Raw genomic sequence first — 105,814 nt, 5'->3', positions numbered from 1 at the left:
TATAAAAGTTACTGCCTTGGATACGCTTCATTTAGAATTGAATATGTATTTTTAATACTTAATAATTAATACTTTTAAGGTTTCTCCACAGCAAAGACTTTGAAAATCTTCTAGTGCTACCTGAAACAATTAATTATAGATCAATAAATATCCTTTTGTCAGAAACCATAAAGCTGTTCTTATCCCACGTGGGCTATTTAAAATAAATTAATTTGTATAAAAACTTTCGTTCACCGCATTAATTACTTTGCGCTTAAAATAATAACTTGACAAGTCATTGTTTAAAACAACAACGGGAAGGATATAAATGTATGAGTAGGTATATAGATATTCGGGTCAAAGATAACTTCGAATGTGCAAACTTTTGTTACATCCTATTATTCCATGAAAACAAATAATATTTATTTGACCGAAAAACTTTTAAAGGTTAAAAGCTTTTGAAACCCCTCATCGCTTCTACATAAATGGAATGGTCACATACATACATTCATAAAGTTTAATTAATACCCTAATACACAATCTTTTGTGTGTTAACGAGTAATATAATATTAGCGCAAAATTTAACAGATGGATTTTATCAAACATTATTTGTATACCGACTTTTATATGAAACCATAAACGTATACAAAATTGTAATGAATTATAATTGGAAGCTGGATACAACGAATAATATTTCAGTCCTTTTTTTGGTTTTTAGATAGCGTTTCATAAACATAATTAAACCGAAAGGTATCTCTACAAAAAAGCTGTACGTAAGCAAAACTTGAATCAAAAGCTAATGAACTAATGGTATACGTACTGGCTTTGTTTCCACACCAATTTCAACTGAAATGAACAATAAAAATAATCTAAATTACCCTTGACTATAAAAGGGCTATTGCTACAATAAAAACCGGCGCAATCAAAATTTTACTCGATTCAAAGATGTAATCATACTTATATTTTAATCAAAATTGTAACTGATAGCGCCAGTTATAGAATCGGTTCGTCGCAGACACTACCTACCATGTGTACCTAGGGTTTTCTAAGGGGCTCTAGTTTCTGCCGTCATGAGAGTTTTTGAAAATGTGTATTATTGTTAATTGTTATTATTTATCTCTATGCTCTATGCTTCATATACAACGAAGCAGTTCTATTGTAAGTATTCATTCACAAAAATAGGTAGACACCATAACTAAAGATAACCAAACTTATAGGGTTTACTCTGAAAGTTAAATTGAAACTATTTTCAAAAAGGAAACGCCGGAGTTAATTAGGTATCCATCAGCATTTATTTTTATGTTTTTTCATGGTTATAAAAAAAAATGGAAACTATAATAAATAAAACTATAGAGATGTGGTCTACACATTAGAGAAACTTGGAAGAAATTAACAAGAAACATGTTAACGTGTGAAAATGCGGGAGTGTAAGGAAATGTCATGGAAATGTACTGAAACGTCATAGAAATGTTAGGGAATATCAGATTATGAGGGGGAAGGAAAGTTAAAGGGAAGGAGGATACATAGATAACGAGAACATTTTAAACCGAGAGAGATAGGGAAGGGCAATTCACATACATGGGAGAAAGAGGGAGGTCAGTAATTGATTACGCAACAGTAAATGAAAAAATACTAAAAGAGATATTTAAGATAGGAAAACCAACCGATGGAATTGAGTCTAAAAGGGAAGACAAGAAGATCAAGAAATGAAAAAACGCAAAGACGAAGGGAGCTGTATATGAGAAGATATATGAGGGAATACAGAGGAGGTTGAAAGAGATGAGATAACAAGTGTGAGGGGAACGATCGACTGCTTATATGCATTTCACAGATTGGTGGAAAAGGAATTGGAGAAAACGTGAGGTATACACTAGCATATTTACGTCATTTGCGGCATTCCTTTGTCCCTAACCTTAAGCCCCATTGGGTGTATTATTGTAGTCACCTCTAAGAATCACATCAATATAATAGCTACCTACCAAATCCAAAACAAACAGTATACCGCCCTTTGTCTTCTACAATAACACTTGTGGCCTGAACGTGAGGTGAGGGAAGTTGGCAACACTTTGGTAGCAAAATCACCCAAACCCCATCCTGCTTATGCTGCTATCATCCTGCCTGATCCTGCTTCAAATTTCAGGTCAGCAGCACCATCCGTTCGAGAGATATGAATTTTTCAAGTTTTGTTGCCAACTTCCTTCTCAGCAACCGTTTGGAGGTGGAATTTATGGAGCACTACATCAAGAAAAAATAAAATAAATTTGTCCGATAGGAATTCTCGCACGATTGAAACCGTGTACCGTACACCGCCGTATTTGTAATAAACAATGAGACTCAATACCGTATGTACTTTTTTTACGGGTCATATAAAAAATAAAGTTGATGATGATTTCTCCGAAACGAAACGTTGTATTGAAAATATCTCAACGATGTCTTGTGTAGCTCAAATAGTGGCAAATAACATCAGAAAAAAATAAAAACCAGATCCGCAAATTTCGTTTTTTCTGACATATTTTCGGAATTTTCTGGTTCTCTTTACAGAATGATAATTTAATTGCCAAACTTTTCTCTAATTTTGCTCGTATTTTCTGTGGGTTCCGAGATCCCCATTATAGACATCCTTATAGTCGCGTCAATGAATACAATATAATAATAATATTTATATTATATATATAATCTTCGAAAGTCTTCAAAAACAGCTTCGGTTTTGTTGACTATTTTTTGAAATTTTGGTTTTTTAAATTATTACTTAAAATCAAAAACGTTTCAGTGGGGGAAACTAATTATTTATTTTATTTATATTGTTTAAACGATATAATATCCCGTTTATATTAGGAAAATGTTTAGCGCATTTTTAAAGAATAGAAACATCGTTTGCGTTGTCTTATGCGGTCATCTGTCTGTCAGTCCGTCCAGACCTACTTCTGCGATTTTGAACTTTTTTTAGGGGAATTGTCCCAGAGTTACGGAACTTTTTGCAATAGGTAATTTTATTACACTATGGGGGGGGGGGGGCTATGAATTATTTGCCGAAACTCTGTTTTTGAAAGTAAAACGTAGCTACATAACTTTTACATGCGATAACCAATTTGTCCCATACGCATGCCGCTAGTGGTGTCAAAGGCGACTCATTTTTGAGCTCAATGAGTGGCATGGGGGAGGGAGTGTTACTGGTTTTTGAAATCTCAGTGGCTCAGAAACATAAAACGTGTCAAAACATGTGGCGTTTCACCTTCGCTTCTTTTACTACATAGGTAAAGAGGAAAAGGTCCGTTTTCGTTTTGTGCTCTATTTAGTGTGTATGTATAAAAACCAATATACATAAAGGATCACGTAACCTACACATACTTCTCGACCCACATTAAGCATTTTTAGGAAGTAAATATTAAATTATTACTCGAAACTCTATTTTAACAACAATTTTTATTAATATAATATGAAGGATTTGTGAAAAAAATCACACAAAACTGATTTTAGTAGTTTTAGTAGCATAAATATCGTTTCATCATTATAAATAATTATTTCTCCCTTGTAAAAGATTTCTGATTTTTTCAATATCTAAAAAAACGAAAACTTAAAAAAGGAACCATCAACATCGGAGGAGTTTTCGAGGATTTCCAGAGAAAAACGTTCATTGATGACACTATTATCTTGGACATAGTGTATACAGGGTTGTGTTTTTAGGTGGACCATTACGGTTTGGAATTTCGATTCGAGACCCCATTACCTTATTTGAATAATCGATCAAAAGAAATCATTTAAAAATATTTTCAAGATGGCCGCTTTTCCGGTTGTATGAGAACGACACCGGAACTTTCTTATTTCAAAAGGCAGCATCTTTTCTGATGGTATTTTCGAATTCCTCATAAAAAATCAGTATGACTTTGTTAATAAGATGCTATGTCTAACTGGCATGGTTTCGAAGTTATTTTACTTCTATTTATTTATTTTTTTAAATTTATTTTGCCTTTATTTTTGAGAGGGCGGGGTTTCAGCTAAAGCTGCTCTACCAACCCAACCCATTATACATTTACAAATATCCATGCCCGAACCCGGATTCGAACCAGGGACCCTAGCACCACAGTTCAGCTTTAACTGAACTGCGCCACACGGGCCGGGTCCACTTAAAAACACCACCCTGTATAACCACGGCTATGGCACACAATTCAAAGATTCAATATTTATTTAACAACCGTAAGTACAACATTGTTGTTAGGAGATTTGACAATGATAATAGGTAGTAGCGGGTACAAATTAAATGATTCCCTAATTTTTCTATGCGCAAGAAAAACAAACGATGTAGTATCATCTCAATTTAAACTGTAAAGGAGGTCACTACAGAGCTACGGCGTGAAAAAGCGAATTTTATCGTAAAAGGTGTCTTCCTTGAACTTAAAATGATGAGTTCGTACCTTATTTCTTATTTTGTTTTGTTTCAAATGTGTCGATATGATTCGATATAAAAAATCTCTTAATATGACTCTTCAATGCAATGCAATTATGTAGATCAATTGCTTCCAACATTGAATAGTTTGGTAAATTAATTACAAAGTTATGCTTTGTCATCTGTCTGGCTACAATCGACGACCAAGATTAATGCTCCGGCCATTTTTGAAAGCACCCCTTTAATTGACAGGCAGAGATCTATATACAGTCCTTAAAACAGATTAAATAATGACTACGTTGCCTACGTACATACTTCAAAGTTTGTCCTATTTTGATTTATACAACAGAAATAGGTCTAAGTAGGTCACCAAACAGCACGCACTATTCTAAAGTTTAGAAACACCGGAGTTGAGATACGTGAAAAACAATAGAATTTGAAATTGTCAACCCGGCAACATTCTATCTAAATTCCTAAAACTGCGTTGGAGTCCTGAAAGTCGGATTTACAAAACGTTCCGAACGTTTTCCTTTATCATTTAAATATTAAAGGTACAAAATTGGCGTCGCAACAACATAAACTTCAAAAGAAATAAGTTGTCAACTTGTTTCCTTTTTACCTCCATGTACAATTTAAAATGGGATTTTTATTCGGCGCAGAAATACATTTTAAAGTGGAACAGTTTGAAAACTATGACAGATAATTTAACCTGCATTTTTATCGTGACATATCAAGGGCGAAAAATCGACAGGAATAACTTTGAGGGTTTGTTCGGGGTTACAGAGGCCTTGCTGTATAATCGAATTTAATTATAATGGCCCACCGCAAAGAAACTTCGACAATCGGATTAAAATACATTTCAAAGGTACAGAATCCCACATCTGAAAGAAAGTAAATTCACTTCAACTTGTCTAACAAGAAAACGAAGGAACCAACAAACCTAGACAAACAGCTACAGTTATATTTGATCAAATATAAAAAGCCCATCTCTTTCAAATCGGTATAAAAAAGCAAGGAAAGCCAAAAAGCGTTTCCGAATTTGATTTACGAATGTGTATTGTAATTTAAAACTGGTTAAAGAGACACTGGTGCCGTTCGGACGAGATGACATCAATTTTAGATGAAAGAAGCTTTGTGTTTCCCTCGATTACAGACGGCTTGAAATACGACCAGATAAATTGGGAAATGCCAAAAGAATAACGATTGATTGAAGTTTAGGAAAACGTATTTCAGGTAATTGCATCTAATTTCTAAAAATCGCGAATAAATTATTCTCCTTTGTGTTCCCTCAATTTAATTATGGGCGATAGTTAACTTTCTTTTTATTTATTTGACAGTCACAAACGTTCACGAACGACCTGATGTAGCTCACGTGTTCAACCAAGACTCCGGATGTGAATCACTTCATTCTTTCCTTTTTACTTCCTTTCAAAGTGGAACTGAAAAGTGTAAGGTGTCATATAGGTAAAATCATTCATTTTTCCACAGTGACATTTGATTTTTGAGTGGATAACTTACAATATACATCCCTTCTTTCACATAATTTGAAATTATTTTCTTATTCAAGAGCTTGTAATTTCCCATAGAAGTGAATATCTAATAGCAGGAGAGTTTATAGTCTAAGAGCCGAGAGAACAGACCCTGGGAATGAGGCAGAAACCCTAAACGTGAAAAGAATTGCGCTCATAATTAATGTTTCATAATGTTTCAATTGTTTTCATTGTTTGTAGATTGATTGTTTGGTATTTCATTTTTTTTAATTAAAAACGTAAATCAATAATTAAGTAACAATTACTACATCGGCGATGAAAACAACTGAAATAGCTTTATTGTCAAATTCATTGAGTAAATTGTCACGAAATTGATGATAATTATTCTAAAATGGATATACAATAGTATTTCATGTTATGTTGTATTTACATTGCATGAAGGCCTATGTTGTCAAGATAGTAAGTAGGTACATATTAAGAAACATTATTCAACTGGGCGCTGATAAGAGTTTCATTTGTTTCCTCGCCTACTTTTTCTAAAAAAGCTCTAATCCTAGGTAAACATTCTATATTGTCGTTTATCGACTTACTTTTCTTAGTCCAGGAAATAGAGACTGAAAATGGACCATTTCCTGCAAAACGAGAAGTAGTTCCAATTTTTTTTGCATGTCATGAAAGAATATCTGGTGGTTAAGAATCCAAGTTTTCGACCTCCCACACCTTGTGCTTCCCCCGTGCCACCCTTAAAAACAAAGAAATTTGGTTGGTTTTTTAGTTTTTCAATCATATCTTTTTATAGGTTCATTTTACAAAAAAATATTGTTATCAGAAATTGTAGACTATAAAATTCTACACAACTTTGATATACACTACTTTTTTGTGAAATGTTTATTAAAAACGATATAGAGCATCAGAGTAGCTTATATTTTTAAGAATTTTAAAATTTGTATGTAGATGTTTTAACCAAATTGTATATTTTATCTCCATAATTAAGAGTTTTATGAGAAAATATCTTGAACTTATCGTGGTATAAATCCCCCTACGCTGCATCCTTACCAAAGGGGATGCATAATAGTTGAACTTTCAACCCTTGCTAGTGGTGAATTGCTGATATTTGAATCACTGTGAAATTGTAGGGCTTTCTAATATACGTTTGAAACAAAAAAATATCTCACTTCAGTTCAGCTTCATCCTTCGTCCGCCCCCCCCCCTCCCCCTCAACCGAAGTAGGACAAGATATTTAAAGTTGTAATAAGCGTTGCACTCTCTGACTAAGTTCACAAGAGCATTTAAATATCTATTCCTACCGAGCGGAGTGGGGGGGGGGGGGGAAACTAAACTGAAGGGAGACAATTTTTTAATTTCAAAAGTATATTGGAAAGCGCTACAATCTCACACTGATTCAAATATCCTCACTAGCAAGGGTTGAAAGTTTGATTATTATGCATCCTGTTGTAAGGGTGCAGCGTAAGGGTATTTATACCACGATAAGTTGAAGATATTTTCTCATAAAACTCTTAATTATAGAGATAAAGTATGAAATTTGGTTAAAACATTTACATACAATTGTCAGAATTCTTAAAAATATAACCAACTCTCAAGCATAATATCTTTTTTAATAAACATTTCACAAAAAAGTAGTGTATATCAAAGTTGTGTAGAATTTTATGGTCTACAATTTCTGATAACAGTATTTTTTTCTAAAGTGAACCATTAAAAAGATAAGATTGAAAAACTAAGAAACCAACCAAATTTCAGGGGTTTTGGGGGTGGTACGGGGGAAGCACAAGGAGTGGGAGGTCGAAAACTTAGATTCTTAACCTCCAGATGACTGTCTGTGACATGCAAGAGAAATTGGAACTCCTTCTCATTTTGCAAGTTAAAACCCTCTATTCCCTGGACTATCTAATTCATTAGATGACTTGACTAGAACATCAGACATGTGATATACTGATATATCGTTGGAAAGAGAATTTGATAGAATTCATTTGAAATTTTGAATTATTTGCCGCGCCTAATACATTTGATTCTCGATTGTTTTTTTGTTGGCTATAACAAATAACAATTAAATGTAGAACAACTTTTCTTCTTTAACATTTTGTCACGACTCTAACAGTATCCACTGTGACAGCTAAAGTCAAACAGATTAGGTATATATAATGAAGCATTTATAAAGGAAATAATTCTATTCGCCAAACGAGAACATATAAGGGACCGACAAGAACTCCAAGTTCCAACTTTTTAGGGACAAATTATCTAAATAATTTGGACTGTTTTCGTCAAGATTATTATTATCAACAAATTATCCAAATCCAAATAAAGCGACAAAATATCCAACCAATTTGGAAACTCCGATTTGGATATCTTGTCGGTGGCGCTGCAATATTATCCGAAATCGGTTAAGCACCTACTGACCGTGGTGCTTACGCTATTTTTTGCACGATCAATTTATAATTGATATAAACTAAATTCGAATGTATCAATGTGGTAGCATCACATTGGGTTCAGTAATTTTTTGTGGGTTGCTACAGTTACGTTTCTGTTTTTGAAAACAAAACAACACGTGCGCGAAACGTGGTTTGGTTGAGACTAAGTGAACATACCTAAATGATTCAGAAGATTTCGAAATAGAAGATGCATGGAGTATTGGCTGCGCATCGATTATTCCCGAAAAATTTAAAAGTAGATATGAAGCCGCATATGATTCTTTCCTTAAATGGTGTGAAAGTAAATGTCAAACTGACACAAGTGAAAAAATTGTGTTAGCATATTTTGTTCAACGTAGTGAAGGATTGAAATGGCTTATGGTGTGATTATTCCATGTTGAAAATATGATTTTTCTAAGAAGGTGTGTTGATATTTCTAAATACAGTATACGCTGATAGCATTTTTGAAAAGAAAGAACGTTGGGTATCAGCCAAAAAAATCTAGCGTTTTTTCTAAAGCAGATTTCCATAAATTTCTTACGGAAGCACCCGATGACACGTACTTGGTGAGTCATTAACTAACAAGATTGAAACCGCTCAGAAGATTTTATGTGGAACTCCAGGGAACCCTTCATCATCTTCGTTGCCATCAACAGAACCTGCTATTTCATACCGTACTAATTCAAATCCTCTATCGACTGCTGAGTGTGAAGAATCTGTAAACACCGTGTTTTCCAATTGCCTGTCTAATTCCCGAACTAATTTTTGTAACTTGCAAATTGTACATTTAACTTCCACATTAATAAACAATAATTTGATTTTTGACACATATCCTACTTGTCGCATGTTACTGTAACTGTCACTTGGTTGCTAAGCACGTTGCTATGATACACTTACCGCCCTAGGTTGGTAAGTGCACCTTACCGCCTTGAAAATGAATTAGTAAGTAGCCGACAATAACCGATCGTGCAAAAAAGTGAATAAAATTCGGATGTGTTTTAACGACGGGACATAAAACAGCAGCAAATGACATTAACAAATCATGATATTTAATTACCTGCTTCATTTTTATTAATATTTACATAATATCAGTTATTATGAATGTGTTGTATAAAATAGTATACGAACCTCGGCGAAAGCTTATTTTTCTCAGAATATTACCACAAAAATACGCTACTTTCCTGCTTGGCGCGTAATGTACCTACTATTGCGTGTTTCAAAAAAATTATATAGCATTTGAACAAAAGCGGGACCTGCCAAGATCCGGGATAAATATAGGAACTAGGAAAATCCTACTAAAAACGTACATACAGGTGCGAAACCTGAACGATAGGCAGGGAAGACAAAAGCATTCGAAATGTGGTGCTATAGAAGGATAATGAGGATTAGCTGGATGGACAGGGTAACAAAGGAAGCAGTGTTGGAGCTAGTACAGGAAAATATAGAAATGTGGAGAATAATGGGTGATGTGCTCAGACACGGAGGATTAGTACAGCTAGCTATAGAAGGTAGGGCAGAGGGCAGGGGGACAGAGGCTTAGATACATAGGCCAAATAGTTAGGGCCGTAGGCAAGAGTAGTTATGTATGTACAAATGAAAAGATTAGTGCAGAATAGGAAAGGGTGGAGGACTGCGTCCAACCAATCCTAGGATTGTGGACTCGAAGAAGAAGAATGTAAGTAAGAGTATAGGTATACTTCATGATTCTAAAAAAATTGAATCGGGATTCCAAGTAAAAGCGAATTTTCGATGGGCATTGTTCTAATTCCAGGAGCAATATGTTGAAATGATTGTAGTCCTGAATTTAGGTCAAAGTTTTTTGAAGCAAATTCCCATTTTCCAAAACTTAATTCTAAACCTATTGATATTGATCTTTTAAGACTATTTCGGGATCATCGGCGATTGTTGCATGATCAAAATACCAACAATTAAACTCCAATTTAAGGTTGTACAGCAAGAGAGAACAATGCAGGTCCTAATGGGTCGCTTTCTGTACGCCTAGTTGAAGGGATGGTTTTGTTTGCAAAAAAAAAGGTGATTGTTGATTTCATGTAGAATAAGAGTGATTCAAAATGCGCAATTGGAACAATTTATCGACTTCAAAAATTCTTCGAAGTAAACGGGCAACACAATGACCATGTATTGTATAAGTAGTAAATGTTTGCGGTTTGCCTTCATTTGTTTCATTAGTCTATTATGTCATCTTTGAAGTAATTGCACCTCTGGACAGATAAGTGTAGCTTAAATACTTATTTCAGGTAAATACTAATTATATACTGAGTGGCAAGTTCCTAGTGAGATATAAGAAAATATCGCGCGAAATACAATTATTTACGATATAGTGGGAGCGGCTCGTGATAAATATTGGTATTATTCGGCATTTCGTATTAAAATTGTGCCACTTGGAACACATGTTCCCTAGACCTATTGGAGTGATTTGAGTCGCAGAGCCAGAAGTTCCGTCCCTTAGGATTGAAAATGGCGCCAATTTTTAAAATTTCAGGAAATATATGTTTTTAGAGCGATTTTTTCGTTTGGGGTGACGTTTACGAGGTTTCCGACGGTGAATATGACAAAAATAATATCCATTGCTAATTTCTGTGTGGGAAGCATGTTTCATTTATCATATATAAGCCAATTGTATGATATCTTTAACGTCCGACAAGATTCAAAGGTTTTGACCGATTGTCGTAGTTGAGGTGGCGTTTCTGAGATTCTTTTGGGTGAAGTTTACTAAAAAAGACCCATTAAAGGCCTTTTTTATGTAATTTTTTGTATTTTAAATAAACAGATCGAGGTTAACTAAGTGCAAAACTGAAACTTATTCATTGAATCCTGTTTTTAACTAAAAATTGTTAATTATTGAAACGTATTTACAAGTAAAAAGTCATCAGTCATCAAAGGGAAATGCCTCATCATCGCTCAGATCTCCTGTTGCAGTCGAGCTACAAAAATATTTAGTTAAAATCATTAAAAATAAAATACTGACAGTCATGTTTATAATAAGCATGTACATATATATACTCGGCTGCGATTTTTGCAGTGTTCTTGGCAGTTAGAACTCTGTAGGGTGCAGGGAAGGCTGTTTCGTAAGCATGAGCATCTCATGGTCTCATAAGTTGACTTGCAGCCGCATTTTCCTACGATGGAGAACGCTTTCCCTTTTGATGGGATACAAGTTACGCAAGAAGAGGCGGACGGGCGAATCATCCTCCATGCGAAAGATATGATGGAGCATGGAGCCCAGAACATCCTCGTCCAATCTTGAGATACTGACGTTCAGATGGTTATATATATTTTGTTTTTTTTTTCTAAAAGAACTCGGACTGAAAGAAGGATATCTGTCAGGTGTTGGGGCCAAGCGTCGATATATATCGACCCATTTGATTGTATTAGCACTTGGAGAAGAAAATTCAGGTTGTGCCACAACGTCCTGCTTCAATTCTATTGGAAACAAGAAGACGTTTATGACTTGGATGAAACGCCCGGACGTGACACCAGCTTTACTTGAACTCTCCAATTCACATAGGGGAATAACAGAAAAAAACAATTAAACCTTTGGAAGAATTTACTACCGTTCTCTATGACCCCGAAGCACAGGAGAAATCCACTACTAATGTGGGAAAATATTTATTTTGTACCAAAAATAAATTACTGCAGTTCCTGTCCCCAATCAAGCAGGTCATGTGTTGTGGGGGCACTGCTTCTATCCTACTGAATGCCCTCCACATCCGTCAACTTGGGGATGGACACGAGGCAAAGAGGGCTGGGAACCAAACTGGACCAAATAGGTGTAAATATGAAAGAAGCTCACAATCCCAGGGAAATGCGGCTGCAAGTGAACTTGTGAGACCGACCATAAGGTTTTCGTGCTTGCGAAACAGCCTTCCCTGCACCTACAGTGTTCTAACCGTGAAGAACACTGCAAAAATCGGAGCCGAGTATATATGTACATGCTTATTTTATGAACATGACTATCAGAGTTTTATTTTTAATGATCTTAACTAAATATTTTTTTATATCTCGACTGCAACAGGAGATCTGAGCGATGGTGAGGCATTCCCCTTTGATGACTTATGACTTTTTACTTGTAAATATGTTTCAATAATCAACAATTTTTAGTTAAAAACCGAATTCAATGAATAAGTTTCACCTTTGCACCTCTACCTGTTTATTCAAAATACTTAAAAATTCATAAAAAATAGCTATTCGTGTATTAAGAGCGCAAAATGATATATTGTCGATTGAAAGAGACATTTGCCGCGCTAATCTCTTGAAATCAACAATCAATTTGCGCTCGAATTACACAAAAGATTTTTTCTACAATCGAGCAGTTCACATATTTCCAAAAATTTTAATTTTTCACTCAAATATAGATTATTATGTTAATCTTATGCCCAAATGAAAGATGTCATTTACTCGTTGTCATTGGATACTCTGAGCAATGCATATTTGATTTATGGTTTATAATTTGGAGAGCGAGCGTTTTTTTTTATTTTGTCGCGACAAATTGACATTCCTCGAAAATTATGACGTTTGCGTTGTCAAATAGGAGCGCAAATGCCTACTTTGGATATCGATTGTAGAAAAAGGTCTTTAATGGGTCTTTTTTGGTAATCTTCACCCAAAAGAATCTCAAAAACGGCACCTCAACCACGAAAATCGGTCAAACTTTCCAAGAAACTTTCGAATCCTGTCGGATGTTAAAGATATCATACAATCATGCTTCCCACACAGAAATTAGCTTCGGATATTGTTTTTGTCTTTTTCACCCTCTGAAACCTCGTAAATGTCACCCTAAACGTAAAAATCGCTCTAAAATAGATATTTCCTGAAATTCGCCTCAATTTTGAAAATTGGCTCCATTTTCAATCCTAAGGGACGGAACTTCCGGCTCTGCGACTCAAATCACTCCAATAGGTCTAGGGAACATGTGTTCCAAGTGGCACAATTTTAATACGAAATGCCGTTTGTTCTCACGGGCCGCTCCCACTAATATAAGTGGGATAAGAGCAACATTATCGTATGCATGCGGAGTTTGTATACTGCTGTCCCGAAAATTAAATACAGCTTCACTGAAAAATGTTTACTCTTGTTGCCAAAATCAGACAAAAAAGGTAGCTTACTTTTATTAGTTTCTGTAAACACAGAAAGGAAGTAAGCAAAGAGATAAATGTTTTGTTAGTCGAGATTTCTAATTTTGAAAGCGTTCAGTTACAATAACAAAAACATTGTTTTTCAGCGCGAGATCGACGCCACAAAAGTCACCATTTGAAAAACTTTAGTCGACGGTATGTGTATTCTTTGCCTTATGGCAAATTAGTTTTCCCACTGTACGGGTAACTGGGACACTGGGCGTTTAGCGTTCGAAATAACTTAGTAGGTTATCAACATCCAACATAAACATTAGCGCTCTTCTTTCATAGGCTTATATTGTGAAAGTTAAAAAAGTGTAAAAAAGGTTACATAGTAAACGTGTACACCCCCGCGACAATGAGTGCGCCATTTTATATTTTAACATCAGGATTTATGCGTTTGATCTATACTCAAATGCAGCTGCGACAGGCGGTAAACACTGATGTTGAAAATGCAAAACAATTCAGTCCGCCAAATGCAGGTAGCATGTGTATTAATTGTAAAATTCCAACGTTGTTCTTTCTTCTCCCTCGTGCCACATTGGAAGGGAGGACGTATTCGACTTCAAAATTGAAATATCTATGTATCCATTACGTTGGGAAAACTTTTATTTTTCTGTTCCAAACGTGAGGACGAAAAGCGATATACCAGATTCTGTTGCGATTTTGTACGTATGCTGCTAGAAAAGTTTCCGGAAGCGATATGCAGAATAAAATATAAATATAGAATTTAGTAATGACTTTATGTTCTTTGACGTTGTGAATCAGTTTTCCCACTCTGAGACGGATACTTCAGAAACTAGTAGTTTGAATCTTTCAGCAACTGCTTCAGGCGACGAAAATCTTTCACCGCGCATTTTATTCCGCAACTTATAAGTCACATGGGAATCAGGTGGATATGGGTAATGGGTCTTTAATTCCACAGTTGTCTAAAGATACGATTGCCACATTTTCACTACATCCCAAGAATCAGGCGAATCATTTCACATAATAATAAGTTCACATGTTCATGTAAAATAATGTGTATTGCTCGAATTAAAAGTTAATTGAACCCGATCAGCTTCGACGCTAAACCACATTTAAAATCACAAAAAAATGGTGAGAAAATTTCCACGAAAAAGTTCCAATCTGTAGCACAGACACTTTCACCTAAACATGTAAGGAAAGCTGGTTTACTTAAATAAAAATGACACAAGTTTGAAAAAGATAAATTTTGCGAATCTTGTATGTTAGAAAAAACGTTGACGTCCCTACAACTGCTAGATTAACTTTTCCGCAGCTCTCGTATAGATGAAGTGGCATATTTCAAAACGTGGGCATTACAAAACGCCTTGCTTTTTTACTAAATTCGCCCGTTTTGTGCATAATGGAAAGCTCAAATCGCTCTTCTAAAAACTCTATTAGTTGAGTATAAGTTAATTAATTTCCAAAAGTGCTTGAAATAGTAAATAATACCGCTCAATACTATAATAGCATTACATTAACTAAATGTGCAATAATTGGAAAGTTGTGGTGCGTTCCGGTCATCAAAAGACTTTAACACAAACTAAATAAAAAGGCGTATAAAACTTTTTAAAACCTGAAGAAGTTTTAGAACTACATTTGTTGCCCTAATTTTCCACGCCGCATTTCATTGTTTTCATTGCTTTTTAATTAAATTTAATGAGTTCAAATCGTCAAATACTGTTACCCCCATTTATTGCATATAGCGAAAATAATACCTAGAATGTTTTACAAGGAAAAGGGATGGAAAAATTGTCCTAATATCATAATAATTGAGGACATTTGAATATGATATCGTTTTAAATATGACGTGCATAATGACTGATTTTTTTCTGAAAAAGGTCAGTTTGTATTTTTTAATAGAGTTTTTCCTGATTAAAATTATGTACCACATGGACACACTATGGTTTTTCATAATGTTTTGGCTAAAATACACAATTTACCAATTTTCTAAAGGGCGTTTGGCAAACAAAAGACGGTTGCTATAATAAATTAAAAATAAAATAAACAAAATCAGCTCTAATAGACTTGGAACATATATATCAAACAAGCTCCTGGGCCACTGACAATCATCAATAATCAGTTCTTCCCTGGGTGATGACAAAGATTGAAGAATTGAAAAATTCAAAACCGTTCGCGAATTATCATGTACACAGACGAACGGACAGAACGTCAAAATGACTAAAATTTAGTCAGTTAGTCCCTTGGCCATTGTCTACCTATGACTGAAAATAGAATTGGAAAATTCAGAACCGCTCGCGAGTCATCGCGTACACATATAGACGGACGGACGACTCGCCTAAGAGCTCGTTAATAATTAAAAGTTCAAACATATCATTCTTTATTGCTTTTGAAACATTTTGATAATTATTTTAAATCAAATATCGTGTGTTACTAAAACAACCGACATTTGACAGCAATTATCGTCCTTTGTTTCAAAGGCACTCTTCTGAGAATTGGATAATTATTTATTTTAATCAAAACTTAAGAGAAAACCAGAGTGCAAAAATTCAACAAGCAAGGTACCAATAGAATTTCATCAAATAAAGAATCAGTAGTATTTTGAGGCTGCATCGAAAGTGAAGGAATTCTCAAGCTCCTCTCAAATTCCTTTTTCTTGCGTTCTTATCAAATTCTTCCTTCAGGACACTCACGTTCACTTTTTCCTCTTAAGCCAAGTTCAGAATATTAAAATTTCTTCTTTTCAAAAAAATCCTCCAAAGTTTCTGACAGTCTTTTAAAGCTTACCATTAATTTCTTCGGTAAGATAACTTAAAGCTCCTCAAATGCATCAAGTATCCATAAAATGTTTTTCAAGTCTCCATAAAGTTGTGAATTACTTATTTTTTTAATTGTTTTATTTTTATTTTTATGTTGGATTGAGCGGGGTTTCATCCAAGGCTGCTCTACCAACCCAACCCACTATACTTTTCAGCAACTGCCAGTTCCAACCTGGGAGCACCGGACGCCACTCCGTTGTATTAAGTCGCCTTACACGTATGCAGGGGGCACTGCGCGTGTGGAAATTTCTTTCCCCCATACTCGTGGGACTCATATGGACTAAGAAACCAAAAAAAACTACTCCAGGAGCACCGGGTACTGGAGAGCTTAAAGAATTTTGCGGGCGGCGCGCCGGCAGCTAACAAAATTAGACAGGAACCGGAGGCTCTAGCAAACCTCACTTCCCATCTGCTGAAGTGGAGCAATCTGGGAGCTCTAAGCAACCATGAAACCCACCTATCGAGACTCCACTGATTATCCATAAATACCTGGAAGGAGCGCTGTCGGAAGAGGAAACAGAGCAAGTCAAAGCCAGGATCCTTGTCAGAGCCGACACGTTGTCCATTGGAGCGGTTTCGCCAAAATTCATAGAGGGGGAACGGGAAATGATAAAGGGGAAGTGGGGTTCATACCGAACTACACTCACCGAATACAAAGGAAGGCAAAATGTGACTCGTGGAGGACGTACTGCGAAAAAAATTTAACAAATTCCAGAAGGTGCCAGACTCCAAAAAGTCTTACAAACGGGAAAAGATGGTATAATCGGTTAAAATTTAGGGGGGTTATATAGAGACCGCAAAAGAGACCTTGGAGCTTTTACTTCAATAGCATTTTCCGGGATCAAAGACCCCCACTTAAAATGACGCGGGCGAACCAATTACTCTGGAACCACTTTTCAGGGGGACCAGCGGAGAATGGGCTTTGGCTCGACAGATAGTGAGCCTAATCAAAATTAGGTCGTTTAGACCCATCAGTCTAACATCATTTCTCATAAAGCTATTGGAGCAACATTATTGGGCGACACAATAGGGATGAGGTGCTGGAGCATGAACCCATCAGTTGAACAACAGATTTGAGGAGACCGTATCAGTTGTGGTGCAGGGAGCTTTAAATTTAATGGAAACATCGTACAGTTACAATTGTGCAAAAATTTTTCGAGTCGGTCTCATATATACAGGGTGTACGGTTTCCGCATCATAGGGATTTAAATAGGGAAATAAATTAAAATTTAATATTTGCGTAAAAGTCAGGATAAAAATCGAATTTTTGTTTCAATAATTTCACGGCACGAGTGATTGCAGTAAAAATCACTAGTTTCTAGTGAAATTATTAAAACAAATTTTTGATTGGAAATATTACTTACAATTTCCTTAATTCCAAGCCACGAGAAACCTTTTTTGTGGAGATATGCGAAAGGAAGGGCCTACCTACGCTACCCCTCCACAGAATATTCAGCAACTTTTAAACTGGAAATCCAAATTTGAAGTTTTTCTAAAAAATATCTTGGTACAAGCGAAACATACTGCCAATACCATCACGAACTTTTAATATGAAAAAGAATATCGCCAGTAGCAAAAGTGTTTCAAAATCTTGTGGTTGCCTACTTTAAGAAAAAGATGTCAAATTATACCAGTTTTCTTCTCTTTTTTTAACTGTTCAAAGGAGCAATCACTGGAGGTTTACGTACACTAAAAATAGCTACCCTGTTAAAATTCACAAAATACTTCTAAATGCTCAAAATACATTAAATATTCTTGAAAGATTTCCTTTAAACTCCCTTAATATCCGCCAGAGAGTAATTTAACAGTTCTCATTAAAATAGTTTTTCGATTGCATACTAAACCTTTTTTTGTGAAACAATTAACATCAAGCTTTTATAATTCTACTTTTTGCAACTTCACCGTCAGTACAGCAGAAGGAATATTACAAAGTAGCTATAGCTTCCTATAATTATTTTATCTCCAATTACGTTTCTACATCTAATGATTTAATTGAAATAGATTATTTTACAGCACCGATCATCTTTTCCGCACAAAAAGGAAAAGCGTAATTGGATTTATTTCTTTTGATAGTTTTCATTACTGTAATTTATTTATGAAAAAGACCTCTGATTTAGAAATATTAGCAGCCACATGTCTGTTATTTAATTAATTACATTACAACCACTAGATAACAAAAGAAACCAAAGTGTGTGTTGTTTTATTTTTCGTTTATCCCGTACTAATATATCTCCCAAATTGAGATACGTCCGGTAAAGAAAAAGAAATAATTAAAGGAAAGCCGGGAATGCAATATGAATGCGGAAAAAGTAATAATCCACGTTTTAACAGAGAATAGGAAATTGTGTAATTTATGAAAAAACGATTTTAGGTCACGCTCGCCAAGCACACATCCATTTTCTCCGTTCTTTTAGTATCAGACGACGTTATTGAAAATGTGAACCAATGAATCAACAGAATATTGGAACCCCAAAATTGAAACCAATTAAAAAACGCTGACAGAAAATGTGAATTTAAGAAAAACACAACCTCGCCGCGCTCTTAAATTGTTAATTCTCATACCAAAACATAAATTTGTGACAACAACCGACCATAAATTACGAAAAAGCCCTGGAGTGTAATTTTTGTGGCGTGATATTCCATGTAATCTAAAAATTATAACTCTCCAGTAATCAGCGGTCGGCAATATTTTGTAGAATTAGGGTTCGATTTGGTAATAATACAACAATGGGCGATTGTGTTTATGTCACAATTTGTGTATTGCAAAACTTCATTCATGCTAATGCGTTGTATTATCCTATTAAACCCCAACTAACTATAATAATAAGTGAATACTAGCATAGGGTTTTGGGAGACTGATTTAAAGGGAAAACTCCCACGCATTCCGACTAATTACGTGTTTCGGCACCCTTCCAAGAATCCTGTATCTCGAACATTTTGCATCACGGTGCTGTACTACGTTGCTATTACGAGAGGCAGAGCCATTCAATCATTCTCCACGGGTTTTCCACTTCAATAATACCAAGAGCATAAAAGATTCGGTTCTATAAAATATGACGTTCGGGATGTTTAATTATGAAACTGGTTTGCCATAAGTCAATTACCGGAATTAAGCGAGTCCTGGGTGCTAACGTAAATTGCATATTACGTTTAACGTCATTATCTGATGTGAAAAGAAAAATTCCGTTTTTAATAAAATGGGAAAAGTTAATTATTTCATTTCTCGCTCCACTAATTTGAGGGATTTCATTGGAGGGATCAAATGCCGCCGTTAACTTAAAGCGATGGTATATAATTCCAATTATTTTATTATTCATGAAAGTGAAAGAGTATGGTGGTGGGCGAGCTTCGGTTAAATAGATTCTATCCTCTATCTAATGGGTGAATGCTGTACGGATAATGACAAAGCTCACGTGGTGGTAACTAAATCGATTTAGGGGCGTTTTGCAGAAATCAGGAAGTGGTAACACTGACCTGCATAAGTCAGAAATTTAACAGTATGGTGATGGTGTTACTTTTGGGTTGTCAATAAACGATTTGGGATTTGAGGTAGAGCGGATTTAGTAGATTTCGTATTAAGTTTATCCGCAAAATCTAGTTTAGGTCTCACTTGTTATTTCTACTCACGTAATCGTGCTATAACTTGAAAATTACATTTCCCTTTGGTATAGGCATTTACTAACGCGGCCAAAATGAAGCCGCGTGTGTTTTGTACAACATAACGCGAAACGTGGAACATGTGCTACTGCAGTTGAATATAAATCTCACTATTGTTAATTAACAATTAAGTATTTTCCAACGAATTGAGACGTGATGCGTTTAAAGAAGTGCCTACGGCTATCACAGGTTGCTAATATTAAAATTTGGAAATATCATTCACAGCGTCGCTACTATCGCCCACGAAAACCGCCCGCAACGCTAGCGTTTCCGCTTGCACCCGTTTCCGTACTGCGAGTTGCGTCTACAGTAGTGCTTCGTTGCTCCACTGGGCGCATAGTGGCGCTCTAGCAAAAGGAGAAATTCTACAAGCTTCAAATTTACAGGAAGGAAGCTTTTGTTTAACTGTGTTTAGTAGGACTGTGCTTTAGATCGTCTTCGCGAAGTTACAAAGCAGATGTTCGAAACTGTTTCAGAACCCTTATTTCAATGATAAACTGCTTTAGTTTGTGATGAGAAGCTCGTTTAACTTTGCCTCCATCCAACGAAGTTAATAAATATTTATAACACTCCATTAACCGCTTACTAATTCAATTTCAAGAACATTAATGCATATTTTTCCAGAAGCCTCATTTAAGCACTTGGACCAACTCCAGCAATTTCGTACGAATTCGTATTCCAGTTAAAGCATTTTTGACATTCCTCTTCAAGATTTATTTATGCCGAGGTTTCTGAACCTCGAAACATCCGCAGAGCACAAAGTATTCATTAAAATCGGGATAGGTCACGGCCTTCGCCTTCTGTTTCAATTACGCAGTTATTCTACCTTTTCCCAAATACAGATGTTTTAAATTCAAGAGACGTATCAAACGTAAACGAGATAAAGCGCTGGAATTTGCACCTCGTCATTATATAAAACCGCAAGCACACACACAAAGTTGGGGAAACATTCAACACATTCTAAAATATAAAAGATGAAACAATAAACTGATGTTTCACTGTGTTGGAGGCATTTGGGAATATTCACCTTCATTATGAAATATGTATTCCCCTCGGTAGTCCCAATATACAGTCCTTACCGTGACAGCACGAGGTAAATGTGTGTTTTCGTGGTGATCGGTGGAGGTGTAGTAGTAGCAAGTGTCGAAGGGAATTTCACACGTATTCCTTGGAGTTACCGTCTGTACCATTCTTGGTCGACGCAGGATTATTAAGATATCAGTCAACTATCGTTGGTTAGTTTACAGAAGAGAACTCTCCCCGGTTTCGGGCAGGAGTGTAGTGTCTTTTGTCTGGGACACGGTCATCGGTCAACTCGCCAAGGGCGATTCGCCACCGGACCACTCGCCACCGACCGACTAGCCAATGGGACAACTCGCCAACGCGACAACTCGCCAACGGGACAACTCGCCAACGCGACAACTCGCCAACGGGACAACTCGCCAACCGCGACAACTCGCCAATGCGACAACTCGCCAACGGACGACTCGCCACTGCGACAACTCGCCAACGAATTATTTTTCCTTGTTTAATGTGTCATACAAATGCATCCCACAAATGCAATAGTCAATTTCCCTAATTTTGTAAAAAAAAGTTTATCGAAAAATTGTAGTCAATATTTGAATGAAGACCCAACCGCCTATACCTGTTTCTATTACTGCATTTTGATATAACGACATCTTCTGCAAATTATTATTTGAATAGAAAATTTGACAATCACATCGTTATTTGAACGACACATTAAACAGGGAAAAATATTTCGTTGGCGAGTTGTCGTCGCGTTTGGCGAGTTGTCGGCGAGTCGTCCGTTGGCGAGTTGTCGCGTTGGCGAGTTGTCCCGTTGGCGAGTCAGTCGGTGGCGAGTGATCCGGTGGCGAGTCGCCCTTGGAGAGTTGACGCGTACCGCTTTTGTCTTCCGTTATGTAAGACCAAATGCAAAACGTTTGCGCTATTTCTGGTCGTGAAGATAGCAGCTCTATGAACGTATCCAATTCTACATACAAACGAAATGTAAATTGCCACAAAAAGAACAGGTGATTGTTTTTTGTGCGAGTGAGGGGTGCGAATTCGGGGGTATAGCTTCGAAGAGCGTACGATTGTGGGCCCGAAAATGTAATTTTTACATCGCCTGAAGCCAGAACAAGTATTTGCCGAAACCCATTTTTTGATACTCACGAAGTTTTTGAAAATAAGTAGCGCCTGGAAAGGGTTTTTAAGTATAACTCTCGAAAGAATCATCGTAGAATGCTCGGGTTTGAAGCATTAGCTTTGTATCAAAGGACCAAAAGTTTCCTTCATAATGAAACTGTAGCATAAAATGGGTTTACTAATAAACCCTCGATCCGTCTCACAAACATACGCTTAGTAGCTCGACGCATCGACTACTTTCCAACTTATTTGATATGAACAATTTCTTAATCTGAGGATGGATTATCCTTTATAACGATTGTCAAAGAGATTGTAATTTACAGATTATTTTTCATCCATCTTAAATTCTGTCTCGCAGGGAAAAGAATCGATTTTAATTGGAACCCGTGAAAAGCAAAAGTACCTAGTTGTATCAATACGAGGAGGAGTAGGCAATCCACTCTTATTATCATCCTGGTGGATTTTATAGGTTAGTTCACAAAATTGTAAACCGTTCCTTCTAAATATATTTATTATTATTGCTCTTTCCGGTTGTCAGTTCTCGCAGTAAAATTACATACTGATAATTCCAATCATAATTTCCCAGTTTATTAAAAACATAAAGCAAATCAGTAACTAAACGCTAATAACCAGGCTAATAACTTATTCTTTTATTTGAAAGTTTATGACTGGAAAAATGATTCTTCATACGTCACTTAATTATCTTTATCTTAATTATCCCCATTTTTTAGTGCTTTTAGCCAAATTGTTTTTAAGACGACGCTTTAGGGTGAAATATGTACTCTTGAAGCAGCATTTAAATTAATACGCTAAACGACAAGGTTATCAGGAGTTCATGAGGAATCTTTAGAATTTAAATATTTCAAAAGTACGCAAACAGACGTTTTATTAAAAAAATTACCTTGCACGTCACAAATAGACAAGTGCAGAAAAATACATCTTTTGATTACCGTAAACCCTTTCACAATTATATTCATCTTTAAATAATACAAAGAATAATTTTGCGAGAACAAGAACAAGTTCTCCATCTATTTGTGCCTTATTATACACTACAGGCTATATATTTTTTCACAAAAAAAATTGGTTCTCGATCCAACCTGGATTTTTTATGGAGATAAAGTGATTGAAATCGGGGAAAAATAATTAAAACAGCTGAATTTTGAGAAATCCCGGGGGTTAAAAGGGGTTGAGAGTGGTATTTTGTAATTTGTGACAAAACTATTAACTTTAGGTGAAAATGTTGGAAGTAAAAGCTGTAAGGAATAAAGAAATGAATAACTTTTCTACAGTTTTTTCACATGACCTCAAATTGTCCGAGAAAAACCGGAAAAACTGTTTGGTTCGATGTCTATTTTTGTTTTTGCGAAAAAATGTCGTAGAGGTCTGAAATCCTGAGCGGCATAGTTTTTCTTATCAAAATAAAAAACATAGTTTGTTTGGGTCTGTAAAGTTGAGCCGTTTCCGAGATATTCACGATTTAAAAAAAAACACCTTGAGAGGTTCCACCCTGTATATACAACTTACGACGATACATACATTTTTGAGAGTTGGCAACCATGCAATTTCTAGGGGGGGAAAAAGCTGCTTGCGCCACCTAAAAAGCACGAACGGGAGGTACGTTTGGCATCTTGTCTAGAATGGCGGTAGTGTACGTTTCGCTCCATAAATGTTTGTTGTTATTTTGTGTTATTTAATGCAGGTAGTAATTTTTGCATTTCTGTATATCGTATTTGTGTTTTGTTTGTCGCATTTTACATTTTTGTGTGTTTGAATATTTGTTTTTGAAATTTACTTGGTTTAACCGCAATGCATGCATATGTGTGATACCGTTATGCTATTGTTTGTAATTGTTTACGTTTTTGGTGTAATGTTTGCTTAATTTATGTTTATTGATGTTGATTACTTGGTCTTGTCCCTGAAGTTACATTCATATAAGTTTTGATCATTTTATTTTAATATGTGGAAATTACCGATTCGTTTAATGTATGTACTGACTTGTATGTTACTAACAATTTTCTCCGTGAATGAAGCAGTCTCGGGAAGGTGGAAAAAGAAACTGTAGTCTATAATTATGTGTTAGGGCACCTAATTCCGTGCACTGTCTTCGAAATCCAACTGTAGGTTCGAAACCCCGAAACCAGGAGCGGACTACCCATCTTGCAGGAGCGAGATTACGCTAATCAAAGCTCTTCAGTTTAGAATCTATGTGCGTTAAATGAGTGGCGATTCAATAATTTCCACATATCTTGTTTTTAGTCAAATTTGCCTACAAGGCCATGTAGTTTTCCATCTTGCTTTCAACAAAAGGACTTTATTGCACCAAAGATGAGTCACATCCTGTACTTTTAACCCTTTCTCAGAATCTTGGTACCTGCTCCTACCTGACCCATTGTCCCCAAAAACTTGCTTTAACCTTGAGTGTAACCAACATTGTGTATATGCATTTACTTTCTTTGTTAACTACTGCTTACACTTTTACTAAATATTTTGTTAATTAACTTTTGGACTGTTTTAATCAAACTGCAAGGTTTTTCTTACGTAGTACTCTTTTTACCCTTGGCAGTGACTTTTGCGAGAGTACGATACCTTTTGGCTTTGTTTGTTTTGTTTATATTAATGTACATCAACTAAATTTCCGGGTTTTCACAATCATAATAATTACGATCATTATTAAACAAACTTTTCACAATTTCAGTGTTTTATTTAACGTTCCTTCCCTATTGTGCTTCAGGTCAAAGCGTTATCTATAACTAACGTAAGGGGGCCCTGCCTTAGATGTTTTATCACGTGCCACTTTTTAAATTTAAGCGGGATCTTGTTTAGTTTTTTTTTTTTTTTTAATTGCCTTTATTTTATAGTGGGCGGAGTGTTAGCAATTTGCTACTCTTCCCACTCAACCCACTATACAATCACAAACAGCCATGCCTTACCTGGGATTCGAACCCAGGACCCTTGAAGCCAAAGTTAGAGCTTCTAACGCAAGCTCATCTGAGCTACGCAGGTCGGCCAAAGTTTTAGAGGGTATAGTCATTCGGGTGGCCATTTTTAAACGTTGCCGGGTTTATTTTATTTCCGTGTTCTTGTAGTGTGAAGTTAGCGTAGAACCTGGGGGTTAAGTACACTACAACCTCTTTTTCAGGGGGATGAAATATCAATTTTTTTCATCGTACAGAGCTGCGTGATGTATCCAAATTGTCGTAAAGACTTACATTTTAATAATCAAAAAGAAAAAATATTTCGATAGAAAAATTTCGAGAAAATCGTCAAAAACTGAAAAACAGTTTTTCGATATACACAGTTTAAACCTGTGATAGGAGTAGTTTTGATTTTTTTAAACTGAAATGAGCTCACTTTAGAAAAATATAATATTCAGTAACATCATACTAAGCAAAGAATTCTATTATCCATGGTAAAAAAGTTGAACTAGTGTCAGAATCATTGAATTTTCCTTTTATTTTGTACTTTTTATGTTATAGCACAAGTGTATACATATGTATAGTATGTATAAAATGTAATATACATACGTATAGTATAGGTTCCCACTGTACAGGGTGTTAATTAATTGCGTACCGATAATACAGGGTGTGAATTTTCTGGTGATTTTAAGGAGAAAAGTTTATATCAACATATGTCCTAAACCTCTTAGTTTATGAGCTACAGGGCGTTACAATTTTAAGAAAAAAGTGAGCTTTTTTTAAAATTTTTTAATCACTCTTAGATATTTATTTTAAATTTTGTACACACCTTTTCGTCATTAAGGAGCATTTTTTGACGTAAAAGATTTTTTAAATTTTCTCCAATGACGTCCGTACGAGGTTTGAACTGACAATTTTATTTATTAACTTTAGAACGTATGTGATATACACTTTTCTCCTTAAAATCACCCGAGGATTCACACCCTGTATGATCGGCACTCAATTAATTAACACCCTGCATGTATGGAATATAGTACATAACTCGGTAAATAACGACTGTATACAAAATAACTCAAACAAGACTATACACCTTTGGTTTTAATTTCGAAACGTAGAAGTGTAATTTGCAATTCTAATGCCAAAAAACTTGTTTGACTAAACGATCTGTCAACCACAACTTTTTATATAATATCATGCAAATAAGGTAGCAGAAATCTCGAGACCCGGCCCTATATATAGTTTTCAAAAGCTCCTGTTAACTAAATTGATTTATGGCATACACCTAAAACTTTGTCTTCAGTTTCCAACCTAATAACAAATAGAAGACGTGCCGATTAAGTTTAATCGACACCAGTACTAAAGCTTTCTGGAGACTAAAGCACGTAAGGCGAATCCCAAGAAAAACTTCGGCCAATTAAAATAAGGAGGAACTATTTTGGAAATAACTCAATTGTTGACGCAGCTATTACAATAAATCCTTCTCGAGCACTTCATTCATGCCAACTTGGGCCATAATCAATGATTAATGGACGTTAAAGTTAGGCGTCTGCTTTAAATCGCATTTAAATTTCAATGTAAATTAATCACAGAGTATGATAAATTTTCTAGGTGACTTAGGACCAAATACGACAGTAAATGCGAGAACTTTTAAATTGAATTGGACGGATCTCCAACAGGATCGCGTTAGAAGATTACAAATGAACTCGCAAAGTACGCGGTATTGATCTATATGGTTGGAAGACACTATGCATTATACATTTTTCAATATTTACTTAGCTCGAAGTTTGAAATTTTGAAGTGAATATTGAATGGTAAGGATCTACAATGCAACGCAAAAATGGAAAGGGGGTTACGAATTTCAATAGAGGAATATGAAACGTATTTTGATTACCTTAGTTACGTGCTTTAGTCCATTCTCCTTTGTGTTTTGTCGATATCGATATTGATACGCTGATAAACTAATATCAGCGCTCTCTCGTACAACACCAACCTACACAGAGAATGAGGTAACTTATTGTAGGGTTCAACCGTCGTTTGTTGCTGGAGATGTATTGAAAAACAACAACCTCAACGATAGTCTTACTAATGGATGGAATCCGAGGAGAAGAAGCCACATGTAGAATGGATAGAAGGGTCTAAAATTTAGTAACTGGAAGGCAACTGGGGAGCAACTAAAACCTCCAATAGACAATAGCCAAATTTGTTATATTTTTTAAGATAAGCTAAATTGTGTAATGGAATAAATCAGAAGTACTTCAGTTGTATGATATATTTATAGTAATCAACTTTGCGAAGTATGCCTTTTGACATACATCGGTTTGGACCATACGAAAAAATTGACTGTCCAAATACGCCATATAAAGTGCTTTAAAAGATAAGAAATAGCGTGTCACAAAACTAGAACTAGGCACTTTACGCACAGCAGAAATACAATAGTGTACAAATAGATCATAACCGTTTGGCTCTGGCGCTAAGTTTCAAAAAATAGTTAAAATCGTCAAAAAGAAACTTACCCTAGTCTGCAGCATGACGTAACAAAGAAAAGTTCTTACCTGTAAAAAAAAACAAAAAAAATTAGTTTGGAGTTATTTATAACGGAGCACTGCATAAGTGCACAGTAACTGTAGTATTGAGATTAACGGATAATGCAAAATAAAAAAACAGCGATTATTATCACACACGAGGTAAAATGAACTCAAAATTAAGTCACTTAATAATGGTGACAGCTGCTTTCCCAAAACCTGAAGAGTAAAGATATTTTTGGGCTGAAACCAATGGGTTTTTAACGTTTATTTTCTACACATTGAATTATTTGACATGAGTAATTATATCAAAACAGAACAACTGAACAAAAACAAACATTATGCAGCTTATTAGTTGGCCGTGGCGTTATATCCTCCTCCTTAGAATGGAGCAACCGTCTCGGGCGACATCGTACCCATAGCAGTGATGATCCCATAGGGTATATTCCAAGCATTTTTTAACATATAGCATATACTCTCAATCAAAGCGCCACTGGACATTATAATTATACATCAAGCGAGGCGAAGGTCGTATTTTATCCGCAAACACGTTTTTTTACCAATTTGGAGCGCTGAACTGCGTTTTCAGTATTGAATTTTTAAAAATTTGTCAAGGAACGACCCGTCGCATTTTGATCGAATCTTGACTGGTTTGTTGGTAGGCGTCTTTTTCCGGATGGGGGTGGCGGAAGATTCAGGTTTGAGGACTGAAATAAAGGATAAAAAAGAAAAATAATGACGTGTCACACTCTTTTACATAAATTTACAAGAAAAACATCCACAGGTAACTATATCTTGCTGAATCAACTGGCAATGATGGTGATGCATTCAAATGAATTTCTTTTTTGTCCTCTATCCCATTCCGCAAAAATCCAATATGGCGCTCATAAGAAATTAGAAAGTTCTGATAACAGATTCAGATTCCACTAGAAAAAATTCCCATAGAAGGTGCTAACGGGAACCGTGTATTTCCGACCGTTTAAGCTGAGGAAAATGAAAACGAAATTTGACATTTTCAGTCTTCCGGTGATATCTCAAGTATTTTCAAAGATTTTTCAAAAATTTCAAATGCATTATTTTAGTCACCGTTACTAGGTGAGTCACGAATCTGAACCACCCTGTATTGCCTGATGATATACAGGCTGATTCAAATTCGAGCCACCTTGGGGATCTCGGAAACTGTAAGAGATAGGTAGGTAGTTTAAATTTGCCAAGTTGTGTATTTTAATACTTAACAAAATTCGATTTGGAAACTGAAAAAATTCCTACTCCTTTCGGAGATATTGTCAACAAAACGAAATTTTGCAAAATCGTTTTATTTTGACCTTTTATGAAAGTCATTTTTACTAGAGATGTCGCCATATGTTCTCTTTAGAAAATGCATGTGCGCAATACTACAATGTTTGGTACAATGTCCCTTTACTTTACTTGGACCAAACAAACATAATCGCACTGTAATGCAATACACTTATCGTTTCGTAATCAATTTACTGAACCTTTTCATGTACTCCAGCAGTCGTCGTTGCATGTAGCTAAAAGATTTTCTTAAGTGGATTGAAAAACTCGATTAAATACACTAGGGGTGTTATCTACTGCTTAAATTTACTTTGTCGGTAAGTGTTGATCGACTTTGTCTGGACTGTGCCCGATCATTTATTATAGTCAAAATGCATTAAGTAATATTTCATTTTCTCGGTAATAATGCAAACTTTTGAGATGCAATTTCACAAAGTAATTTTAATTTCCCATTATTTAAAACTGTAAGAATAGTCGTTAGCCAATTCGAAGAGTAATAATTTGAGCATCCAATAGCAGACTAGAAACTTTTATCGGAAATGAGAGCAGTAGTGGGATAAAATATTCAATTAAATTTAATTTCGAACGTTGCCTTCATTATTTTCTAAAATATCCACCTTCTGTTTTTCGTACCGCCGGTGGCTACGCTAAGTAATGCGGTCGAATTGTTGCTATAACAATGTGCCTTTGGGCAAACCTGATCGAATTTAAACAAGCACATTTCCAAGTTTAAAAATTGAATGTTACACAAGGTACAGCCTGTTTTAGACGATCAAATTTCAACATGTAATTTTCCATGTACTTCTATATGGGTCGCGGATAAGTTTGGAAACGGTCGATTATCGGGGAAAATATAGCAGGTATCGAAAAAAGTTTTATACAAGTTTCAGAATTAATTTTAATTATACAGGGTTAGTCATAAAGGCGTGGCACACCAAAATTGCATTTTTTAAATGGAACACGCGGTATATTATTCTATATTTCGAGTTTTGAGTTTTGGCGCGTGGTGAGTTTCCGCTGTATGAGCCATTGAGATGTATTTGGTTCTGTGGTAGGGTTGTTATTACTTAGTTCGTTATTTTCTGGTCTGTAAAGGAATTAATTAGTTCTGTTTTATGGTCGGTTTAAAAGGTAAAGGAATTTTTCCCCGAAGGACAAGGAGAAGCACAAACAGGTGGGGAAATGAGAAGGGATTTAAATTCATAGGACGACAACGGCGACATCTAACGGAGGAATTTTATAACACATGCTACAGAATGTTTCGAAATAAAATTTCTACGCTACCGCTTTTATATTTTCTTACAATATACTGTATAATGAAAGATCAAAAGTATTCGGGTTTAGATGCCCCCATTTTGCAAATAAAATTCGCACACAAGGAGGCCTAGGCATACGATTGGCATTAAAAAACAAGTATTTTACTTTGGGAACCGGTGCCATGAAGCTAGCGGCACCCGTTTTGCGTATCGAGTTCGCATAGAAGGGGGCCTAACCAAACGTCGGTAATGACTAAACAAACGTAAACAAACGATTTACATATAAAAACATCCATATGTAGATGTGGGTGCCGCCACCTTCACAGACATCCCGGATTGGATAGATAAAAAGTGTTTTAACGAAACGTTTGGCACGACAAAGGTTCAGAAATTAACATTCTCGGCAGGTGTATTTACACAAATATCATTATCAGATTGTAAAGAAATATATTGCTACAATTATGTTCTCCACTTTCTGTATTGAAATTAAATGTACGTGCTACAATGTTAATACATTTACGCCATCGAAATAGACGTTCGGCGTTCCGTTTTAGTGCAGAAATAATTACTTTTCAGTTAATCATAAAATATATGATGACTGCTAAATGACACTTTAGAAACTTTACGTTATATTCTCTGCACTTTCCTAAATTAAAAACTGTCTACATAAAGAGAAAATATTTCAAGTTCCATCTTTATCTTCAAACATTTGAATTGGAAGTGGTTCGGTTAATTTGCACTGATGCCAGTTTCTAAGAATGAAAATTTGAATTTGTCTTAGCGTCCAGATGCTTACGACGCCATCCGCCTACACATGAATTCAAGATCAATCAAGTACAGTATTCACAGAGGTTGAATTTTTTGCCAGATACTTTTCCAAATACATAACAGCGTTATATATTATTATTAGCTGTAGGCATCCTCATGCATTGATGCAAGGAAAATCTCTCTCAACGTCTCTAGTCATCTCCAATTCTCCATTTATCAGTATGGTAATGTAACTTGTAATATAAATCAAATTCTAAGACAAACAATCCATTTGAAACAACGCAGCCTGCAGAGTGAATCAAGCCGGATAGCCCGAAGAGTTTAGAAATCAATGTCTTTGCACTGTACCAACTGCACAATAGCTTTTGATTTACACAGGCGTCCTCCAATTTGTTGAAAATAATTGCGAGGATTTCATATGAGAGGCTCCAGAACTGCAAGTACGTTCCATTTTACCGTAACGATTTGCTACAATTTACAGCTGAATGCGGAATACATACGAATAACGGGAAACAACCATTTAGCTATTCATAGAACCATTAATTAAAATCAAGTGCTACTACGAAGCATATTCAACGCCCATTAAGAGCCATTTGCTTTAACCGCCTCAAATTAATTTAAAAACACAAAGCGTACGAAATTTAAGATGTTTACTAATCCACTCATTTTTAGGACTAATCTAAATATGCTATGTTTCTCAAGCAGCAACTAATTTAATCAAAAAACGACCCAATCAACAAATTTGACTTCTTCAATAATAAATAATAATAAAAATAAAGCAACCTCTCAAATACAACCTCAAGAACAAAGAAACACCATAAATACAACTAACGCAACAGGCACTACAAAGACAGGTCCACCCAATAAAACTACACGCCCTAGCACAATTAAAAAACACATAACTCCTTCTTCACCGAAGCACACCACGTTATCACAACCCACTCGTATTCAACCCAAACAAAACCTATACAGCACTACTAGCTCACAAAATACTGTAATATCTCCATCAATAACCCAAGCAACCTCACAAATACAACCTCAAGAACAAAGAAACACCATAAACACAAGTAACGCAACATGTACTACAAAGACAGGTCCATCCAATAAAGTTACACGCCCTAGCACAGTTAAAAAACACAATACTCCTTCTTCTCAGAAACAACCCACTCGTATACAACCGAAACGCAAAAACCTTAACAGCACCACAGGCTCACAAAATACTGCAATATCTCCACCAAAAACCCAAGCAACCTCACAAATACGACCTCAGGAACAAAGAAACACCATAAATACAATTAAAAAACACAAAACTCCTTCTTCACAGAAGCACACCACGTTATCACAACCCACTCGTATTCAACCCAAACGCAAAGCCAAAGAAACACTTACACAATAAACTCCATTTAATAAAATTACAGGAATTATTATAATGATTTTTTTTGTTTTGTTTTCCTCTTTCCTGATAGCGTTGGCTATTGTGCCCATCAATAGGTATGTTGGTAAGTACGAATTACATTATCCCTAGATGTCCAATGTACGTGTGTGATTTTTTTTTTTTTTTTTTAAGGACCCTACATAACTTCACCAGACACAGACACAGACACTAATCGTTACTTGATTTTAATCCGTGCGATTAGTTAACCAGGCTAGACCTGAGTTCTCACAAGAAACACCGATAATAATAATAATAATAATAATAATAATTTATTGCCCTACAGATTACAAAATCCAATTACAGGACAATTTAATCAAAATTAAAGTGGTGTACAAAATTATTAGAAGTAAATTCAAACGAGTAAATGTATTAAGGAAGTCTTTTAATTAAGTAATTCTGTTTGTTCTGCAAGAAACATCAGTAGAACATCGGCACTAGACGCCATCTTGGATATTGTGACGTCACAAGGTCATGGACTTGGGTTTTCCCAAGGTCGTGGCTTTGGTAATGACTTTGTCGTGCCCTAGAGAAAGTCATGACCTTGATAGAGGGGATTTGCCGGTTGCGTAGCTGGAAAGATACCTTATTTATGGACCAAGATGTCTTGGTTCCTTGACGAAGGCGTGACTTGTTTTTATGGTGCACAATTATCGCAACTATGAGATGAGTGCGAACAAATCAATATTAATAGCGTTTAATAAATAAGTACGATGAAAGAAAGATGTTCTATTGCAGAATCTATCTTAAAAAATAACAAATCAAACATCTCTAATTTTACAAAGAGGAAAAGCAGAGCAATAAAGCATCTGTATTTACATATACGAGTATATGTCTATTTCTTGTTTGAAAATCCTTATTGTTTCCAAGTTTACACACGAGGCGAAAGAGATTTACAGTGGGTAATATCAACAGATGATTTTCTCAACCTTATGTCACCTTATCTTCACAATAGAAATCAGTAGTTAAATATAGAGGCATCCATTCAGACACCTATGTAGCAAATAATGGCGTTCCACAAGGACTAATCTGGGTCCGTTGTTGTTTTTGATCTCCTTTAACTCATTGTGTACGGTACAAACGAACGCTAAAGAAGACAGCAGATAGAGAAACAAAATTAATTGGATGATGATTCTTGCACAATAAATAGTTTAAAAAGATCTACTGGTAAAACAAGAATCCTTACAGTAGATCTTCTTGTCACTAAGGAAGTGGGAAGAGAATTGTGTTTCAGCGCGGCCGGTACCGTAAACAAAAGGTGTAATTAGTTCGCCGTTTGCAACCGTTCCCGTCAAGATATTTCAATTGTTCTATTGAAAATCTCTCAACGGTGGTTTCTATTTTTTGTATCTGTCCAAATAACATCCGAAAAACGTAAAACCAAATCGACAAATTTCAGTTTTTCTGGCATATCTTCTGGTTTTCTTTAAAACATGATAATAACTGCTTAATGCGCAACTTTCCTTAATTGTGCCATCGTCGTATCCTCTGTGTTTTCGGAGATCCCCATGATAGACACCCTTATCTTGGACACAGTGTATAGTTAAGATTTTTAATTTTTTACAAGATTCTAGTGCTCGGGTGTGAACCATCGCGTTAATGATTCATATTTTTTTTTTCAATGCCATTTTCTTTGCCATTGAACTTATACACCAGTGGAGTACGAGAGTTTGGATTACACTTGCGCAATGTGAAAAAGTAAAATTGTCTTTGTATAGACAACTTGCTTTAAAATACGTATTTGGTAACATATAGGATTAAGCAATGATCTTTCCATGTGAGTTAGTCATCAACTTTGTAACCCCAAAATCCAATACAGTACTGAATGCATTCATCATTTTTATAATAACTTTTGGCCCGCTAGTATACGTAGCTGAAAAACGATAGCGACCTTTCTTATATTCTTAAGAACGTGTTCACCAATTTTCAAGGCGATCAGACGTTTGTAAACATTTTTTGTTATTATGCATACGGACAGACAAATGGATCGACAGGCAGAGAGCAATAAAAAATTATAAGTGCATTCTTTCAACCTTCATATTCCCTACCAACATGCATCCGGCTCGGACGACTTCTTAACAATATATTAATCCTTAATTTATAGGTTGCATTTCATTTTATTAATTCTGAGAACTACCATTTTTAATTAATAATTGTTTAAACAATAAAAATCTAACTTGATGGGTACAAATTAGTCTTTAATTCATAGTTTTTGATGCAACTAAAAAAATTACAATCGGAAAAAAGGGGGTGCACCTTAAAATCGGCTTTCCGCCGGTACTAATTACTAATTTTGTGGATAAAAGTTAGTCTTTAATTTATACGTTCCATTTCTTTTTATTAATTCTGATAATAGCCCATTTTTAGTAACAAAATTGGTTAAATACTTAATAAATTGTTTACAAGCAATGAAAATCTGCTTAGGAGACAAATTAGTCTTTAATTCATAGTTTCAATCGGGAAACTTTAAAAATCGGTTTTCCGGCAGAATTAAGCGGGTACAAATTCTAATTCTGTAGGTACAAATTGGTCTTTAATTAGTCCTAAATTATAGGTTAATTTTTACTTGAATTAGGGAAAGTGGGGGTGCCAACTTTATTGATCTTAAAAAAACTAGATTTTACTTTCCCACGTTGAGAACAAATATCATTATTTTACTTTTTGTTGCTAAATGAAAAACGGTTATTTTGGACCGCATGTCGCTACATTTTCGGTAGAGTAGATGGGTTCGGCCACATGACACACACAAAAAATTCCTTTGTTTTCCGATAACAGCAAATTCAGTTAGCCTGTATACCTTAAACTTGTTTTAAAAGTTGTGAAGCCTGTAGAGAAAAGTCAACAACTTTTAAGTTAGTTACATCGAAAGGGCATTTGGATGGTGACTTGCACTCGATAGAAAATTTCTACAATTCGAAATGAAACAACCTTTTCTTAATACATTTCCGGATCTTCAATAAATCGCTTAGTTGAAAGTACAATAAAGCGATTACGTCCCTTCATAAAATGTGTTACGATGTACTATAACGATATTACCGTCGTCAGCGTCGCGCCGATATAAATGAAAGCCCATGTTTTCCATCATATATAATATAAATTAAAAGCTCTGGCTCTCTAATTAGAGGTTTTTAGAGAAATATACGCTCATTTCCATGTTAATTGAGGTATACCGTTAACATACGCCATGCTGCAGGAGGTAACAGTTTTTTATCCATGCCCTAGTAAACGGATACTTAGAGCAAATAAAAAACAGTAATTATAAATTGTTTTTATAAAACGTACCTTGTAAATTATAATATATCAAAGTAATAAAATTTATAGCAATAATAACGAAAGCTCGTATAACTTTTGGATTTTTTTCATCAAATTTTCCGTCAAATTAAATGACGAATTTGTAAATACGGCACAATTCGGAATACTCTGCTATGGTGTATTAATTTATGAGAATTGATGAATGGAAAAATAACTGAATTTGTTACCGCTTCACCGCCCTAAAAACAAAAAGACAAACAGATCGATAATTGTAAAAATCTATTTCAAGGAGATATACTTGAACCTGACTAAGGGCAGTTTATAATCACGTCTCCTTCATCTAAAGTCGACTTTAATGAACAATTAATGTTGCTGTTGAAGAGATATTTATTACAAGCTCCGTGTCAATGTGATTGATGATTATAATTTTTAACCCAATATTATTTTCGACTCGAAATCGAGGGGTTCTGCCGCCTTAATTTGGACATAAAATTGACTTTGGGTAAAGGAGACTTTTGTGTGATTATGAAACTGGCCCCAACTCATCATAGGTACTTGCAATACAGCTGAAAAGTGTTTAACACTTAATTTCCTCTTACGCTTTCAATATTACTCAATTTTCTAGAAAACAATTAATAAAACTGTTAATCGTCAAATGATTTAGTCAACACTACTATGCAACAATTTTCATTTTCAAAATAACATTAATGTAACCTCTAACATTTATAAAACCAATTACATTATAACGCATCGTTGGCATTTAATTTATGGAGGAATAAGGCGGCTAGAAAGCGGAAGCCAAATTAGCTTTCAACGAATTCATTAAGCTGTGCACAAATGAAAATAATTAAACCTAATTCTAAAAAAAGTTAAGCGGTAATTATATTTTCAATAAAGAATACAATCTGCGCCATGTATCTAGCCACCCTCGTCAACGTCTAAAATGATAACGGATAAAACACTTCAATACTTTTAGTTAAGTTTCCCTAAATCATTCCTTTTTATGTTGCATTTTCCAAGACCTTTCTTTAGTAATTTATATCACGGTCTATAGATGGAGTGCTCGTCAGTTTAGGGGATCTTTGGTGAAATGTAGGTCAACTGGGACTTGTAGTCGATGTTGCTTGTTAAAGAGAACAAATCGGTCGCGTTGAAAGTTACACGGTCATATTTTCATTAGCATCAATAAAACGTATCAAAAGTTAAAAAAGATGAATACTTGAAATGGCATGAATTTGTTTATTTTAATCGTATTTTATGCTTCATGGATCTTTTAGAAGTTACATATTGCGGAGTCGTTACGACTCTGAAAAGTACTTTCAACTTGAATACATCGAGAAGTTTTGTTACGAGCACGAGGAGAATTTCCATTTTATTTTTAATGTTTACAACAGCAGCACAAACACACCAATGGTGACGGCCATAAATAGGACGTTAAAACTTTATATAACCTAACACTTTACGATTTCATTGGTTAAATGAGAATCGGAATATAAAATTTATGTCACATTGACTTTTAACACCTTCAGTTTTCAAGAACTTTGCTGTAACATAGAAGTATGTAATACTACGTGAAGGCGCAGAGATACCAGGTGTCTTTTTTGTATTCCCTGACTTGGTTGTTTTAAATATTGATGCAATTTTTCATTATGCTGTTTTTTAAGTACATATGTCTTGGTAACTTGTGTGTGTAAAACAATTGCACAAAATTATTTTATTTATTATAAGTTTGTGCCGTCGCGCGTTGTATATGTATCGAAATGAATATAATCGAATACCGGTCTGTTATAAAATGCCTTACAAAACAAGGAAACCCTTCCAAAATTGTTCTTAAACAAATGTTGCTGTACACGGAGATGATTGCCATCCTAAGTCAACGATCTGCGAGTGGTGAAAATTGTTTAAACATGATCGACAATCACTGGATGGTGAGTACCGTCTAGGGCGCCCTGTTAACGTGATCACTTGTTGAAAGAACCTAGTGTGTGGTACTGAAGGATGCAAGACTAAAGAAGCAATAATTAGCAGCTTCACTAGGAGTTCAGAAATCATGGTTTTCAGAATTGTACACGAGTCTTTGTTACTTGTATTATTTATTTATATATTATATGACTTATTTGTTTTATTCGCATGTGTTTTCACGTTCTTTGTTTTTTGTATGTTATTTGCAATTAAAAGTATTTGGAAACTAATTTCCAAATAATCAAAAAATTGTCTTTTTACACAATCCTACCATCTTTTGTTCCTATAGATATCTCCAATAAAAACATTTTAATGTATAAAACGCAATATTGGAAATAATATTTAATATAAATATAATAAGTGATATCTCAAAATTTAGGAAATTTTACGCTCTTTTCAAAAACTACAAAATGTATAGGGTGGTCCATATGAAAAAATATAAATAGGGTCGTATAAGAAAAACCAAACATCCTGTATAAAAACTGTGAATCACATAAAAAAGTGTGTTAAGAAGGATTTTGCTAAAATCAATTATCTTTAATAAAAAGAAAGTTATGGGGCAATAAGGAAATCGACTAAATTGAAGGAATGCGGCCAAACGATTAGAGATAGATGAATTCTGTTTACACCAGTGATTGTGCTACTGACGCCTAGGTCAATTTTAAATAAATTACTAGATTTTTTGTTGCGGAAAACTGCAACTGTGGTATTTTATCGCCTTCCTCCATTCCCAGTTTCAAGTCGTTTAAAGGAAATGGGTGGCGCTAAACTTTTTAGTAACACACGAGGATGTTTACGAACATTTTGTAATCTACGAACTAACAACAGAGTATTTCATGCCCTGTCCCTGACAGAGCTGCCCGTTTCCGCGGGAAGTTTTGAGAAAAAGCAATGCCGTCTTATCTCACGTCACAATTTGCATGTTCTTTAGTTGCACTTTGTCTATTTAATAACTTTTGGAATCCGAGCTCGGGCATAGATATTTGTAAATGTATAGTGGGTTGAGTTGGTAGAGCAGCCTTGGCTGAAACTCCGTCCACTCAAAAATAAATGCAAAATAAAAAATAAAATAAAATAAAACTTGAATGGAATTTTACGTTTTCAATATCTTTAATGGGATAACGAGGGGATAACCTGTATATGTTTATAGTTTTGAGTAACCTTGTATTTCGTGAATACACATACACACTATAATATGGAATAAATTCGTTTAAAAATCGGGTGTTGGATAAATAAAATGCACACACACGTCTATCACATTTTTTCTCGCGCAATTTTTGCACTAAGGAGAAAATATACAGGGTGCGTCAAAAAGTAGATTTTGATTCCAAAATCGATTTTTTTAAATGGACCAGGTTTTTTAAAATCCATTTCGAATTCTTGGTCAAATTCTACGCACTCTGTATGTGTTCCCTTTAGTGCAAAAAAATGTATAAGAAAAAATTATGATAGACGTGTGCTAGCAATTCCTTTTAAACCTAACACCTGATTTTTAAATGAATTTGTTCCATATTTTCGCCGCTCGCTGTATAATATTGTGTAACATAGATTTCATTTCTTAGTGCCTTTTTGCACTAGTAAGGAATAACACATAGTTGGCTATACATTAGAAAATTTGAAGAGGACATATGAATTGTGCATAAACAGCAATGGAGGTCACTTTGGGCAGGTATCGTAATTTATTTATTATCCCTCTTGTTCTGGGTCCTCAACAGGGTTGCGACCAATTACAGAGTGACCCGCATAAATCTTTTTATAGGTATTTACGAATAAGCACAAAGTTGGTTTATTTTACTTGAATTAGTGGCCGAGTGTTATTTTTCCTTTTAAAATTGTTTATAAATGCGTATTATTTTTTTTGTTTAAAATTTATCGCTTTTATAAATTATTTATTTAGATTAGTACATTACACGTGAAATTGCGTATTAAACTGTAGGGATATTAGGTCGTTTGCGATAAAAAGTTCTTATGGCTGTTAGAAAAAATAAGGTGCGCGATATTTCGACGTAAGTGGGGACATGTTCCTTCAGAGCTGGCGTTATCAAATCTGATTGTGATTGATGGTTGATTAGAAAGATCTTGAGAAAGGAGATTATTTGAAGGTGGAAGTGATGTTTCTTTAAACACCAGAATCAACGAGATCGTTCAGTGCAGTAGTAAAAGTTTGTGAAAAGTTATTAAAACGGTTTGTTCCGTATTCAAGCAAAGTTACTACGAGTGGGACTCAATAAAACAGTTAAAAGTTTCTACCATCCGAGCATCCACCAAAAATTTGTTCACCTTATTATCAAGCCAGTTCGAGTCGCTGAAGAAATAAAGTTTCCTGAAGCTGTTAGCGACTGTTATTGTGTTTTTGATAAGTACGCCTGAATATTTCAACCCTTTACGACCAGATTATTTGATTTCTAAAAGAAAATGTAAGTAATTTTTAAAATTTTTAATTATTAACGCGTGCGTGCGGGGTATTATGTCCAAACAAGCTTTGTAAGCTTCTGTTTCTTTCAGACATTTAGTGTTAATTGTTTGATGTGTTTCGTAATCAATTTTGGCATTGTAGATCAATTAGTTCTGTGCTTATACGAACCTTTTGTGCGACTGACGACGTTTTCATGTCAGATTTAATAAATTAATTGGAGGTTGATCGAGGTCACGGAGTCTCAAGTCTCAGTTTCAATTTTGAATTGATTTGTTTTGAGCTCGCTGGACAGGTGTTTTGGGGTGGTGTATAGTGACCGTATACCATTGCACGCAGCAATACGGTTAATACAGTTAAGGATGTCGATGTATGAATTATGTACACGCCAGGATGCAACAGGTACGCAAAAAATGAAAGCAAGAGAGAACCAAAACAAATATTTCCCCTAAATAAAGCCAAATCTAAAATGTTTCGTTTGTTAAAATTCTTTTTTCCTACAATCACAACTCAAGTTTTTAGGTAGGTATACCTTCAATTTTGTAATCTTTGATCGTGAATCCAAACTTAGCTAAACATTGAAAAGTTACTTCAACGCAACGCAAAGACACTTAAAAAAAAACTTAAATTTAATGAGTCTTCCGATGAAGACCTTTAATATCAATTTTTATACGCATTAAGGGCATGATTTTACACCCGAATCACATTGCAAGTCGATGAGACTCCATATTGTCGTTCCGTCTAGGAGTAAACGATGTTAAAGCTAAGTATTAATGGGTTCTTCCGATGCAGACATTTACTATAAAGTCTTAAACGCTTTAGGGGTTGATTTTCGTCCGTGAATCTCATTACAAGCCGATGAACCTCTACGTTGTTGATTCGCGTTGAAGTTAGGAATTTTAAAACTACGAATCGGAGGCAGACATTTGCCATAAATTTTTAAACGCTTTTGGGGATGATATTATTCAAAGAATCTTGCAGGCTTTATTAGTGCAATATAAATTTTCGTGTTATCGTTTGATTGTGTAAGCAATTGTGTGTCTCTATTTTCCATTGACTAAAGCATAGAAACAATTTATAAATAGGCCACCCTCCCTTCAATGAAACTCCATTCGTATAGGAATGTACAGAATGAAATAATGCTGCCATCTGTTTGAGGAATGCAAAATTGTGCAAAGTGCAAAACCGAAATCTCTAATTCATTTTCTGTCAATAATTAATTTAACACGAGACTTAAGGAGTTGTTCAGAACTTAAAAGATTTATTTGCTGCAACATTACGGTAATTTGATTGTAATAAATCAATGTTTGAACAAATCTCACCTTAAAATGCGCCCTGTTCAGTAGATCCCGTAGTTCCTGCAGATCCCTGTGATCGACGCCGCGACGCTGTTCCAGGTCCCTAACAGCGTCGATAGCGTTCCGTGCACGTTGCGCAGCATCACTAGGTGGCGCTCGTACCGGCGTTACAACTTTACTACATATACGATCAAAAAGCTGAAAAAAGAAATAGATCTAGGTGATGAAAAATGCCCAAGTTAGCATATATGTTTTTATTAAAGAAAAGCGACGTAGATAAAGGTAATTTCATACCAATACACTTATTATTGTAAATAAATCAGCAGCGATAGATGCATTACTGTGATACAAAAGTTCGTACTTTCTTGGCATCATTTCATGCTTCAACTTCTTACAATTTCGTAATCGGTTATAACCGCGTTTTTTTTCTTTAGAGGTCTTGTATTGTACAAAAAAGTTTATAAATTGTAATATAATTCAGATGTTTAACCCTGTATCGCTCGTACTGGGGAAATTGTGATGTAACTTAGCAAATAACGGCACTTGTTGAACGTGGACAATTTATAAAAAAGCTCACTGTAAAAACAGTTACATTTTTTGTAACTGGGATGAAGTTAAAATTACTGATTCACGAGTACATAATTTGATATTCAATAACTTATTTTACAGAAACGCGCAAATTTCATTTAATTTCAAGAGGAGAAGACGGAAACGATCAATCGCAATGGGAAAGACGCGTACTAGTGGTTCCAACAATGACGAATGAAATGCGCCGACGCATTACCAGATGTAGGTAATTTGAAAAATTTAATGTAGGTATTTAAAGCGTTCAACTCGTAAAGCTTAAACGGATCATTAGAAGGAGTTACAATGAGAGACTGAAAAAGGGTAGAAATAGAGTGGAGTTGAACAAAGCACAATATTTTATTGAAGCTGGTTAATTATTCTCTTATATAAAAAATAAATGGTACAATACAATCGAGCGCTTTTAATTACTCCAATTATTTACCGGTATTGCCGCGGTATTCCGTTTTTCTATGAATATGTACGTCAAATTACTTCTAGTTCTGAGTAGGGGGAAATTTCTGTTTGTTGAGCAGGTGTAAGTTAACGATGATCACCTTTTTAACGTGAATCTGTACTCAAATTAGCAATTTATAACCTAAATTATATACAAAGTCGGCTTCAAAGTCGTTTTATCGCATTATAAAAACAGCACCGATGTTATGAGCGCTCTTCACATTACAATTACTAAAAATAAATCGATACGACATATCGAAAGATCCTCAGTATCACGTTTTAACGACCATTTATTTTAATTTTACAAAATACATATTATAGTTAACAAAAATGCATCAAATTCATCTCATGGGCAAACTTCTTATTTTATATAGAACATGCTGTTTTTTTGCATTTTCGAAATCTGCATGAAAACCTAGGACCCAGGATCGGTTTATTCAAGATTTTTCAAAATTTTTGACGTTTCTCATCTGTTCTTTTGAGTCCTCTACCAGGTACTTATAACTCCGTCCAGTTGAATTTCCAAAAGTCTACCAAAATGGACAGTATACTGACTTGTTGCTGCGTGATAATGATATGGTCAACTTTAATAACTTCAAATCAAAAGAATTCAACAAATCCCCAGAGCCTGTTCGATTTGAAGAATTCCAAGAATGTGAGGAATTGAAAGAGCTTAAGAAATATCCAAGGACCGATGGACGTAAAGAATTTCAAAACCTGAAAATTTGACAGAAATCGTAAAAATTGAAAAGAATCTAAAAAATTAAAAAACTGAAGGAAAAACTGACAAAATCAAACTTTATAAAGCTAAAGTATCAAAATTTAAAAATGCGAAAAATCCGAAGAAATCTTTAAAATCTGAACTAAACAGCCCGAAGCAACTAAAAAATGGAAAGACAACTTAAGAATGGGAAAACCCATCTAAAGAAATGAAAAATCTGGAGGTCTCAGGAATCTCAAACGAACTCAAAAAATTGAGAGATTCGAAAAATCAAAGCGGACGATATCAAGCAGCCGAAGAACAATCTTAATATCAGAAGGAATTTCAATCTATCAATCATTTTTACTTTCCATTTAGACTTTTTCAATGATGAGGTGATATGATTGTTTTTAAAATTGTGCACAAAATTCCATGAATACAAGTGAAAATGTCAAAAGTGTTACAACGTTTGTGGTTCCACATTAACAAACATTGCGTTTCTAAAAGGTTTCCAATGCTGTGCGTCGCGAATAAACGTTCTATATAATTTTCTCCTTGTAAATACACCGTCTTGCAGCCCCAAATAGAAATGGCCGTATTCCCTTATGCCCTCGACACAGGAAACAACGGAACGGCCAGGTATGTCTGTGTTTTTTTGACTACTAATGTATACTAATGTATACTAAACCTACAGAATTTGTACATTGCATATACACGCGGGCTCGCCATGCTAATTGCAATATTGGTTGTAGTACGTACACTATACATATAAATGATACACATAGTGTCGACGCATCTGCGTTTCGTCAAATATAAATTAAGATCACCCTGAAGAGTTCAAAATTCAATTATCTGTAACTAATGAAAAGAAGAATTCAATATTTCACGACAAATTAGGTTTACTAAAACTTCCCGAGCATCATTCTCAAGCAACTGTCTATTTTCCCGAGAACGCAACTATGTAGGGCGATTATCAATTTAATATTACCTACTGTCTTTCTTTGACTATGTCAAATTATAATACGTATCCGCTGATTTCAAACCTACAGACAATAAAACAAAATATACTTATTTAAACAATACTAATATTGTCACACAGTGAACGAATGGTTATTGAGGTAGCAGAATTTTATGAGGGAAAATAAATTTAATACTATAAACAATCCTTTCGTATCATTCCTTGTTTGAACTAAAGCGGCTATAAATTTGAAAATTTACATGATAGGTACACTCTGTATATTTTGAAATTTTTGATTTTTACAGACATTTTTGCAATGATACGTTGTTTTAGATAATCTATATAAGAGGTTGCTCAAACAAAAACTTAATCAACATGCAAAATAATAGAAAAAATATCAAAAATGCCCGGTGTTTTACAAATTACCTAAACCTTATTGGGCAAAGTGGGCAAAATGGATTTTTTTAAATATTGAGTCAATGAAGAACGATTTTGGTCCACTCGTGCATTTCAAAGTTTAAGACACTTCCTGTCAAACAGGAAGTAAAAGGAAACATTCAATTCGCGTATAATATCATCCACCAAAATGTTATACTCACACCTCCAATTTCAATTAATTTCAATTAAGCTCTAACCCTCCCCCATACTCGTGCGTTATTTAAAAGGGCGTGTTGGTTGCTACATGTTCCGATTTTTCTTTCCAAAAATTCTCCAAAAAGAAGAGTGCAAGTTCTGAAAGCAAGGGGTTAATCCAGGAAAAGGGGGTTCTAAAATTTCGTTCAGGGAGAATTAAGGACTTTCTTTAAATTGCTTGTAAATGGCTTTAATTTCCAAAAAGTCCAGTCGAAACCCTTTAACACAAAAATGGAAGATCCTCAAGTTGATTATCTAAATGGAGAACAAGAATAGGGAATATGCATGTGGTTTAAAATTACTTGATTCTTTCTACCGCGAATATTTATTGTCCTGGCATTATACGTAAACCATTACTATCTTATTTAGTTGTTTTTAATTAATTGCAAAAAAATGTTAATTCAAAAGTGCAAAATAAGTGAACGAAATTGCGAAACTAAATCCAAGAGTGGTTGGGAAACTCGCACCCCCCGCATGGGGTTGGATTATAGTGGATATAGAAGCTGCGTTCAGTTTGACCTACATACCCGGAAGGACAATCCTTACAGGTGACTGTAAATGCCTGAACGAGTGAAAGGGTCAACGAGATCTTTAGTGTGGGTTGATGTGAGCGGACCAAAACGAAACGGAGACGTGATGTTTATGCAGAAATTTGCAGAAGAAATTGTAAACCGGGCGTATATAAGGACGTATTTGTAGTCTGAGGTTGAAGACTTGAGAGTGGTTTTGGGCACGGACACGGTAATGATCGAAATTTATTGGTAAAGGTTGGATATCAAATTGAATGGGTATTTATTGCCTCTGACAATTTGTGGGATAGTACAAAACTCAGTGGAGTTGAGAAGTCTATGGTAAAAGAAACTGAGGGAGGATAGCTTTTTATGCTAGAGGATGAAAGAAATCGAAGGAGATAACATGGTCAGTGGTATTAGGTTTTCTATATCACAAGTTAAGAGAACGCTTTTTGATAAATTACTTGAACACGTAAATTCTGTTTGATGCAACACAAACAGATCCGTCGGTTTCCGCGCGGTGCCGGTGGATTCAATCTGCGCAGAAAACGTATCCTGAACTAGTCCTAAATTTGAAGAAACCTTCGATCTAAGCGAATTACGTGCAGATGTAATAAAAAGGAACAAACGCTAGCAGAAACGGAGAATGTGAAAGTATTTCGATAATGATGATAAGGAATAGAGGACACTGGGCCCTATGATACAAAGAATATATACGAGACATAAGTGACAAACTGAAAAAAGTCCGAAAATGTTGGGCTTTTGGCCCTCCTCCAAGTTAGCACACGGTCCTCGAGGCCGAAAACTTAGCATCCTGATGGTGTGCCCCCAAGCACCCAGTGAAAATTCCATTAACTTTGGAATACTTGCTAGATAAAAGGCGATATCGAACCGGACTATATTTTTTACAATTCAATTTAATAAAACCCAGTTTGAATTATTTATCAACAAGAACTGCCCGAACGATTCTTTTATTATAGCTACAATACCGTTTTAAATATATGTGGAAGGGATTCTGGATTACAATCAATGATACAAAAATAAGGTAGCAAAAGTTGTAGTAGTAATAGTGCCGCAGAATTAAGCTTGAAGTATTTAAATAACTTACAAGGTTCGTAGTGCTAATTAAAGTTAGGTTATATAGTATAAAAATTCTTCGATTAGAAGTTATCAAACAAACACTGAAAACCACCGACTCTCTGCCATTATAAAAGCTGCGAAAAAGCTGTGACAAAAAGTGATAATTCTATATTTTATAAACATCTCGCATCGTGCAAAGGAGAATAAAATACTCTTTAACCATATAAAAATCCCATAACGCCGTCTTGTATTTTATTTTGATTTCATTTTTGGGGTTGAGAAACTTTCACATTAATCTTAACAAGTAAGACGTTATTTATTGGAAATCGGTGGTTTTCAGTTTTTGTTTAAATAATACTTAGATAATCGCGCCAATTACCAAAAAGAGGCTTTTTCTTCTTGAATTGATTACAATGGCCAAACGTAATAACATTCTTTGAATGGTACACTCTGTAAATTTTTAAATATTGTGAAAGAAAATAAAGTTCTGAATAAAAAACCTGTAGCACATAAGAGCACTCTTAATTAATTTTAACAAACCTAAACACAGTCAATCTAAATTATTATAGCCACAGGTCTCCAAAAATCCGCTTAGAAACACAGTGCTAAAGTGTTATCTTGCAAAATATTGAATTTTCAGACTCGTAATCTAATATTCCATTTATTTAAGTTCAACAACCCAGTATGAGAACTAAGTGGAACCAATCTTAAAACCGTTGCAAGCCAAAATTTAAATTTCAGCGAAGAATTTAAGGACGATTAAAGCACCTGCAACCGATAAAATTTATTTACCGTTACCTTCAGATTCGAACAAGCTACTAAATTTGAAACTTTTATTCGTAATGGAGAAATCATAACCCCGCACCTAAGAAACCAATTTCTTTTGGAATTCACTCGATGGTATTTCAGACGAATTTTCCAACGATGGATATCAATCCGTAGGATTTAGCAAAAGCTAAGTTTAAATTACACGTATCAATTATTTCTTTCATTTTTAAGGACTTATTGGGTTTTTAAGACTGTAAGTCACTGGAATGTATTAGTAAAGCTAAAACTACTAAAGAAAATCAAATTCAAAAGTTGATCCCCAAATAGAAACCTAAAGTTTTTACTACGATTTCATTTTAATGACAACCTTTCAACTCTACTTAGTACAAAATCTCTGCTATTTAAACCATTTTAAAAGCCTAATTTTTATTAGGTAATATATGAGTACCTAGTCCAGTCATTCTAGGGTGAAAGGCGCGGTCATTTAATTAAAAATTTGCAATAAAACCAAAAACAACAAGAAGTGAAAGATTACCCACAGCAAGACACCACATGACCAAGACCTGAAACCAATCGCTATTCAGGCAATAATTTCTCCAAAATTGCAATGGGAAAGCTGTTGTTAATATCCACCGAAATACGGTAAAGCGATGATAATGGGCAAAACAATATTTAGGTACCTCTAATTATTAAAGACTGGAATACATCATAAATTAGGTACTAAATCAGTTAATAAAGTTTCATAATTGCAGTAGCGACACGTTTTGGCGTATTTAATTTTCATTCCCTTTAATAAAAAGTTCAAAGGGAAAATAAAAAGAAATTGAAGTTGAGTTTAACATTAAAACTGGCAACGCCTACAAAACCGAATTTATAATTTAACTTAAAACTAAGAAAAGTGTTTTCATTCCCGCTTACCTACTTTAGAACCTGAAGGAGGAAGGACTATCCTATACTTCCACTTATTTAGTTTGCGTTGCACTAAAATGATAAAGGTACAGGAAGACTTTGATTAAACCAGTTCTCCAAGTTATTGTCGACGCTCATAAATGTTTCATTATTGCTAATATTATGCGCACGTTTGGTGATGACGCGTTCATGAAAGTGTAAAACAAATTACACGTATAGCGATACTAGAATTCAATTACTGAAAAAGTACGTAACTCATAAAAGTTTGATGACATGCGTGTAGTGGTTTGATGTCCTGGCTTTGGATACGCGGTTTTGTATTGCAATAACGGTCTTTTTTCTACACCCTATGTCCCTATCAAACAAAGAGAGTAAAAAGAATTAGTTCGTGCAAAGGGTGTCTCTTTTTTTTTAAAATGCCGAACTTTAAATGACTCTTTTATTGCATGGACAACTTCCGATTATGTGTTAAAGAAAATATCCTAAAAATACCTTCCACCGGTTCGGAACACAAAATTTTCTTATTACTTTTTTACAGAGTTGCGGTTCTTTCTCATTTAGTATCTGGTGGATCTCAGCCTTGAGTTTGAGAACAATAGTCCGTGCAGCATGGGAATAGGTCCAAAATTTCACAAAACTACAGAGCAAAAAATCTCAGTGGTTAGTTGACAGTGGAATTTCAGCAGATAAAACGCCTCGGAAATGGGCCTTCCAATACGAATTGTGTCGCAGGTCGTGCTGCCCTGCTCAAACCAAAGAAATTCCAGTTTGCTACCATCGAGTTGAGGCCAATTTATCGCAATTTCGCAAACCATTGACAGTTTCAGAGTAGTGGAGAAAGTGTCATTGACAAATGATAAAATTCACAATTTTGCGGGGAAGGATCCCCCGAACCCATCTCTACGTGGGGGGTACGAAAAATACGATACCGAATCATCATCCTGGACCCACCCTTGGCGTAACAATTTCTTATAAAATTTTAATAATTTTGAATTTTTAAGTTTAGATGTTTACCAGAGAAAATGTTCTTCGTAAAATCAAATAAAAAATGAAAATGGGTACCTACATAAATTTGGTTACTTACCTCTAATAAGGAATGTAGATTTCTATCTTCTAAAAGTGCTAAAAGATGAGCTCGCTCGTGAGGTGCAGATTCTTGTAGGCAATATATATCATCTAACGAATCCATAATTGTTGCTACCGCTAGAACAAAAGTAAAATTAAACCGCGTCTAATCTTCTCAAAGAAATTAAGGATGGTCATCGAATTTCGTACTCTCCGCTGGAAATAGCTAAATGCAACACCAACTTTTTAAAAGTTTTAAAGTTATTAAATTAATAGTATTGGGTTGTTAAACTTTTTTCCTTTTTTCCGTTACAGATATTTTTTTAATAACTATTTTGATGACTTTATTGTTGACCTCGAGTTATGTGTAAAAAATGCAATTTTTGCAGCACATTAGTCTAATTATTACAGAAATGTGTGTTTATCTTTAAAACGCGATACTATTTTTTCTAAGCCTTGGCTGAAACCTCGCCCACTCAAAAATAAAGGCGAAATACAATAACATAAAAATAAAATAATATAAAAAACATAATTCACTTCCAAATTTCTTCCAGACAAAAATATACCTACCCAAGGCAGTGAATATTTTTTATTCAATGCCCAAGGGCAAAAAATTTAATGGTTCCTTTCCCTTTTGGAGTTGGAGTTTAATGGTTCCTTTCCCTTTTGGAGTTGTAAAAGCGCATATATTTAACAAAGCAAGATTTGTGTGCCACCAAGCTTACAATGTCCCCGGAAAATATGTGAACTAATTTTAACATAATTCAAATTGGCCAATAGAAAGCGTTCAAAAACATAACGGTACATTCCGTGCTATACTCGGTGCTATAATTATAGATTGACAGTCTACGCTCCTGTTTTATACGAACACGTCTTTTTCAAAACGTATATACCTTACATTTACGTCAGCAGTTTGCTTAAAGTGTTAGATGTAAACCATACCTGACCTTACTATTTTCTATAGAGCAAATTGGTGGAAAAATTGTTTAGAAGTCCTAAATCTTGAGTTTAGAGGGAAAAGTTGTTCATTCTGAAGCTCGCAATATAATTCGTCAAGTGGTCGCAATTGTTAAAACTTGGTTTTCGATATAAGAAGTGGCAAACGTAACTTGTTAATGGAAAAAAGAGACATAAGATGGCGTCTCGATATTTAAGAAATTTAAAGGAAAACGATCAACATGAAGGTGAAAGAGACCCGCCCTACACTCGTGCGAGACCGAGACCTAAATCCACCCGTCGCCGTCGTATATGGAGGTAGTATGTATATCGAAGAACAAGTGTTGAAAGCCACCGGCTGAAGAAGATGAATGGTTTATTGAGGATACTGATTAATAAAAAGTGACAGTTGACTCAAGTTAGATAACTGAATGAGGACTTTTTCACTTCAGTGAGATTGACCTGAACTGCGGAAGTGCGTCAGTAATGAAAACAGTTCATCAAAAACTTATATACAGTGATATTTATTAAGAAGACATAAGGATAATATGTATGTGTATTGTTTTTTCCTATGTCTACTTTTAAATGACAAAATCTCTTTTGAAGGGCACCTAATTTTATGCAATGAAAATAACTTCTTAAAACAAATAAAGATAGTTCAAGATAAGGATGTCTATCATGGGGATTTCGGAAACCATATAAGATAAACGATCGTCAAAGTATAGGAAAGATGCGCAATTAAAGAAAACCAGAAAATTCCGATTATTTCCGAAGATAAGCCAGAAAAACCGATATTTGCCGATTTCGCTATTTTTTTATATGGCCCATAAAAAAAATACCTACTACTGCATTGAGTACCATTTTTTATTACGACTACAACGAGATACGGTACATACAAAAAAAATCAAAAGGATGGTGCAACAGCGCACAACGTCTGAATCTTATTTAAAAAATTTGTCCCACAGGTATTTTCACACGATTCGGGCGTTGTGCGGGAGTGGTTGAAACCAACTGTTTTCAACTTTTGATCTTTTCGTGTGCCGTATACATTGTTGTTCGTAATAAAAAATGTTACTCAACACAGTATATGCTTTTTTTACGGACCATATAAAAAATAAAGTTGATAATGGTTTTTCCTAAACGAAACGTTGTATTGAAAATCGCTCGACGCTGTCTTGTAGAGCTTAAAAAGTGGTAATGAGAACGTATTTTTTTTCTGGATCTATTCAAATAACAGGAGAAAAAATAAACCCGAAATCGGCAAATTTCGGTTTTTCTGGCATATCTGCGGAAGTAATCGGAATTTTCTGGTTTTTGTTTAAAGTATAATAATAACACTTTAATATTGCCCATATTATTAAAGTTATTTTATATATCCAAAAAGCACAATTAGAACATGTATTTATTCTTTTGTGAAAAAGAATACAATTCTACAAAATTGACTGACAGAATTTTTCATTCTTAAACACGCCAACTTATTTTAATTTTTGTTTAAAATGGCAATTAACATTTTTACTTTAACACATATTCTCTCTAATTTTACCATCAGCACATCTTCTATGGTTTCGGAGATCCCCATGATAGACATCCTTATCTTGGATACAGTGTATATGAGAATGTTTCAATTTATTAAGTAAATCTGGGACATTACTTACAAAAAACACAAAGTTGGTTTATTTTATTTAAATTTGTTGTCTCTCCTAATTGTTTTGTTGAAGACGAAGTTCGTCCGTTTCGGAATAAAGTGTGTAGAAGAAGTTAAGCAATCATAATAAAAGATTTAACTTATAGTCAGGTGAAGTAGTAAACGTTTGTGGAAAGTTTATTAAAAGTGTATTAAAACTAAATGTAATAGCGGTACTTTAAAATGAACTTTACCAGCATCAGTATCGAATAAACGTTAAAAATTCGCTGATATAAAACTGCGAATGTGGTAAAGAATATGAATGACGAATTGATATTCCTACTAATTGTATTTAAATGGCAGTTTAATATTACTCTGGTTTTATCACATTATATTTAGGGAGTTAAAAAACTTCAACAGAAAATTGAATGATATTTATATATAAAATGCAAATTCTGCTCTAATTGCTTCTGTAAAGTAAAAACCGGAATTGTAATGTTTAAAATCATATTTTAAAATGGATGGCACTTCCGACCACTTCACTACATTTCGCCGTAGGTATAGGTAGAGAAATTTATACAAGCACAACTTTGCGGTGTTAAAAAGGTTCGACTTTTGCTATTCCAAGCAGTACTTCGTCCATATTAGGTAAGTAAACTTCTGACATAAACAAAGTCATATTTTCAATAGACAGTTTCGGTGTTACTACACATAGTTAAATATATTCTATATTCTATATTGGTAACACTTCTCGTCGAATAATCAAGGTGAATCTGAATGCCTCATGATAATAAATATTTAAATTATTATCCAGATACTATAAGACCAAGACCAAGTCTCTGGCTAGACCCAGTAAAAACTATTACCTGACGTATAATGTACAATATTTTATTTGTGACTGCTTTGTAAACAACAATAAACGTAAATAAATAAAATTTGTTAAATCTGGCATGGTAATTCTTATCAAAAATTGACATAAACTGATCACAACACTAAATATAAGCACAAAATTCGAGACAAAATCCCATTAGTGAAATGTACCTATTTTTTTTATGGTAAAAGTGAACATTTGCAATACCGACAAATGTAACGTTTCCGTCTATCTACGGAGATAAAAATATTTTGATGTTCGGTAGTTTGAAACTCGTAAAGAGTCTTTTTTACCACGCCAGACAATACCATTGGGAAAGCCATTGCTCTCCAACGCACTCTACGCTAGTTTAACGATTCTTGTATAAGAGTAGACTACGGGTAGATATAGCTGTATCTTATTTCATGAAATTGATTTGTCAAAATTACAGCGGTATTTCTTTGATCAGATCGTAGAAAAGTACAATAGAATTCGCGGATTGTATTCCAGTTCTCTTTTTAAAACGCATACTCATCAGCACAAAGTTAAGATACAGAAAAGTTCACTTTTAAAAGAACTTCCAATTCAAGAGTAAAAAGTAGAAATAAGTAAAGATTATATACTACGTACTATCTGTAAGTATTATAAGAAAACAAGCTAAAATTATAGTAAAAGCTTTGAAAGCTTGTAAACAAACTATTGGGTCGATTTTTATCAAACAAATATTACCTAAATCGCCGTTTACTTAGTATGTAATTTACGAATGTGTAGAGCGGAGAGGTAAATATTTATTACATAATGTTAAATTATGACTCGCAGGTAGTTTTATTTGTGAGTTATAACTGCATTAATTTCGATACTAAAACCCGAAAGTAGCCTTAATGTAAAAGGTAATAATAGAGTTACTTCAAATTGATCTGCTTTAATTCCGAGTATAGGTACCTACCACTCGAAATTACTTAGACACAAACAATTCGTAAAAATCTTTTTTCCTGTTGTGTCTTCAGAAAAATGCAAAAACACGTCCATTAGTATATAAAATACGAGATAAAATAGTCATATACATACCGTACCGCATTATTCAGCAGCACCCTCTAAACATGAAAATGGTTATTACAATATTATTTTGGTAGAATAGGAAGTATTACAGAATCACATTGTTTTAGTGCTTGGCATTTGGTAGATGCAGTGAAAGTGTATGTACATGCTGCTGCAAGACTCTATGCCGGACGGTTTCCATAAAGAAGACATCCCTTATCAAGCGAGCTAGAAAACTGCATCACCGAGATTTAAAAATCGGAAATGTATGGTGAACTTATTGATCGTGCGAAAACTAGTTCGAAGAATGGATACTGAAGACGCACAACCCAGTATGTAGACTCGAGTTTGGGACATAAAATTTAGCCGTTCACCCGATGTGAATAAAATTTTTTGAAGATATTGGTACTGCAGATTTTGAGCGGAAGGATACAAAGTGCCAGTTTCAAGGTTTTGTAGGCAGGGTTTATACAATCATCATTAGTTCACTATCATTAGATCATTAAGAAATATGCAATAGAAAAGGTTTATTGGTGCATTTCTAACCAACCAAACCATACCTTTGTTTCTATTGGCTATTTCTTAATGATTCAATGATAGTGATAACTAATGATAATGATGGTATAAACCCACCATTACTTTTAGAATGAAACAGTTTTTTTAGGCTATCATCACAAAAATGTTGATTTTATGGTCGCTTTTGCGGCCATAAAGTTTCACTTTATTGTACGCTTCTGTCAAACTTTACTTTATTGTACACATCTGTCAAACTGTACTTATTTGAAACTGATGTTTGAGAAACAGTAATCTGTTTGATACAAAGCGTCTATCTGGTCTCGCCCCATCAAGGATTGGGCCATCCACGTGCGTTTTTTTTCATTTTCGGACTTGTAGGAATGTTTCACACCATTTTGCATAATCACAATGTTCACATTTAAAATTATAGTTTGACGTTTCAATCTTTGCTGCTTGCAGACCGTTTTGAAGTGTAGAACCAAAACATGAGGAAGATGTTGTTGCTTACATTATTATACGAAGAATCACCAGCAATTAACCGAAAACACAAGTAGCTACCTATACCTACCATCAAAGTAGGTAATCAGGATTCTAATAATTGTACAGCATGTTAACTATAAGGTCTTGGAAGCCACAGTTACGAAGGACGTATTGCATTTGACATTATTAAAATCTTGTGCAGCGGAGGAAGTTGCGATTGTACTTTTACTCTCAAACGCCTGCTCTTATATCATATATGACATAGGGTCGCAACGCTTGCAGCTTCCAAAATTTCATTTTGGGTAGGTATCTGAACTGTCGCTATCACCCATTTTGATACGCACAAAAGACACGGAAAGATGCTAATTATAATTTATTACATATGACAGGAAATGCTTTGTTTTTAATTGTCTAAGATAACTATGATTTTCAGAAAAAATATGTTTATGAGCAAATTTTTGAATTCTTTTTTGATGATCGCCTAAAAAATGTTGTGTGCACCTTGGCCAAAAGTGATTTGTTAGGCCTCATCTGAATTGCGGCCTCGGCTACCGCCTCGGCCACAAACAGCAGCTTCGGCCAAAAAAGATCACTTTTACGGCCTTGGTACACAAATAACTATTCTTTTGATAGCACGTCTATTTAAATCTGATCAATAGTTATTTTTACACGCTTTCTACGGTAGGTAGTAGCAAATTGAGCGAGGGAAAACCAGGCAAATGGAAGGTGATTCGAGTAAATAAGGACATGACAAATATATTGTATAAAGTGTTCAAAATATGTACGGCATGATGGTTCACCCCTAAAAATGGTGCAAAATAAAGTTCTGAGTTTGGCTAAATTTAGCCTATAAGGGAAAACTTCAAAAAAAAAGAAAAAAACAAAATACCAGTACTTTAACTGCTGAAATTGTATTTTTGGAACGTCACGGTAGGCAAAAATCATCGGCGATGTTTTTTAGATCCAAAAATAGCGGTGCGCTATGTGGGCGGATAGTCAAGATAATCAATTTTCCTTTTAAAACAAACGTATGACCGGGTTATAACTGTGCGTCAACTCAGTGGAGGATTCAGGAAGGGGCAAAAGGGCAATTGCCCCCTTCGACAAGCCCAAAAAGGTTATAGACAACTTAATTTACAGTATTTCCATTACATTCCCCACATTATTTCTTTCTAAAAATGTGCAGAACGTATACAAAATGTTCTCCGTAACCGTAATTGGGGGATAGAGCGTCTTTGCGAGCGAAGTTAAAAGTTTTATTTTCACAATATGCCCCCCCCCCCCCCCATCGAAAAGTTTCTCTAGATCCGCCACTGCGTAAACTACGTTCTAGAATAAAAATGCATTGACAATACCTAAAATTACAGAAAAAAAACGCTATTTCAATACGAATTTAACAACTAGACGTTTAAATTTGGGCTCCTCGTGCTTCTATGTTCTGGGCTAACTTTCTATATAATGGTCTATATGTAGTAGTTCTAATTGATTATGACATTATAACCTCGCCCCCTTCTGAATGTTTGTATTTACTATGAGAGAATCTTATTTTAAGCCTTTTTGTCGGGTATAATACCCCAAAGATATCTTCAAAAATACCTAACTACATTTCCAATGGCCACCTGTCGATTTTTTGGTACAAAACACGGGTCCAGTCACAAAACTCAGAGTTCATACTCATGCAGAGCGAGTCGAACGCAGAGATCAGCGTAAACCAACGGCTCGTGCGAAATTCTGAAGTCTGTTGTACGGTTTCAGTCATAAATCACGGAGTTCATACCAATTCCGAGCGAGCCGAAGGTGAGATCGGCATAAACCAACCGTTCGTCTGAATTTTGGGACCAATATAGGGCTCCCGTTACAAAATGAGAAGTGCACACCAATGCCGAGCGACCCGAAGGCGAGCTCGAGCTCATCTGTGTCCTGTGGCGTACCGCCGATCATTAGTGCCCGGGGCGGAATACAAACTTGCCGCCCTAATGAGTTAGGCGAGGGAAGTAAAGGTTAAGTTTTAATGTCAGTTTTTTATTTAAAAAAATCTATCAAAGATAATCGAAATTTTACTAAATTTTAAATTTAAATTTTACCTAAAATAATGAAATATCACTAAAAATCAATTTTAAAATAATTTTATTTTTCGTGCTTTCAACGCTGCAAAATTCGCAATGACTTGGTCAAAATCAATCTCGTCGGTAAGGGTATGCTCTATTGACAATATAGCTAAATTGCTCAGCTTTAGTAGATCGCAGGTGGTTTTTGATCATTTTGAGCTTTGAAAATCTTCTTCCGCATCCAGCAACACTGATGCATATTGTTAAAAAAACCTTTCAACTCGTCTCCCAAGATTCTTTCTTATACACATTTCGTCTCATTAAATGATTGGTACGCATATACAAAGTTAGGAATTTTATCAATATGATTATTATTCTTGCCGCCCCTTTCACAGTGTCGCCCGGAGCGGATCGCCCCTCCGCCCCCCTGTCGGTACGCCACTGCCTGTGTCACAACGAAAAGGGCCCGCATTTTTTCGAACACCAATGCCAAACGAGCCGTACGCGAGTTCGCTCGAGCTTTAATTTAGACTCGCCCCTCTACGTCCACGATGGCAAACGGCGTTTAGAAACGGCCAAACACAAACTACACTTTATCAACCATACACATAAATCTAAGAAAAAAACGGCGATCTTTGCGAAAACGTAAAACTATTTAAAATGGCGATCCATTACCATTATATTCCACCCGAAATACTTGTCTAAATTCTGTCAAATCAAAATGTCTGTATTCAGACAAGAAAATGAAACTGGAAACCATCTTTCATATCACCGTATAACATCAGCACAAAATATTGCATGACTTAGGTGGAAAAAGATCGAATTTATTCATAAAATTACAGTCAGTGTAAACTCTAAAGAAAATCCATAGAAGACGAAATTGTTAACAAAACTAATCAAATTTTAATTGTAGATGATATTCTGTATTAGACAGCTACTGCTTTTTGGGCTAATGGAAAAAAATGAAAAAATATATTGGCTAACGTCTGTGTCTAAATTTCGTCCTTTTGAATACTGCTCAAGTTAAATATCCACTTATTATTTATTATTATTATTACCTTTAAACACTCGTTTTACGATCTAACTAAAAAACTAAAACCGAATTATGAAAAAAATATCGACTATTCACAATTTGTTAAACTTCAACTGCAAATAAAGCAGCATTTGATAAGAACGTTTGGCTGATTTTTCATATATGACTATAGAATAGAGGATAGGATTTAGTCAAGAAAAATAAGTTGAGATGGCAATCGAAATGTTTAGAGAATATTTGACATAATATAATTAGTAATAAGTTTAGGCCATTAATTTTTTGACATCATTTACATTTCAATATAAACTGCTACGAAAAAATTAAGTATGCCAAACATAAGTTTCTAAAAGAACATGTAAGGAGTTGATCTTAAAATTCAACAAAGTCTGATTACAAACTTTTCGACTCAAAAGTTACGTAATTAATGTTTCCTTCGCTGTTCTCGGCGTCTCGTCCAAAAGTTTTCATATTTGTTAGTGGTGAAATAACTTCATCAAGATATTTTAATCATGATCGAAATTTCAAATTAACACGAAATGGAGTAAATCTAATGTTTCTGCATACCTATTTGTGCAGGCGTTTTAAATGTTTTAATTAGAAAATTAATTTTTCCATTACTTATTTGTCATTTAAGCTACATTTTACATACAATTTAATCGTGTTGATTATAATAGGATCCTTCGTTCATTTTAGGCCTAGCGATTAAATTTTAAACGAAACTTTTCTTTTTTGTTTTCTTTTAATTTGTCATGTCAAAAATTAAGTTTAATCTCAATTCAATAGTTTTCCTTGAGCTATATCTTCAAATAAATACGAGCCCATCAGTCACATATGTATTGGACCAAAGCAAATATGCAACACCATTCTCTGAATTTGAATTTATTGTATTACTATATTTTCCTCCGCGACTTTTTATATTGACGGATATATAATAACGAAAACACAGCTTACTGAATGTAAAATGGCACAGTGCGACATCAACGAAAAAAGAATTTAAGAAACCCTATAATCGAATCGGCCCCAATTGTGAATCTAAACAACCCGGGAACACACAGATTATTTGACACTATGTAGTTTTGTCAATTCATCAACAATATCTAATCAATTGCAATTATTATAAAATAAACAAAACGGCGATAAAAAAAGTCAAGTAAGTAATGTCTATTTGTTTTGGTGCAATTATTATATGCGCCTGGGCTCGTATACAGCCTTTTGTACGGTGTCCGGAATACATAGGTAGGTATGAATACTTTTAACGCGGATAACTTTTGTTTGATTAGATATACGGACGGGCTCGACTACACATTCTGATTAATTCATTAGAAAATTGAGTAAAAAACGTACTTACCACAAGATGAAGCTTCATCATCTTCAAAATCCGAAAAATTGTCGGAATTAAAATCATCACAAGGAATCCATTTAATGGAATTAACCGCACTTAGTATCATAGTTTTTAATTTTCTTCTAGCATTAAATTTTTTAAGTTCTTCTACGGTGTCGTTGAGGTGAATTCGTAATCCTTTATCTCGCTCCTACATAAACCGAAATGAGAACAAAATCCCCCCGAATTAAAATTACTTACCCGTATCCATCTATGGCTTAAAACTTCTTGAATTGTTATCCTCTGCGAAGGATCCACCGTTAACATTTGTTTGATTAAATCTTTAGCGCTGTCACTAATTATTTCAAACTGAGCGGTATCTAACTATAAATAGATCAATTCAGTAAATTGGATTTGCTGGAAAATATAATTACATAAAGTTTTCCGCGACAAATTGTGTCAAGCAGCCTTCGACCGGTGCCGTGAAATGGAAGGGTACCAGATAAAAGAAGATGTAACATTACACCCGCCGCCCATATATCTACAGCTTTCCCATATTGTCGCCTTTCCACCACCTCGGGAGCCATGAAATGTGGACATCCTACGCGACCTGGAAAAAAATAATTTTCATAAATCGAATTCCGGTTTTCACTAAACGAAAACAAAAACATTTACATGCTCGGAATGTTCGACGTCCATATTGATTAAAACCGTAAAAGTCTACGCGAGAAAAAACACAATAAAGTAGTCGTTCCCTGCGAAAATCTAGCAATCGCACGTTCCATAAAATACAGCACAATACCGTATCGTGAAGGAGAACCATTTATTATTCCTCGACGTCTATGAAGTCGCACACAACCCCATAGTACCTACATACTTAAAGTGAAACTTAAAACGAGATTTTTTCAGTTTCACGAGAAGCCAAAATGAACGTGGGTTAACAAACGTAATTCTGCACAAAGCAGACCATAACATTTACTTAAAGGACTATTTTGTTATCGATTTTAATATAAATTCAAGAGTTTTTGTCTGGATGTTGAGAACGAAGCTATTTAGAGCGAATTTTTTATTCTAGCTCAAATTTCAATAATGCAAAAGTAGGTAAGATGATATCCGATTCACACCCTCCAGTTTCTAAACTTATCAGTTCGCGTTTTCACTTTATCTGCATAAAGGATTTTGACTGCTCGCCTACAGCTTTGAGTTGGGTTAGGCAAATTTGCTGCAATTTTCACGTTAAGATTTTAAACAAAAGGACTCTAAAGGAATGATAGTGTTTAGTTAAAGAAAAATACAAAACAAATAAGTGCATTGATTATACAAATAGTATACAAGGTGTTCTGCGAGGAAAAGGACAAGATTTTATTACGTGCTGCATTCTAGTAAAAAATGTCCTATGAACGTGTGTCCGTAAATCATTCGTTATCGAGGTATAATTGTTTTCATTTAATAATATTTTTGCGCGATCGGTCATTTCTGACTATTTACCATGTGTGTTTCCATGACAGTAAGTGGAATTTACCAGTTGCTATGATTACGACGACGCCAAAATTACTTACCGATCTGAAAACAGAACAGCAAAAATACTTACCGACGCCTTTTTAAAAACAATCAGTTCAATGTTAACAGTCTTACATTACATTTAATCTTTAATTTAATCTTCGACATACCATTCGGCCACCGGCAAATACCTGGCTCATAAAGTCATAAAGGAAGTGCAAAGCTAGCAAACTACATCAGACACATGCACAATTTTATGAAATTATTAATTTCAATTTTGACAAATAAACTGGTTACCTAGTGATGTACACCATACCACTTCGATCATTTCGATTTATTCTGCTCGTTAATTTCTTAGTGCATATTTATATTTGGTTGAATAATTTTAATTTCGATCGCGCAAAAAATGTTATAAGCACGTCGAACGTTAAGGGTTACCGTTCTCAGACAATAATTGGAGTCGTCGCTCCGCTCCTCCTCCAAACAATTGTCTTCGAACGGTAAAAATCCCTTACCGTTCTCCATACTTAATATACTATAATGTGACATAAACCACCATACTGTCGAAAATTATTTTTCATTATACCTCTCCGAAAGTACTGTCTTTTCATGTATCCCAAGCGCACCGAAAGTAGGGTTTTCCCGTGCGAGCGCACTGGAAAACTTTTTCCCGTGCGCTACGAATAATCAAGTTTGCCATAGCTATCCCTATCCCATGCGTTGCCATGCATACCGCGGATTGACTTTGACATATATGTCAACCGATTTTTTACCATTGTGTTAAAAATGGATTTTGGTGAAGGCGAAATTCCCGCTAATATATTAAGGGAAGCTGCAGAAACCAGTTCCCAACTATTACCAGCGAAATCAAAAGAGAGATGCGAAAAGGAATATGAAAAATTTCATAACTGGTGCATTGAAGAAATCGTGAAAAGAGTACGTTATGGAGTAGGTTTTCAATGATTAAGAACATTCTTACGGTAAAAGAAAATGAAAACGCTAGCAAATTGTGCAAAACCGACTTTTTGAAGCGTCAGACCGTCCGCTACATCCCAAAAAAATCAAAAGTTCTGTATAACAAGGGAGCAATTTTTGAATGAAGCTGCAGAGATAAAATGGTGATTACTTACTAAGGTTATTTTAGTATTCGGAAATTTGGAGCAAGATGCAGGGGAGACGATACAATTCGCTCGACTATTGATGATGCGTTGAAGATAATGGGGGTTTAAGGGTCATAAGACAAGCAACAGAATTTGTTGTCAAATTGGATTTGGACTTCAATGTAAATAATTATTCTCCGTTATTTTCGGAGAGGTATAATGAAAAATATCGTTCATTACACGTCCAGAAAGGCTTTTCCCGTGTTTGCATGACTTCCCGTGTTCGGCTGGGAAACGTCATGCGCCCACGGGAAAATCTTCCTTTCTGGACTGGTAATGAAATATACTATTTTAGTATACCTGAATCACAATCTCCGTTTTAAACACTCAAATGCGCGCGAAAAAAGGCCTTTAAAACACACGTGCTTTAAAGTTGCTAAGTAACGATACTTCAAGTATGACTTTTGAAACTGTCATCTGGGTGAAATAAAAAATCTTCCTAAGTCGCTTGCTGTAAATGCAGAACATTTGTTTGGCTTGTATGTACACCTTTGGTTGAAGCTTTTACAAACGCGCGTAATTTAGGGTATGCTTCCAAATCTGTTCCACTTTTTAATCGCAGCATTGTTTGAAGTTTTAAGTTAATGCACCAAAAGATAGGAGATTTAAATACCTTTGACATTTCCTTCATATATCCCAGCATTATCGATGCATTTAAGACTTTATTCGTAAGTAACTTCCTATTCATTCATGGAAACAACTTTTCATATTCTCTATAATAGGCTTTACTGGATTTGGATTTTACACATACGTTTGTTTAGATTTTACAAGCGATTTAATGGACGATGTATTATCTTTTTCAACGGAAATCGTTTTATTTGTTACTCAGTTGTAAACGTTGATTAACAAGGCAAAACGCAAACGGGTAAACGTCATGTTTAAACGCTACTGACAGCAGACCTGTAAAACTGACAGCAGACCTGTAAAAATTTTACAAGTTAGTAATCTAGTAATTTCATTGGCCAGAATTAATGCGAAATCTCTGTTACATGGATAACATGATATTTTAGACATTTCTTCAAGATCAATTTAAAAACTAATTATTTACGTTTACTATTGTTTACAAATGAGTAACAAATAAAATATTGTACATTATACGCCAGGTAATAGTTTTTTTTCACTACTAGCGTCTGATGACATGATTATTAACCTTTTTTCCACTTGTAAAGTAGGCTTTCTCGGCATTTGTTCAAAGTGGTTAATAATTTTTTATTATTAACTAGTAGTCAATAATGAGAAATGTCACGCTGTCACTTTTAGAAAACACAACCCGAAATTTCGCTCAATGAACGTTTAGACAAGTTCTCTAAAACGAATAATTGCCACCATTCGCAATTTCCAGAGAAATTACATACCTAAAATTATCACATTTTGAAAAATTCGAACGAAATTACTCTTTGAAAAATCTCAATGACAGAACAAAATACGGCCTGTTTGACTTGTACTTCCACGTACTTGATTGACATGTTAAATTAAGAAACAAACAATTCTGTCCAACCGTTAACTCTCTTATCAATATAATATGTTAATTTAGAGGATTTCAAGTGCTAGTAGTGAAAAAAATAGTATATATACCACGGTAGAGAAGTCTATTATTGCCTTCGCACCTTACACCCCTCGGCGCAAGCGCCTCGAGATGTAATCTTGGTGCTCAGGCAATAATAGTGGACTTCTCTACCTTGATATATAATGTACTATTACTGGCTCTAGGAGATGACAAGCTCGCCTAACGGCTCGCTAGTCCACTTCTCCTATCGCCAGTAAAAACTCACTTACCTGGCTAATAATGTAAAATACTATTACTTAATGAAAAAATATAATACTAGTTATGAAAATAAATGTTTACAATAATTGGTCAAAGTGCCCACCATCACACTGTAACCATAATAAAACAGTATGCACTATAGCAAGGCAATGCTCAGTCAATTAGTAATATGGAAAATAATAGGAATATTTTTGAAGATTTGTACATCGAGCTTATTCAATAAGCCGATTTCAGTTGAAATACCTTTAGTTACTCCCGGTTTTACAAAACGTTAGATATATGCCTTCACCATACACCTAAGTTGCGCGATTTTTAAGTTCTTACGAAATCTTTTGCAAACCTCTTCACAAATGTACTTTGTGTACCAAGGCGGGAAAACAACTTTCCTGCCGTGGTTCACACAATATTTTTTATCCTATACACTTTGCGTTTAAAATGATGCCTATATGCTTAGATCATATATATTCCATAGACATAGCCACAGCCACCATACGTGAGAGAGAGTAACCAACAGTAGAATCCCGATCATGCGAATTGAGTTGACAGTTCATAGAACATAAAAGGGTTTACGGTATTGCAGATCATATCAGGCGCATTTAAAATTATTACTGGTCTTACGTATTAACAAATGTGCTTTAAAATTCGATTTGCACTTTGTGAAAAATCACACCGGCCACATTTTAAGTCCTTGGCAGGGTCCAAGTCTTGACAAATGCTAGATCAGGTAGATGTTAACATTGGAGTTATGTTTGGTGATAATTGTGTTTTATAATTAATCATTCTTTGCATAGTCACACTGGACACATTTTAAATTCTTGTTAGTCTCGTGTGTTAAAATGCTATTGCGCATGTGCGGTGTTCTACTTAGTCCAAAATTGGCGCATATGCTCCTTACTGAAAACGTTTGATTAGTCACGTGATTTTGGGAAAGTATTCTAATTGCCGGAAGGTGGAATAGGTGGGTACCGTCATTAAATGAATTCTTTTATTCTTATTCAGTTAAAAATTCAAATTCAAATTTTATTACAACCGCGCCATCTGCGTTATATAAGGCGTACTTATTTGCTCACCTAACCGGGAAAATTCTCGCTTTATCCCTACACTTTTCTCTCCCGTCCTCAGACAAGCCATGAGAAAATGTAAGTTTCTCCTTGTAAAAACCTAAATTACTTGTAGTAAAGCAAGCCAATTAGACAATATTTTCAAAATTTGTATAAATCAGATACATAGATACCTCGTATGTAACAAATGATCAAAAGCATAGAATGCTTGGAAATTTAAGACAAACTCGATTTTCACTATACGCAAATATAACGTTTACACCAAACAATAGTGACAGTTTGAAATTATATTATTAATTATCTAAAATGATAGGATTTCAGAAAAAGTAACGAAACCGAAAAGTATAAATTCTTTAACTATCAGGTAACTTTGACTTAATAAGCACAAAAAAATACAATAACAAGAACATAAGGGATAGAAACTTCAACATCCAAACATTTATTTAATCGTTTGAAAAGCTCTTTGTAGGCGGCACTTCACATTTGTAGCACCAAAAGAGATTGGAATGCAAAGAAATTGGTAAGCAAGTACCTAAGCACACACGATGAAAAGAAAAGTGGAAAATATTGTTAAGAAAAGGTGAACTGTGCCGAATTTTATATTTTTTCAGTTTGTTTTTTGTCACGTTATTGTACAAGTTAATAAAAATTCAGGTTTGGGGTTAATCGGGGTGGGATTTGTCCGTATAGAATATAGATTTAGTTCGCGTTCCTAAGGGAAGGGGAAATTTTCTAGGTACGCTAAAGTCAAGAAAACAATCCAAATTGTCTTGTTGTATCATTTATATCGGTGAGAAAAAAAAATGTCTCCGTTAATAAGAACGTTGGCATTGCGCAGTTTTCGCTTGACAATATGCGATATGCTGGCCTTTACTGCAAGCATCACACCAACACGAGTAGGAAAATGCGCTAAAATAATACTGTTCAAAGCTGCCTAAAGACGATGTCAATTTTTTTTTACGTATGACTTGCGCGAACGTGGCAACAGAGCTAAAGTCTAAAAATGTAATAAAAAGTTTATTTTTTCAAATGGAATGTACGAGTATAATGTTTTTTTTGCATCAATAAATTCCTTATTATATCAGTATGTTTGATAAGAAAAAAATTGAAATAAATAGGGCAAAATCGTTATTCAGTCTTGAAAATGTGGATTAAATAGAAATAGGCCGTGGAATATATAGTTCATATTTCAGGAAATGCCTAAAACAACAGTATTTTAATAGAATTTGCTCATTTATCTCAAATGTGACTGAAACCTATGTCTATGGTCGAGTTGTTTACACTTCCTACCGAGAAAAAGACTCAAGACCATACACCATTGCTGCTTCTTCGAGAAACAAACCATCGACCTCTCAAGCAAGTTCGCGGTGCTCCGGTGCACCTGCATTTAATTTTAAAGTCAAGTTTTTCTATTGCTCTGAACAGATTGATGAATTTCATGCACAACCTATTCTTTGACATGGCATTTCAACTTGATTTTATAAATTTATAAGCACAAAAATCTGATACAAGGGAATACCGAACGATTATCAGGATCTTCATGCATCCATCAATTTTACAACACACCCCCTTGATTCTGTCCCCTCAGATCAGAATAGCTTGTAGAACAAATTTTTTAATTTGGTGTTAGTTTTACTTTTATTCGAGGTGCGTATATACAAAATTTCATTTAACTCTCTTAACAAATAAAAAAAATTGGATTGCGCAAATGCCAAAACTGTATTGCGCATGCGCAAATTACTTAAATTCGTCTGTATAGTTGCTGGAGGTTTAAGAAATAAATGTACCAACACAGAAAACCCCGGACATTCATATGTTCTTTGCCACAAAATTGAACACTATTTTTTGGAGGTTTGGTCTGTATTTAGGCTGCAACTTTTTGGCCCGTTAGTCTTCGTAACTGAAAAACAATAGCGACCTTTTCTTATATCCTTGATAACGTGCGTACCAATTTCCAAAGCGATCCGACGTTTCTGCCCAAAGTTATGGTGCACACGGACAGACAGACAGGCGGACAGAGACGACAGACGCACAGGCAACAGACAGATATACAGACAATACAAAATTATATCTCGTGGATCGTTAGTAAACGGTAAAAGCGTACAATTATGGTACATGAAAAAATTGTCTCTGACACAAATCACACCTACTCACTTCTTATGAGCACAACTGGGTAGTTTATACAAACAACTCAAAAAGTTTAGTCTAGTCTTTAAAGAACTCACAGTACTATATCTTTTAGCCTTTCAAAACTTTGTAGTAAATGAACACTAATGAGAATTTGCGAAAGTATCTAAAAGAAATAGCCTACATTATCCCATGTCTGTGTCGAATCCGACGGCAGGATTATTTGTCCTCTTGCCGTAAACTAATTTAATATTTTGTTCGGAAGTTTTTATTTGTATCGCATGTCTTCTGCACAAACTTCCAAGTTCGGCCGTAAATTTTCTCACGTTCAACATTGGCGTCCTCGACGTTTTAAAATTTACACCTTTGTAAATGGAACATTTAGAAAAAAAAACGATATAATTATAAAGAATGGAAATACTACGTTGGCGTCCGTTATATAGGTAGGACGCAAGTGTCCAAGTGTCCTTTCCCTGTATAGATTAATGCAAAAGTGCCTTCGAGCATCTTCTTCAAAGTAGATCATACTATCTCCCTTGCCCTTTTCTAAGTCAGGCACATACTCCTTTCCAACCTAATGCTTTTATGACGATTATAGCGTCCCTCGTTCTCATGCTTGTTCTAAATCCAACTTTATCTTCTCCCCGACATCTGTCGTTGTTTTTCACTTATGCTATAGTCATCTTTCTCTAATCATACAAAAAAAGGTTTACACGTAAATTTCTACTTTCATACAATAACTTAATTTGGTTAATCAAAACAAGCCATAACTCCCATAAAACCATAAGAAACTAATCGATAGCCTTGAAAACTGCAGTCGGAAATCGATACCTACATGCTATTTTTACGCTTCACTAAACGAATGTAATATACTGTACAGAATAAACTTTTAATTTGATAAATCTGTTTGGTATCTGGGGAATGAATAATGGAAGCGTTGTAATTTTCGATGTAGAGGAAAATACGATGTGGTTTGGCCGAGTCTGTTTCATTCCCTAGTGCAACCTTTTGTTATAGGAATTAATGACACGTGCAGGCAGCCATAATAAGACTAAGGTATGTAAGCATCGGAAAATAACATTTTTCTGCGTTAAGCAACAGTTTCCAGTTTGGATTATATCTATGGTTTAATTAAACAAATTACTTTCACTTTAGCTTAGTTAGTCGGAACATTCAATCTCTTCGTAAAAGCTTATCGAATGTTTCAAGTAAGTTTTTGAGAGTTAAACCCTCCATACAATATCATATCTAGCAAGCGCCGCAACTGTCAAATGAACTGCCATACCTTAACTGAAAGTAACTTTCTCCCTACGCACGATTCAAAAAAACATCACTACGCGCCAAGCAATTTTCAGTGAAAAGGAGAAAATGGCCGACAATTAAGAACTGAGCCCAGGAGTTTCGTCGCGCTGAAAGTTCGCGAACCGCGGGACACGGTCAACTCGCCAAGGGCGACTTGCCACCGGACCACTCGCCCCCGACCGACTAGCCAACGCGACAACTCGCCAATGCAACAACTCGCCAACGGACGACTCGCCACTGCGACAACTCGCCAACGAAATATTTTTACAGAGATTTAATCCGTTTTCATAGACCATAACCCATACCTATATTTTACGATATAAATCATGTTTAAAAAATAGGATCCTAAGCCTCAAATGCAAAAGAAGAATCAGAGTGACTGTCTTAGTGATGAAAAGTCTATGACTGACACTATGCGACACCACAGAAAACCATCCACCGAGTTTGGGAGCGAACTAATCAACCTCGAAGGTAAAATAAGTGAAGATAAGCAATCCGTGGCACTTAAAGAAGACCGGGGAATGATTCAATGCAAAAGTTACGTAAAGGAGGTCATCATCGATAGGACTACTTGATGGACGGACAGACAGAAAGTCCAAAATCATGAACTCGCTTTTAGGAGATCGTGTTAGGATATTAATACTTGAGTGTAAATATTCCGTGAACAGTTGAAGATAGGTATAGGACAAAAACTATAAAGGATCTTAGGATGCTTAACAAGCAACCTAAATTTTACTGGAGAATCCAAAAATGCAATATTATACGTGTATTTGTATTTGAAGAAAAAGTATGTTTTATGGCACGCTTTTTTGGGGCACCTTGCATACATACATGTTGTGTCAAAATAAGCGAAATTCAAAAACAAAATCGGCGGATCCGAGCGTATTTCTGAACACGCCTCCATTTCATTGTTATTGAAGTTATCCGTTATTAAATCACAACCCTGCATGTATGTATATTATCAATCTTCTGACTGCATGTATTTATATCAATCATAATTAGCCGATGCAACATAAAGAAAAAAAAAGGGGGCGCCAAAAATTCTCATTGCTTAGAGCCTCTCGGGACATTAATCCGGCCCTGCCAGCAAACAATTCCGGTAACGGTCTCTAAGAATAAACACTATTATCAACCATTCCTGTCGCCACTTTACTGTTAATTGTGAGAATTGAGCCTTTTTTGTTACATCATGGCACAGTTGGGGTCGGAAAATAAGGTTTTTTTTAGAAACTGGCGTTTCGACCTGGTTTTTCTCTGAAATTTTCTAATAGAATGAGTGGTTTTTGAAAAACTCAAATTTTGACGAAAAAAGGTTATAATAATTATAATTACATAAAAAAGTAAGAATTTTTCAAGTACGTTTCAAGTCAGTAATAAAATATGAGGTATTTTAAAAAAAACCCAAGTTGGATACGCCATTTGAATACCAGGGGCGTGCTCCTGGTGATCAAAAATATTTTAGAAATATGGGGACGGTAAATGTGTACAATTTTGCTCTAACTTTTTCGGTATCTTTTATAGTGAAGGAATTATGATCCGAGGGGTCTTAAGGTGTATATGTAAAATATAATAACTGAGTAATCTGATTACAAATATCAGTCCCATAACCATCTTTTCATCACGTTTGCATTAAAAATAGGCAAGCAAGCACGCGATATTTCACATTTATTGACTACAGTACGTTTAGCTTTCAGTGCTTGATTTTCAATTATCCTGTCTATATTGTTATAGGTAATATCCGTACCAAATTATGACCGTACGAAAACTCATTTCATTACTTTGTTTGCTTTCATTGATTAGAAATGGGTCATGTTTTTGTGCAAAACGAAAATTAAATATTTGCGGTTTTGCATGCAATCCTATGATAACGGGATATTGTAATTGAAGTTCCATTTTAAAGGGTCAATGAAAAGTTTTAACAAAGGAATTTTACAAAACTAGCTGAAATATATTAGTTGCCTTAAGTATTTAAATAGTAATTAGGTTACCTAAATGTTTCGGTTAAAGGGATCCATGGTAAAAATAAGCAAACAAACAAATACATTCCTCCGTCAATATTAATATAAAACATCCTACCCTGATTTCATAATGCCAACATTATTTTCAATCTTATGCGGTAAACTCGCCCGAGAAAACAAGCTTCAATAAATTTAACCACGGAAAATCGACCCGGAATATCTGATCGTGAAAAATTCACCCCCGTGAAAGTGTCGCTGCCACGTGCTGCTCCATTTGTCCCAGTACATTCACTCACCAGAACTCGTCCCTTGAATATTCCTTCACGATAAAAGTACCTAAATAAAATATTTACTCCTAAAATATTCGCTCTGCATGTTGACGACCAAGTGGCAATCGAAAAGCGTAACAGATCGGCGCGATTAGGTGCTGCTAAGCAGCTACGTCATTTACGGTTTATATTATGACTGGACTACCATGCCCCTCGCGCAAAATATGGTTAACTGGTAACTACGGATAAAATCCACCTTTCATTTGGCGTCGGTGGTGTCCAACCCCACTCGGATAGAGTGGGTAGTAATTGCTGAGCCACAGTTATATAGTCGAAATTTCACCTAAATTCAGTACGAACATTCTTTTAGTTTAATTCGAGATGCCTATAGTACTTTGCCTGACGCTGTCAATGACAACGAAGATCGATACATTTAAATATCTTAAAAAATTTTTAAAAAAACGGATCGCACATGCTCAAAAAAATTTTTTTATTCGGCATTAGTTTTACTTTTATCCGAGGTGCCTATAGTGTATTCAGAAAATAATGTTACTTTTCTCATTAACGCTGGGGGTGTTCCCAATAGTATTGCGATAAATGGTATTATTGGATTTGCATCTTAAATGTTTGGGAAAAACCGGATTTTTAAGTACGAAAGTCGTTCAAAACAATCCTTACGGCTTGTTTAAATGAATAGAACAATAAGCACCAATCACCCACCAGTCAGCAGTTCTCAACAGAATATAAATATTACACCAGTTACGATACGAAATCATGCTTGTATTTTAGCAGTTCACATTAAAAATTACAACATTTGTTACAAATAAACATGAAAATATGTACATTATTTACTTAATTGCTACCTATTATAATAATCGACATGAATTAAGTTCATATGAATTCACGCGTCGTTGTCACTTTCACTTAAATAATCGCTTTCTTCATCACTTCCTGTATTTACAGTAAAAACCAAAGCCCTTACATCGTCTATAATTTTTTCACGATTGAAAGTATCCTTGATTATTTCTTCTGTATGGGTTACGCAGCGATTCCACACGTCTGGAGTTACTTTAGCTAACGCGTCGTTCCAGGTTTTAAGAACATCTTCTGGTCTTCCCGGCGTACCAACAATATGGTCATCGTAAAACTTTTTCGAAATTCCCCATACCAGTTCAATGGGATTGAAATGGCAATGGTAAGGCGGCAAACGCAGAACCTCGTGGCCATATTGTAATGTCATTTCATCGACAACATATTTAGTTATGGTTGCTTGACTGTGATTTTTTACAATTTCTAACAATTTGGCCTTAAACATCGCAGTACCAAATGGTCTATTCTTCATTTTCAACCAATTCGAAATTTCCTCTTTGGTTGAAGAAGCTGTTGGAATCTTTTCACTTTTCCGCGTGTGATAAGATGCATTGTCTAAAACAATAATTGAGGGCTGAGCAAGTTTCTTTAGGAAAGATTCTTCAAACCATTTTTCAAATAGTTCGGCGTTCATATTGTCGTGGTAATCGAACGATTTGTTGGTACTCGAAAATATTAAGCTGCTGCCTTCTATAAACCCATTTCTGCCACCAGCATGAATAATTATGTATCGTTTACCATCTGAAGCCTTATGAGTTGTTGCAAACTTTTAGCGCGGTCATCTTGCCAAGTACGCTTTGTTGCGCCTCTGCTAAACACCCAGGTTTCGTCTCAAAAAACGAAATCATGCGGAATTTCGGATTCGAGATTTCTGATGTATTTTCGCAAAAACACATTCCGCATGGAAACCACATGACTTTGTTCACACGAACCCCGTCTGCTATTGGTCATCTTAAATTTAAAGCCCATTTCTTTCAGTGCATACAACAAGCTTGTTCTGCCCAAATCACACAAGTCTTTCAATTTTATCACCGCCAACAAAGTATCTAGAGTTACGTGCTCTTTATTTGCGTACATATCATAAATCAGATATCGGATGGTATGCTTTTTATTTTCTAGTAGGTCCGTCCTACGTGGTTTAGAACGGCGATATGGATTTCTTTTTAAATCACTTCCGCAATCTCTCGCATAGCACATGTCCTCACAACTGTTTGTTTCGATACTTGCACCGCATCCGCTGTTCTTTGTTGAACTGCCATTACTGAAGTAAGTACCTACTCCACCATGATTTTTTTCTTTTACAAAATAATCATACACGTTCAACTAAATTTTACGTTTGGCCTCAGTGGCGTCCATTTTGACCAGGTTGTACAGGAAACTAAGTGAGTATAACAATTCAGTTGCAATATATATAGAACCCCTTCCTAAAGACATTAACAAATATTTTCTTATTTTCTTTTACTTATAAAACATTAATATTGATTACAATAATTAGGAAGTCATTATATGTATGGTACAAGTACAAATCTAAATATAATTAACTTCTGAGGTAAACAAGCGATTATTGTATTGAAAGTGATAACGATAATACCCCTAGCACATTATGTACATATTTGCATATCATTACATTATATTATGTATTACGTACCATTTGAATATCGTATAAGTTTTTAGCGCATTTTACGAACGTAAAATTACCGTTATTTTACCATTTAAAGACAAGCGTTATACCTTCGTATCGAAATTGGTGTATAATATTTATAATTTGTTGAGAACTGCTGACTGCTGGGTGATTGGTGTTTATTGTTCTATTCATTTAAACAAGCCGTAAGGATTGTTTTATACGACTTTCGCCCTTAAAAATCCGGTTTTTCCAATACATTTAAGATGCAAATCCAATAATACCATTTATCGCAATACTATTGGGAACACCCCCAGCGCTAATGAGAAAAGTAACATTATTTTCTGAATACAGTATACCCACAAAATTGCATGCAATTCGGTTCATAACTAACGAAGATGTCAAAAGTGCCTTTCTTCTTGTTTTGCCTACATTGCCAATTCACGAACTCAAATCTAAAGAATCCACTTGCAAAATCGTAATCGGTCTATCCGTTCTCTTTTAAATCGATGGACGTGAAATCGTACGATTGAGAGAAAGTCGAGGAGAAAGCCTAACCGTCTCGTTAAAAACTCGACGCTAAACCACAATTCCCATGTGGTGGATTTCTTACGAATACCCTACTTTTTCTTGCTCTCGGGAAGTACAGTGTAGGATAATGGCTGTTAAAGAAAAGCAGGTTACTTAATTATTAGACGCCATATGAAAAAAGAATACCAAAAGGGAGCCACGCTCGGTTGTCGAAAAAAATTCGTTCCGAGTGTATCAAAGTGAAGGTTCCTATTTTTTCGGGCATTGATTTGAAACGTTAATTTCTCGCTAGTTTTCCGAAAATCTTACAATTAAAAAAAGGGTGAAACTAATATTATGTTAAGAGTTATAGTCTAGGCGATAAAGACATCTAACTGGACATTTTGGGGTGGAAAAGAAAAAATTGGTGGAATATGTTCAGTTAGGTGTCCGAAACAACATATTAAAAATCCCACCCCCCAGACCCTGTGCTAAAGGCTCCAGCCACCCCATCACCCACAAGAAACCGCGTTTTCGCCTTTTTTTGATGATATCTCGCGATCTATGAGGTCTAGATGAAATATTTTTGGCTGAAAATATTTTTCGTGAAAATTCATACAAGGTAGATACTAAGAAGTTAGCTTAGGTCTCTACCTCTTAGTCTAGAAAATTCATAGAAGGAGGTGAAAATCATCAATTTTCGTATTTTTTTTGCAAATATATCGCGACCTTCAGGGCTAGATTAAATATGTTTACCTGAAAATACTGAAATTTCATACGATGTAGGTAACTGAAGAGTTGGCGTAGTCACCTTTCACCTTCAACTTTCATGTATGAGGAAATATTCATTGTCAAACAAAGTATTTCTATGTACCATTTATTCGAGTAAAAACAATATTTTCATATCAAAATATTCACACATTTATATTTGAACGTAATCATTCTCCGCCGCGGATTCCACTTCTTCAGGCTCTTCGACGTCCTGTAGTGGTAGTGGGTCGTCTGAAATTACCGACTTGTAGTTCTCCTTTTCTTCCGCTTTACCTGCATGGATACCCTGAAGAGACGACGTGGCATTTAGGCACGATGTTCCATGACACTGGGCGCAGAGTTAGTTTCACTTCAGATATACAACAAGAAGCTTTATGTAAAAAAAAATTTTATACTTATGTATACGAATATAATATATAACTCTCGCCAGGAAAGATTGCCGATCACAGCACACCTTGTGTCGATTTTCAATCTTTGTTTTTATTAAGATGCGAGCGACTTCTGGAATAGGATCGTGCTAATGTTGAACAAAAAGTCTTTTCGTTCAACACTGACACGATACTATCCCGGAAGTCGCTAGCACCTTACGAAAAACAGAGATTGTAGATCGGGATCAAGTGTTCTGTGACCGGCAATCTTTCCTGGCGAGAGTTATATCAAATACTTTAATATAATAATACAGGAAACTCACATTGACAACCTGTCGCAAGTGACTGCAGCGCCACCGTGCGGTAGGGTGTGTTCACAATCAAATGTCATATTTGATTTGAAATTTTTGCAACTTTTGATTTGGCTTTTTGGAGAGAAAAAGTCGTAAAACAGCATGTCTGGTGGGGTCTGTGCTGTGTATGGTTGTTGCAATGCCACTGTGAAAAATTGTTCAAAAGCATTCTTTCGATTTCCTTTAAATACAGAAGTGTAAGTAACTTTATTGTATATACCCAAATTGGAAGTTTTATATTTTTCCACAAATTTCTATGAAGTTTTATGTTATGTAGGGCCTAGCTTATACTATTGTTTTCATTTTAGGTGCAAGCAGTGGGTGGTCAACTGCAAAAGAAGCGACTTGGATGCTATTTTTAAGAAAGGAGGTGTGAAATGTTTAAACAGAAGCTATAGAGTGTGTTCTGATCATTTTGTTGAAAGTCATTTCAGAAATACACGATTGTTTAGTCAAGGGTGAGATTTACATAAGTGTAGGTCTGAATTTATTTACTCATTAGTGTATTTGTTTGGAATAGGTTTTACAATTACACTTTTACGGAGAATAAGATATTCTTGGAAGGGTGTCATTCCAAGTATAAAGTTGCACGGGGTTCAATTAAAGACAAGAAAAGGTCCTTTCAAACGTAAGTTACCTCAAAATGAAAACCTCGAGGCAGATGTTATGGAAGACCGTATACCACAAACTGTTGCTGAATACCATTCTGAGCCCAAGAAAAGAAAAGGAAACATGTGCGATTCCCCGAATACTGTTGCAAAAAAGTTACGTTTGTTGCAAAAATATAAAAGCAGATATACTCAAACTATTGCAAATTTAAAACAGCAAGTCTTAACTCCTCAAAAACAGAATGAAGAACTGAAATCCGAACTTAGGAAGTTAAGACCTAGTAATTCTATAATGACCCCATTGGACAATGTTGAATGTAAACCAAGAGGTCGTAGATAATCAGAATTGCAGAAGAATTTTGCTCTAGCACTTCATTATTGTTCAGCAAAGTGTTACCGATTGTACAAACTTTTTAAGAACACAAAGGAAAGACTTTTAAAAACATAAACAGGTTGTTTACAAAATATATAAGCTCTTAAGGCAAAATAAAGATTTAACTGTAGGTACTGCTACACTAAAAGTTAGCTGAGAGACTTCCTTTAGTAGTTTAATGAAACCTCTAGTATTCGCATGGTTTTCGTATTATTTCTTCATTATTCACTTCCTCCAAATAAACTTACCCCACCTTACCTTATTAGAAACCTGAAAAGGCAAAGAAATTATCTACCATAAGGTACCATTACAGAAATGAGCAGATGAATATTAACTCGCTTTTTTTAGGGTATTTATTATTTTTTACAGATTATTTTGCAAAATTCTTATGGATAAACTGATAATATGATGGTATTTGATAATATCATACCCCTATGATGTTAAATACTCTTGGGAATATAAATAATTCTCTTCTTATTTTTTCGTCATTGCACACCGCGCCGTAAAGATGGCGCTCATTCACGTGTCACACGTACGCAAATGCAAATAGTAGCGAGTTTCCTGTATTAATATATTAAGGTATTTGGTTATATATAGCGTCCGGTGGAGAAGGTTTACCTGATTTCCTGCAACTGCAAGAGGTCACGCAACCGCATTCACAGCCACATGAAATAAGTTTGAAGAGACTTTCCTGACTCTGGTCGTATAGGTCTGAAGTGTAACGAACTCTGCGTCCAGTGTCATGCAACATCGTGCCTAAATCCCACGTCGTCTCTTCAGGGTACCCATGCAGGTAAAGCAGATTCGGTAATTTTAGACGACCCACTACCACTAGAATATTTTCTCACACATGAAAGTTGAAGGTGAAAGGTGACTTTACGCCAACTCTTCAGTTACCTACCTCGACTGAAATTGCACGAAGAGCATTTTCAGTTAAACATATTTCATCTAGCCCTGAAGGTCGCGATGTATTTTCAAAAAACCGCAAAAAGTCACGAAAATTGATGATTTTCGCCTCTTTTATGAATTTCCTAGGCTAAGAGGTACACCTGTCCTAGGCTAACTTCTGAGTATCTACCTTGTAAGAAATTTCACGGAAGAGCATTTTCAGCTAAAAATATTTCATCTAGTCCTAAAGGTCGCGATATATTTGCAAAAAAAATACGAAAATTGATGATTTTCACCTCCTTCTATGAATTTTCTAGACTAAGAGGTAGAGACCTAAGCTAACTTCTTAGTATCTACCTTGTATGAATTTTCACGAAAAATATTTTCAGCCAAAAATATTTCATCTAGACCTCATAGATCGCGAGATATCATCAAAAAAAGGCGAAAACGCGGTTTCTTGTGGGTGATGGGGTGGCTGGAGCCTTTAGCACAGGGTCTGGGGGGTGGGATTTTTAATATGTTGTTTCGGACACCTAACTGAACATATTCCACCAATTTTTTCTTTTCCACCCCAAAATGTCCAGTTAGATGTCTTGATGATGATTTTCGCCCCTTTTATGAATTTCCTAGGCTAAGAGGTAGACCTCGGCTAACTTCTGAATATCTACCTTGTATGAAATTTCACGAGAAATATTTTCAACCCAAAATATTTCATCCAGACCTCATAGATCGCAAGATATCAGCCAAAAAGGGCGAAAACACGGTTTCTTGGGGGTGGTGGGGTGGCTAGAGCCTTTAGCACAGGGGGGGGGGGGGGGAGGATTTTTAATATGTTGTTTCTGACACCTAACTGAACGTATTCCACCAATTTTTTCTTTTCCACCTCAAAATGTCCAGTTTGCCAATTTTATAGTCTCTATCGCCTAGACTTAGTCGTAAGTCACAATTTAATCAAAAATTGTTCAAGTTATTATATTTGAGAAGTCGTCATTGTATTCCAAGGGAAGGAAGGTCACCTCCCCCCCCTCTCCCCAGATTCGTTTAACTGATAGATTACAGAAACCCGATTGGTTAACTTGTGCAATATTAGCCATTAGCCAATCAAATCCTTTAACCCAGAATTTAACTATAAACAGGTTTAAACTGATACTGTACAACTGGGCCTTAATATGCAAGCCCGTTGTATAGTGACTCGCAACTGTGGAGCTTACAAGAGTGGTGCCGATTGCTCCTATTCGTAGCAGGTGCCATAAATTGCCCAATTTCATGTAATAATTCAATTAGGATAAGCTTGATCAACCGAAATCATATCGTATCATATTTTTTGTATTAATTTTAGAATAAACGTAAAAGTTTCAGGACATAATATAATCGCATATTAGAAAGAACAAAACTATAATTATTAATATTTCATAAAGCCCATCCCCTAAGTTTTAAACAGAAATGCACCCCAAATGTATCATATTGATCGGTCATTATGAATAATCGCCGCATTAATTACTTTGATCGTAATATTTACAGGGTAAAAATGTCTGAAACAGTAATCTTCAAAACAACATTTTTGTTTAAAAAGCTGTTTATGATAGGTATCCAAAAATATAATTTGCGACCAGTGGCGTACTTCTGCTTGGTTAAAGGGCTTATTTTTTTAACGGCAACACTAGTTTTAGTAGTTTTCATTACATATTCTTAAAGACTACACATTTTTCGATATAGCAGCAGAAAAACGTATTATAAGTATTATATAATCATGGTTTAGAGAAAAACTCAAATTAATAAACTCTACAAACCCTGACAGTTTGAGAACAACGAAAGTCTTCAACGCTTTACGGAGGTAACGTTAAATACGTTTGCATATACCAAAAGACATTTAAATGTAACATAAAGGAACCGAACTACCGAAGGGAAGTTCCGAAATTATATATACACGCATGTGTAAGCTGTATTTTTATTGAAACTCCTCCAATAATGAGTTGCAAGACTAAGTAAACTAATATAAATTTACGTACATAATATAAAAAAGAGATACACCATCGCCCTTGTATAAAAAGAAACCATTTGCGATTCATTACTAGAGCAGAGTACGATATTAGCCCATAAGAAGAGTTAATAAACACATCTTTTACATTATTAAACTTAATAATAACGTAAGAGATTGCAATAAAAAGTTAATCTATGTAATTCGCACTCCAGATTGAATAGAACGAGATGACAAAACCCAGAAAAAGCAAGAAAAGAAAAGTTTGGGGGAAAATCCTAATAACATTTATATATTGCGATATAAACCGCATTTCACGTAATAACAGTGGACGTCATTGACTTGCAAATTTTTTCCCCGAAAACGCTAAAGACAACTAAAGTTGAGCTTAAAGTTACAATTCAATAATTGCGTTAAAATTAATTCTATTCTTATACTGATTTTCGGAGACATTCGCCTCAGTTAAACGAGATAGCTTGCTTAATCGATAAATTCGTTGGAATAAGAAAAGGAGAACTCTGGAGGCTACGATTTCCAATTTACATTTTCATTAGGGCAATAGTATTTGTCTCAAATGCGTAATTTATAATTGAAGGTATTATTAAGTAATAACCTTACAAAGAATTGAGAAAATGGATTTATACCTACCACACTAATGTAATGAAAGGGGTTGTTTTTTTCGGCATTACTTTCGGGCGGAATTGCAGAACGGATCATCTATTGCAACAATATACGTATACATACGTTTCCTAATGTAAAATATGGTATGCTATATGATACGTTTTACATAGATAATTGTCTCTAGCTAGATGCTTTTTATTGAGTGATGGATGATGTATTGTACTTTTGAAAGAGATTAGCGAGTTCTGCATTTTCCAAATGTCTAAGTCATCGTCTAAGATTACATAGGTTTCTTTTATGAATGTGTATTGATGTTTCATTTTTGCTATTTTTTTAAATTTTTGACCTAACCGTTTTTTTTTTCAAATAATAACCCACATTTTTTATTAATGCCCAAATTTTTAAAATACGAGTATTAACCGGGAACAACGTGCTTGACTGTAGAGAATAAATAAATTATTAGTAATAAACACAAAAAAAAGCACAAAGTCGTAACAACATGGAGCCCGGCCCGAAGAAACATATTTCCCTAGAAAAGATATCAGTTTCAGGGGGTGATTTATTGGAGTTTAACTGCAGCCGAGGGTATAGTGGTTTCTTTGGTGAGTTGCTACTACCAGTTCCATAGTGTTATATTTTCATGTCACTTAATTAATTTATATACAAGGTGTCCCATTTATCTTGCGGAATCTAGCGGAGATTTCAAAAAATATTTATATACAATATTCATTATATGGCTGTTCTTCAAGCGTTAGGCACATTTTTTATTGTACTTTTAAAAAATTGAAAAAATTAGTAGGGGCAATTTCCGGTTAAACGTTTATCCATACACAATGTAAGACTTAGAGGAGGGTTAATTTTAAAAAAATGCTCGCGCGAAATTAACATAAAATATATTAACCATTCATATCAGTAAGTACATTCTCTAGAGAAAAATGAAAACGGGGCCATTATTAGAATACGCACAATCACAATTATTTGTAGGTACCATAAGATTTCTGAAAATATCCTCCGGGAATACCTATCAAAGGATTCTAACTTTCTTAACCCCTTGCCTTTTGCTAATCTAGTCTACATAAAACTAAGAGTCCCAAGTCCATTCTTCCCATTTCGTTATAAATTACCATTTGCGAACGTGAATAGAAAAAGGCACTAAAACGGATTGATTTCTACCTTACTTTCCATATAATTGACAGAACTTCATCAAAATGCAAATGCAAACACTCAATTCATCGAGTGACAACATTCTTGTTGAAAAGATTATTTTAATGTACCAACATGACAAATGAGGGAACCTAAAAATATCACCCCAATACAAGAATAAAAGTTGCGAGATATGCTATGTCATCACGAACTCCAAATGGCAATTAATTGACCGTTAAAGTCGAACCGCTACAACTAAAAATGACTTTTACTTATTCATGCTGAAGACACAAATAACTACCGACTTGTAATTTGTAAGAAATAAATATTCCCTAACAATAAACACCCCCCCATTTATTATTACAATCCATTTAATTCTTTCGAAATAAATTCTCCTCATCAAATGTGAAACATCTAACCCATAAAATAAACAGTGCCATTTATTTGGTACTTTACTCCCTTTTCCCCGATTACGTGTTTTTACGGCGCCTTTCGCGCTTACAATTTCCATTCACGTGACAAATACTTAATATAAAAATTATCTTTACAGATATGGTTGTCACCAAGCCTTCGGTGTGTTTGAAATTGCCCTTTTTACGCAGATTGAGCTCGTTTGAATGTAGGAATAATTTACGAGCGTTTTTGTCACATGGTAATTATCCTGAAAAGGGACACAAAAGTAGTGCGTACTTTGCGGCGGGAATGGCGATCAATACGTTTGAGTTGTGCTTCACAATGAGTACAAGCATAATAGGCGGATTCCCACAGTACACTTGGTGCCTCATTGAGCACAATAATTGACTTGATTCATTATAAGAAAATAAGTAAATTGGCATCAATTTGAGTGTTTTGCCAAATGTAGCCACTATTGATGTCAAACTGTACGTACAATTTGCTTCCCATATGCAATTATTGGTTCATGCAAGCCTTAAAATATTGTGACATGTTTTTCAAGGTGCAATATTTGTTTAATAAGCACATAACAATAACGAAGAATTCAGAATTTTAACAACCGGTGTACGTGACATAACTAGCGTTGCTATTCGCGCTGCATTAGTTTGTTTGTTTATTTATTTATTTATCGCCCAATTACAGGACAAAGTAACAAGTGGGTCTCGGTAGTGGGTCGCTACTGCCAAGATCGGAGTCGTACCTTAAGACACCCCGACGAGCCGCCGCTGTCCTAGCGAGGACCACCTGGGCGAGTACCGACGCGTTCGTTTTTGCTATCTTGGCGCTAAGTATGTCCACATTATTTATGTACCAGTCGATTATTAAATCTTTCAATGCGAGCACGCGTTTTCGTTTTGTTTGAGAAATATCTTACATTGCATAAGAGCTTTTTATTTGTTGTTATTATTATCTGATACATTGAGGCGTGGAAAATATACGCGCTCGTGTAAAACTCAAAAGCGTTGAGGAATAGAAATATCGAGATTCAATACCATTAAAAAAACGTAATAAACGTCTTCGTAATGTGAATGATGAATAGAAAATTCGATGAATAAAATTTTCCCCTTGGCTTCAACGGAAGCATTGAATACTTGCACATACGTTGCTCTCGAGCTGATTTATTAGTCGAGTCCTTTCGCACACGTCTTTGGAGCAAAAGGCGCGAGTACTTTCTAACAGTCCATTTTGTAAACACACCAATGAAAGAGATTAGACGATTAATATTACTTGAAGGAAACTTGAGGTGTCTATGAATACAAAGTAGTACTTAAGAAGCTAACGTTTGGTGTTATCAAAGGACTTGCGTTCTAAAACACTTTGAAAAGATTTTCTCGGCGTCAGCCAGAGTGTAAACAAATTTTCATTATGAATGTTCCAACACTCCAGTTTAAGTCTATAGATCTGTATTTGCCACTGAGGCTAATCGTATCTTAGCACCATAACAATTAAGTAACGCAAAGGTAGCCGAACAAAGAATTTTTTACTTCAAACAAAAGGGACGATTGCACTTAGATGGGACCCGTTCTACTTCTACTGTAATTCCTCAGATACTAAATACTTTCAATCTCGTCAAGAAAGAGAATACCAATTTCAAACATTTAAGTACATCGACGTGGAATAATTTGAAGTCTATTAACAGACAAATTACATTATAAATTGAAAGTACATTTTGGAGGTGGATTAGAAAACGTGCAAATACTTTTGGCAAGATTAAACGTTTAAATATTTGCGCCGTTATTTGTAAGACAGATTGCGAACATCTTAAAGGTAAATGGGAAAAAATGTTCGACTTTTAACCGTTTCTTGTAAGCTATAAATTATTGGAAGGAAGCTTTCTTTGGTGCCAAATAAATTGCGGTCGCTTATCATGTTATAATTAAACTTAATTCTAATAAATTTGTGCAAGTAAGGATTATTGGTGTAATTTTTATTTTAATGAACGCCGTTTTACTTTTAAGTGTTTACATATTTAAGCTAACTCAAAAACATTAAAATAAAGTAACTAAAGAGTCAGTCACCATTAACCCTTAATAGTTCTATGGGTTCCCATAACACGAAAACTGTAGATACTTCTGAAAGGTAAATGTTCATTAGGGATGTGATGGCTACAGTTTCCTGAGTAGTAGCGTACAAATGCAAGATTTTTGTAATTTTGGTACCAGTTTGAAAGGTGAAAAATAGGTGGAAAATCAATTGAAAAATATATCTACTAAATAATAAATTGCTTCATTTTACGTAATTTTGTAATGAAGACGTTATAAAAACACAGTTATCATTTACACAAGTTCAGAGAAACTATACAGGCTGTTTCACCACCGTTACCTAAAAGTATTTAGACTTCCTTTAATATTAAATCTGAAAATTTGCATACCAACATAGTTTTTCATGATCTATCGAAAGAAAATATTATCATGATCGTGTCACTTCCGGTTGTACCAACACAACAAAAAGTCTTTCAAAATCAACAATACTGACGTGATGCCACATGCGAATGATTTAAATTTTGACCGCCCTTCTACAGGGTGTTTTAAAATAATGGTCAAGTTTAATAACTTCGAACCTTAAAAAGTTGATTTTTCAAATGAAACCTGTTTTATTTTTTTGCATTTTCAAATGTGGAAAAAAATTCTACATCTATCAATTATTACATACCCTATACCTATCTAATATGGTTTGTTTTATTTAAGATCAACTTTTCAGATCAACTTTTTAAGGTTCGAGGTTATTAATCTTGACCATTAATTTTAAAACACCCTGTAGAAGGGAGATCAAAATATAAATCATTCGCATGTACAATCACGTCAGTATTGTTGATTTTGGAAGACTTTTTGAAATTCAAGTCAACAGAGCCATAGGTCTAGCCCTAAAGAGAAGCAGTCAAACGTCAAAAATTTTGAACAATCCTGAATAACTTGAAAACCTTTGATGCTAGGTATAGGGAAATGTGGTATCAAACGACGTAGGATTTCGTGTAGATTTCGCAAATGCAATAAAATATAGTGTTCTATTTAAAATAAGAAAGTTGCTATCGACTTCCGGTACAACCGGAAGTGACACGCTCATAAAAATCTATGTTGGTAGGCACATTTTCAGATTTAAATTATTAATGGGAGTCTGAATACTTTTAGGTAGCGGTTTGCGTGAAGCAGCCTGTATACTTATTAGTACTACTAAAGAGAGCCTTTTCAAACAAGGTGCCACAGGACTCCCTAATTTAAATTTTCTAAGGTTCTCCATAAAACAAATGGGTTGCTACATATGGCTAATCTTTTCATACTAACGCAAAAAATAAACCTCGTAAAGAGAATCTAAAAAAGCGACAGAGCTACCAGGTCTTTAGATTTGACCCATTTTCAATAGGCTTGTCACATACGGCACATAGGCCGACTGTGCAAAGCTTGAACCGAATCGGCCCAAGCGTTTGGCATTTATCGTGTTCATAAACGGACAGACGAGCAACATACATATAGTCCGCTCTGTATAGACAACCAACAGACAGGGTGAGTTGTTTTTTTTTCATTTCCACTATGGGGATCTCGTAAACTGTAAGCGATGCAAAGTCGCTTAAATAGGCGAAGTTATGCAGATTTTTATGCTGATTAAGTTTCTCATTCATCCTGTAATTCTACAAATAGCGAAGTTATGGTCAAAAACCGAAAAATGTCATTTTCAAAAATGCGCTGACGTTAATTTATTTTAAAGATATCAAAAGGTTATTTTAATAAACCCTTAGTAACCTTTTCTCAGCTTGATTTGTAGAGCTACAAAGAAACTTAGAATGGGAAAATTAATCAGCATAAAATTTTGCATAACACGGACAAAACGATACTGAAGTCAACCCACAGGACCCACGATGGTCAGATAAAAATAATCATAGACAAAATCAAAGGAAATGCAACAGAACTCAAAGAAAAGCTTCAGGTACTGGGTGAGTGGGGTCTGTGCATGGTGAGGGTGAAGACAGAGAGGGCCACTTACTAAATACGAGATATGGAGGAGACACTGAACACAGAGATCAAGGGGGCTGTGGTTGAGGCCCTGAGGAAAGCAGAAGTGGATAAAGTTGAGTTGTGAGAAATTGTGGTAGCCAAGGCAGGATAAAGGTCCGCCACACTCATGATAGCGAAGGGGTGGAAAAACCATTTGAACACCAGACTATGGGTTGGGATCACTAGGTGCAACATAAAAAAAGGATAGAAATAACCAAATGTAAAAAATGCTGGGGGGATTCATAGCAGAGAGGTAAAGTGTGCCAGTGAGCGCGGAGATGTCTAAACTGTGGCGAGGGGGCTCACTATAAAGATAAATGCGAAAACCCCAAGAAGTGCGTGGTGTGCAGAAGCCGGAAATATATCCAAAGGAATGGAAACACTGGCTGGCACTGATCCCACCCAAGAGCAAAAAATGCATATAGACCAATTAGCCTACTCGATTTCGCAGGCAAAATATTGAAAAAGATCCTCAGGAAAAGATTGAAGACATTAAAGAACTATGCGGCGCTCAATCCCATAATGCCAAAAAAGAGGGACCAGAGCGTCCAAAGAAGAGTTCTGGCCACTGCAATCCGCCCGGCCGAAGTGTGGGTGGGGGCGCGTAAGTGGGGCAGTGGCGACAGAGGATATACTGGTGGCAGCGGACATAAGTCAAGCCAGAGCGGGCAAGTGAACAAACGAGGGGAAATGTATACAGTGGCAGTTAACGTGACATAAAAGAGAATCATGGACTAAAACCCTTACCCCGGATGTGAGACAATGGATAGACCGGGGGCATGGGAAGATAAACTATACGTTGACGCAACGCATTTCCTGACAGACCATGAGGAAAATGATTCTCCGAGTATTGCGGAAGCTATATTTTAGTTTTAACTGATTACCTGAGTTGAACAGATCAATTGTCAATGGTTATTTTAAGTCTAGTATGTTTTAGGGGGGTTACATATAGTGTCCGTTTTGGTTCGAGTTTAAATTTTGGTAACGGGAACGTTCCACCCACTCTTACATCTATCTACATTAATTACGAAGATCAACACCGGTTTCTTATTAAGACCAGACTCTTATCACCATGTTTGGGCCCGTACCCTCCTTACACCACACATTCAAACCGTTACCAAAATTACCAAAATCTTGTAATTTATATATCCACCCACTTGAAATACTTATAAATGTTGAAGCTCTTTTGACACCTATTATTATGAGTTTCGTCATTATTCTCATGGCTTGGTAAAGTAGATAAAAATGCCCCCTCGTAAAATGACAATTAAGTCATATAAATGTAATTTATAATTAATTCATCGGTTTATAACACCATTTTTTGAATGATCAATTTTAAAATAAATAGTTAATAGTTAAAGATACCTACAAGGCAATTTGAATTTGGTGCAAAAAGGATAATATTACACTTATAATGTATTGACATGGGCAAAAATACGTAGCAGCTGTTACTAGATTACCTACAGAGACGCTCTTGCAGTTTAATAATAGCAAATCCAAAATAACGCCTAGGAGCAATTGAACTTCTTCAAGTGAAAAATCGCACGTTTAAGATTGGAAGGAATTTCTGTATGACGGCGTTTTCAGATAAATTGAAATACGCATAGAAATGTTGCAGAAGGAAAATGTCAATAAAATGGACGTATATAAAATTTTAAACAGCCTATGCAAATTTTGTCTCTAAGGAACATCAAATCAATGAAGACGGGGTCGTTCGTTCATAAATTTTTGAGCAAATTAAACTGCTCAAAGGACCCTTCATATATCAATGCTATACGTGAATCTAATGCGATGCGCTGCTGTGAGTAGCTTGTTTCCAACGAATATTGACAAAGGAACCCTTTCACTGCATACAGTCATAACTTTACCTTGTTTATTTTGCTCATGCTTAATAAAAAAATAATACACGGCTGAAAATGTAAAGGGTGCATTAATTAAAATAAATTTGTGGTTAAAAATAGAACATTGAAAGTTGTGTGTTTGTATAGCGAGCAGGATTTGTCACGGATTATTTGCCAAACCAATCCTCGTTATAAGTCTCAAATTACTGCGGATGATTCATTAAAATTTCAAATTGTGTGTAATATCCACAAATTCCAGAGTGCGGTAATTATGTATAAACTTCTAACACAAAAAATGTGGGGTTATGTAGCTAATTCAACATTCAAATATTAAGCCAAGTTGTTCAATAACGGAACTAATGAGAATAAATAATGTGGAAATTCCTTAAGGGTAAGGTGAAGTTTATACAGTACGGGGTTTAAAGAGGAACACTCGATCAAATGAGCAAATACGCCCTTCTTGCTTCAGTTTGTTCTTGTTTCAAGCGCTTTCTTCTTACTTGGCCCAGTTGCACGTAAGTTCCACAATCGTTATTTGTGTTGCAGTGTCTCTTAAATTAAAGACACGCAAATCAAAATCAAGTATCATAGTAGAGTTCGATAAAAGTCCTGGTAATTTACATTGTTACATGGTCTGGACAAGGAGCTGTTGGCTGTGATTTTTGGTTTAGAGAAGTTCCGTACCATACTCCTAAGGTTATCATTCGTATTGACCACTTTGCACAGAAGTTTTTACCACAGTGCCGGCTCCAACGATCTATTGACCAGGTGGATTTTCTCTCTCAACGAGTTCGATTTTCAAATAGAGCAAGCTCGTGTTGGAGAGAAGCACATGCGCTTTCTCGGTTTCTCCCAAAATTAGGTATCTCTATAGACAAGAAAGAGCGGAGAGTGCAAATGACGAATGAATGTCATTCATTTATAGGCCGTTTCTGGTATAATTGCAGTGGTTAGTCGCGCTGCAGTTAATGCTATGAAGGGGGTTGCTGAAGAAGAGAAAAGGTTAGCATTAGAAGATGGTGACATGTATTCAGAAGGATGTCGTAGTAATTGTGGACGGTGCGTGGAGCAAAAGATCATACCGCGCACAAACCAGTAGCGGCCAGTGGCGTAGGGGGGGGGGGAGGAAGAAATAGAAATTGGGTTGCAGGTTTGCTGATGCTGGTAGTCATTTATCTATTTATTATTGTACAGGCGAATAGATTAGAACGGTATTTTATTTCTTACTGCTGACAGGCCCCTTTATTGCTTTTGCTTTAATTAGTCAACGAAAACTTTGAATAATAGGTTATTTATGGGCAAAAAACCAATTTTCGATAAAAAATTCAAAGGGCTGTAACTTTTGATCTATAGTCCGATCTTGGAACTGTTTGAAATTATGGACTCTACAGGCCACGTTCTATAACTAATTATTTTTTCCGGTCGATCTGAGCCAATTTTTTTTTCGGGCCAAAAAAAAGGCAGTGTATAACCTTCCTTTTTTACTAAAAATCGACTGCACCAAAATTTCTCGGGAAAAAACTTTTTCTTATTAATTTTGGTGCGTAGAATCCAAAACGATTCGTACTTTTTCGATTAGACGTCTCAATCAAAAGTTATGGGTAAAAAACCAATTTCGAAAGAAAATTCAAAAGGCTGTAACTTTTGAACTAGTAGCCCAATCTTGGAACTGTTTGAAATTATGGATTCTACAGGCCACATTCTATAAGAAAATTTTTTTCCGGTCGATCTGAGACAATTTTTTTTCGGGGCTCAAAAAAAGGCAGTGTATAAACCTTCCTTTTTTACCAAAAATCGACTGCACCAAAATTTCTCGGGAAAACACTTTTTCTTATTAATTTTGGTGCGTAGAATCCAAAACATTCGTACTTTTTCGATTAGACGTCTCCATCAAAAGTTATGGGCACAAAACCAATTTCGACAAAAAATTCAAAGGGGTGTAACTTTTGAACTAGTAGTCCGATCTTGGAACTGTTTGGAATTATGGATTCTACAGGCCACATTCTATAAGAAAATATTTTTTTCCGGTCGATCTGAGACAATTTTTTTTTTCGGGGCTCAAAAAAGGCAAAAATCGACTGCACCAAAATTTCTCGGGAAAACACTTTTTCTTATTAATTGTGGTGCATAGAATCCAAAACGATTCGTACTTTTTCGATTAGACGTCTCCATCAAAAGTTATGGGCAAAAAAATTCCTGTTTTTAAAATTTAAAATTCTTATTTTCGTCATTTCGTGAAAAGCAGGACGCAGGTACCTCACCTCAGTAGCAGTACTAAGTACCTGATACCTATTTGTTATTTTGGGCATCAATGTAGCGAATTGCCGATCGATGCCGAATAGCCAAATCGTTGACTGCCAACACTGATCACTCACTGAATAGTGAATACTGAATACTACAGAATATTTAGATTTTAGTGACTTTAGACTTTAACCAAAACCAAAATTGCTCTCTATATATACCTATATATTATTGCCTTATTTTAAAGTGGGCGGAGCGGATAGCGGAGTATTACCTAAATACCTAATAGCTATGATGATAACTCAATTCTTCGGGGGGGGGGGGGGGGGGGGGATACATCCCCCTCATCCCCCCCCCGTAAATGCGCCACTGGTAGCGGCTCGTGAGTTCTGAAAGGGAATGGGCACAAGTAAAATCTTACCTATCCCAGTATTGATTGAAGTTTTGAATGAATGTGCCAAAGGGTAGAAGATTAAAATAGGTACTTTTGACATTTTCATCATAATATTACATACCAGCATTAACGACAACTTTTCATATTCTTAATAATAGGCTTTTGCATTTGGATTTTGCAGGTACCAACTTTATGTGCTTCTGGAACAAGTCACTGAATGGGCGGTGTATTATCTTCTTCAACCGAAGACATTTTATTTGTAAAGACGGTTATTTTTATAAGCAAATGTCAAGTGACATTTCCATGGCAATTATGGAATTAGGAATAATCAGCCTACGCGTCCTTCCTTTAAATTCCTTGCGTGTGCTTTAGAGACTTGATCGCAAATTCATTTTTGATTGTAAAGGGTGATTTTTGGGGGTTAAATTTGTCAAATATGTTTGTCGATGTTTTCGGATCGGATCTTAGTATTTTAGAAGATAACATTTTCGTCAATTCGATTTAAAAATTCCTCCTCCCAAATCCCATATCAAACAGTTTCAGAGAGGAAAAAGTTTCGGTGCAATTACCCACTAGCAGACTGTAACCTTTCATGATAAAATTTGCATATTATTTCCTATGTATGAAACGAACAGGCATTTGCAAACAATGTAGTGTGATGTAAGTCATGCGGTTAAAATGCAAAAAACGAATTACATCACATCAAAACATTCACAATGAGCAACGACGCTTGCATTTTTATTGAAGTTGGCTTAAATTAAAATGAGTGAGTTCTAACAATGTCAAAAGCGCTCTAAACTACAATGATGATTGGTGGTGGAAAGATTAAGACAAGCATTTTGTAACAATATACGCTTACCAAGTTTGTCAGTCCTCATATACTGACGTCCCATAGGATTGAGATTGGTTCGAAAATGGGACAGCAGACAGTCTGCAGGTTATTAACAGGGTATTAAAATGGTAACCCACTTTTCTTACTACAATTAACAATGTAATTAAAAACTAACACCGACTCCTCAGATTCCACGCTCAATTATAGCTCACCAAAAATATATCATTAATTATTAACGTTGACTAACAAATGGCACTAATGAATAGAGATAATTTAATTTCTGTATAACGTGAATAAGCTCGACGTTCACATCTATTGCAAGGGGATATATTCCCTCTCGTATTTTGCTGCGAATTAATTTGAGTTAATTAGACACGATGCAGTGGCGAATAGGTGGATGTCGCTCAAAGAAAGTTAGAATGAGATTCGACAGCGTGTCAAGCTAATTGCTACAAATTAAATGTCGAGTATCCGAAGTTACGATCGATTTTTATTTCCTCTATTGGACAAGTGTGAAAATAGCACTAGTAACTTATATTATTACACTGAAGTGGAAGAGATAGTGCTTGAAGGACGAATATTAAACCAAAGGAGCATTTTATATATTAAGGAAGAATGAAATGTAGCAATAAACTGATAATTCAATAATTTTTATAAAAATCTCGTTTAGAGGCCATACAATCCTATCACACACGTATTAAGCACAAGTACTAATTTAAATAACAATTAAATATAGAAAGACAGTCTCTTCAAGCACTCATTACTATTTCTCACCTTAAAAAACGTAAAGTTCAAGATATTGCGGAAGTTGTTTATAATTGACAGTTACATTGGGAACTACTTAAGGATTAGGGACCAAATTATAAAAATTGGATGCTGGACGCCTACGGCCGGTATTATAAAGCCGTACTTAACTATGTCAACTAACAATGTTAAGGCATGTGATTGGATGTTTTTGCAAAGGATATTGTTATTGCTTGGCTTTATAATGCCAGCCGTTAATGTATCGACTCGATTTCTAACAGAATATAACCACATATTATTGCAAGAATGTGATATTTCATAATGTTGCGTGTAAAGCGAAGCTTGGATATGTTGTGTGGACTGCTTGCGATGCTTTTGTATAAGAGGGCGTTGAAAGAATATCTACCGTGTTTATTGATTAAAAATAAAAATAAAGTAAATTCTAGATCTTGTTTGGCGTGGATACGAAGCGCACATGTATTGTTGTTTCGAAGTATAGGTCTTGAAGGCGCAATAAACAAAGGAAGGCGTTGAACGATGGCGACAGGGAAGCGTTGCCTTTTGCCTTAGGGATAACGTCGATTGTTTGTCGATTAAACGACGATAATTCAGCTTTGGCGAAGGCGATGATTTGCAGCGACAAGAATGACGAAATTTTATGTTGCTAACGATGACAACGGCGAAAGCTTTTACGGCGATTTACAAATTAAATTCTTTGAAGGAATAACTAAAGATAAGACTTCTATTTTGGGGACGAAACACATAACCTAGTATGACCTAGTAAGCATTGATTATTGCTGTTCTACCTAGTGGCAACGAAACGACTATCCAGCCTCGCATTGTTTCTAAGAATTCGATGATTCGGGTTTTAAATTTATAATTTGTTATGACCGCTAAATCTTCTGTTGCAATTGTGGTGTCCAGTATATTCAGTACATTTTTCATTAAAGAAACGCTTAAAATATAAATTAATCTCTTACTGAAAACGGATTTTCATTCACTTTATTCTTATTATAACGTAAATTTAATTACGTGATTTATTTATTTACAATTAATTAACAATAAATTGCTACGTAAACAATGCCAATATGGACGTTTTAACGGGCTGTGTTTTCTACAAAAAAATCGTTATCGGAGATAAGAAAATTTTTTTCATTGCGCACGGGGGTAGATAATGGGAACTATATCATGCCTCTAAATTATACGTTATGGTCTCATAACGGTCGTAGAAAAAGTTTATAATATTCCTCAAGAAATCAGTCGAGTTTAGAGTGAAAGTCTCAGAACAATTGAAATTTGGGTGAAGGAGTTTCATTGAAGTTTTTGTGTATTGTTCGAGCATCCATCGATTCATCGTTCGTGTTTTGGCCAGGCACTCTAATAGGGTCTTCCTGAAAAAAAAATTGTAACTTTTTTGTGTCTTACTGTAAAGTTTATAACCTGTAATTAAACATCTCATATACCTACAAAACTTTTTTTTCTAATTGCAACATGTCAGGAAACAACATATAATATCGTAAAACTTTCAAATTTTGTCATGCAACCGACGACATGCCGATATTGGCCGAGCGTCGCTTACGTCACTACGCGGGTTGCCGATAGGGAGTTATATTAGTGCATGACACTGATAGGAGTTCGATTCGACTTATTATGGCAATCTACCATAAACTGAGTCCTGACTGGTTCGTAAAGGGGCAGTTAGATAGTCTGCCAAAGGTTGAAGTGTTAATGGTCGCCGCCTTTTTCTCGAAAAGTGAGTTTTTCCATGCCACTCGTTTGAGTGGAGTCAAAGCCCAGAAGCAAATCTGTTATGGTTCATAGGAAGTATAACATCCAGTTTTGTGTGTATAGTGCAAGGTATAGTGTAGGTACCTAATAAAGTATGCACCTTACAGATTTCAACGAGAAAATTAGGGTGTTGGATATGTGGAAGTGAAAATAGAGAAAAATGTGTGCTGTAAGGGCACAGATATGCCCAGAACAAAGTTCGAAGTAAATCATATTCTGAATTGCAATTACAATATTACATATCGATGGATTTTCGTCGATAACTGACTGAAAGTAAATCGACATGGCCCGTATGAATAAAAGTAAGCAAATGCTTATACTTGCAAAATTCAAAGTAAATACTCGTAAGTGCTCCTTCGCACTGGGCGACTTAGCAGCGCTTCTAAGCAGAAGGACAGGACGCACTGCAGCGCTGCTAAACCATGCTAAACAGACCAGTATGAAGGGGCAGTTACGAGTATTTACTTGAAGTATAAGCATTTGCTTACTTTTATTCATACGGGCCTATATGTACTTTAATTAATTAGAATCGTCTTCACAATACAAATGGGATGTCAAACTCGCGGTATCACGTCGAACTTTTTTCGTATATTTCCTGTTGGGACGTTTATATACAATTTATTAGGTTCGCAATGACTTCTGCTATCACACCCAGGCACAAATGCAATAATTATTCGACGCCTTTTTCCGTCAAAACGACGTTTTCTTTCTTTGAAGCGATTGTAAGCAATACTACGGCTGAGCGCCAACTTGCGTTGTGACGTCACAGCAACGTGGCGGTCATTCGAAACTTTTCAAACGCCGTTCATTTTAAAATCATGTTTGCTAATCACAACGATTTCTCTTGACAAAAAAATGAGTACCACTAATTTTTTTAATGTGCTTGGAGTTCATTTTCAAGGTTTTTAAAAAAACGCGGAAAACCCATCAATGCAGTGAAATTACGTTCCTTGTGTCCCGCAGAAGAGAGTAAAGAAAGAAAAGTGTTGTTTTGCCCGGATTGTTTGGATTTTGAACAGAAAACTGTTATAGTCCACTTTGATTGATAGAATTTGGTTATTAATTTGATTTGTGTGTTAAAATAAACATTGTCTGTGTTAATACACGTAAATCGTGTGTTTATTCGAACCCTTTAACGATCCAGATGGATGTCTCATGCTTAATAATGATTAATTTTGTTGATCCGTATCCAAAGGTTATTTCAGGTGTTTTCAAAATTTGTAATTCTTTTTGGAATGTAAGGAATTTGATCGTGGCCGTTCATTTTTGTCGAGCTATTGGACATACCAAGATTTATAACAGTCTTGAAATGAACTGATTTATAACAGTTAACATATTATTTAGCACTCACAAATACACAATTTATTAAACTCTTATTAAACGTAATTGGATTTGATTATATAGCAAACACCCCTCATTCTAGAAAGTTCTCGAACGCTTCCGAACGCTCCCGAGTATTCTAGAATGTTCACGAACAAACACGTCATATTTCCCGGAAAGATTCGCCTTCGCTCTTTATCGCCGATAACGAATCCTTCATGTCGCCTCAATGTCTATCGGGATTTCGAAAATATTCGCGAATGTATCTTGAAATAAAGTATTGCCAAGCTCTCTGTCGCAGATCTACTATCTACGAGAGACAACCGTACTGTGGTGAACAATGGCAACATTTCTTATATCCTTAAGAACATGTGTGCGAAGTTATAAACGATCGTTATTAATTATAAGGTGTTACTTTTTTATACATATAGTTGCGGGGGGATGATTGGGGGGGGGGGGCAAACCATTTGTCAGAACTTCGATGATGAACAAAAAATAGTGGCAGAAGGAACAATTAAATAAAGGGAATGAAGACAACTGATGGTTTCTTCTCCTTGGAGCTGGTGGTAGTCGTCCAGAAACTTCTTACGTACGCACAAGTCGAAGGCCATCAGAAGTACAGCCACACGGAAAAAATGGCCTTAAATTGGGATATGAAAAATAAGAATACGAAACAGGACAAAGACAAAAAAATACTTACTGGGTGTAAGACCCCTTAAGTAACGAAAAGGAAATCGGTGTGCAATTAACTTACAGGACTTTAAAAAATATTGTAGCTAGACGGTATACAGAGACAGAAAAAAGTCAAACGGCGTGAATATTCGATCTCAAAATAAATTCGGCTCGTAACAATAATTTTCTTAGAGCTCTAGTGACTTTAAAACGAGGCTCAGAAAATGAACAACAAACAAACGATAGATGACGCTACAAAGAAAAACAAAGATGCGACACAGAACGTAGAAACAAGGGCATGAACAAAGTCCATTAAATTACGGGGGATAGTGAAGGATTAATGGAGCAATAAAAAGTCCTCGTATGTGCATCGATGAGACTTCAGCGCATTTTTGGCGTGACGGATCAGTATTGCATTAGCAATCAGTATTTTATCAGAAAATTTTAATTATAAAATAAGGTTTATGCAAACATATATTTCTTTATTAATTTTCACGAACTCTAATAATAATTGGACGATGGTATGAACAGTACGACTCGTAAACCGAACAATCAACAGTGTAGTTGACCATTTTGCCAAAAACTCCGTCAATTATTGTTCCGCCATTCGTTGTCACTGTTCGGGGAGAGATGATCACTATATTGAATTTCTCTTGAAGAAATTTCTCTACCCGATTTCCGACAGTTAATGGGAAATTAAAGTCTCCCATAATCAAGACGTCTTCAGTTGCCTCAATGAAATCCCCGATCTCCGATAACGCTGCAATCAACAAGTTGTTGCCTTTACTAGGAGCATCAGTGGTTCAAATTTCAAAGAAATATCTCCATAAATAAGAAAGTTGGCATTGCGCAGTCACTGCGCATGCCTACACATAATTTTTACTATTTGCGAAATGTTTGCCTTTACTAGAAGCATCTGTGGTTCCAATTTCAAAGAAATATCTCCATAAATAGGAAAGTTGGCATTGCGCAGCGCAGTCCCATTCCGCAGGGACTGGGCATGCGCACACATAATTTTTAGTATGTGCGCAATGTTTGCCTTTACTAGAAGCATCTGTGGTTAAAATTTCAAATAAAAATCTCAGTAAATAGGAAAGTTCGCATTGCGCAGTCACTGCGCATGTCTACATAATTTTTACTATGTGTGAAATGTTTGCCTTTACTAGAAGCATCTGTGGTTAAAATTTCAAAGAAATATCTCCATAAATAAGAAAGTTGGCAATGCGCAGTCTGCGCAAAATAGAGAGTGCAATAAAACTGTCTGAAATGGGCAAATATAGACCATAGCAGCTATCAATTAGCGAAAACCCGAAGTCTCTAGGTGTCCCAGGGGCCGAGATCTCGATGGAACGGACGGACGGACGGGCGGACGCACAGACGGAAACACGAGTACATAAGCGTTACCTCAACTTCGTTGTGTTACGCTAAAAACCGCTCAGACCTGGATACGATATTTTTAACCAAAATTATACCACAAACTGTAAAACTCATCACCGTGTTATGATTTTGATTAGTTTTCACCTTGAAGTAGTTATCCTAGATAAGTCATATTAGTGACCGTAGTTAGGCAATGCCAAAAGTATATTTTATAAAAAAGCCATTCCTCTACGTCAATCGGATCGGCTTAAAATCGATATACGCACGGACAAGTTTTCAAGCGGCGTTAGTTATTTCGCAAATTCTAATTAAACGCAACCACTACGGGCTTAATGAATGTCCATTGCGCCAATAACTCGACAAGACGGAGATAATGCAAAAAACCGGACCTCTCTACGATGTCAAAAGTTTTTCAATCCGCCCAGCCAGCCAGCCAGCCAGCCGGACAAAGTGAAATGATAAGCTCCTTTTTGTTACCAAAAATGCGCTAAAAAGTGAAAGGTGAAAACGGAAAGGTGAATATAAGGGAAATAAAGTCAAATTTCGGTATAGTTTAAAATCACAAAAAATAAAAGGAACTCTAGGGAATAATACGCCACTGGTATAAAAACAAACAACAAAAACAAAAAAAATCCCTAATAATAAAATAAAATATTTACACGAACCTAAAAGAAAAAGAAAAGAAAATGTCATGCGGGGTTTTGAAAGCGCCAAAGCAGGTTGCTGGGAAAGAGATTTAAAAAAAAACTTAAGAGTTTGTGACTTGGTTTGTTTGGAAAAAAATGTATTTGTCAGTCAAGTGTTTATGTTTTTATGTTACACACAATGAATGAATGGAAGGCTAAGGTTAAGTTACGAAGTTAGAAACGGTTAGAAGAAGCATTTCAACAATATATGTAAAATCAAACGTCCACTCCTACCGTTATAATAGAGCGATTTCATTCTGAAAAGCTTATATTCTCAATTCAGACGTTTCAACGTAAAAATTAGCAAGCACAGCTCTCCAATAGGGGTAGGGGTTGATTATCTTTTATAATCGTTGTCAGGGGCTGTGGTAGAGTAGATGAAAGAATTCTATTTTATTGTGCCTTTTTTTAATTTCAAAAATCAATTTTACTAAAAGCTGTGCAAAGGAAAACTTTGTGTAAGTATGCAATGCGCTTAACAAATCATTGAATGTTTTGCTGTAATTGAATTTCATTTCAAAGTTGCCGGCGTACGTAGGTACAATGAAAATAAAACAAATCCAATAATGTTCAGAAACATTTCATTTACTTTGAAGAGAGTTAACCCGAAACTAAACATTAACAGATATTACGCGTTTGCTACATGGATAAAACCGAATGCGTTCACTAAATCCCATTTTGATTAAAAGGATCACAACTACGAAACGCGTTAATGGATATTAATAATCACTTTATATGAAAACGCCTAGGTACTTTACACTATTAAGTACAGCAATCCTATTATTTGTGCATCAAATGGTAACTGCGTAACACTTTTCAGGGTGTAGGTCTAGGGAAGTAGGAAAGAATAACGCTGTTTTCGACATTTTGTTCTAAAAACAGAAAGGTTGATACTTTCGTTATATTAGGGATCGTGCAGCTCTGAAAAGCTGCAAAGATAAACATAGTCAACCGAGAATTTTGCCCTTAAAATAAAGTTGCTTAATCTTCCCATAATTTGACATTATGTTGTAAAAGCCGTATTACGTAACTGTCATTTGGATTCCTCTGATAGTTGCAATTGCGTTGCGACATCTGTAAACGTTTTCTTTTTCCTAACACCTCAAATGCGAAAGCTTATTTCTACCCAAAAGTGACGCATTTTCTGATCAATGTTAATTACAAGTTTACCTTCGGAGTATTCAAATAAACCCATAACGTTTGACAAATAAATAACGAATTTAGTGAACAAATAATTTAAACTTACAAAATTTAATTAATGTCTTGGCTCGGGATAAAATGTTAATTATATACGAACCTTGAGATCTGGAAAAATAATAATACGAATCAGTGCCCATTTGTGTTAATTTTGTATTGTTCTCGGTCGGTGACATACATTTACACAAACGCTTCTCCTAATTTGTTATAAACAAGCTTGAGAAATGAATTTGTATAAGATGAATCACAATCGTTATTTTATCAAAAGCCAGTCGCAGTAATGGCATTAGCCACTCGCATTTGACATTTTCCTCAACGAAATTGGTACACCACTACGTCACCCGTCAACATACTAATAATTTCATTTAAACTATAATTATTTACCTATAAAAGTGTGGAAAATTACACATTACAAATAGGGGCATTTTACTAAAGAGTTTTTTATTACATTTTTCCCGAAATCATGTTAATATAAAACTCAAAACTCATTATAATATTAATGTGCCAATTTTTGACAGGACTCCTAGTCAGAAAACTGTTACTGCCACTATCATGGAAATTAAAATTTCCTGACACAAAGTGGGCTTGTAAATGAAGAAGGTTTCATGACTATTTCGGGAAAATGATCTTTATAGATAAGAAAAATTTTTCTTTGTGCGATCAAAAATGAGTTGCTTGTTTATCTATTGAATGTCAGCTGCTGCAAAGACATGGTTATTTAAATCATGAGCTCATGGATCTGCTACCTTTATAAAATAGTATATAAGACTCGGAGTTTATGATTTTTATGTCTTCTTTTCAGTCAAGGCTAAGTCGATGTAATTACACCTGGAAAACTCAAAATGAGAAACAAAAAAATGTACCATGATGAAAATATTTCAGTTACATTAAAAGATTTGGGTGTGGAAGTACGCTTATGTGGTTCTCGTGTAACACCCTGTATGAAATATAGTACGGTATTCAAATCAACTTGCTTTGTTGCCTTAGTGCTCTCCAGTATGCGGTCCAGTGACATTCAAGCAAAATAAATCGATCGGTTTGTGTTCTCAAACTGTAAGGGCAATTGTAAGTGCGAGACTTGAATGTAGTAATGTATTTATCCTGTCAATTGCTCTATAAATAGCTTTGTAGAAGTATGATTGTTGGTGTATAAAAAAATAAGCATCCGCAAATGTACTGCTCCCAGTATTTGTTTTGAATTATGCTCGTAATAGAGAATGAACAATGTTAATTATTGATGCATCAACAGTAAGTACTGAATTGAATACCAGATTAGATAGCGAGTTCTCCTAATTAAACATGAACAGTAATTAACACCACACCAGATAATAACTCATTGTAAGTTAACAATTCCTCATGCAACCTCTTTACATTATTCGACGTAAATGGAACCGTCTCATAAACTTAAACAATAATAAATATAAACTTTGTGAAGATTTATTCAGTATCTACTAAACACCAGGGATTAGCACAAAAGAGTTTCCCTTATATGAAGTTGCGACTTCTTACTTCTTTCACTTGGTAGTCCATCTTTTAGCAGCTCACGCATTTTAGAAGTGAGAGAATAAGAACGAAAATAATTGAAAAGTAAATAGTAAGTGATGCATTGTTCTTTAAGAACTTGCAATTACGCAGAAACTTTTCTATACAGCCACAATGGAATTCAATCTTGGAAAAGTGTATTTTCAGCGAGCGAACACTTGACATAGAATTGCAGGAGAAACTCACTCACTCACATAAATCTCAATTTCGTAACCTCCTTTGAATTAATTTACGCGTTCACCAACTATTACTTCCACTGCATAAATTAGCACATTCCGCATATGCTTTCTTCAAGAATTAGTCAAGGAGGATTTTGTGCGCAATGAAAATATGATAAATTTCAATTGATCAAAATGATACTCACCGAGGGCGTTTATCAAATGTCGGTCCGGAAGCTGTACGGCAACACCAAAACCGCCAAGTTTTACTGGAGCCGAATTTTCCATGGTCGCCAACAAGACACATTCTGGCTTAATATCTCGGTGTATAATATCGTTTTCGTGGCAGTATCTCAGAGCTTCCAGTATTTGCCTCATGTAATGACTGCAAAAAGGAAACTGTTAGTATGCATAAGTGAAATAAAATAAATGTGTAGAGAAATATATCCAAAGAGCTCCTGGTTATGGCGAATGCTATGCTCAGTTTAATTTTCATGCAATTCGCTTCATAACTAACGGATATGTCAAAAGGGCTTTCCTTCTTTTTTGGCTTACATTGCTAATTCACAAACCCAAATCTACAAATTTGATAAAGAATCCATCTGCAAATTTCATCGTTTTTGAGATATCGTGCTAACGGACAGACATCGCAAGGAGTTCGTTAATAATTGTCGATATACTTATAGCTAATAATTTCAGATGGAAATCGGAGAACCCCGAGGATTGTATAAACGGAAAACTTTCTACTTGTAAAATTATTCACCTAAAAGTAACGCTTTCTAACTTAGATTACTTCCAAAGTTTGACTTAATTGCAAAAACAGGAGAATAAATGTTTAGCCTCTGGTTTAGCCTTTATTTGTGTACTAAACATCTTTGTTTTTTTAATAAACGACGAGTTCGTCTTAAAAGAACCTTAAAAATCATTACATTAGTGTTTATTAAAATGAATTTTTTAAATAAAAATGCTAACATTGAAACTACGTCACCTAAACGTTATTTCGGGCTAAACAACAAAAACAATGACGTCAAAATGCTAAGAAAATGTTGTTATCAGGGCAAGTTTTAGATCATTATGATCCAGATAAAAAGGTAAAGCTAACATGCGACGCGTCAGCAAATGCAATCACTTTCGTGACATTTTCTTCCTTCCACAGAAATTCCTGACCTCAGGAATTGACTCGTATTAACTGAGGTGAAAATACTCAATACTACTTGCTAACTCAATAAGAGAAAAATAGAGTAGAATTTCCAACACGTTCCCAGATACTTCCAGTCTATTTATCCATCCTGTATATCTTAAACTAAATACAATTTAACCATACTGTACAAGCATGTTTTACACCAAGGAAATGAATAAATGTTTATCACCAAAAATGTCTTGTATAATTAACCGCAATTTTTAACTTATCACTGTAAGATATGCAAGCATCCGTATCCACCAAAAATTACTTTTCGTAGTTTATTTGTGATTTGACCGTAACTGCACTAGGTAGGTATCATTAATTAGTTTTTTTGTCATAAATTCACAATTGTTCTTAAGACGTCTTTATCACCGTATTGTAAATTCGGTGTATTCGTAAACATTGTCTTTGGATAAGTTATTTAATATATTTTGACATGATCTCTGTACCAACTTTACTTAATAAAAGTGGAACTCCATAATCACTTGAAAATGTCTTTTTGACATAACTTCTTGTTGCTAATTGATAATATAATAGTTCTCCGTCCGGCGTCTACTAAAATTTGATCATCAATGGAAAATTTGTTTCCAACAGTTTCAAATCAGCATAGTTTAAAATTGTAGAAAAAATGTACGTATTTATGTTGACAAAATCTTTCCGTACAATTTAATCTCTGGTTTTGATACTTTAAAAATAACTTGTCTAGTCGTTTGCTAAAAACTTACTATACGTTTGGTAAACGTTCTAAACAAATTTCCGATCTGATTTCAATTATGGCATTACCTCCTGCTACTAGGCAGATTGCGATTTCAACTAAAGTTTTCATTATAGACCCTTCGATTCTCATCATTCTAACGTTTTACTTTACTTAAAATGTGATCACCTTTGAATGTACCTTTATAATCTACTTTATACTTGTTTTCCTGTACTTTACCTTCATAATTCATATACATTAACACATTATACTCAATAATTTTGAAAACTCTTCAACTCTTAACTTCAGCAACTACAACAACCGAAAAAGAGGGCTCCTGATATGAACGCGTCACGCATAAGGATATTTAAGAATATGATAACAACTAACTAAAAAACTAAGATGGAGCATACGATGAAGGTTCGTGCAGGGCAGTTAGCTGAAGATTATAAACCACATGATAACTGTGTACCATGATCGTAAGCTTACTTCCCCGCACGATAAAATTAAAAGTAGCCAGAAAAGGCCAACAAGGAGATCTGAAAGAAAAGAAAACATAAACCTAGAACAAGCAGTTATAATTTTACTTAAAATACAATAAAAATTCATACCTCAAAAGAAAGTCGGCCTTACTACTACGACTTCTTGTAGCTCCATCCAAGTAACACACTTAGGTAATAAGGTATAAAATCTACTAAGGTTTTGTAATTTAACAGGCATACCCGTATCATCGATATGCAGGGAATCAGAGGAAAAGGGCGAGAACTCGTTGTGAAAGAAATAGCTATACTAAATAATGTTACGAACAAGATGACCAAGTTACACTTCGCTCCTCCTTATGAGTTCGAGGAGTTAGAAACGAAACACATGCTCACAAATGCCTGGTTGACTAATCGATTTCATGGATTACGTTGGGAAAACGGGGAATCTCCGTACGAATCGCTTCCTACCATCCTGCGGGCACTATTACCCCGATTCCTGATAAAGTGTCGGGCTGAGAAAAGGCCGGCTTTTTAAGAAAATTCGTACCAGGTTTATCTCCATGAGACCGACATAGCAATCCCTCACGCACTAAATGGAGCTTGCGAGCTACACCAAAATTCGAATGACCTGTCTACACTTCGGCCTCGGATAGCGATAGTTTTTTAAACTAAATTTTTTATTTATCTCCTCTCTTTATAACGGGCGATCAAAAATGAGTTGCTGTCGAGTCGCCTTTGGAAGTTCAAGTTAAATACAATTTCCCATGTAAACAAAAGTTCCAAAGGTGACTCGACAGCAACTCATTTTTGATCGCATGGTACACAGTGATATATATATATATATATATATATATATATATATATATATATATATATATATATAGATTTAAAAAGCGCTAAGGTGAGATCATTTTCACATATATTGCAGATAAGGTGAGATCCATTTGGTAAACCCGAGATCCGTTTTCGGATCTCGCCTTTTTTATTGTGTATATCGAGTCTATTAGCTCGGTCGATCATACAGGAAGCTAAATTTCAATTTTCGCCCGGATCTCAACTTTTAGGTTTTTGTCAAAATTTATACACGCGTAGTTCTTGAATGATCATCTTAGGGGGCGCTCCTTACGTTATATACAATACGTTATATTTTAAATAATGTGAGATCCAAATAAACGGCAACATTGTAAAGCGGTACTCTCACTTTAAAGTGCGATAGCAAATAATGAAAGAGGTAGATGTACTATGTGCGCTTTAACGTAAATAATTTGTTATCTGCTACCTTGTATGTATTATTCCTAATCCACGTTACGTTATAAGGGCGGATTTGTATTAAAGAGATTAAACTGGTGGATTGAGGAGAAATGTAGAATAACGTTTATTATATTTTAGTAAGCAGATTAAATTAATAATTAAAATAAGAGGGTCATAATGGATTGTAAGGGTATCGTAACTATAAGCTAGGAACACACCTACCACGGTGCCCAATAAGGGAATTTGGCACACTTTCAATGACCACTTGTATTTTGATCAAAAGATGTCAAAAACGTTATTTCTATACCAAGATCATCGGGAAAAGAACCACAGATTAATATTACAGCGCTGTCTAAAAAGAGAATTTGGTAAATTGTTTATGATTGATTTTACCAATTAGGTACCGTACACATTTAGGCAGAACGTACCACGTATTAACCATACGGCAAAAATTGGCCGTTCTGATTGGACCACGGCGAAACGCGGTACGTTTTGTCCAAGTTGGGTCCTAACGCGGTACGCTTTGTCACCGCTTTGGTTTTATCCTGATTTCTTTGGGTTTGGTGTTTACACATGATTGCCGGATAAGTTCGATATTTTTGAACCGAAATTGTCACCTCCATGATTTGAACCAATTTGACTAACCCAGGCATCTGTCTTAAAAAATGAACTTTTTGCAGATTTCGTTACGAAATACTGAACAACCTAATGGTTTACATGTAATCATAAGCAAATAACTTTAGAGTTCTTGTGATTGCTTTTTACCAACCACGCACCATAAGGTACTAGAAGAGAGATAAGAAAGCAATTTGATAATGAGTTCTTTGGATTTGGTATTTACACATGATTGTAGGATGAATTAGATGTTTTTGAACCAAAATGGCCACCTCCATGGTTTGAACCAATTTGGCTAACCAAGGCATCTTTCTTAAAAAATGAACGTTTTGCAGATTTCGTTACGAAATACTGAACAACCTAATGGTTTACATGTAATCATAAGCAAATAACTTTAGAGTCCTTGTGATTGCTTTTTACCAACCAGGCACCATACGGTAATGGACGAGAGATAAGAAAGCAATTTAATAATGATTTCTTTGGGTTTGGTGTTTATACATGATTGGAGGATGAATTAGATGTTTTTGAACCAAAATGGTCACCTCCATGGTTTGAACCAGTTTGACTAACCAAGGCATCTTTCTTCAAAAATGAACTTTTCACAGATTTCTTTACGAAATACTGAACAACCTAATGGTTTACATGTAATCATAAGCAAATAACTTTAGAGTTCTTATGATTGCTTTTTACCAACCATGCGCCATACGGTACTGGAAAAGAGATAAGAAAGCAATTTGATAATGGGGTTTGGTGTTTATACATGATTGGAGGATGAATTAGATGTTTTTGAACCAAAATGGCCACCTCCATGGTTTGAACCAGTTTGACTAACCAAGGCATCTTTCTTCAAAAATGAACTTTTTACAGATTTCTTTACGAAATACTGAACAACCTAATGGTTTACATGTATCATAAGCAAATAACTTTAGAGTTCTTGTGATTGCTTTTTACCAACCATGCACCATACGGTACTGGACGAGAGATAAGAAAGCAATTTGATTGGGTTTGGTGTTTATACATGATTGGAGGATGAAGTAGATATTTTTGAAACAAAATGGCCACCTCCATGGTTTGAACCAGTTTGACTAACCAAGGCATCTTTCTTCAAAAATGAACTTTTTACAGATTTCTTTACGAAATACTGAACAACCTAATGGTTTACATGTAATCATAAGCAAATAACTTTAGAGTTCTTGTGATTGCTTTTTACCAACCATGCACCATACGGTACTGGACGAGAGATAAGAAAGCAATTTGATTGGGTTTGGTGTTTATACATGATTGGAGGATGAATTAGATGTTTTTGAACCAAAATGGCCACCTCCATGGTTTGAACCAGTTTGACTAACCAAGGCATCTTTCTTAAAAAATGAACTTTTTGCAGATTTCGTTACGAAATACTGAACAACCTAATGGTTTACATGTAATCATAAGCAAATAACTTTAGAGTTCTTGTGATTGCTTTTTACCAACCATGCACCATACGGTACTGGACGAGAGATAAGAAAGCAATTTGATAATGATTTCTTTGGGTTTGGTGTTTATACATGATTGGAGGATGAATTAGATGTTTTTGAACCAAAATGGTCACCTCCATGGTTTGAACCAGTTTGACTAACCAAGGCATCTTTCTTCAAAAATGAACTTTTTACAGATTTCTTTACGAAATACTGAACAACCTAATGGTTTACATGTAATCATAAGCAAATAACTTTAGAGTTCTTGTGATTGCTTTTTACCAACCATGCACCATACGGTACTGGACGAGAGATAAGAAAGCAATTTGATAATGATTTCTTTGGGTTTGGTGTTTATACATGATTGGAGGATGAATTAGATGTTTTTGAACCAAAATGGCCACCTCCATGGTTTGAACCAGTTTGACTAACCAAGGCATCTTTCTTAAAAAATGAACTTTTTGCAGATTTCGTTACGAAATACTGAACAACCTAATGGTTTACATGTAATCATAAGCAAATAACTTTAGAGTTCTTGTGATTGCTTTTTACCAACCATGCACCATACGGTACTGGACGAGAGATAAGAAAGCAATTTGATTGGGTTTGGTGTTTATACATGATTGGAGGATGAATTAGATGTTTTTGAACCAAAATGGCCACCTCCATGGTTTGAACCAATTTGACTAACCAAGGCATCTTTCTTCAAAAATGAACTTTCCACAGATTTCTTTACGAAATACTGAACAACCTAATGGTTTACATGTAATCATAAGCAAATAACTTTAGAGTCCTTGTGATTGCTTTTTACCAACCAGGCACCATACGGTACTGGACGAGAGATAAGAAAGCAATTTAATAATGATTTCTTTGGGTTTGGTGTTTATACATGATTGGAGGATGAATTAGATGTTTCTGAACCAAAATGGTCATCTCCATGGTTTGAACCAGTTTGACTAACCAAGGCATCTTTCTTCAAAAATGAACTTTTCACAGATTTCTTTACGAAATACTGAACAACCTAATGGTTTACATGTAATCATAA

General features: G+C 35.2%; 1 protein-coding gene across 1 annotated transcript; it reads right to left on the bottom strand.

Moving 5' to 3' along the window:
* Positions 1–41,017: 41,017 nt before the first annotated feature.
* Positions 41,018–103,320, bottom strand: LOC116167039 (peripheral plasma membrane protein CASK-like). The gene is made up of 8 exons (XM_031482276.1): positions 103,142–103,320; positions 99,294–99,472; positions 59,042–59,217; positions 58,869–58,991; positions 58,635–58,818; positions 48,781–48,899; positions 41,141–41,314; positions 41,018–41,086 (listed from the first exon to the last, which is right to left on the bottom strand). The coding sequence occupies exons 1-8, from the start codon at positions 103,318–103,320 to the stop codon at positions 41,018–41,020; spliced, it is 1,203 nt and encodes a 400-aa protein (XP_031338136.1).
* Positions 103,321–105,814: the final 2,494 nt, after the last annotated feature.

This window comes from Photinus pyralis, unplaced genomic scaffold (genome assembly GCF_008802855.1).
Source record: "Photinus pyralis isolate 1611_PpyrPB1 unplaced genomic scaffold, Ppyr1.3 Ppyr1.4_LG3b, whole genome shotgun sequence".
NCBI classification, from domain to species: Eukaryota; Metazoa; Arthropoda; class Insecta; order Coleoptera; family Lampyridae; genus Photinus; species Photinus pyralis.
Note: the sequence above shows the minus strand (reverse complement) of the source record. Positions and strands in the feature narration are given on the sequence as shown.

Coding starts and splice junctions, on each gene's coding strand:
- LOC116167039 (XM_031482276.1), bottom strand. CDS start 103,320: ATGGAGGTGACAATTTCGGTTCAAAAATATCGAACTTATCCGGCAATC. Junction 58,992..59,041: donor TTTGTCGCGGAAAACTTTAT/GTAATTATATTT, acceptor ATCTATTTATAG/TTAGATACCGCTCAGTTTGA. Junction 41,087..41,140: donor TGAACAGGGCGCATTTTAAG/GTGAGATTTGTT, acceptor GTAATGTTGCAG/CAAATAAATCTTTTAAGTTC.